We start from the raw sequence: 144,179 nt of genomic DNA on the forward strand, positions 1-144,179 counted from the left end.
AATAAGACTGCTGTGGTGAGTTACATACTAAGTGCTATTTAAGCATTTGCTATAATGATCATGTATACTTGAAGGCAAGGAACTTGCCCCTTGATCGTCTCTGTATTCCTAGTGCTTAAGAATTCCTAGTGCTTTCCTAGTGCATTGTCTTAGGATAGAGATAGCTCAGTATAGTTCTTCTCACTATAAAGTACTGTTACGTTGAAAGTCTTTGCTTGTGTACTAATAATCTGTGACATATCTGCTGAGGACAAGGAAAGGAATAGTTTTAAAACTGCAATAGATAACAAAAGATTGTATGACGTAATGCCTTTATTATGTAATTATAAAACTAACAAATGATCATGGTAGAAAATTTGAAAAACTCCTAGACAAAAGAGAGATCAACAACATTTGGAGTAACTTTCAGAGTGTAGAGCTGTCCATGAATATTAGTGCTTTCATATTTTCCAGGACTTTAAGTAGACTCTGCTTCTTAAGAGTCTATTCATGATATTTTACTTTAATGATGTTTTCATCATGGGGACACACACACACAGAAATCTGTTAAAAAAAAAAGACAGACATGTAAATCACTGATGTTTCAGATGGCCACATGAAATAAAGTGAGAAAGGTCAACAAGCTGAAAGAATGTGGAGTAGCATCTCCTTAATTGCTTACATAATTCTGATAATTACCTCTTTGTGGATAAAGTAATTAATGGGGAATCTAATTCAAGAAAAATGTATGAACTTCAAGCCTTCTCGAAGCCAAGTATTTCTTTCTACAAAAGGTTACTTTCCTCGGCCGTGCTTCCTTATTACCTGACAGGGAAAGAGTATTGTATGGCAAAGGATCTTCCTGAAGGAGGATGCTTCCCACACTGATTGTCATAAGTGACTTCGGGATTACTGTTGCTGTATTACCAAAATCTTAAACTAGGATATTTTTGACAAATTTGGTCCTTAGTTAATTTTTAGAGCTACAAACTGTCAGATGGCTCTGAAATAACAATTGTCTGGCTATTCTTCAGGGTGATCACAATATGGAAATGACCTTGAGGTATCACTAAAAAGCAGGAAGGTGTGAGTCTTCCTTTGGTTCCAGAGTGAAATGCGAGGTGGAGTTGGAGTTGGAAAAGAGGCCCACAACCAAGTGATAGAGAAGGAAATGTGAGGTCATCAGTGAAAAACCAGGTTTAAGTTAAGGTGAAGAGGCATGAGGAAATGGTCAACTGTTACAGTATTACAAAGATCATCAAGAAGCATATCCATGAATGTGGTTTGTATTGCAATCTGCTGAAAAAGAGACAAATATCCTGGCCTGGCCTTCATGGAGATTATATTTTATTGATTCTGATAATAGATTATTGTTGAAAAGGGCCTCCTATAAATTATAACCATGCAAAGGCAGCAAGATAATTTTTTTTCTTTATGTATGTGTTTCTCATTCCTACTCACTTCTCTCTTAGGGGAGGAGAAAAATCACAAAAAGCAAAAATGTCAATTCTCAGCTATTCATTTTCAAAATAATTTTTTTTCCAAATTCCAGTGGACGCAATAGGTTAACTGTTAAGATTTGTAAGCCTCAAAAAGCTAGATTTTTACAAAGTGTCACCAAATTTTATTCTATAAATAATAGCTTTGCAAAGAATATATGGTGATGCAAAGTTGGAAAAAGCTGGTTTTTCTTCCGTGAATGGCTTCACTGTGTTGGGAGAAGAGGCACAGAAGAAATCAAAGAAATTAAACATGGGGTGAGTTTTCCTTATAGAGGACTCTAGTGCTTTAAAATAGACTAGATAATCCTAGGGATAATCTGAGGGTAGAACAGACCGATGCCTCATTTCCAATCTGGTACCCTGGAAGAAAACAGTGTATTTTCTTTAAGGTCTTGAGAGGTTTTTCTTCTGCTTTGTTTTGGTTTTGGTTCATTTTGTAATCAACCTTATTAAGGTATCATTTACATACATAAAATGCAGACATTTTTAGTCAACGGTTCAGTGACTTTTAATTAATGTATACATTTGTATAACTACCACCCCCATAAAGATAGATAACAATTCTAAAACCCTAGAAAGTTTCCTCCCAGGCTTTTGCAAAAGTATCCCCATCTCCCACCCCAAGGCAACCACGGATCTGTTTTTTATCTTTAGAGATGACTTTTGCCCAGTTTACAATTTCATGTAAGTTGAATAATACAGTAGGTGCCCTTCTGATCTGGCTTCACTTGCTCAGCATATGATTTTTGAGATTCATTCATGTTGGGATGTTTTAAACCAGGACTTTAGCCTGGGTGGCTGATGTTGTCTGAAGGCACCTATAGGTACAGCTGAGTCTCTGGCATTGTCACTGTCTGTTCTTGGCTCAGTATTTTCAACTTTATAAGAAGCACAAGGTTGAAGTAAGGAAGATCATTGTCAGTATAATGGATGTGAAGTGGGTTCTGTTATATAATATTCTCAGCATAAATTGATCTGCTTGGAATCATTGTGTTGATAATGGACAAGGATACTCCTCCTCCAAAAACCTTGATACTATAAAACTTCTAAAGGACGCTGTCCTAGGACTCTTTTAATTTTCATGTTTTGGGAAACATTTCTGGAGAATTCAAATGCTCGCAACCTGAAAGAAACAATTATTCACCTGAAAGCTGACTCTGCTAAAGTTGAGTTGTCTGACCTTTACATGCTGATAGAACCCAAATAGCCTTGCAAAACAATGCTCTCGTGTTGGATATAAGCATATAGATTGTTTAAGATGGACGTGTATATGCAGTAAAGTGAAAAAGCAAAGAATCTTTGAGTTTCCCTTGCTGGGGTTTTTTATTTTTTCATTTAAGTTTCTATAGCATATGCTAATAATTCAGGGAAACCTCAGGTTAGTTTTAGGTCCACTCTACATAAATGTTGAAGTACTCCATATCCACCATTTTTCTACCTTCCTTCTTTTCTTCCATCTTTCCTTTCTAACTCCTTATAATCCATTATACTTAATCCTGCATTTGCTGAGGTGGCAATTAGTGTAGGAAAATACTGTGAAATTTTGCTGTTCAGAATGCATGTTGACCAAATTCTATATTGAGAAAAGGTCTGAATTTACCCAGAGTAACCCTTTCTCAGCGTCTTTGAATAAAGGGCATAGAAACTGGGCTATATATAATATCCTGACAGGTATGTAGAACTCATAGCAATTGCCCTAAAGAGCTTACCTAGCGTAGATGCATATGAATGCATTTAATAATTGCTTTATTGGCAGCAGTGCCAACATACACAGTCTGTTTGGTTTTATATCATTCTCATTACCTGCTGTTTACCACTGTATACATTGCTAATGGTGTGGTTTCTATGGCTTGTGAATTTCACGGCCAAATAATATGTAATTTATTGCACACTTTAGTGTAGAAGATGGAGACTCCATAACTTTTCGTGTGCTCTTTGCCCCTTTAGAATGTATTACACTGAGATCAGGCAATGTAATAAATTATTTGAAATGTGCATGATAGCTAAACATCAATTAGGACTGATGGGCAATATTTCTGCTTCCAGCAACATAACAGTTTTTTAAAGACTAAGCCATTGAACGTGGAGTCACTGAACATGGGACTCAGTTCACTGGGATCCTTCTTAGAAAACTAAAGGAAAACTTGAATTGGATTTGTGTGGCTTATTCAAGTAGTAACTAATCACCTACATCTTGGTGAACTTAATTTGTCACAATTGTTTGGTATTTTATTAACTCTCTTCCCCTTCTTCCCCGACTCTCACGAGAACGGATCATGAGTATCTTAAAACATACTAAGTCGTCTTCCATCCCTGTTAATCTAACTACAAAAGCACACTTTCCTTATCCAATGTAACTTACTGTCTTTTAGAGTGGCTGGGGTTTTAATTCTCTACAAAATTAAAACCAGCAAAGAGAAACATTTTCAAGGAGCCACCACATTGTAGCGCTTTAGAAAGAAGACTTTAGAATTAAGGGCAACTATATCATTTTATAGCTAAAGCACCTGAGGCCTAAAGTAGGCAGGTAACCATCGAGGTCAGGGAAAGGGGTTGAAGATCAGGTTTCCAGAAAGAGTCTAGAGGGACTCAATCTGAGCAGGTCAAAAACTGAAAGGAGGCCACAAATGTTCTGGGAAGGCTGGCATCTGGCCTCAAGTGTGGGATTCAGACAGGGAGCGGACCCGGGGGGGAACTGAGCTTCTGCAGTAGGCAGAGAAGTCCACCTCCTCTCCGGAAATTACCACTGACATCAGGGAGTTGAGGGGAAAGAACAGAATTCCAGTCCACCTGAGAAAGCAGGCCAGTCTGATTAACTCAGAATTTAGGCTTATTTCAGATACTTCTTGAGAAAGAAGTTGGACAAGAGCAAGTCCCACGCAGCCTCTTTTAAATCCTTGCCCAGTATTTTCTGGTGGAGCTGCTTAAACCCTCCAAGTGACTCCAGTATTTTAATTTCACTCTGTATTTAATTCCGACAGTTCTATGATTGATTATTTAATGGGCAAATAAGTAGGGTCACAAAAGAGTGTGAATGTATTTTACAGGATGAGGATGGGCGGAGTGGAGCAGTCTGGAATAGGACACCAATAAAAAGGGATCTTGGTAAAGAAGAACGTCTATTAGAAATGGAGAGGAATTCGCAAGGAAATTAGTGCCTGACACCATGCCCTTCTCTCTGCATGTTTAGAAGCTAGTTTCTAATTTTATTTTCGTAGGAGCTGTCCCTGTGATGAATTCTCTTTTACCTCCACACCATTTATCACATGGACATATTGTGAAGTTTGTGTGAGAGAAAGCAAGTATTAGAATGTGTCTTGCAAGGAGCTATAAACACTTCCTGGAACAATCTAGGGTAGAAGGAAAAGGAAAGGAAGGTGGAAACAAAGGAGAACGACAGCTAATGATGCTGGAGTCTCTCGCTGGGATTTGTGGTATCTCTTTTTGAAACTAAGTACAGAAAGTCAGAACTTGACTGATTGTTTCCTGATCACGGTTTGTTTTCAGTTCTGCTGTTTTCTTGCTCTCTCATCAGTTATTCCAGCCATTGCTATGTCATTTTCAGTTTCAGTAAGCATGCCTGTCTTGTTTCCATTTGCATTATTCATGCAAACGTTGATTGAACTGATGACCCCGAGTTATCAAGGAAACATTAGATACACCAGTAGATACATTTCTTAATTTTAGAAAAAAATTACCGAGTGAAGGTTAAAATAACTCCTCTTAAATTTGTCATTTTAAAAAAACTTCTCCTAACATACAATACCTCATTGCCTAACAATGCCAGATAAATGAAGAATTCCTATGTATTCATGAATGCAGGCTAGTCTGTATATTTTTTGGCAGGTATGACCGTTACCGAGGGTAACGGCCTGGTTTGCCGGCCAAGTCCTGTCTCCTAGATAGTTGTAGTTTCTGTTGTCTTTCAGTTGGTCCATTGGATATCAGAGGTGAATTTATAAAACTGTACTTCCCTTTACACTTAGTTTTTTGTTTTGTTTTGTTTTACTTGAAGTATAGTTGATTGACAATGTTGTGTTTCAGGTGTACAGCCAAGTGATTCCGATATATGTATTTCTTCTTCAGATCCTTTTCCATTATAGGTTATTACAAGGTATTGAATATAGTTGCCTGTGCTATACAGTAGGACCTCGTAGTCTATCTACTTTATATATAGTATACACTTACTTTGTGTGATCCACGCTGGTCAGACCACATGATTATTTTCACTTCTGATATAATTTTTTCAGGTCCAACCTCAAATCTTTGATAAGAACATATTTTTTAGCATGTGTGTGCTCTAAATCCAACAGTAGTTAGCAGAGATATGGTTTTGCACTAGGTATTCTTCGCTTTTTTGTTCTCGGCCAACCAACTGAAAATTAGCTTTTATTTTCTGGTTGGTTTGCTAGATGTTTATGACTATAATAAAAGTCTTACATTTTGTCTCATATCTTAAAACACAATCTGAATTAGCAATGGGTATTGTGCTATACATAGGCGCTGTGATATAAATATTGTATAAGTGAGATGTAATGCTTGGTGTACATAAGGGTTCAATAGTCCACCGTGAGAGTGCAGCCTTTTGAACAACCTCAGTGATAAGTGGGAACCACTTGTCCAAGACTTTTATTTAAGATGCAATACTCATTTCTATCCCCTTCAATACATTTTAAGTACCCCAAGCTAGAATAATGGGGCTAGAGGTGCAAGAAGAATATTATACCAAACAGGGGCAATATAAAAAAACATTACAATCAAATTTTTCTTATTAAAAATATAAGTCAAAAACCTAAATACACTATTATTCCACAGAGTTTTAAGGTATATTAAAAACATTGTGATAGGATGTTTCAAAAATTATGGTACAATCCCCTTCGGACACCCTCATTCCTGAGTCACCACTTCAGCAGGACTGGGCTTTGGCATACTCAACCCACATGATGAGACAATAGCAAAAGAGCTTGATGGCTCAGTTGCCGAGGACTAGCCCACTAGGTTCTGAAGACAAGTGGACCAGGTGCTCCCACTGTCCAAGCCAACCACCGAACCTGTGAGTGAGGCTGTCTCAGACCAGCTCTCACTCAGCTGATCCATCAGTTGACTAAAACTGCATGAAGGAGCCCAGATAAAACCAAAAGTAAAACACTACCCAGATGAATCCAGTCCCAAATGGCCAAGTAATTGCTATTTTAAGCCACTAAGTTTTTTGTTGTTTTTTTGTTTTTTATATCTTTATTGGAGTATAATTTCTTTACAATGGTTTGTTAGTTTCTGCTTTATAACAAAGTGAATCAGTTATACATATACATATGTTCCCATATCTCTTCCCTCTTGTGTCTCCCTCCCTCCCAACCTCCCTATCCCACCCCTCTAGGTGGTCACAAAGCACCAAGCTGATCTCCCTAAGCCACTCAGTTTTGAGGTGGTTTGTAATACAGCAAAAGCTAATCTATACTATAATACGATTTGGTCAAGTGGGTTTATCCTTGAGAATGCAAGGTTGGTTCAGTATCAGCCAATCAATTCATGTGATTCACTGTATTAGTTAAATAAAAGGAGAAAAATCATATCATCATTCTTTTTAGATAGAAGAGATAAAAAGCATCCCATGAGGTTCAAAATCTATAGGTAGGGTAAATTTTATAAAACTACATCCAAATCTATAGGTAGGGTAAATTTTATAAAACTACATCCAATCTATAGGTAGGGTAAATTTTATAAAACTACATCCAAATAATAACTATCTTTCCTTGATAAAGGCTATATACCAAAAATACATGGCACATGTATACACTAACAAAAATTATTATAGTACTAATTTTTTTAAAAAATTAGCATTTCCTTTAAGGAGAGAATTGAGATGAAGATTTCTAACATTACTGGTCTATTGGAGCCGACCTTTTTGGAGCTGTGTATTGAGAGAAATAGAAAGAGAGAAGGTTTAGAAGAATACAGATAAAAATGTCATATTTATAGATTGTTTTGATTATGTATTTCATTGGAAACACAGGAAAATCAATAAACTATTAAATCTAAGAAAAGAGCTCAACATAGGGGCTGGAAAAAAATTAATACACCAAAATCAATTGTGTTCCTCCATAGCATCAATATCTAGATACAATACAAGATGAATTTACCACAGTAACAAAACCTATAGAGAGTATGGGGTTTCACCTAATAAATTATGCAGAAAATCTTCATAATGAAAACTTTATTAGAGGACACATGAGTAAAAGAAACTTATATCACAGGTATGGATGAGATGACTTACTATAATAATATAAATGTCCTTATATTAATCTATAAAATTAAATGCAACTGTAATAAAAGGCCAAGCTCTTTTTTTTTTTTTTGAGGGACAGCATAAAAAAGTGATTCTAAAATGTATCTGGGGGACTTCCCTGGTGGCGCAGTGGTTGAGAATCCGCCTGCCAATGGAGGGAACATGGGTTCAATCCCTGGTCCAGGAAGATCCCACATGCCACGGAGCAACTAAGCTGGTGCACCACAACTGCTGAGCCTGCACTCTAGAGCCCACGAGCCACAACTACTGAAGCCCACGAGCCTGGAGCCTGTGCTCTGCAACAAGGGAAGACACTGCAATGACAAGCCTGTGCACCACAACAAAGAGTAGCCTCCTGCCCCACGGCTCGCTGCAACTAGACAAAGCTCACACGCAGCAATGAAGACCCAATGCAGGCAAAAAAAAAAAAGAAAAAAAAAAGAGCAGATTGCTCTATCTCCTATAAAAAAAATAAAATAAAATAAAGTAAAATAAAATGTATCTGGAAGAATAAAGTTCTCCATACAGCTAAGGTAGTTTTGAAAAATAAGCTCAAAATGGAGAATGTGCCCTACACATTAAGATATATTGGGAAGTCATGATAGATAAGAACTGTGTGATGCCCTTGGAAGAAACAGCAAATAAGAAAACAAATCAAACAGGTGGCCTAGAAATAGAGCTATATACAGATAGAAAGTTGGCACATGAAAGAGATGGAATCATAGTCCAATGGAGGAAGTTGAATTACAGCTTTTGGGGAAACAGTCTCATTTTAAAAAGAGAGATGAGACTGGATCTTAACCTAGTGATATCACTTATATTGTACCCAGTCCTATATAGCTCACCTAATCTTCACAAAAAAATCCACAAGGCATAAACTATTATCCTCATTTTACAGGTGGAAAAACTGAAGTATGAGAGATAAAATGACTAGCCTAAGAAGTACATGGTGGAGCTGGAACTTAAACCCCACAGAAATCATTCTATTAACCATTATGTTATATAATTCCACCTAATGTACAAAACTAAAATACAATAGTTTTAATATTTAAATGTGAAAAATAAAATCTAGAGAGAATAAAAGAAATTGCAAGGTAATATATTTGTGATTTCAGGGTAAGAGATGAAATAGATCTTTGAAAAATAAAGCAGCATACATTGTATGAAGCAAAAGTGATGAGTTTAACTATATTAAAATTATAAATTTATTAATATAAAAAATCTGATTTAAAAAAATAGGCAGAAGAGCTGAATAGACATTTTTCCAAAGAAAACATACAGATGGCCAACAGGCACATGAAAAGATGCTCAACATCACTAGCCATCAGGGAAATGCAAATCAAAATAACAATGAGAGATCACCTCACACATGTCAGAATGGCTATCATAAAAAAGAACAAAACTAACAAGCCTTGCCGAGGATGTGGAGAAAAGGAAACCCTGGTACACTGTTGGTGGGAATGTTAACTGATGTAGCCACTAGAGGGGTGGGATAGGGAGGGTGGAAGGGAGAGAGAAGAGGAAGAAAATATGGGGACGTATGTATATGTATAGCTGACTCACTTTGTTATAAAGCAGATACTAACACACCATTATAAAGCAACTATACTCCAATAAAGATGTTAATAAAAACAAAAACAAAACAGAACAACCATATAATCCAGTAATTCCACTCCTGGGTATATATCTGAAGAAAACAGAAACACTGATTTGAAAAGATGCATGCACCCACATCCAGTGTTTATAACAGCATTGTTTACAATAGCCAAGATATGGAAGCAACGTAAGTGTCCATCAACAGATGAATGAACAAAGAATACGTGCCATATGTACACAATGGAACACTGCTCAGCCATAAAAAATGATTAAATTGTGCCATTTACAACAACATAGATGGCCCTGGAGGGTATTATGCTTAGTGAAATAAGTCAGACAAAGACAAATACTGTAATGATATCACTTATAAATAGAATCTAAAAAATAAGACGAATGAATACAACAAAACAGAAAGAGATTCACAGATATAGAAAACAATTTAGTGGTTACCAGTGGGGAGAGGGAAGCGAGAGGGGCAAGATACAGACTGGGAATTAGGAAGTGCAGACAACTATGTATAAAATAAATGAGATACAAGGATATATTGTACGGCATGGGGAATATAGCCAATATTTTATAATAACTTTCAATGGAGCATAATCTATAAAAATATTGAATCACCATGTTGTACACCTGAAATTAACATAATATTGTAAATCAATTATACTTTAATAAAAAATTAGAATTTTATGTACAATAAAGGATACCAAAGTCAGACTGAAAAACAGTTGATGGGTAGAAGACATATACATTATCTAAAACCCAACAAAGGACTCAACATCTGAATACAAAAACTTCTACATCTCTAAAGACACACAATACTCAATAGAAAAATGAGCGAAGGTCATGATAGGCAATTCATAGAATGGAAAACATGAATAGCAAGAAAGTATATGAAGACCTAACTTTTCTAGAATCAGAGCAATGCAGAATTAAAACACCTTACTTCATATGAATCCACACATGCCAAATTTCCAGAAGTTAAAATGCAAATTATGCTGTGGAGCAACTACGCCTGCGCACCACAACTACTGAGCCTGCGCTCTAGAGCCTGGGAGCCACAGCTACTGAGCCCGCGTGCCTAGAGCCTGTGCTCCGCAACAAGAGAAGCCACTGCAATGAGAAGCCTGCGCACCGCAACGAAGAGTAGACCCCGCTCGCTGCAACTAGAGAGAGCCTGAGTGTAGCAACGAAGACCCAATGCAGCCAAAAATAAATTAATTAATTTTTAAAAATGCAGATTAACAGCGTGTGGTGACAAAGAATATGGCAAGAGAGAAATTCCAAGTATTGCTGGTGAGAGGAAAATGGTACAGCTATTCTGGGGAGGAATCTGTGAAATAAGGCATATATATGACTTCTACCTCAGCCATTCCACGGCTGCACTGTTACTCTGCACTGTTACTCAAGGGGACATGTGGAAAGAGTGTATTAATGCCTATGGTGGACATAAAGTGTTGAAAATAGCCTAAGTATGTATCACCAGGGTAATGGATAAGCAAAATATGGTATTAACATATGGTGGAATATTAGACAGTGGCCAGAAGCAATAATTTCTATGGAGCAACACAGACAAATTTTAAAACAAAAATTTTGTGTAGAAAAAAATAAAAGAATAGGATGTGATTTTTAGTCGATACTACTTTTGCAAAAATTAGAAAATACAAAACAATTCGGTATTTCAAATATATACATATGTTTAAAATAACTATGAAAGGTGAGTTGGGAAATTACATATTAAATGGCCCAAATGGTGCTATATAGGGGAAAATAAAGGAAATAAATCTGGCAGAGGAACGTCGGGGCCAAAACCAATCTTAAAAGTATTAGAAAATAGAGTGACCATACACACTGATGATAGAGTGACATGAACTGAGGCATATGGTCCCTTTTGAGTAAATGCCTTAAATACAAACTAAAAAAATAATGTCATAAGATTTACAAGCACTATAAAAATATTTAGCATTATTGCAGTAGATAGTAGAAATATATAACCTTTCAACTTAAATAAAAACAAGACTGATGAAATATCATCTTTGTTCCCATGTCATCCATGCTAAGGAAGAAATAATAAATCAGCTTTTAAGACAGAATTTTTTACATGAGAGATAAAAAAACAAACAAAAAGAAACCCTAACTGTTTATCCCATGAAGGGAGAAAAAAACAATTTGAAAAGTCAGAGTAGAACTCTCTGAGGACAATATTTAACATCAATTTTTGTAAAACAGAATTTTAAGAAGCTGGTTTTGAATTGTTTATAGAGTTTCTAATTAGCATGCTGAGGAAATACAGGGTCCATCTAAATCCAGAAGCAAATAAAAAGTTCTGACTCTTACAATTCTAGGCTCTAGAGTAGGTGCGTGCTGGTGTGCTGGTGTGTATGTGTGTGTGTGTGCACATTTGCTGTGTGTTTTCAATAAACTCAAGAGTACATAAGGGTGTATGTTATTACATTGTAACAATTCTTGAGCAAGTCTATCTGAAGGTCAGTAGCAAACAAGTAGATGCCGCTTGGGTGGCCCCCCAAACTCTCAGGTAATGCGCAGATCTGGCTTGGCAATCACGTTCTGCTTTTAGACATAATGCATTTTTATGTTCTTGTTAGCATTGAAAGACTAACTTGAATATTCTGCAACTGATGAAATGGACAACAGAGCAGTAACCTAGAGTTTACAAGTATTGGGGGCAGTAAAACTTTAGTTCTAGTTTTAACTTGGATTTTAGTCCTAATTTAACTTGGATTTTCTACAACGCATTTTTTTTCTATAAACTGGAGGTATATACCACCATAATCCTAAAAAACCTGTGACTTTGGGCTTCAGGGGTCTAAGCCTTCTCTCTAAGTGACTGAAAGGTACAACTGGATATTAGACCTGTCTAAAAATTGTCCTTTTCTATCCTCATATACAAGGGTTCAGCTTGATTTTTGGATAGCTGTCATTAAAAAAAAAAAAAAAAAGTGCAAAGAGCTAATGCCTTTTGCTACAAGACAAAACCATTTCTCCTGGACATGCAGTAATAGGAGGCAATGCCATGTGTTGGAAGCATGCACATATTTTATGATAGATATTAATCTGGAGGTTAACAGCTAGGTGCTCTGGTTGAAGTAATTTATTTCAAACATACATATAATGTTAACCCACTTTGTAACAAAGCCTTCAACATTTCATATGCAAATTCGTTTTTCTTTCTAGTTTAAGCCCAAGGAAATCCCTATAAGTCTTGTCTCCAAAGAGTAAATATAAAGAATTCATAAGATTAAAGAGTTCTTATCAATTGTATAAAAAACTAGAAATGTACTAACTAGACAAAAATGTAGACGTCTAAGAGAACGTCCAACAAATAGAAAAGTAGAGGACTGCACTGAGATTGCAATCCTGAGAAAAATACATTATTTCTAAATGAAAAAGTAAAAGGAGATAGTATAAATTAAAGCCAGAAGAAAAATTTAAAATCTACAAAAATATGAGTCAATACAAAGTTAAAAACCCATGAATTTTACTATATACCCAAAGGCTTCACAAAAGATCTCATGAATATCACAAATTAAAATACAACAAACAAAAGCCAGAAATATTGTTTTCCCCAAATTGTACTACTACCTGCTTATTGCTTCAGTGGTAAGAAGAAAAATTATCTTCAAATAGTTAAATTATATACCTACTTATATTTTAACTCTTAGGTGGATCTTGTTATATAATATATATGATCTTTAAAGAAAACTTGTTGATTGTTTATTTTGGCATCTCTTAGGAAATTCCTATTTAATTAGATAAATCTCCTTAGATAACTCTTAAATAAAAATAGATGCAAATACAGTATGTTTCATATCATTCATTTTAGACCTCTAAGAGTTGGAAAAGCTCAACCTGGAGAAGAAACTAGTTTTATTGAGGGAAGAAACTACTTTGCAGTTTAGGAGGGATTATCCCATTTCTGTAGAGGAAGCAATCAGGAAGATACAAAAAGAATGATCCTTGCCTAGTGCTAAGGCCAGAACTACTGTGAATATTGTACCAGATCTTGTAAAAACAGCCACTGTGCTGGCACTCACAGGCCCGGGTCATGGTGTGTTCAACAATAAAACTTTGTTCCAAAGGATGGAACTCCTTCGGGCCAAAAAGCTTTCACCTGCATTATTCCATTAACCTCACTGTTTTGTTATGGGTAATGTGTTTATTTTTTGAAATGACATTGAAATATAACCTTAAAAGAACACTTTAGGTCTCAACAAGATTCTCTTCTCTTTCAGCCAACACATTACCTTTTAGAAATCAACAGTCTACTTCTTTCTTTAAATCATCATATTTCAAAGCTGTAGCAGCTAATAAATGTTAATATGATTTTTCCAAAACTGCAATCTCCCTAAATTTCTATGCTGTCTTCTTTATCCTGTCTTTTCAAGGTAAAGGTATCTTTCCAGTTTCCTTAGCATTATCAGGATTATGGATTTTGTTCATTGTTAAAGTTTGTTATTTATGGACATAAGTTAATGTAAATGCAAAAATATCTCGTATTATTCACAAGCTGGCTGACTTAAATCACTCGCTCTTAAAACAACTTTACTGCTCTCCAATCTGTTCAAATGCACGGAAATATAAATTCAGGATGATGTGGCTTTTCTGCAATGCTTTCTTTTCAGGCTGCAGTCTACATGACAGCGTTATATTTTATCCTTGCTGCTGTTGTTGTTCAATCTATAAAATCTCTCTTGAAGACCCCCAAAACAGCTTGTAATTTACTTTTACTTTTGGTGACTCACTGTTTTCAAATTGCCATCTCTGACCATATCCCCCTTCCAGGGGAATTTATGCAGACGTTTTTTTTTTTCTTCTACATACTGATTTACGCTAACCTGAACAATTTACCACTTCTACATCCATGTAGTAGCTCAAATAAAATGAGTTCCTGTGTTAATCCCACAGTAAACCTCGGTAATTCTCACATCACAGGAGTTGTAAACGTTTGTTAACAGAAAAAGAATGTTTTTCCCAAAATAGCTACATAACTCTTAAGACTACTCAAATTCCTAAATAATCCTTTTTACAAGACTCCCGCCAACTTTATTTTGATACATTAAACATGTGGAGCCTATTTTAAAAGGTATTTAACAGTGACTTCATCAAAACAGCTTCCTAGTTGTTCTCATAATGTCTTTTTTCTAAAGTGTTCAAACTGTTTTTAAGCCAACTTGAATAGTGATGAATGTGAGCCGCTATCAAAACGCATAAGCATTCTGCCAAACAGGATGGGCAAAAATGTTCTAGATCTGCTCAATCTGACATTAGAGGTCATGCAACTTGAAAAATGAAATAACTATTTCCAACACTCATTGAGCCCTTCATTTTAAAAATAACTTCAGGGCTATTTCCACACTCTACATTTAATAATACAATTTTTTAAAAAGGATGCTAGGCTCGGTGAAATCAGAAACTGATCTGCCACTTAAAGCTGGTGAGTCTATTCTTAATGGGCCTCTGGTAGATTTGGGATACTGACGGTAGCAGTTTCATTTAAGAACTTCACTAGTAAAAAGAATGACATCCGAAAAGGACTGCTGGGGAAGACAGGGAAGAGAAGACCGGAGTCTCCTGAGAAGAAAAAGAGAAACGATTTAAATAAAGTCGCTAAGGAGGAAGGAGGTGGTGAGACGCGTAGACAGAAGAGCGAGAAAGAAGATTTAACGAGGAAGTGAAATGGAGCGCAGAGGAAGGCAGAAGCTAATGAGGAAACAAATGGGAAAGGTAGTGGTTTCAAACAGGCATGCACCAGGAAGGGACGAGTTACGGCCTGGAGTAGCCCCAGTGCTTTCAGGTGAAAGAGATGCTCGCAGAGAACAGGGACAAGCAGTTTACTTCCAGGCTTTGGAGCAAACTAAAATTTCCTGCCCCGAGCCTCTCCCAGCCTCGGCCGAGCGCGGAGGCGGCGGCTGGGGAAGGGGCCTAGCCAGGAGCCAGGCCCGGCGTCCCGCTCCTCTGGGCTCCGCGGCCGAGGGAAAGAGGCGAGGATTAAGCGGGGAGAGGTCCCGGCCGCAGCTCGGTGGCACCCCGAAAACGGTCCGGGGCTTCGCGAGCCGTTCCCCCTGCGGCGGGGCGCCCAGCGGCCTTGCCCGGGGCGAGGGAGGGAGGCGAGGTCTAGGGCGTCCGCTCGCGCCCGCCGCAGAACCCCTCTGCTGCAGTCAGCCCAGGCTTCCAACGGAGGCGCGACCCTGGCTCAGCCGCCGCTTCCCCCTGGGGGTCTTGGCCACCGCCTCCGCCGCCTCCGGGGCTGTTTACACCGTTGGGCCCAGCACGCCGCCGCCGCCTTCTCTCCACCCTAGCGCCATTGCCGATTCGGCCGCCGCCACCTCCTCCGCCGCAGCCTCGTCTCTCTGGAGTATCTTCCAGCCACCGAACCCTGAGAAACAGAGACTCCAGCCGCGCCGGCAGGAAACTCCCCCGCAACTGCTAGGGGGACGAATTGGTCAGAACACCGGCGGCTTTTCCGCCATTGAGCAGCAGCCGCTCCGCTCCTTCTGCCTATGCAGACTCTTAACCCATAATTGCTTTACTCTTTACCTCTATTTCTGGGTTCTTAAATTAACTCTTACATCAGTGTTCTTCATTACTCAAATTATTTTTTCTTAGGAACTTTTCCTGGAAGTAAGTTCATGCTATTTTTGACAAGAAAACATTTGACTTCTGAAAGAATTCTTACGGAAATGGGTTTATATCCCAAATGCACCACCAAAAATCTTTGTGACCTTGCATAAACGTCCCTTACCATTTCAGGTGCTATCTTTGCTTGACTCCAAAGGGAACTGATTAAAACTATGAGCATCTAGCTGTTATGCACTTTTGTCTCAGTTTGGTCAATGAAACTCTCAAAAATCCATCAGATTTTCATTATTTTTATCATTAGCCTGTTTGTGTAAAATAAGTTACCATTTGTGGAGCCAGTGTTCTCCTTTATTCCGGCATCCAATCATTGTAAATATTTCTCATGGACACATTCTTAGAAGGCCTATGAATAACCTGGCCTCTTACTGATTCTCCCTTTTGGAGTCTTACTAGCCAGACTTCCCCAATAACTTTCAGAGAGAGTTTTCCCCCTTTCCGGGTCTTCTTTTTGACTTCTATACGCCATAGAACTTTCAAAAGTCATCACACCAATATTAATATTACCACATACCCTCCAAAAAGCTCCAAGCTGTTTATGCCTATTCATTAAGTTAATACTTTATCAAAACTTGTCCAATTGAGTAGTTTTAGCACAGATATTTTACACATTTTAGCACAGACATGCTCTGTTTAAGGCTGACAGATCCATTAGGAATTAACTTTCTGGTACATTTTCCCTCTGACATTTTCCTCACAACTGCGTTTCCTCATAACTGAGCCATCAGTTATCTCTTGCCTATAGAAAGGCAGATAAGAGAAAAGAAAGCTAAGTGAGAAAAGATATGTAAATAGACTAGCACAATATTGGACACATAATAAGTATTCAATAAATGATAGCAAGTATTCTTACCCTTATCCTCACATTAGTTTATATGTATTAAAAACTGATCACTGGACTCAACTCTTACTTCCATTTCTCATTAGATCCTCACAGAAACCTTGGAGGAAGCGAGGTTTTATCCCCATTTTACAGGTTGGGAGACTGCAGCCTAGAGGGCTTAAGTACCTTAACTGAAGTCATATAGTCAAGAAATAAGCCTGTATTTGTCACAATCACTTGCCCATGCTTTGACGTGACACCACCACCCATCATTTACCCAGCTTCACCAAGGTACTACTAATTTTTTTACTCTTATTCTCCTCTCTTTGCTTCATACTGCCATTGTCACCAACCCAGTCAAATTCACTTTTAATTTTCCAATGTTAGTGAAGGGAGTAGAAGGTGGAAATTGAGGTTAAAGGAGGAAACTTTAATGTTATTCAAGGATGACTTCATCTTAACTTCCAGCCTTCGTCTACCCATTCTCTGCTCCAGTCACACGCAGAGTATTTGCTATCTCTTCCGTAAGTCTTGACTTTTCTTATCTTTATGCCACTTTTCTCCATTTGCAATGAATCTCCCTTTCCCTTGGTTCTTCACCATTTCTTTCTCCATACTCTCCATTAAGATTCAAATCTACCTTTAAAGCCCAACTCATATACCAGTTCTGTCCTGCAGTCTCCTGGATCTGCCAAGTCAGAACTAACCACTTGCTCCTCCGTGCTCCTGCAATGGCAATGATGTTAGAAGGGCGAGTGATTTTACAGCTCGCTCACCACCTACGGGAAATATGTCCTATTTGCCCTTCCACATCCTTTCTCCACCCAACTCTATATGGATGGCTTGCATGGCCTATCTTAGTAAGTGTCCTTGCTCTGGCTTCTGTTTGGCTCACCAATGAAGAGTACCAATAGAAGATTGTAGGGAACGAAGGAGGGGAGTGAAGTTAGGGTATTAATTCTTGCCAAATTGCTGGGAGTTGGCTGCATCCCCCAACTAACATATAGTGCTTCTCTGTGGGGGCGTCACAGCATCTTTGGGGAGGACTCTCTCTCCAGCAAGGCTTCCTTTCTCTTTCATCTCCTATAAAGTAGCCACACTTTTACTGAACCCAGGGCACTACACTATCTCTTGATTCTCTACATTGGGCTCAATTTATCCTTATTGATGTACCCCTGATTTCCTGCTGAGACCCTGTCTGATGAACTTCGTAATATGCTCTTCTAAGCTGTTAATTTTACAAACCACATTATTACACTTATTAGAAGAATGTCTTCAGGATGTGTCAGTAAGCTCTGATTGATGGTAATGGTAAACAGCTAGAATTTATGGAACATAAAGTATGCTTTGGTTACTCTCTTGAGTACACCGTGTGCATTATTCTAATTAATTAAAATCACTATTAGCTAAGCAAGGCACACAGATGCTAAGAGGTTCCCAGAAGTAACTTGCTCATGGTCACTCCAGTGTCTCAGTAGTGTTTAGGACTCAGATCTGTCCAAAGCCTAAACCTTAAGTTCTAGGTCTAAGCAGTGGCTCTCAAACTTGAGTATGCATCAGCATCACCAAGAGAGCTTGCTGAAACAGGTAGTGGGCCCCACCCCCAGAGTGTCTGAGTCTGTAGGTCTGGAGCAGGGCCCAAGACTTTCATTTCTAAAAATTCCTACGTGCAGCTGATGTGCTGGTCTGGATACCAGACTTTGAGAACCACTAGTCCAGGCATTTTAGGTCCAGAATTTCAGGTGTTAGAATAATTTTCTGGTGATAAATGTCCAAAAAAAAAAACAGCACTGCATTTTTCTGTTTGTAAGGAGGTAATAAATTCAATCTTAAAGAGTCAATAGTGGAACTAAGTATTTAAGAAAGAAGAGTTATTCTCCAGGAAGATGGGAGGAGATGGACATTCTAAGGACAGGAATGCCCTTTCAGGAAACTTGCAAAGGGAACAGAAAAATAACATAGTAAGATTCTGCTATCCAGTGTTCACAGAACATGAGTGGGATACTCTTGACTGTAAAATGGGAAGCCAACTTTTGCTCACCATATACATACCTTATTCAGTACAAATGTTTATTAAGAATCTCCAAAAGCTAGACAGTAGGCATCAGGGCTACACTGATAGAGCAGATAAAGTGCCTGGCCTCAGGGAGCTTGTGCTTCAGATGATGTACATCAGCTAGATAGACTGAATGATGGATACTATATTGGGTTCACACTTCATCTCAAGAAAAAAATATATCCATAGACGTGATCCAGGAGTCAAATGGCAAAAGACCTAGCCTCAAAGTGAGTGTTAATTTCATTAAATGGTAGGCAAAAATTATTTTATATGCTGAGATAGGCTCTGCTTAAAAGACACAATATTCCTCCAAACGTATTATACAAGCCAGCTTATAAACCTGTGACTTTTTCTAGGAGAAATGTTGCCTTCTTTCCCAAGAAGGGAGCAGTAGGGGTCGGGGTGGAAATAGTTTCATCATCAGAGGCACAGTCTCACTACTACTGCTCAGCTCCAATTCGCAACCTTCTGAATGGTTTCCAGACGAAATAATTTAGCAAAGTGATGAAGAAAAAATGGCCCATTAATCTTACGATGCGTGTTATAACTTAACTCTGGGTTTAGCATAGGAAAAACATTATTTGCATTGATTATAAATATGCTTTATGGCTGCATATATTATTCACTCTGAACATTCTAAAATTATTAGCTGGGTTGACATGATGAACTGCACAAGAGTACTTCTAGATGGCATCTCAATGTCATCTGTTACTCACATCATATAAGTCTAGGAATCAATATGTATTTTACTCAATATGAGATCTTATTCCAAACACCAAAATATGCCTGTTTTTATTCGATGGTTATCATCTTGAAACTACCAGCTAAACATCATTTAGAAAATTCAAAGCAAGTAAATTACTGTATCAACTGTCCAACTATGATTATGACTTTCCTCCACTTACAGCTGAACCTAATATAATGATCTGGTCAGTCTGACTAGGAGGATTTATTCATTAATTTACTCAAATGTTCTGAGGTATATTTTGAAGGACTTAAATTATGGTCTGCTTTGTAGGATCCAACAGTAAGGGTGCAGGTTTATCTCCTACAAGTTCTGTGACCTTGCCCAAGTGACTTAGCATCTCTGAGCCTCACTTTCCTAATCTGTAAAATGGAAACAATAATAGAACCCAAGTTGTAAAGCTGAAGGAAAAAAAGTAATATGGTAATGTATTTTGGCACAAAAGAGCAGTTATGCCGATGGTCATTATTTGTGAATACTGTTGCTAAGATTATTGAAAACCTCTTGTGTGTTAGGTGCTGTTCAAGGACTAGAATTTTAAGACTGTTCTTCACCTTTATCCCAGTTTTACCTGCAAAGTTCTGCCATGCACTGGAAAAACATACTGGTATTTCTAGGGAAGGGGACCACTCAGGTGACATTTTTGTTTCACCAGGTATATTAAGTATACAAAAGTTATAGTGTATCTTTTAAGTCCTTTGGACGTCTAGTTACCTTTCACTAGAATGATTCTAGTAGATCCTGATAGATACCTGAGACAAGGTCAGGTCAGTGATGTTGGTACCTTTTCTGGCTTAAGAGCATAGGGCAGAAACACAGGAAGAGAGGTCTTCCTTTTCCACTCCTGTTACTAAGAACCCTCTCGAATAATGACAATCTGAAACAGATCACTACATTGTTGCATGTTGTAGAATCAAAGCAGTGTACAAAGCAAAGAGCACGGGCCTCCATTATACTTGCATTTCACTTGAGATTCACTTTTCTAGACCGTGGAGAAAGCAGATGTTCCAACACTTTCCAGGTACTGGAATATTACAATCTGGCAATCTCCACCACTGCATGTTTGATCACACCATTCCCTGCAAATGGAATGCTGTTCCATCAAGGTCAGATTGACCAGTGCAAATACCTGATTTTATCGTACGGTCAGAACCAAATTAACTTACTGAAATTCTGCCCAGCTCAGGGTCTACCTTCTCTGTGAAACCTCCTGTGAGATCCCAAGTTACAAACAACTCTATCTTCTTCAGAAGACACTGTATACTATATAAATAGTAATTTACATATAAATATATGTATATGTGTGTGTATTTCTTTGTTACATTAAGTTACAGCTCCTGTGGTTTCTCTTCTTAACTAAACTGGACCCCCTTATCATCACAGTGGCCATGTACATCATTGTATCCTCCAAAAAATCCAGATAATAATATCATGGACTCAGTATATAGTTGTTTAATAGAAAACAATTAACTAACCACTGCAGAATACTAGTGTCTCTCAAGGTGTGTTCAGTGGATCATAAATCCTATGAGACAGTCCATGAAGGAAAAGATTTCAAATAAATTTGGGATCTGTTGTCCACTACATCTCCTTATCAGAGACTCATAATTCACAAGACTCGTGAAAAGCTCTGTAGCAAAGAAACTGTTGACTTAGTTTGACCCAGTATTTCTCTTACAAGAGTATCAGTTCTGGAGGTCAAGGACATTTTCCACCTCTAATGCAACATCTCTACTGCCTAGTAGAGTGCCTGGCACTTAGTAGACACCTAATAAATATTTGAATAAGTTTCAACATACATTCCCCTTTTAAGCTATAGAAGAAAAACATAGTATATAGTATATTTTGATTTACTTGGGGAGAATAATAATATGAATAGATAAATTTACACAAATCATTTTAAAGTATATATATTTGATAATACTTTTTTCCACAAATCTACACAATGGCACATTTAGTGGTGACAGTAAACGAACTACATTTGCTTCGGAAAACTTGCTAAGAAGGATGGCTACTAAAAACTACAACTTGAACCCAAAACAATTGATTTAGTTCATTGGTCCCCACTCCTTAGCAGTTTTAATATAGAAGAAAATAGACGCATATATTTCTTTTCTGCCATAATATGACATCATATAAGGAATGCTATTTTATTAGCTAGAAATAAGATTTGCTTTTGTTATTTTAGTACATTTGATCACGTAAGAATAATTCTAGATTTTTTCCCCTCCTGTGACTCTCAGCGCATCCCCATCTAAAATAGACTTTGGAGATTTAGATCAAATGTCATATCAATTGTCCTAGACTGCTTACTATGTGCTTTCACTATAGATTTTAACGTCAATAGAGAAAGGAGAAGGAAAAGTCAGAGGGAAATGAAACAGGTGTATGCAACACCCCTCTCTACTACCGACATTTCTCAGAATTCTGGGGGAAGTTGCATCTATAAGTGGAAAGTTTTTCACCATGGAACTCACGGTGGTTGAACTTCTCATGAAGAATTTTTTTTTTCACTACTGAAGAAAAATATGTTTGATTTTACCATAACTGAAAAGTTATCCCGTTTCTACTTCTGAGGTTTGCCCTCAAGACTACTGTTTACCTAATGGAAGGGACTCCTATGCATGGAGGAAAAAGTGCACCATTTGAAGGAAAAGCTAAAGGAGTGATATATTCAGGTAGCTCCTCATTCCACCAATGAAAACATACACATAGATTTTCCACTTTACACCTCATTTTCCACCTTATTTTCATGATTTTGAAATGAATATGTAGGGTCTGATGAGTTTGTCAATAGTCTATAATTATTAGTGTTATTAAAATAGAATACAAATGATAAGCCATATGTAAAAATGCTGTGTGAATAAACTGCTATACCCCAAATAATACAAATGAGTGAATGGCAGTAAATGCTAAGAGGGATTAACAACATAAAGGATATTAAAAACATGCTGACCGTATTTCATATTTTAGTGTCTTTTTCCCTCTCACTCTTTTTTTTTTTTTCTTTTTTTTGGTACGCGGGCCTCTCACTGTTGTGGCCTCTTCCGTTGCGGAGCACAGGCTCCGGACGCGCAGGCTCAGCGGCCATGGCTCACGGGCCCAGCCGCTCCGTGGCATGTGGGATCTTCCCGGACCGGGGCACGAACCCGCGTCCCCTGCATCGGCAGGCAGAACACTCAACCACTGCGCCACCAGGGAAGCCCTTTTCTCTCACTCTTACTCAACTCCTAAATAACTAAGAGAATATGCTCACAAATGGTAAGCATGTTTTGGATGTTCGATGTGTGTTTGTGGGGAAGAACAAAAAAAAATCTGCCTCAATTAGGTCAAATATCATACAAGAGATGAATGAGATTAGAGATGGGATTGGGATTTATGTTAGTTACTCAATAGCTAACCAATCACAGATAGGACAGTGTAGTGCAATATGCAAATATACTTTTAAACAACTTCTCTTAAGTTATCTACTGTCTGTAAAGACAATCACACTCAACTGCTCTGCACTTAACCCCAGAGCTTCTGAGTTAGAATCTCTTAGAAATAGGTACACGTTTCATTGCTTTGGCAACATTTACATGGCTCTGCATCAGGCAATACAACAGCTAAGATCACACTCTGGGAATTCAGGAAAGGCTAGTGTCCAGTTCTGGTCGTTCTACCACCCAACTGTGATCTAGGGTAAATTCCTGATTATAAAAAAAAAAAAAAAAAAAAAAACCCTGAAGATGCTGAAACAGTATTTCCTACATCATAGGGTCGTCATGGGGATAAAAGGTCATTAGGATAAAGTGCCTCTCACCCAGGAAACACTGATAAATGCTACTGATGCTACCATCATCATCATCATGACCGATCATGAACATATTGCCACATGGAAATTCAACATTCCCTGGGCCATTCACAACTCTCCTTTAAAGGACTCATATTCTATGTGGGGTCCTAACACCTTCAAATAACAGAAAATACAAGTCTTTACGCCTTTTTTTCTGTAGCTAATTTTGGCATCTTTCACCTCTGTCCACTTAACTGTTGGTTTAGCACATTCTTGTCACACAAAGAAGCTACTTCCCAAAGAGAGGAGCAATGTGTCAAGTGACAAAGACATTGAGTGAAGTCTTTCACATCCTAGATTGCCCACGGTACAGCTCAGCTGGTCTCTGGGTTGGAAGGCCTGGGTCTACTTTGCTCGTCTGTTACAGGGGAAGGGACATGGTCCTTAGCATGTGCTCTGTGAAACAGAGGCAGCTGCGGGTAGAATTATAACACAAGCAGAACTGGCTTCAATTCTTCCTTCTTAGGTCTTTTTCTTCTTGTTCAGCTGTTCAAGGAACTTGCCTGCCCTCTGTCCCTGCCAGGACGATGTTACGTCTGCCTGGATAAGTAGGTCACCATTGTATATCAGGAAAGGTCTTATTTGTAATCATCAGGAACCAGATACGGCTAATTTGAGCAGAAAAGGAAACTTTTGGAAGTTTATGGTTAGGCCTCAGTAACTAGAAGCAGACAAAACAACCGAAAGCCAAGGCTATGCTATTGCAATTATAGGATCAGGCCAAAGTGATGTTATAAGTCCTAGCTGGCCTTGCTACCAAGCAGCAACAGGAAACAGGAGGTTGACCCAGCACTGCTGGCCTTGCTTCTTTACATCATTTATTTGTAATTCAAAATCCAAGAGAGGGGTGCAGTTGGCCAACCCGAGGTCGCCCGACTGTTTTCCATCTGTAAGGGAGACTGAGCATGTGAGTAAACAGTGTACCTGACATGTTCAGCTTGTAAAACGAGAGGAAGGCTCTGTTTCTCACCAAGACCCACAAAGTGGAAAATTCCCCAAAGAGAAAGGAATTTCAGATCAGATGCTTGAAAAGTTAAAAATAACAACAACAACAAACAAATGCAGATGTGGAATTAAAGACATGGAGTCATTAAGAACCTATATGTGGAGTGATTCAGACCTGAGTTCACATCTGGAGCAAGCTACTCAATCTTGCTGAGCTTCAATTTTCTCTAAAGGAAACAACGTGGAAGATGATATCCACATGTAACTTATGGTACACATGAAGGAGGGTAGTACAGTATATGATGCCTGGCACATCCTATGCATTTTCTAAAACTACTAGTAGTACTATTATTATTGTTACTTATTATACAATTTACTGTAGAAATTAACAGGGAGAGTATTAATAAATGTTAATACAGTGCTAAGTGTCACATTTATGATCTCAGCTAAATATTTGTTGATTCAACAAACATTCCACATATCAGAAAGTAACCTTTTAGTATATATATATATATATTTTTTTTTACAGAAGAAAAGAAACCCTGAGGCTTAGAAAGTGTAAACAATGTACCAAAAGTCACTCATTTAAGAGGTAATGGAATATTATTCAGCCTTAAAAAAATGAAGGAGAGCCTTTCATTTGTGACAATATAGATGAAACAGGAGTGCATTATGCTGATGAAATAAGCCAGACAGGATAAATACGAATGATATCATTTATATATGGAATCTAAAAAGAAAAAAAGCCACACTCATAGAAACAGAGAGTAGAAAACTGGTTGCCAGGGGCTGGGGTGTGAGTGGGGAAAAGAGGGGAAGACTGGTAAAAGGGTACAAACTTTCAGCTGCAGGATGAATAAGGTCTGAGGATCTACTGTATAACATAGTTACTACAGTCAATAATACTGTATTGTATAACTAACATTTTCTGAGAGAATAGAACTTAAGTGTTCTCACCAAAAAAAGAAAAAAAGGAAAAAGGTGTCATGAGCTGTTAGATGTATTAATTAACGTGATGGGAAGGATCCTTTTGCAACGCATATGTATATCAAATCATCATGATATACTCTTTCACTATCTTACAATTTTGTCAATTATACCTCAATAAAACAGGAAAAAAAGAGGTAATAAAGATGAGATTCCAATCCAGGATTATCTAGCTCAAAAAACTACACTCTTAACCATTACAATATAGTATCCATCCATATGTTGTAACTGTAAAATGCTTAACACAAAGGAAACGTTAACTAAATGGTAGCTATTCTAACTCTAATGCTTACTAGATATTAGTTATGTGGTATGCTTTACTTCTAACTACAAGGGTATAAGGTGCAAAGTCTTGCTACAGAACATAAAAGCCCCTGTGGTACCCTGTAGGATCTCTCGTCTCTCAACCCAGAGTCTCCTCAAATTGGAGGTCTTTACCCCATTTATAATGTGGGAATAATGCCTTTCCCACATTTGCACTGGGCATGAAAATCCATACTTCCAGGTGTATACGGAACCTCCACTTAGCTCCTCGTCACCTTGGAATCACCAGACCAAAGATCATTTATTCCATTAATATAAATGATGTAGGGATAGAAGTACAGAATATACAGAGAGTGTTGGAGGAATCCAAACAACAAGTCCTCCACTCTCAAAACAAATTTTAGAGTTCCAAAAGTAAAGAGCAATGTTTGGAAATAAAACTAAAAATGAAACTAACATCTACAATTAGCCAAGTATTTATTATGGGCCAGGCTACTTACTAGGCACTTGATAAACATTACAGCTCATCTTCCTGCAGTCCTTCAAAGCATATAATATTGTTTCTATTTCATAGAGAAGAAAATTGTATCTAAGCAGGTTAGTGATTAGCCCAAGACCACAGGGCTAGGCTGTAAGAAAAGAAGGCCAAGTTTCAGTGGTCAAAATGGTGATGGATGGTATAACTAGAAGATTATGGCTAATCAAATAAAAATATTCAAAACGGTCCTAATGTATTATTAGGATTTCTTTAGAATAACTTGGGTGCCTTAGTGAATACAGTAGTGGTAGGCACTACAGTCTCTTTAATTTGCTAATCATACAAATCTACTTTAATATTCTTGGTGACAAGGAGCTAACTACTGATAAGACAGCTTCTTCAGTTTGGGGGCTACTCCAGGGTGAAATGCCGGAACGTCTTACTGCCTGCAATGTTACCTAGTTCTACCAGGGGGAATAAAGCAGAACAAGTAGCCACTGTTCTTGACAAATGGATACAGTTTCAGTTTTTCAAACTATGAGTGTCAGATTCATTCATTGTATCAGATAGATCTGTCAAATGGCTTTGCCCATTTACTAATGGATGGCACACTGCAGACACACGTTGGGTCAAAGGACTCAATGTCACCTCATTGATACTGTCATCAATATAATTTGTATGTAAAGCAATTATACTCCAATAAAGATGTTAAAAAAAAAATATAATTTGTATTGGCATTTTGTCTCACCCTGACTTTAAGGACTATGTGAGGAGATCCAAGTCTCCAGACCATGGACTGATCACCTCTGCTTGACACAGTATTCTCTGCTCATTTCCAGAGGGGACCAAGGATGAGCTCTTGTACTTCTGAGTCTATTCACCCTACCTGGCAACACATACTAGCTGGGCTGATTGGATCAAGCAGGAGCCCCAGAGTTTAAATTTCCAGCTGCATTGGAGGAAACAGAGGCTATGCCCCAATCCCATAACCCCTCACTTCTTACTTCTAACCCCTCACTTCTTACTTCTAACCCCTCACTTCTTACTGCTAGCCTATCCTAGGCTGTTCTTGCTGATAGGAGTACTTCATGCTAAAAATTAATTTTGCTTACCTGATGGCAGTCACACAACCTCAAATGCCATTTTTATAAATAAGGCAACCACCAATGGAGTGTGATTTAGGGTTTTTTCTTCTGTAGACCCTGCCTATCCTATAAAATCTCCCATTACTGCATCATGGAGACTATAATCCCTTTCCGAGGGAATAGATTCTTTCCAACCATAAGATGAAATAAGAACTTTCATTTCCATACTGCCCAAAAGGAAATACATTGATTACAAAATGCAGGAGAATGACTGATTTTCCACATTTGTTGTGTTCATTAAAGGGTTTTTGAATAGACTTGACAGTATTAAAGAAGTTCAACACACACAAAATAAAAATTAATAAATGAAGAGAAAAAAATTGCATTTACAACAAACAAAATAAACACATTGATATATAAAAGGTTGTTATAAACGATAAAAAATGGATGTCATAAAGTCACAAACTAAAAAGTATTAACAGCCAATAAAGATATGAAAATATGTTCAACCTTGCTATTATTAATCAAAGAAATACAAATAAAATAATTCAGGTGTCATATTTTACTGACTAGAATGACAAAGTTTTAAAAAACTTGATAATACTGGTATTGATATTGATAATACTGGTACTGATGAGTGTGTGTAAGAAACCACACTGGATGTTAAATTCTTGATAGAAATAAAAAGCACGGTAACCTTTCTGGAAGACAATATGTCAGTATGTACCAGAACTGACAACCAGCCATTCAAGTTCTAGAAGTCCCTTCTAAGGAAATAAACAAATGCTCAAAGACATATGAACAAGGATGCTTGTCTCATTGTTTAGCAAAGCAAAACAGGAATAATCTAAATGTTGAACAGTAGGGACTGGTTAAATAAATAATAGAATGCTGTTCAACCATTAAAAATGATGCTGCAGATTTTTATTAGGTGATGAGTAATCATACTTATATTACTAAATAAAAATGTTATAGAACTGTTTTGTAGTTTGATATAATAATTAAAGGTATTTTATACTTGCATTGTATTTATATGCACCCCGTCACAAAAAAGTTTCAAAAGATACCCTCAAAAATGTTACAGAGATGATTTATCAGAAATGGGATTTTGAGTTATTTTTCCTTTTTTCTTTAAATCCTTTCAATTTTGGAGTTTCTGCAATGAGCCTGTATTATTTTTACAATTAAAAATATTTAAATTTACAACAAAAGGATCTAAATTCCTCCAGTTTTCCATTTATTTTCCACCTTGGCTCAGGGTATTTGTGTAAAAGAGAAAAAAAATCAGCTTATTTTCTCTTTTGTATCAATCTAAATTTACTTTTCATAAGTTAACTATTTTAGTCTGGCAAAAGTTTCACACAGGAAAATTGTTAAGGTCTGAGTATTCTATTACCTTTAAAAGCACTGGAAACTTTGAAATTATTTCTTTCAGAATTTTCATATAATACTGAAAGGCGGGGGGGAGGTAGCAAAATGAAGGCAAATAGATAGTAGTAGTCAACTTCAATTAAGAAAAAGCAACAAGAGGCAGTTTGTACTCTTTTGATACGGCAGAAGCCCCATGTGTCTACTCATGCTAAAAAATGTATATATACACACACACATATATATGTTTGTGTGTATTATATGTATATGTGACACACACACATAATTAATCCACAGCCTTAGGCTAATCACTCATTGTGGCAGAAACAACGAGCTGTTGACTACACTTTAATTAGCTCCTCCAGCCTGTAGAGGCATCACTAGGACCAAGATAGGAACAACATTCTCCATCTCCGCTTGCATCTGGGTATGGTTCTATCCCAAAGAATGTGACCAGAGGTGACCTGAAGAGTTTATGTCTGAAGGATAACGAGTTGATAATTGTAGCTTGCAGCTTCCTCTCTCCTTTCCTTTTTAGGACAAACGTAGAGCCAGTTGATGAAGGTGGTGGGTCCCTGAATAACTGAGCAGAAAACTGACCCTCAGACCACCAAAGTCCATACTACACTCCTGAGTGAGTGAGAAATGAACTGTCCATGTGTTGCTCCACTGAGGTTTAAGGTATATTATTTAGTGTTTAACTAACGCATTTTTTCTTTAAACCTCAGTTGCCTTCTCTGTAAAATAAAGTCTTTGAAAAGGATCCACTGTAAGTTTTTTCCCTTGCTTATGTTTTTATCTTAGTTTTTAATTCTCAGAAACATTGCACGCATTTTACCTTTTAAGTTAGTAAGTCTACTTTTTTCCCCACAAAGACGGGTTCTTCAAGTTATGGAGAAGTCATAGCAGACTGTTGCTTCAGTTTAAGATACGCATTCACATATGAGATGAGAAGGGTGAGGACCCAGAGAAACGCATTTGACAGAGGGGAGTGAGAGCATACTGAAGAATGTTTAGTAATAAAGAATTCAGATGGGAGAAACGGATGGGTTACATCTAACAGATTTGCTCAAAGGAATTCTGGAAAGGCAAATATGTGAAAATGTATAGCAAAGACATGAAATGCCTTTTGGTCCCTAAATGGATTTCATTTCAAAGACGTGCATATTGCAAATACATGTGCCGTAACACTTCTCTGTCCACTTCTAGAATTTTCTAAAGCCTGACAGAACATCTGCAGAGAGAGGATGTCATTCCAAGATAATCGACTGCAAGTTACTAAATTAAGTTAAAAATGTCCTTAACCTTGAACAGTTTTTAAAGAGATTTTAGAAAAAAGGAGCCCTCCAGGGGGTTGTATAACTATATAATTGTACCCTTTCTAAAAGGCTATTTACAGATACATAATGTTTCCCCTCCATTCTTTAAAGTAAAATATAGGATTAAAAAAATAGTTTGGGGATAATATTTGTTTGGGACAGCAGGCACTGCTAATCAGTACCACTCTCTCCTTATTCCTTACTATCAGAGCCCTGGTTTAGGAGACCCCATTATCCTTAAGGCTAAGGTGGCCAGTTTAAAATCCGAGCTGATGAGATCTAAGTGCAAGTCCGCTGACCATCTGTGGTAAAAAATTTGCTCTCTGAGTTAGACATTGCCTTTTTTTTCTTACTTAATTTCTTTTTTTTTTTTCCTTTTCTTTCTTCCTGCCCAAATTGTTGGAACACTATTGGAGATTCTGGGGTCACTTTGAAGCTATGTGGACGTGCTAGAGATGTGGAAGCTGGAAGAGCGAAGCAACCCAGTCCCCTGGTGATGCCCTTCAGCAGCTGGACTAACGCTAGAGGGACTATCTCCAAACTTCCTGCTACCCGTGGAAAGTAAGGTAAATCACTCATTCACTTTCTGTTACCTACTAACTGATCCAGAACTCTAACCTCAGGGTTCTAGAACCCTTCTCAGTATCCCATAGTCATACTCACGTTCCGGACTCCTGATCATCAGACTTGCTTATAGCAGATGTATGGGGAGGGCTGGCTCTTCTGGAAGCCCTCATACTTCCTCCCCTACCCCCACCACACACAAATAATGATCTTTATGTCCACTCATCCTTCTATCTACACTCAGAGGCCAGGGCCCCCAGGAAGGCTTCACTGACAACCCTTTACTCCTCTCTACATGCAGAAAGGGTAGAGGTGTGGGCTCTGGAATCAGACTTCCTAGACTTGAATTCTTAATCTGTTACTTACCAGTTTAGGACGTGGGCAAAGTGGTTACCTTCTCTGGACACCCCTGTAAAAGAGGAACAGTAAGTAGCACCTATGTACCTTACTGAAAGGATTAAATGAGCAAATGCAGGTAAAGTTCTTATAATTTTTTCTTGGGTCAATCAATTCTAGCTGCTATTGTTACCTTTGGCTAATTTAGGGCAGAGTCCCTTTGCCCTCCTTTGGTTCTCTGGGCCCATCTCATTCACAACACACAGAACCGCATACTGCATTCACAACACACACAACCGCATACTGCAGAGTTTTGAAAGGTGGTTCTCAAAATGTGGTCCCTGGGCCAGCAGTATCAGCCACACCTGGGAACTGGTTAGAACTCTGGCACTGGAGCCCAGCAATCTGTGTTTTAACAATATTCTCAGGCAAATCTGATGCACACTAAAGGTTGACGACAACTGAGAACATCTGTCTCAGACTCTCCTGGAGGCATTCACCAAAAATAGAGTTACAGGACCTTACACCTGACCAGCTGGAGAAGGGGTCTAGTAATTGCCCTGGGTATCATGCTTGTCATGATTTTTCAGCACATAAATGTTTGAGAATCACTGCCATTTTGAATGTGTGTTTCACTTGTCTGTTTTTCCAGTGGACTTTACTTCCTTGCAAGGAAGGTTTGTGAAGATTTGTTGCTGTTGTTTACATTATTAGTTTTATTATGCTAATTCTAGAATCTCTGGTGCATAGTGCAATCTCAGGCAGGAAGTAGTGGCTCATTAAAACAGGTATCCCAAAAGTCTTAGTAGAACTTCAAGATTAATTCCTTCAGGAAGAGGTAAAATTGTCATTAGATGCAGATGATATGATACTATATAGAGAAAACCCTAAAGACTCTACATGAAAACTACTACAACTGATAAACGAATTCAGCACGGTAGCAGAATACAAGATTAACATACAGAAATTGGTTGCATTTCTTTATACCAACAATGAAATATCGGAAAGGGAATGTAAAAAAACAATGCCTTTTAAAATCACAACCCCAAAAATAAAATACTTAGGAATAAACCTCACCAAGAAGGCAAAAGACTTATATGCTGAGAACTGTAAGACATTAATAAAGGAAAGTGAAGATGATTCAAAGTAATGGAAAGACATCTCATGTTCTTGGGTTGGAGGAATTAATATTGTTAAAATGCTCATACTACCCAAAGCAATCTACAGATTTAATGCGATCCCTATCAAATTATCCATGACATTTTTCACGCAATTAGAATAAATAATCCTAAAATTCATACAGAACCATAAAAGACCCAGAATCGCCAAAGCAATCCTGAAGAAAAAGAACAACGTTGGAGGCATAGCCAGCCCAGACTCAGACAGTACTCCAAAGTCACAGTAATCAAAAGAGCGTGGTAGTGGCACAAAAACAGACATATGGATCAATGGAACAGAATACAGAGCCCAGAAATAAACCCACACACCTCAGTTAATCTTTGACAATTAATCTTTGACAAAGGAGGCAAGAATATATAATGGGAAAGAGACAGTCTCTTCCGCAAGTGGTGTTGGTAAAGTTGGACAGCCTTATATAAACCAGTGAAGTTAGAACACATCCTTTCACCATACACGAAAATAAACTCAAAATGTCTTAAAGACTTAAACATAAGACATGACACCATAAAACTTCTAGAAGACAACACAGGCAAAATATTCTCTGACATAAATCATACCAATGTTTTCTTAGGTCAGTCTCCCAAGACAATAGAAATAAAAATGAAAATAAACAAAGGGGACCGAATCAAACTTACAAGCTTTTGCACAGCAAAGGAACCCATAAACAAAATGAAAAGACAACCTACAGAATGGGAGAAAATATTTGCAAATGATGTGACCAGCAAGGGCTTAATTTCCAAAATACACAAACAGCTCATACAACTTGATGACAATAAAAGCAAACAACCCAATCAAAAAAATAGGCAGAAGACTTAAAGAGACATTTCTCCAAAGAAGAAATACAGATGGCCAATAGGCACATGAAAAGATGCTCAACACTGCCAATTATTAAAGAAATGCAAATCAAAACTACCATGAGGTACCACCTCACACCAGTCAGAATGGCCATCATTAAAAAGTCTACAAATAACATATGCTGGAGAGGGTGTGGAGAAAAGGGAACCCTCCTACAACACTGTTGGTGGGAATGTAAGTTGGTGCCGCCACTGTGGAAAACAGTATGGAGGTTCCTCAGAAAACTAAAAATAGACCTACCATATGATCCAGCAATCCCACTCCTGGGCGTATATCCAGACCAAACTATAATTCAAAAAGACACATTCACCCTGATCTTCACAGCAGCAATATTCACAATAGCCAAGACATGGAAACAACCTAAATGTCCATCAACAGATGAATGGATAAAGACGATGTGGTACATATATACAATGAAATACTACTCAGCCATAAAAAAAAGAATGAAATAATGCCATTTGCAGCAGCAACATGGATGCAACTAGAGATTATCATACTAAACAAAGTATGTCAGAAAGAGAAAGACAAATACCATGATACCACTTATATGTGGAATCTAAAATATGACACAAATGAACCTATCTATGAAACAGAAACAGAATCAGAGACATAGAGAATAGACTGGTGGCTGCTAAGGGGGAAGCAGGTGGGAGAGGGATGAACTGGGAGTTTGGGATTAGCAGATGCAAACTGGTATATATAGATTGGCTAAACAACAAGGTCCTACTATATAGCACAGGGAACTATATTCAATATCCTGTGATAAACCATAATGGAAAAGAGTATGAAAAAGAATGTATATACATATGTATAAGAGAGTCACTTTGCTGTACAGCAGTAATTAACACAACGCTGTAAACCAAGTATACTTCAATAAAAAATAAGTTAATTAAATTTTTAAAAAGATTAATTCCTTCAGAAGAACAAGTACTACACATTCACAAAAAAAGCACCCTTTGCAAGTTTAAATTTTTGAATTTCTTTGCCACTTCCTTAGTTTTGATCATCTTGGACAATATATTTTCAATACTGACTTTTAAAAAGAATTGTGTTTCAGTGTTTGCTATCCTTGGAGAGACAGAAACAGATAAGTACAACTAAATACTTTTTTTTCAAAAGTCTCAAAAGTATAAGGGAAATGAAAGTAATTATATCTTCAAATGATTTTGGGGTATGTTTCTAATTTCATACTTCTGATGCGATTCAAGATTAAAACTGCATTAAGACATTTGAGACATGCCGCATTGGTATTAAATGAATTTAATTTTGTGTAAAGTGGCAGAAATATTTTCTTCAGCAAACATACCTGCAGATATAAAATCACAACCATAAATATACAAAAAAGCAAGCTATTGAATGAAATCTGATTGGTTATTTCCCTGCAGTATGGATCTGCTAATAATTTAATTTACTACTTGCTAACAGAAGCCAAAATTTAAATATACATATATATATATGTGTGTGTGTATATATCTATCTCTTCAATTTTAAATCACTCATATATATGAACAAGTATACATACACATATATAACAATTGTTCATATATATAAACAATTTAAATTAAAGAAAGTACATCTGGTGGCCTATTTTTTCCCCCCGATTTCTAAAGAACACCATATTCTATTCTCGGCAGTGGAATGTCAATCCACCTTAAGGGTTGTTCAGTGAGCATATCTGAGAAATCACTGGTTTAGCCAATGATGTACTTATTGAGGGAGGCCCTAGTGCCACTGTCAAGAGCTTATCCACAGGAGAGATAAGAAGGTACTTGTTTGGTTTGTGAAAAGAAGGAGTAGTGAGGAATGGCAGGTAGCTGCAGGCTGATGACACGTGATGTCCGTATATATGTAGAACCAACACACCCATAATTGCACCCATTTTCCATACCCAAATCCAAAGCCTTTATATCATTAATCCCAGGCAAAAATGGTAAGATTCATGTGTGTTACTATCCCACGGCTTCAAGATGCCTATAAACTCATTTGAGTATGTCTTAGTTTTATCAGTGGAGGACAAACCAGGCTTCTATCACCAAGCCCCATTCCATAACAGGCAAACCAGTCCAAGACTTCTCTGAGTGCAGCAGGAGAGTCTATGGAAGGGGCGCTCACTCCACTGTGATGCCTAAAATGCCTTTGCACAGAGCAAACATTCAATACATGCTGAGTGAATGAATGAGTGAACTGGCTCATTTCAGGGAAATTCCATTCAACAGGCTGGCATTCCTTCCTACCCATCTTAACTGTTAAGCTTGCCATCAGACAAAAATTTAATTATAAAACGTTAGAGCTGAGGAAATTTTAGAAACTATCTACTCTCCAGAGGTATACAACTTTAATTTCGTGGTAAAAATCACTAGGAGTGATTTAGGAGTCTATCAGACCTCAGTCCAAATTCCACATCTACCATATTTTGGTGAGCAAATAACTACTTCTGAGGCTCTGTTCCATATATGCATTATGGGATATCATAATAATACATACATTAATTGTATGACAGGGGATGAAATGACACAATCCATTTGCCATGGTCGGCTAAGTAATTTGCACCAAGTAAGCACTCAAGACATTAGCCAATATTAATAGCGGAGAGATGAAAACAAAACTCTGGGACTGATGCCTACCCTAGTGGCCTCAGTGGTCATAATGACTTTCTTCCATTCAGCCTGCTCTCTTCTCACTAAGACTAAGGAAGAGAAGATGAACAAATTAGGAATAACAATTTGAAAATGGTTTTATACTCCCTGAATGAATGGAATTATAATAAAATGATTCATGAGTTCTGCAGAAATATGATGAGACTTTAGATCTTTATGTTAGTTCTCTACAAAACCAATTTATGGCCCTAAGATGTACCTTCCCACCCAGCCCCATCCTTATCAGGATCAAATATCATTGTAAATGGAAAAGTCAACAACACATAATCAACAAGCTAAGTTACAAGCCAGTGAAGTCTCGGAGCTTTGATAGAGAAAATTCAGATTTATCATTATATGTAAAAATAAGATGGGGGGACCTTGAAGATGGCGGAAGAGTAAGACGCGGAGATCACCTTCCTCCCCACAGATACACCAGAAATACATCTACACGTGGAACAACTCCTACAGAACACCTACTGAACGCTGGCAGAAGACCTCAGACCTCCCAAAAGGCAAGAAACTCCCCACGTACCTGGGTAGGGCAAAAGAAAAAAAAGAAAAAGCAGAGACAAAGGCACCTGCACCAGTGGGAGGGAGCTGTGAAGGAGGAAAAGTTTCCACACACTAGGAAGCCCCTTCGCGGGCGGAGACTGCAGGGGGCGGAGGGGGGAGCTTCGGAGCCGCGGAGGAGTGCACAGCAACGGGTGCGGAGGGCAAAGCGGGGAGATTCCCGCACAGAGGATCGGTGCCGACCGGCACTCACCAGCCCGAGAGGCTTGTCTGCTCACCCGCCGGGGCGGGCGGGGCTGCGAGCTGAGGCCGGAGCGCAGGGAGAGGACTGGGGTTGGCGGCTTGAACACAGCCTGAAGGGGTTAGTGCACCACGGCTAGCTGGGAGGGAGTCCGGGGAAAAGTCTGTACCTGCCGAAGAGGCAAGAGACTTTTTCTTCCTTCTTTGTTTCCTGGTGCGTGAGGAGAGGGGTTTAAGAACGCTGCTTAAAGGAGCTCCAGAGACGGGCGCGAGCCGCGGCTAAAAGCGCGAACCCCAGAGACGGGCGCGAACCGCGGCTAAAAGCGCGGACCCCAGAGACGGGCGCGAGCCGCGGCTGAAAGCGCGGACCCCAGAGACGGGCGGGAGACGATAAGGCTGCTGCTGCCGCCACCGAGGGGCCTGTGTGCGACCACAGGTCACTCTCCACACCCCTCTTCCGCGGAGCCTGTGCAGCCCGCCACTGCCAGGTTCCCGGGATCCAGGGACAACTTCCCCGGGAGAACGCACAGCGGGCCCCAGGCTGGTGCAAAGTCACGCTGGCCTTTGCCGCCGCACGCCCGCCCCGCACGCCGTGCCCCTCCCGCCCAGCCGGCCTGAGTGCGCCAGAGCCCCCAATCAGCGGCTCTTTTAACCCCGCCCTGTCTGAGCAAAAAACAGACGCCCTCCAGCGACCTACACGCTGTGGCAGGGCCAAATCCAAAGCTGAGCTCCTGGAAGCTGTGAGAACAAAGAAGAGAAAGGGAAATCTCTCCCAGCAGCCTCCGAAGCAGCGGATTAAAGCTCCACAATCAACTTGATATACCCTGCATCTGTGGAATACCTGAATAGACAACCAATCATCCCAAATTAAGGAAGTGGACTTTAGGAGCAAGATCTATTATTTTTTTCCCTTTTCCTCTTTTTCTGAATGTATATGTGTATACTTCTGTGTGAGATCTTGTCTGTTTAGTCTTGCTTCCACCATTTGTCCTAGGGTTCTTTCCGTCCATGGTTTTTTTTTTAACTTTTTTTTCTTAATAATCAATTTTAATTTTAATAACGTTATTATACTTTACCTTCGTTCTTTCTTTCTTTCTTTCTTTCTTTCCTTCCTTCCTTCCCTCCTTTAGACAACGAATCATCCCAAATTGAGGAGGTGGTCTCTGACAGCAAGATTTATGATTTTTCCCCCTTTACCTCTTTTAGTGAGGGTGTATGTATATGCTTCTGTGTAAGATTTTGTCTGTATAGCTTTGATTCCAACATTTGTCCTAAGGTGCTATCCGTCCCTTTTTTTTTTCTAAATAAGAATTTTTTAATTCAATAATTTTATTATACTTTATTTTATTTTTACTGTGTCTTCTTTCTTTCTGTCTTTTTTCCTTCTTGCGCTCCTTCCTTCCTTCCTCCCTCCCTCCCTCCTTTCTTTCCTTCTTTGCTTCTTTCTTTCTTTCTTCCTTCCTTCCTTCCCTCCTTTCCTTCTTTCTTTCCTCATACTTCTACTAATTCCCTCTACTTTTTCTCCCTTTTATTCTGAGCCGTGTGGATGAAAAGCTCTTGGTGCTCCAGCCAGGAGTCAGGGCTCTGCCTCTGAGGTAGGAGAGCCAACTTCAGGACACTGGTCAACAAGAGACCTCCCAGCTCCACATAATATCAAACGGCGAAAATCTCCCAGAGACCTCCATCTTAACACCAGCACCCAGCTTCACTCAACGACCAGCAAGCCACAGTGCTGGACAACCTATGCCAAACAACTAGCAAGACAGGAACAGAACCCCACCCATTAGCAGAGAGGCTGCCTAAAATAATAATAAGGCCACAGACACCCCAAACACACCACCAGACGTGAACCTGCCCACTAGAGAGACAAGATCCAGCCTCATCCACCACAACACAGGCACTAGTCCCCTCCACCAGGAAACCTACACAACCCACTGAACCAACCTTAGCCAATGGGGACAGACATCAAAAACAGCAGGAACTACGAACATGCAGCCTGTAAAAAGGAGACCCCAAACACAGTAAGATAAGCAAAATGAGAAGACAGAAAAACACACAGCAGATAAAGGAGCAAGATAAAAATGCACCAAACCTAACAAATGAAGAGGAAATAGGCAGCTTACCTGAAAAAGAATTCAGAATAATGATAGTAAGGATGATCCGAAATCTTGGAGATAGAATGGACAATAGAATGGACAAAATGCAAGAATCAGTTAACAAGGACCTAGAAGAACTAAAGATGAAACAAGCAACAATGAACAACACAATAAATGAAATTAAAAGTACTCTAGATGGGATCAATAGCAGAATAACTGAGGCAGAAGAATGGATAAGTGACCTGGAAGATAAAATAGTGGAAATAACTACTGCAGAGCAGAGTAAAGAAAAAGGAATGAAAAGAACTGAGGACAGTCTCAGAGACCTCTGGGACAACATTAAACGCACCAACATTCGAATTATAGGGGTTCCAGAAGAAGAAGAGAAAAAGAAAGGGAGTGAGAAGATATTTGAAGAGATTATAGTTGAAAACTTCCCTAATATGGGAAAGGAAATAGTTAATCAAGTCCAGGAAGCACAGAGAGTCCCATACAGGATAAATACAAGGAGAAATACACCAAGACATATATTAATCAAACTGTCAAAAATTAAATACAAAGAAAGCATATTAAAAGCAGCAAGGGAAAAACAACAAATAACACACAAGGGAATCCCCATAAGGTTAACAGCTGATCTCTCAGCAGAAACCCTACAAGCCAGAAGGGAGTGGCAGGACATACTGAAAGTGATGAAGGAGAAAAACCTGCAGCCAAGACTACTCTACCCAGCAAGGATCTCATTCAGATTTGATGGAGAAATTAAAACCTTTACAGACAAGCAAAAGCTGAGAGAGTTCAGCACCACCAAACCAGCTTTACAACAAATGCTAAAGGATCTTCTCTAGGCAAGAAACACAAGAGAAGGAAAAGACCTATAATAACGAACCCAAAACAATTTAGAAAATGGGAATAGGAACATACATATCGATAATTACCTTAAATGTAAATGGACTAAATGCTCCCACCAAAAGACACAGATTAGCTGAATGGATACAAAAACAAGACCCTTATATATGCTGTCTACAAGAGACCCACTTCAGACCTAGAGACACATACAGACTGAAAGTAAGGGGATGGAAAAAGATATTCCATGCAAATGGAAACCAAAAGAAAGCTGGAGTAGCAATTCTCATATCAGACAAAATAGACTTTAAAATAAGGACTATTAAAAGAGACAAAGAAGGACACTACATAATGATCAAGGGATCGATCCAAGAAGAAGATATAACAATTGTAAATATTTATGCACCCAACATAGGAGCACCTCAATACATAAGGCAAATACTAACAGCCATAAAAGGGGAAATCGACAGTAACACATTCAGAGTAGGGGACTTAAACACTCCACTTTCACCTATGGACAGATCATCCAAAATGAAAATAAATAAGGAAACACAAGCTTTAAATGATACATTAAACAAGATGGACTTAATTGATATTTATAGGACACTCCATCCAAAAACAACAGAATACACATTTTTCTCAAGTGCTCATGGAACATTCTCCAGGATAGATCATATCTTGGGTCACAAATCAAGCCTTGGTAAATTTAAGAAAATTGAAATTGTATCAAGTATCTTTTCTGACCACAATGCCATGAGACTAGATATCAATTACAGGAAAAGATCTGTAAAAAATACAAACACATGGAGGCTAAACAATACACTACTTAATAATGAAGTGATCACTGAAGAAATCAAAGAGGAAATCAAAAAATACCTAGAAACAAATGACAATGGAGACACAACGACCCAAAACTTGTGGGATGCAGCAAAAGCAGTTCTAAGGGGGAAGTTTATAGCAATACAAGCCCACCTTAAGAAGCAGGAAACATCTCGAATAAACAACCTAACCTTGCACCTCAAGCAATTAGAGAAAGAAGAACAAAAAAACCCCAAAGCTAGCAGAAGGAAAGAAATCATAAAAATCAGATCAGAAATAAATGAAAAAGAAATGAAGGAAACAATAGCAAAGATCAATAAAACTAAAAGCTGGTTCTTTGAGAAGATAAACAAAATAGATAAACCACTAGCCAGACTCATCAAGAAAAAAAGGGAGAAGACTCAAATCAATAGAATTAGAAATGAAAAAGGAGAGGTAACAACTGACACTGCAGAAATAAAAGAGATCATAAGAGATTACTACGAGCAACTCTATGCCAATAAAATGGACAATCTGGAAGAAATGGACAAATTCATAGAAATGCACAACCTGCCAAGACTGAATCAGGAAGAAATAGAAAATATGAACAGACCAAACACAAGCACTGAAATTGAAACTGTGATTAAAAATCTTCCAACAAAGAAAAGCCCAGGACCAGATGGCTTCACAGGCGAATTCTATCAAACATTTAGAGAAGAGCTAACACCTATCCTTCTCAAACTCTTCCAAAATATAGCAGAGGGAGGAACACTCCCAAACTCCTTCTACGAGGCCACCATCACCTTGATACCAAAACCAGACAAGGATGTCACAAAGAAAGAAAACTACAGGCCAATATCACTAATGAGCATAGATGCAAAAATCCTCAACAAAATACTAGCAAACAGAATCCAACAGCACATTAAAAGGATCATACACCATGATCAAGTGGGGTTTATTCCAGTATGCAAGGATTCTTCAATATACGTAAATCTATCAATGTGATAAACCATATTAACAAATTGAAGAAGAAAAACCACATGATCATCTCAATAGATGCAGAGAAAGCTTTTGACAAAATTCAACACTCATTTATGATAAAAACCCTGCAGAAAGTAGGCATAGAGGGAACTTTCCTCAACATAATAAAGGCCATATATGACAAGCCCATAGCAAACATCATCCTCAATGGTGAAAAACTGAAAGCATTTCCACTAAGATCAGGAACAAGACAAGGTTGCCCACTCTCACCACTCTTATTCAACATAGTTTTGGAAGTTTTAGCCCAACAATCAGAGAAGAAAAGGAAATAAAAGGAATCCAAATCGGAAAAGAAGAAGTAAAGCTGTCACTGTTTGCAGATGACATGATCCTATACATAGAGAATCCTAAAGATGCTACCAGAAAACTACTAGAACTAATCAATGAATTTGGTAAAGTTGCAGGATACAAAATTAATGCACAGAAATCTCTGGCATTCCTATATACTAATGATGAAAAATCTGAAAGTGAAATCAAGAAAACACTCCCATTGACCATTGCAACAAAAAGAATAAAATATCTAGGAATAAACCTACCTAAAGAGACAAAAGATCTGTATGCAAAAAATTATAAGACACTGATGAAAGAAATTAAAGATGATACAAATAGATGGAGAGATATACCATGTTCTTGGATTGGAAGAATCAACATTGTGAAAATGACTCTACTACCCAAAGCAATCTATAGATTCAATGCAATCCCTATCAAACTACCACTGGCATTTTTCACAGAACTAGAACAAAAAATTTCGCAATTTGTATGGAAACACAAAAGACCCCGAAGAGCCAAAGCAATCTTGAGAACAAAAAAAGGAACTGGAGGAATCAGGCTCCCTGACTTCAGACTATACTACAAAGCTACAGTTATCAAGACGGTATGGTACTGGCACAAAAACAGAAAGATAGATCAATGGAACAGGATAGAAAGCCCAGAGATAAACCCATGCACATATGGACACCTTATCTTTGATAAAGGTGGCAGGAATGTACAGTGGAGAAAGGACAGCCTCTTCAATAAGTGGTGCTGGGAAAACTGGACAGGTATATGTAAAAGTATGAGATTAGATCACTCCCTAACACCATACACAAAAATAAGCTCAAAATGGATTAAAGACCTAAATATAAGGCCAGAAACTATCAAACTCTTAGAGGAAAACATAGGCAGAACACTCTATGACATAAATCACAGCAAGATCCTTTCTGACCCACCTCCTAGAGTAATGGAAATAAAAACAAAAATAAACAAATGGGACCTAATGAAACTTCAAAGCTTTTGCACAGCAAAGGAAACCATAAACAAGACCAAAAGACAACCCTCAGAATGGGAGAAAATATTTGCAAATGAAGCAACCGACAAAGGATTAATCTCCAAAATTTACAAGCAGCTCATGCAGCTCAATAACAAAAAAACAAACAACCCAATCCAAAAATGGGCAGAAGACCTAAATAGTCATTTCTCCAAAGAAGATATACAGACTGCCACCAAACACATGAAAGAATGCTCAACATCATTAATCGTTAGAGAAATGCAAATCAAAACTACAATGAGATATCATCTCACACCAGTCAGAATGGCCATCATCCAAAAATCTAGAAACAGTAAATGCTGGAGAGGGTGTGGAGAAAAGGGAACACTCTTGCACTGCTGGTGGGAATGTGAATTGGTTCAGCCACTATGGAGAACAGTATGGAGGTTCCTTAAAAAGCTACAAATAGAACTACCATATGACCCAGCAATCCCACTACTGGGCATATACCCTGAGAAAACCATAATTCAAAAAGAGTCATGTACCAAAATGTTCATTGCAGCTCTATTTACAATAGCCCGGAGATGGAAACAACCTAAGTGCCCATCATCGGATGAATGGATAAAGAAGATGTGGCACATATATACAATGGAATATTACTCAGCCATAAAAAGAAACGAAATTGAGCTATTTGTAATGAGGTGGATAGACCTAGAGTCTGTCATACAGAGTGAAGTAAGTCAAAAAGAAAAAGACAAATACCGTATGCTAACACATATATATGGAATTTAAGAAAAAAAAAATGTCATGAAGAACCTAGGGGTAAGGCAGGAATAAAGACGCAGACCTCCTAGAGAACGGACTTGAGGTTATGGGGAGGGGGAAGGGTGAGCTGTGACAGGGCGAGAGAGAGTCATGGACATATACACACTAACAAACATAGTAAGGTAGATAGCTAGTTGGAAGCAGCCGCATGGCACAGGGATATTGGCTTGGTGCTTTGTGACAGCCTGGAGGGGTGGGATAGGGAGGGTGGGAGGGAGGGAGACGCAAGAGGGAAGAGATATAGGAACATATGTATATGTATAACTGATTCACTTTGTTATAAAGCAGAAACTAACACACCATTGTAAAGCAATTATACCCCAATAAAGATGTTAACAAAAAAAATAATAAGATGATATGAAGAACTCAATCTAAAAAATATTACCTGGAGATCTATAATCTCTACAATAGTGCTATAAAAAGTAAAGAGCTAGAAATCTATTTCGATGGTTTTCCTTATAAGAAAGCACTTTCTGTATAACTTTTAATGTACTATTGATGAGAACAATTCAACAAAATTCAAATAAATATCTGCAGATGTCCTACGAGAAGAAAAGAACAGAGTTAGAAGTGACAGGGGATAACTGGACTTCAGGATGAGTAAGACCCTATACTTGACCTCAATAAATTAACATGAAATACAGTGGATGAGTCATGTACAGAATGTCAGAATTCTAAAAGGCCAAGCTAAGTACCAAAAGGAACACGTGGGGACTCTTAAGAAGGAAATAAAATATTGGTTAGTTGATTACGAAAAGGCAGAAGGGAGTAAGTTCCCTTTGGCTGCTCTTTGAAGAGATTACTTCCTTTCCCCCCTAGTCCTGAGGCTAGGGTGGCATGGGCAATAGAAGAATGTGGGGACTGAGAATCATTTCTACTCTCACCAGAGTGGCTGGAAGCAGATTTTCTTACCAGGATGTAGTAGTATGCTAATATTTAAGGGTTCTTGAGGTCAGAGAGAAGGGTTTGAATACTCCGGCTCCATCTCTTGCTGTGGGTCAAGTTTCTTACCTTTCCAACACCTCGGCGTCTTTATCTGAAAATTGGGGACGATGATAATGTCTCCCACCTGAGTGTGAGAACTATATGATACAGTGCATACGCAGGGCTAAATTTGGTGCCTGGCACACAGAAAGTGCTCAGTACGGCAGGCGAGTGTAGTGACAATAAAGGCAAAGATGACGGGGGTAGTGCCGGTGTTGCTTCTGCCCCCAGAACAGGCTCTGACTGGGAGAGAGTTAAAGCACCTTTGGGTTCATGGGGGTTTATACATAAGCAACGGTTGATCAATGTGAGCTGGTTGTCCAAATGATTATGTGCAATCTAAGAAAAAAATGGGCCTCGGATCTGCTCAGCTACTTAATAATATTAGCAGCGGGAGTAGTCAAAGAAGCTAAATTTTATTACGTGTTTATATGCCAAACAACGTGCTGAACGTTTTAAAAGGATTTACTCACTTATTACAAGGAGGCTATACGCTAGGTCCTGATAATGTTATTCGTCTCTTTCAGATGTTGACTGAGCCTCAGACGGGTTACAAAAGCACCTAAGATCCCATTGTCAGTACATGACGGAAATGAGTTCAAATCCAGCCTGTCTGACTTGTTCTTAATCACTAAGGTATGAAATTAAGCATGTTGCCCTTTGCCTGATTCTCCTTCTGAGGCCTGAATATTTCACTTAGCTCTCTGAGTGCAGAAGAGAGAAAATTCTCTCTCCTTGACCCAACTTGGCATCAATATCCAACTCCCCTTCTCAAAATGGGTTGCCTCAACGAGCAGCAATGAATGTCGGGTCGTGGACCAGTCACCTTGATGACTAAGAGTCAGACACTAGGGAAAGAAAATGCTCTGTGACAAACCTACCCTTGTACAGAAACAAGACAGAAATGGGGGGACAGGGCAAAAGATAATGGAATAAGGCATAGGAAAAATAGCACATGGCATCGTGACAGTAATAATAATAATAATAGTAGTAGTAGTAGTAGTAGTAATAGTAATAATAATAGACTTCACTATGCTCTAGGCATTGTATTAAGTGCTTGGCGTAAGTGACTTCATGTTAACATTGAAAACAAGTCTATGGGGATGAAATATTATTAACATCATTTTATAGGCAGGAGTATTGAGGTTCAGGTAATCAGGTAAATTGCCCAAGCTCATATGGTTAGCAAGTGGAAAGCAGAGATTTGAACCAGTACCTACACTCCTAACCATTATGCTATAACCATTATGCTGAAGACATAAGAATTCCAATGGTCTTTCCCCATAACCCACTCCTGCACTCCAGACTTAAATAGTCCAAGATCAAGAGAGAGCAAGCTTGGAGTTGCCACTCTTCAGTGAGTGTCAATCATTTCAAAACAGTGTATTTGCTAACAAGATGCACTTCCTGTGATAATCTTCTCAACCAGCTATCAAGAAACAGGAAGCAAAGATTCAAGTAACAGTATGTTCCTACTTATGAGGAAGGTGGGACAGCACAGTTGACACTGGGCTTAACTGTTCTGGAAAACGTGGTCCCAGTAGGCATACACGCTGGTACATTTTCCCCACCTACCAAATACAAAAGAAGTATTTCATTTCCATGTTGCTCTTCAAAGTTCCACCTCATTCGTGCCTGTCATTCATCCTCTGGCCTCTTCCTGTCTCCATTTCTGTACAGAAAGGTGCTGAGTCTCTGCTCTCGGATACGAAAAGGGTGTGTTAGGAGAGGGAGCCATGGTACCTCGATGTCTTTTTTTTTCATCTTAATTCTATTATGCCAACTCCACTGAACTTAATTAGAGTGAATACAGAATTACACAATTACCCTCTGTTCTATTCTTCAGATGTTATATTTTGATAAAATTTACGACATGCTGCTCTCCCCTTGAACACCAGATGAACACTAGAAATGGATGTGTGTTGACATAAAATCTGTTATAATTACAATTAAAGTACAGCTTACATAATGATAGTGTTAACATAAAATTATAGATGTGTAGAGACAACGTGGTCATGCATTTTTTAGTATAAGTACATGCTTAGACCAATATCTGTTAGCGGAATGAAGATGGAAGAGAATTTTGGTTAAGCCACAAAGGCTGTTTAAGGAGTTGCAGATAGCTAAGGGGAACTCAAAGACCAGTAAGATAATATTTCCCCTGCCATGTTTGCAATTGCAAAGTGAAGGGAAGATGTGAAAGTAAGTACCCCTATGGAAATTACAAGACAAGTACATTTTTTTCCTTGAGTACCTGGGTAAATGCTTAAATTCTAATGTATATCAGTGATGCAAATTTTCAACAGAGTTTGATAAATCATAAAATAATAATTATACATATATGTATATAAAACTGCATGGAACTAGACAGTTCAGAATTACTTCTAATTAAAGAGGTACCCTATGACAACTAACTTAAACCTTACAAAATATGGTTCCAAGTACCCTATCAGAGTGAAAAGCAGGAGACTGAAAGGTTTAGTGTAAATGTTTGTAGTCATGGTGTCTTAACTAAAACTACTGTGTCACAAATACTATTAAAATAATTGTGACATTTTATTCACTTTTACTGCAAACAACAAAACAAACTATAGGTATTTTTTCATTTCAGGTAATTATTTTAGCTAACAGTTATTAAATGTTTTGAGAAGACAGAGTGCTAATTGCATTACTTCATTTTATCTTTAAAATAGCGCTTCCACGTAATTATTCTTAATATCTCCATTATATTAAAGTGTATCTCTAGTTTAGACCTTTCTTCAGAACTGCAGACTTGTGTATCCAACTGTGTACTCAGCATCTCTACTTGGATGTCACGAAAACATCTCAAATCTTATACCTCCAAAACTGGTCTTTAATCCCCCAAACATGCTCTACCCCAAACTTTTTCCATCTTAGGTGACAGTAACCACACCTTTCCAGTTCCCCAGGCCCTACATCTCGAATTCACCCTTGACCCCCTCTTCCTTTCCATTCTTGCATTCAATCTACCACGAAATGCTGTCACAACCTTCCCAATGTGCCACTTCTGAGAATTACCAGCCGCTAGCAGCCTGGTGCAGGCCACCAACATAGACCTCGAGGATCCTGTAGTCGCCTCCCGAGATTCTCCCTGACTCCACTCTCTCCCCACATCCTCAAGACCACAGATAGAGTTATGCTTTTCAAACAAGAGACAGTTCATGCCACACCTCGGCTAAAATCCTGCCCCTGGCTGCCTACATTTAGAGTAAAAGACACAATGCATGTGATGGCCTCCCAGGACTTACCCAATCCATCCCATCACATATCCGACCTCCAGCCCTCCTGCTGTCTCTTCCTCCCCACTGACTAAGTCAGCCAGGGTGGCCTCCTTGATATTCCTCCAAGCTGCCCGGCATATTTCTGCCTTAGAGTTTTGGGACTGGTTATTCTTGCTCCCAGGGAGTGGTCTCCCCATCATACATTCTGACAACTCCCTCACTTCAAGTCTTTGCTCAAATGTCAACTTATAAAATCCACCCTGACTACCCTATTTAAAATCAGAACCTACCTGTACACTCCTCCAGCACTCCCAACCCAAGCCTCTTCAGTGAGCTTCACATCCTTTTCCTTATCCCGTAGCGCCCATCAACCTTGTGACAAAGCATAGAATTTATTTATAACATCCGTTTCCACACGAGAGTGTAAGGAGGGAGAAAGCATGCAAGAAGGAGCACGCAGGCAAAGGCTCTTGTCTAATTTATTCATTGATACGTCCAAGCATAGAGAACAGGAAGATGCTTGATAAATAGTCCTGAAAAAGATACAGATGAGGAAACTAGTAGTAAAGCTCAGAAAGTTTAAGTAACTTCCTCAAGGTTCTAGAGCTAGAAGAGGGTCACAGTAGAATTCACACTTGGGGATGTCTAACTTCAAATCTCTTAGCCTCTCTGCTATCTTTTTTTTTTTCTTCTTTGCGGTACGCGGGCTTCTCACTGTTGCAGCCTCTCCCATTGCGGAGCACAGGCTCCGGACGCACAGGCTCAGCAGCCATGGCTCACAGGCCCAGCCGCTCCGCAGCATGTGGGATCTTCCCGGATCGGGTCACGAACTCTCAACCACTGCGCCACCAGGGAAGCCCCTCTCTGCTATCTTAAGTCCATGCAATTCAGGATTTGTTTTAATCAGTGCCATGGAAATTCTCACTCCACTGAATAGGATCACTAAAGTGTTCTCTGTCTAGATTTATATATATATTTTCCATTTAAACAAAGGAAACAGAAGAGGGGAATTCATCATGGGTTATTGTGGTAGTTTTACAGCAATTTTAGCAATAATGACATTTAAGTAATAGTGATATTTAATGATAGCATAATAATAATAGAATAATAGCTCTTAAATGTATTGAAGACGAATCGCATGCTAAACTCAGTGCTAAAATATTTCCATGTACATTTTGTGCAAAATCCTTATGAATATTCTATCAGATGAGCTTTATGTGTAACTCCACCAGGCATACTTCTCTTATTCCGCTTTCAAAGATAAGGAAATTGATGAGAAGTGTGGTAACCGTTTGATCAAGATGAGACTGGTAATAAGTTGTGAGTATGAATTTAAATTCAGGTCTAACTCCAGAATTTGATTCTCAATCCATACATGAAAATTCTGATAATTCCTTTGATAAGGGTATGTTCTCTCCTGGAAAACATCCCCCATTATGTCTGCCTGTGCTCATACCTTCAGGACACAGTCAAGTTTGAAACATGATAAAAATGTTTAAATAGTGTGCTTTAATAAATGGAAATATCTTCATCTAAACAATAACACAAAAAGGCAGGCTCAGCCCTTTGAAGTGGCTTCGTTGCTACCTTCCATCCAGAACAAGAGAAGGAATCAACAGCTGCAGAGTAAAGAAAGCATGAAACCCACAGATGGAGGATTCTGTAAATGACCAATTACAAGACTATTAAGCCACACTTTCATAGCAAGAGGCAAAATATTCCATTAAACTGAAAATTCTTCTACCCCTCACTCCAAGGCCCACACAAACATTAATGTTGCATTTATTAGGATGTATTTCCTGTGCTCTATCAACTTGACTTTCAGCAACTGTATTAATACAGTCCTTTCGCTTTGCACATATATCTGAATGATGGATTCCATTACTGGAGTTTTGTAGAAAGAGTGGAGTGAATGAAGTAAAGTTTGGGAAGAGCCATCATAATCCATAATGATGGGCACTGAATCAGGACAAGAAGAAACCTCTCTTCTCATTTATTTGAATGAAAATTCTACTATATATTTATTGCCTCTGTACAGGGCCATCTGTTGAATAATGGAAAACAAGCATCTTTCATTTGGAGGTAGGATTTGTGTGCTCAAGTTTCGATGGGCCTGCAGAATTAATCTTGTTTTAGAAATGAAATAAAATGTAATTTCTTACTGTAAGTAGATGTGGTTAAGCAACTGGCAACTTTGATGTCTTTAAATCACTGCAGTTTCGGGGTAGGCAAATCTATAATTATTTCAAGCACTTCTTTATTGGTGCAACAATTGAGCAGTGTACATAGTGGTCAACAACCTGGGCATTGTCAGACGACTCTAAGTTTGAATCTAGACTTTGCCACTCACCAGCTATGTGACTTTCAGCTATGAGAATCACTTTCTTCAGCTTTCCACTGTGGATTATTATATGCCCTTTGCAGAACTACTGTAAGAACTAAATGTATATGCGCACAGTGGCTCATAGTAAGGGCTCAAATTAGTACTGTGGTCACTACTAGTAGTACTGAAAAGAAATTAGAACTTCTATTCTCATAAAGTGGGATATGTGTCCCTTTATCATTGTAATTTCATATCATTTTACTTTTGACCTTATAATTTAATAGCTTGATCCAAAAAACATTTAGCAGTAAATATAATTGAAAGAAGATTACCTGTCAAACATGAAATACTGTAGTAACAAGTGTGCTGGCACAATACTCTTCTCAGATAATTAACCTGTAAAAATATGTTATTGTCTTCTTTTTAATTGAGCACATTGAACATATATATTTACTGTGCCAATTGGCGAAAGGTCCATTAATTAATCAGTCTAACTATATGTTGCATAAACGTCTTCTAAACATAATCGTATATGTATTTTATTTGTTGGGAAAATGTGTTTGAGATGGTTCTTTTCTGCCTATTTAAAGTAAAAGAGGATGAGAAGTAGAGTTAGGCTTAATGTACTTTGTACTCCATTATGCCATGAAAATGCTTCTGTGTCCTGGAGACAACAACAAAAGATTTGCTTTAATGACAAGAATCAAGTATGTTCTAAAGCTTCCAGGTAGGAGGCGTATAGGTTGCAGTTTATATCAGAAGTCTTTGCTCTCTCTCTCAACTGCGTCTAGATGGGAAAGATGTGGTCACAAATGCTTCAAGGTGATATAGTAAATGTTGGAAAAGAGGGGGGTAGGAGGCAGAGTTTTGAATATCTCAAACCTGAGCTAGAAGGATTTTATTTAAAGAAAATAGCGGATATTATTTTTCACTTAAGGAAGCAAACGTGACATTAACGTAGGAAATTAGCTCTTTTAGCTATGATGCTTTCAAATGCACATGGCTGAAAACAAATTCAAAATAGTCAAAGGAAATTTAAAAACAAAACCCAAACAACAACAACAAGCTCAACAAACAAGTACTAGAAATTCAGGGATGCAGCCATATTCAGATACAGTTGGATCTGGACGTTCCAGAGTATCAGCAGGGTTCCAGCTCTCTCTACATCGCTCAGCCCTGCTTACCTCTGCAAGACTTTATTTTACAGAAAGTCTCTTCTTGTGCTGGATGGTCATGGGAGTCCCAGAGTCATATCTCCCCAGCTTAGAAATTCCAGAGAGAAAAGACAATTCTTCCATTTTGCTCTGAGACAAAAGTCCTGGGGAGGAGTCTGATAGACTTAGCCGAGGTCAGATGCCTACCCATGAGCCAATCACCTGCTTTACTGGAGTTCAGTCCCTGGGCGACTCATCCCCGGGGCCCGTCAGGAGGCAGGATGGCATTATCTGGCAGTTCTCCAAGAAAAGCCTGCTGTTTTTGTAAGATGAAAGGGGAGAGGACATGGATAATGAAACCTGTATCTGCTTCTGTAAAATCCACAGAATCTTACTCCCTGCCCTGTGTCGATGACCACGCAGTAAGCTGACCCAGGAGGTCATTTTTCCCACAACAGTCTTTATATATATGACTAAGGAACACACTGGTAAAAGAATATGGGAGAAAGTCTGAGTATGACAAGTCAGCTAGACTGATATTAACTAAAAAAGCTGTGTGAAAATATCCTTAAAAAGTTGCCCCCAACTCACTCAAAGTCCAAAGTTGGAGCTGGAAATACAATGTCATGGAGTTTGGATAAGAACAGGTTTTCTCCAAGCTGAACTATGACACAGAGATTAGAGACTTCCAGAAACTATACTTTTTCAAAGAAAAAACATCACATGAGAAAAATGAGGCCTAGAAAAATTAAATGACTTAAGCTAATTAATGGCAGGACTGAGACTAGAGTATACTTTGTGTAATTCGCTATGGCCTTGTTTTTGTTTTTGTTTTTGTTTTGTTATCACTTCAGAACGAGACAAACTTAAAGAAAGGAAACACAACCAAAACTCAATGGTTGGAAAAGAGATGGATGTGAACGCCCACTTGTTTCTTACGTATAAAGTTACCCCTCGCAGTGTTTTGGAGGAGAAAACGCTGGCTCTTCCCAACGTTGGTTACATACACAAAGATTCCAAAGACAAGACAAGTGCTTTGCAAACAAAGTAACTAGAACCAGCTCAGGCTTCCCCGCCCCGGGTCCTACGTTCCACGGTCAGAACCACCAATTGTATCCCCCCGGGTAACAAGGTGATTCAGAAAAGCTGGCGCCTTAAGAGAAGGGAGAAAACTTAGCCGGGAAGAGAGTCAGGAGGAAACTTGCTCAGCTTCTTACTGAGGTCTGAAACGATCCCAATAGAGTCCTTAAACCCCTCAGGTTTCCCCCATCAAGCACCCTCGCCTCCAACCTGGGCCACCCCAGATCTATCAGACGACAGAAGTCTGCGGACGCACGGAGAGCTGACCACCCCACGAGAGGGACCTACGCGCGGCCGCGCCCACTCACCCGCCGCTCCCTGGGAGACGGGAGACCAGCCCGGGGTCCAAGTCCTGGGCGTGGCAGACTCGACCCTCTCCGGGCCCGGCTCCAGCTCACCTCGGCGCGGCCCGCCTGGGCGCCGCCATCTTGACCACGAAGGGGGCCTCGCGCCGGAGGCCCCTGAGCGGGCGCCCTGAGCGGAGCCGGAGCGCCGAGGAGGCCCAGGTCGGCGCCCTACGTCCCCCGAGCGCTCGCGCCCCGTCCACGAGCGATGAGAGTCCCGCACGCAGCGCCCGAGCCAGGCTTCCGCGGAACCGGCGCCCCGCGCAGCCCGCATCGCGGCTCAGGCGGCGCCGAGGGCGGCCCGGGCGGAAGAGCGAGCGCGGGGCAAGCGCTCGGTTACCTGGCAACGCGGAGCAACCTGGCGTCCCCGGCGAACCCCAGCCCTCTACCACGAGGAAGCACGGACCCCCTCACCCGCCGCCCAGCCCGCGCCGCCCCTCGGTCGCTCCGCCCGCCGCTGCCCGCTTGCTATGGTCTTTTAAATCCATGATACAACGTCTATATGTAACAAATCTGTTAAACCCTAAATGTTTATGATATTCAAGTAATCCAGTATCTGAATTATTCTTGAAGATAAAACATCCAAAGACTTCTTAATTGTATGGGTTTACACACATAAAATACACGTGGAGGTAACTTCAAGTATAGTATGTGCCTGTCTCTATTCCTTCCCTCTCCGCTCTTTTAAAAAATGCCCCTTTAAAAATTGCCCACTCACCATCTGTTAGGTAAATTTGCTGAAACACAGTAAATGTGGAGACAGAAATTGTTATAGAGACTATTCCAAATGGCACTGACACCTGTATTTATGAAATTTTTAAAAGGGTAAGTTAGAGTTGTTTTTTTTAAAAAAAAAAAATCCCACTATAGTAACACCACATCATCCTAGGTGCCCACTTCTATCCAATTACATAAGATGGAGAAAGAGAGAGAGAGAGAGAGAGGAGACAGAGAAAGAAGAAAGGAAGAAAACCAAGTACTTATGTATAAAATGTTGCTGCCAAAGTTTGAGATTATACTCAAGCATCAATGAACAGAAGGAAAACACAAATTTACAAATGTATTTCATTTATGGTATGTGGGACACAGGTTTAGATTTGCAACACGCTCCCACAAGGGTCAAATTGACCACTTTTTTCTATCTAGTTGCTCTTGAGAGAACAAAACAATTGAAACAGATGCCATTCAATTCCAAGTCTATAGCTTAGACCATGTCACTGCACATGAAATATTGTTCATTCAGAGTCAGCACACAGCAAGAGTAATTTATACTCTCAGAGTGTTTGCTCTCAAGTCAATAGCAGAGAAGCCTTGAATAAAAACGTTCCCATTACTTTCCATTGTAATAGATCTTACTTATAGCCCATGAAACAGTGGTCAGAGGAGATTTATTCTTTGGACACCATATTATATAATCTCTCCACTTTAAGCCATCCCCCACTCGGCGATTATTTTTTAAATATGTTACTCGTAGTCAATATTAATTTACATTTAATCTTTCTTAGCATTAGGAGAGTATTATTTTGTACAGGCTCAGAAACAAATCTCCCGAAATTCCTCCCTGATGCTCCCTTCAGGCTGAAAATGCATTGCAGGGTGGCTGCAGTGACTTAATTCTAGTTGGCAGAGCCCTGGCCACACACTAATTTCATTAGCCTCAAACTCCTGGATTTGAAAGATCCACTGAATATGATTCCTGTCCTCTGACATGTCACTTACTAACCAATTCAGTGTGCATACAGAGGAGAGAAAGGACTTGCTCAGCTCTGGCCCACCGGCAGGCAGATGAGAATGCCCAGTCAGAGACACTGTTTACATCTGAGTGGTCATTCTTGCCCGGGTCCTCATTTTCAGGAAGGAAGTTCAATCCAGGCTTTGCTGGCAGCTGCAGCATTTGTTACATCCATTACTAGCTCCTTGTTCCTTCCTGCCCCCCAGTGCTTAGCATCCCCCATTTCAGTCACTAAGTCTTCCTTCCCCCAGCCTAGAAGCTTACCTCACCATAAATTTTTATCTCAAATGATAGGTTTGGCACATTCCCCACAGCAACCCACAGGGACTGGGGAAAAGAAAACTCAAATCTCTGGAGAGCTAAGAATTCAACCATTTAGAGGAGTTTCTTTTATACAGGACAGTCTTCATTGAGCTGAACCCTGCAATCCCAGAGAAGATTCACCTACCCGTTCTTTTCCTCTTTCCCTAAAGTGACTGTGTCTTTGAACAAGGGGTCTGTGTTCCACTATTCTCTCTATTCATTTTGCAGGTTTACAGAGGCTGGGAAACTGGGGGCTGGACTTACATGCCAGGAGCTTCTAAGATCACACGCAAAAATAAGGTTACTGGAAGAGATTGTTGGAATCTATCTCTGTATATTTGAACATGGGCAGTGGTTAACCAGGATGCTCACACCAAGCTTATATCCAGCTTGCAGCACAAGCTACAAGTTGGTGCATCCCTCCTACTACCAGCCTCTTCTCAATAAATGCAGGTGAAAACTGGGGGCTCTTTTCCCTCAGCTGTTCAATCCAACATGAATAGCTGCAATTTGCAAATTAGAGGAAAATGACAGTGTTTTCTCTGAATGGTTTTGGTCCCAACACACACTGCTAATGCTGGCATTCAGTTCCTTTCCTTCCCAGCCCAGGGAAGGGGGGAAGTAACCATAAGGCAAGCGTTCTCTTTTCTTGCAAGTGCCTCAGATCCACACACCAGAGAAGGAATCAGCTCCCCCTGGAATCTTTTTCAGCAAACACAATCCTTCACCTAGTCTGCAAGCTCTCTCTTGACTTTAAGATTTCACTCTTTTTTCGACAGGCAGGCCCATCTGCAAGCTCCCAAGCTCCAAGTGAAGGCACCAAAATAATTTTTTAAATGTCAAACAGCAAATGTGCCTTCAACCCCCAGAGCTCCAATAAAAATACTGTGAGTTGCCCCTGTGTTTCTCAGGTGACCTCTGGCCTCATCCTCCCTGCAGCGCTGCCTCCTCAGGTTCTCTAGTTTAAGCTCAGAGGTAAAGGAAGTGCTTCTGGGTTTTGCTTACGACAACCCAGGCTCTTCCTGAAAGCATTACCTCAAAGTGAAGGCTGCCCAGAAGCACTTTTGGCCTTGCAAACATCTAGAGGTGGCATACTCAACAGGTGCTAGGGATGCTCAGAGGCTCAGAGGGGCCATACCAGGCTGCAGCTTTAGACAGGCACCCCTCCTTCTGGCACAAACACAAACTTCATACTCCTGGGTGCTGATGTAGTGACAGCTTGAATCTCACAAGGAGTCCCCTCCAGAAACCCAACATGCTTCAGGAAAGGCACTTGAGAGGGAGCCGACTTTTTAGCTACGGGGAGCATAAGGGTCAGCCAGAACATCTGGAGAAGGGACTAACTGAGCTTGGGTCCTACCAGGCAGGGAGAGAGCTGTGCATTAGGAAAGGATCACTTCAAGACAGAGATGAACAAAAAACTTGGAGATAGGGGTAGAGAAGGAAAAGAGACGCAGAAATTGAAAGGGAGAACATAAAAACAGAGAGACAAAAAAAAAAAAAAAAGCAGGGAGAAAGAGACACAAGGAGAGAGACACACAGGAAGAAAGACAGAGAAACAAGAGAACCCATAGTCACGCAGACCCTGAAACTCAATTTCTTCATCCAGAAGCCATCCATCTATACCCAGGGCAGCACAGGAGCCGTGGGGCCGAGGCTGCGGGAGCAGGCCGTGAGAGAGCACTGCAGCACCGCCCACCGCTCAGCGGGCCCGATCCGCCGTCCTCGCATCTTCCGCCGTTGCCCGCCTGTACCCGGAGCTAGAGGACCGCCCGGCCTTGCTCAGCGCACCCTACTGCCTCCCTCCAGGCGCCTTCTTGTCTGGCTCTGAGAATCGTCCTCAAAACCCAGGACTGGGGTTGGGGGCTGCGTTAGGGAGGTCGTGGGAAAGGATGGGCACAGGGTGGGTGCAGAAAAAGCGACTGTGTCTCGCAGTTAGCATGAGCTCACCTCCGGGCTCTGAGCTGACAGGAGTAGAAAGCTGATCGCCCGGCTCCTGCCAGTGGCCGGATCGCAAAGGCAGTTTAGACGGTGCAAACAACTGCCCAGAGCAAATCACCTGGGGGCACGTCTGCGGGTGGCTTCTCCCCGCTTGAGGACAGTCCCCACGCCTTCCGCCCCATGCCCTCGCAGAGATAGGTGACAGGTCGGGAAATCCAACCCGAGCGAAATGGGCAATTCACGTCCAAATGTAGGTGAAGACCTAGCTTTCGGTTTAAGAACTGCCTCCCTAAGCTCTTCTCGAAATTTTCCAAGGCAGCTGCAGCTTGTCGGGCGGCTTGGGGCAGGGAAGCTGGGGAGTTGAGAAATGCCTAGTTTCTAGGCGTCTTCTCATCTTTCATATTCTTTGCGCCTAAGTGGCTCTCACAGGAGCCCGGCACTTTTACAAGCCTGTTTTGGAACCATATTTCACTGGAATGCAAACCCATTTAAATCATCGCCTTGTTTTTCGGAGACTGTTTCTTGTCAATGGGGCCATAAATCCAGAATGTCAAGCCGGATGGAGTGGAGCGCGGACAGGGGAGAGATGGAAGGGAAATGAATCAAGCAGGGCAAGTACCTCCTCGGGTGAGGTGGGAGGGATTCGGCAGGATCTCCAGGGTGGAAATGAGCGAAGGCTGACCAGACCCCGCACCCCTGGAGTCCAAGCCAGCCTTCAGGATAAAGAGCGCGGGGAGCTACGGCGCGCTCTGCCCCGGAGGGAGCGCCCCCCTACCTGGAAAAGCCTCAGGATGTTGGCTACCATGATGGAGACCGAACTCCCCGAAGCCCCAATCACTCCAACTACTTTCTCGGGCTTGACGAAAACCGGAGGCTCGCCGTTGGTGCAGCGCACTTCGGAGGTGTCCTTCTGGATGAGCGCCTGGACGAAAGTGAGCGACTGTTCGAGCGCATAAGTGTCCCTGGAACAAGTGTCCAGGATCCGCGCTCCCAGCGTCACGTTGGGCAGCAGGTTGGGATCGCTGTTGATCTGGTCCAGGGCGTAGAGCATCGCTTCCAGCCTGTGGATCCCGTTCTCCCTCTTGATGTCGCCGCAGGGCACTCCGCTGGGACCCTTCGCGTGCACCGGGAACAGCCCCCCGAGGGTGACGTCCCCCTCGACCCGAATGGAGTGCGGGGCGTACATCTCCTGGCCGCGCGCCGCCGCCGCCAGCGCGCACAGAAGCACCTCCAGCACGCAGCAGGGAAACTTCATCAAAGTCAGGGCGCGGAGCAGCTTCCCCAACTGGACCATACTGCTCCCGCGGCTGCGGTGGTGGCGGCGGCACTCGAGGGGACGGTGGCGGGCTCGCCGGAGTCCTGGCCCCTTGGGGTGAGCTCCTCCGGGGAAGCCCAGGGTCTCCTGCGGGCGAGGAGGGTAGGGGCGCCCGGGGAAGGGCAGCCGGCGAGGGTGGGGGGTCCCGCGGCGCCTGCCAGCTTGGGGCGCCGTGCGCTCTTGGGTTCCCCGGCCAGCGCGCCGCGCTCGAGCTCGCGCTCGGTGGCTTGCAGCTCGAGCTCTCCAACAGCCCAGCACTGGGGAGAGAGCGAGGATGGCTATCGCTTTAAATGCGCGTTCGGCTCCCTCTCCTCCTCCGCCCACTCCCTCCCACCCTCGCTCGCTCTCAGGCTCTCCCCACCCTTCCCAGCGCCCACCCTCCCCACGGTTTTGCATCATCACGCAGGGAGGGGCTGCGTGCTGAGGTAAGGGGGGAGGGAATGGGTGGGCGGCTGTGGGGGGGGGAGTACCTCCGATTCGGAGTTTCGAGGTCCCCAGGGAATCTGGGGATTGCAGGTCGCAGGCGAAGGCTGAGCTCCTGCTTCGGTCTCACTGTAGAAGCCGCTCGCTCGCCCGCCTGCACCCACACGCACATTCTAGGCACAGGGTGGCATCAGCCCCGGACAGGGCGGTTCTAGCTGGGGCTGACTGCTTCCAACCCTGAGGTCCGGAGCCGGGACTGTCAGCGCCGGGAGAATGCGAGGTAGTCGAAGGTGATGCCGCCAAGCATGAAGGGTAGTAGGGAGACCCCAGTCTGTACTGCTAATTCGTCTGTGCCAGTTTTTCCTAAGAAAAACACACATACACACAGGAGGCTGATTGATGACCTAAAGAACCTTTACGCAGAGACTTCTCCGGGGCCAGGCACTGGGCTAGCCTGTAGGGAAAGATGCCAACAAGAAATGCTGGGAATGGAAATGCATCTTTGGTCTTCAGGGGTTACTGTGGCCGGAGCCGGATGAAGTAACCCTGGTCTCCAGTAAATCTGTGGCGGATTCGCTCCTTTTCTTCCTTTCATCGCAAGAGGTGGAACAACTGAGAACTCTGCAGAGCGCACTTTCTTCTCTGGCGCTGACAGGTGTAAGGCTCCCTCCTGCCCATTTCCAGAGATGCTTTTGGGCTGATGTCAGGTTTCCTCGGGCAGGAAATAGCAAGAAAGAGGTGGCAGTAGGAGGAGCAGACAGAAATCTCCCCATCGATCCAGTGATCCAGTGATCCATTCTTCTTTTTTTTTTTTTTTTCTGGCTGAAGATTTGGGGGGTTTGGGGAGTGGAATCAGGATGCCAGAGCAGGTTGTAGTGCAGTTAGGAAGCTGTTTTTCAAAGGTGTCCCCTCCTGCAGGTCCAGCCCAAACTTGGCCCATTAAAGCAACAAGTGGCCCTAGTTCCTACACAAGGAAGGGCAATGTATCTGCCCTTGGTGCCCACGTGTACTGCTTATGGTGGTCTCTACTCTTGCTGAGCCTTTCTGTTGGAGTGCAGTGAAACTGTCTTATACAGAATTGAGGGCGCAGAGAAAACCAAAACAAGACTATACTTTCTGTTGTAATGTTAGTGTACTAAAGAAAAATGTCCTTGCACATAAACAAAACAACACACACACACACACACCCCTAAAAAGTCAGAAGTTGGGAAGTTGGTTGTCTCTTCCACCAACCACCTGTCTGACCTTGGCACTTCTGTTCCTGTGCCTGAGTTTTACTTTGCCCATCTGTAAAATGATGACATTGAATTGAATGTTTTACACGTTAACTTTTAGCTTTCAAATCCTCTGTTGAAATAGGTCATGCGCCTTTGGCCATGGGGTTCTTTTTAGACCAATATCCTTTGTTGCTTTATGTGTAGGGCACCCGTTTTTTGATACCCAAACAATACTTCAAACATTTCCTGGTACAGAGGATTTTATTTTTTTTCTTGTTGACCACCCATTTATCTTCCTTCTAGGGAGAGTCCAGTCCATCATTTTCTTTTCAGACATGCCCCTCCTCCAGGTTTCAATACTTAAGGTTTGAGGAGGAAAAAAACCTTCTGGCTACAGTGTTCAAGGAAGGGAATAGAGGCTAACAAGAGTTATGCAGGGCTAATCCCTGGACTTCTGCTGGAGTAACGAGGTTGATGACATAGGGTTACCACTGTCCAATAGACAATCCGTGCCGGAGTTAAAAGAAAAAGGAGCCTCCTTCCTCGAAATGCTTTATGTATATCTTTTGGACAATGTTACACTATTTGATTTTGTAAAAACATACCATTTTACTGCCATCTTCAAGAAAAGTGATGTAAAAACTATGAGAAGCTACCCCTGTGTACAATGTGATCATCCGTCACTCATAGATGTGATGCCCTGCTATATAAGTGCACACCTTGTGCAACCTTATGCTGTGATGCGCCCGCCCCTTCCAGCCAGCCCTGGAGCTGCGAGCGTATAAGCCCGCAGCTGTGCCAGAAGCTCCCACATAAACAGGGAAATATTTGGATCCCATAATGAGAAATACCAGAGAGGAGAAAAGGCAGAGAGAAGAAGGGGTGGGGAAGAGAGAAAGGGACCTGGTTAGAACATGTGAACTCCTGGATCCACATGTGCCTGAAAGATTGCCTCTTTTTTTTCAATTATATAGTATTTTATTTCTGTTGTTTGAAGTCAAAATAATCCTCTTGTAACTCACCTATTCTGCTATTCAATACATTGGATCAAAAAGGCTGGAACAATCGAAATAGATATCCTGGTAAGGCAGCATTAGCTAATTTGGAAAGGGGGAAAGAAGCAAAGCAATAGAAAGGCATCCTTGGGAACACAAATACTGTGATCCTAGTATTTAGGCATCAGTACCTGAGGCTATATTTGATAGAGACTGTATCCTTATTTAGTTTTTAATTTAAGGCTATTTAGTCGGCACTTGGTGCCAAAAAATATATTTGAAGAGCTGTGTTACAAGTAATAACACTTGATTTTTCACCTGCCCATGTGAAGATCTATGTTCTCCTCTTCCATTTCCAGGTCACAGCTTGCAATTGCTCAACAAATAGTTCTTGGCTGACTGTTGAATGTTGCCTTATTCTGTGTTCTCTCTTTGCTCTCCTCATTCTCCCCAAACATCTGGCAGCAATCATTATCTTCTTTTTGTTGCAGTCATCTGTGTGCATGTTTTATTTCCCTTGCTAAGCTGGAAGATCCTTGAGGGTAAGGGGCTAGGTATTATAAGGGGCTAGGTATTATTTATCTTTTTACCTCGGACAATGTTCAGAATGGTGTTTTGTACCTAAGAAGCACTCATGTGTTGAATGAATCAGAATTGGTTTGCCATTCCCCACTGCCTTTATCTCACAATAACAGAAACATAAAGTGGGCAGAGCAGAAACGACGGCAAATAAATTGTCCTCTTAGTCGCAGAATGCAGTTTCTAGAACTTAAAGAATAATTAGTAGATTTTGAAATAATTTTGTTTTACAAAAATTTCATAAGATTGAAATACTCTAACCTTAAAGCTCTCGATCAACTCTAAGGGAGGGCTTTAATTGGCTCTTCCTGAGTCTAGTGTTTATTCCTGGGCCGATAACTGGGGCCATTGTCATAATAGAAAGTGTGATTTGTTACCAGAGAAAGAGGAAAGTGACGCTGGGCTTGCAAGATATTTATATCTTCAGCCAGAGTGCATAGGATCTGGAACTTAATTGGTGACGCAGTATTTGTTTGAGATTATATGAATGAAAAATCTTTGTGTAAGAGTGATTAATCTAAAACTTGGCCAGTCATTGTCCTAGTGTCATATTAAATTGCAGGAGAATCTAGTTTTAGGCACAAAGATCATAAATATAAAATGTGTTTCCAGGCTTGGTTCTGTGTAGTCAGTAATCTATACTCACCCACTCATTAATAAAAATGAAAGTTAAGGACTCAGTCCTAACTTATATGTTTAGCATTGTATTTTGCTAACAATCTCAGTTTTATTTTCTTTGTTCTCCCCTGTCCATCATCTTCTGCAGAAAATAATGTCTCCACTTTCAATTCCCTGTCTATTTAAATCCAATTTGTAATTTATAAAGTTGTCCTCCTTAAGGGCTGCTGCTTCTGCCACAGTAATGTACTCTGGCCATTATTATACTCTTCCATCTTTCATGGAGGTCTCCATCCATAGGTTTTGTTTTCATAGCTTTTTTTGTTTTGGCGGTACGCGGGCCTCTCACTGTTGTGGCCTCGCCCAATGCGGAACACAGGCTCCGTATGCGCAGGCTCAGCGGCCATGGCTCACGGGCCCAGCCGCTCCGCGGCATGTGGCATCTTCCCGGACTGGGGCACGAACCCGTGTCCCCTGCATCGGCAGGGGGACTTTCAACCACTGCGCCACCAGGGGAGCCCTATACTTATGATTTTATATTTACTTATTTACTTTTGTCTCCCCCCTCAGCTCAAGAGAGACTATATTCATCTGTGTTAATCACTGCTGTGTCTCCTGAACATGCCTATAAATCATACTGAACAATGGTGCCTGAAATTTGGTAAGGGATCAATCAATTTTCTTGGCTGGATGAAGAAATGTGTTCATAAATTAATGAACAGATCTTCGGGGCTTCTGACTTGAGGACTAATGGGAAGAGGATGGCAAATGGTTGGGACAGGGTACTGCAAGAAGTAGTATTTGGAGTACTCTGATAGCTATCCTAACAGATAAGATTGTGTTCATTTAAGTAGTTCTAATGAGAGAGCTGGGAACTAGGGACACACAGCATTAAGGTTTTTATAATGCATTCTGTAGAGTTCTTTTTAAGTCTGTACAAATATCATTGAAGATATATGCATACATATACACCTCTGTTACTTTACTTAGCGCTTTACGAGAGCCCCTCAAGGAAGGGGTAGTAGCAACTCTCAGTATCCTTCCTTTATGATGAGCTTAATTTATTCAAAGTTACATCATAATTTATTTGTAACTGTGAAACTAGACTTAGTTATTGAATAGACCCTCCCTAGAAACGTATGACATTAATAAAACCAAGAAAACTTTGTTCAGTTTCCAATGATAGACGCACTACAGACTCAAGTATGGGCCATCCAGTTTAATGAAGGGAAGAAGTGATTGAACAAATATAGAGCAAACAGAATATGAAGTTTTATCCTCCATTAACATTAGTAACGGATAGTGTGGGCTCCAATGCCTTCAAGATAGCTTGAGACCATCATCTCTGTGTCATGGGCAGGGGGATGTTCAGCCAGGATGTCTTTCACTGTCACTGAGAAAAATTTCCATAACATATAATGATACCTACTGAAACTGATATGGGGCATTCGGGTAATAAGGAATCCATTAGCATATTTTTCCGGAAGCCTTGACTACAAAATGAAGACAGTAGATTTGGACACTTTCAGCCATGAAGAAGTTGTTTGGATATTCATCTTTATGCCTAATGAAATAAGCTTATTTCATCTCTGCAGCTTCCCATATACCATTTTCCCACCTCTGTTTTATGTTTGGAAAGACTTTTAGAAATTGAAAGTCAAGTTAAAAAGTGAGTGACAACTTAAATGATATATGGAATATTTTGCTGACTTACAAGAGCATGCAGAATTAAATATGACCCAGTTCAAATGTTTATTTTAACGTGTATGTTGAGGTGGCGTTTTCAAGGTGCCAGAAAATGAGAATTCACCTTCCAGTGTGTGTTACCAGTTCTGTTCATTGCACAGAATCATCTTCATAAAACATACTGTTTTCTATGTACCTGGTATATATCTCAATTAGTCTGAAGAATTTCTCAGATACCTCTTAATATGTAGTGCTCCAATTCCAATCTTGCCGTGTCCTGTACCAGTGACACAGCACACAGGAGTTTTATTTCTCTTTATTTCTCTGGGTTGTTCAGAACCCAATGAAAGAACAATGGAATGGGATCCAAGAGATCAGGGTTCTTGTCCCAGATTTACCATAAAATAATTGTGTCCTCTTGGGAAAATTATAGTCATTCTAGGTCCCTTTTCTTTACTTTGACAGAGCTGCACTAGATGACCCCAAATAATATAGCACTCTTTCAGTAGTCGCTTAGATGTTATTGGTATTCTGAAACAAATGAAGACAATGACACATGGAGCTGTGCAACATCTCTGTAACTCTGTTGTCTTAGAGTTGCCTCCATTTTACAGATGATAAGATGACTGTGCATAGAAGTAGATGTTTGGAACCAGCGGTTCCAAAGTAAGTGGAGGTAAACCGCAAATTTCCTTCCTTCCTGAAGCTCACTTAGCCAAAACATAGGCTTCTGAATATTAAGCTGTAAAGCATATTATCAGTACATTTTAAAAGAAGCTATTCTTCTAGGATTTCCAATTAATAGCAGGAGGTTTTGAAATTCTTAAAAGATCATCTAATTTTGTGAGATTTACAGTTCTATTTTCCTGTCAAGCAAGTTGTATTAGTGCCAGACAGTCATCTGAGCTTCTGGATGCTTCTCTGAACCTCTTGAAGTTTTCTTCTTGCTATCTGAAATTCATGCCAGATAAGCCTTTTTCTAGAGCGTATGTACAGACTTGTGTATTTTTATATAGGAAAGCGAGGCAGTGAGTCAAGTCGGGGGTTAAGCCCTCATTCTCAGAGTGGTATTGAGCTCCTGGTGAAATATAATCATCATTTCCTCAGAATCGAAAAGCAGTTATCTCAGGTGTATAATCCCATTAACTATTTATACATTTACGTATGATACATGGATTTATTGTACCTACGAGGTGTGTTCTCTTTGGGAAGTACAAAGCTCTTAGAGACATAGGTTGTTCATTTTTTGCTTTCCCACAAATACTGTGACCCTTTGAGCAGGAAGGTCTATATTTTACTAACGTCTAGAACCAGCAGTTAACACAGTGTCTAAGATGTAGTCAATAAATATGAAATAGATAAATGAACACATTTTTATGTAAGGGCCAGGACATGGACAAATAGAAATTTTTCATTTTCAGTCACAAAGCAACAACAGACATAAAAATGATACAGACAACAAGTGCTACGGTCATTCAAAGAAGGCATAGAATAGATAGAAGGATCTCCTCTATGGCACAGGGAACTATACTCAATATTTTGTAATAACATCTGTATGGGGCACCTGCTCCACACCAGGCCCTATGACAGGTGCTTACATACTTTCCCTCTCCCCCATCCTATGGGGAAAGTACCTCTGCTATAGATTGAACATTTGCCTCCCCCAAAATTCATATGTTGAAATCCTAACCCCCAAAGTGATGGTATCAGGAGGTGTGGCATTTGGGAGGTGATAAGGTCATGAGGGTAGAGCCCTCATGAACAAAATTAGTGCCCTCATAAAAGAGACCCCGCAGAGGTCCCTCGACCTTTCTGCCATGGGAGGTTACAGAGAAAACACGCCAACTGTGACCCAGGAAGAGGATACTCACCGGACTGTGAATCTGCTCGCACCCTGATCTTAGACTTCCAACCTCCAGAACTATGAGAAATAAATTTCTGTTGTTCATAAGTTACCCAGGCTCTGGTATTTTCTTATAGCAGCCCAAATGGATTACGGTCACCTCTGTCCTTAGGTTTCAGACCCAGAAACTCAACTTTGTAGAGGTTACGAGAACCCTAAAGCCACTCAACCAGGCAGAGGCAGATTTGAAATTGAAGTCTCCAATTCCACATGTAAGTCTATCAGACCCTGTCTCCAGACATGATGTCATGAACAAGAGCTAATGCAACAAAGAGTTTACATGCAGCAAAACAATTAGCAAACAAAGTAAGAATATAGTAGACCGACTGTTTTGGTCACCCAATAGTCATTCACCACTCTTCCAGTTGAACAGAAGCCATGCCCCGTGGGCACATTCAGCCCTGCTGTTTTCACTTCCCAGATTTGAGGGGTAGGAAATTATTATCCCTCCTGGCCATCAACACCCTGACCTCTACCACCCACCGGGCCAGCTTCAAGAACAGCTGGATCCACCTGTTCAAATGAAACAGGTCTGCTCTCTGTGGTGTTGGCTTCTAGTTCAAGCAGCTCTCCCCACATGATAGCAAAGCTGGCTCCCAGCAGTTGCAAGCATGAATCCTACCAGCCTAGCAGTCCCAACAGATACCTTTTAAGTATATGTTCCCCAAAGCTCCAGTTAAAAGTCCTAGGCTGATTCCAATTTGACCTGCTCTGGACAAACATTTTCTTTACAACCAAGAAGGCTGCCAGACACAATACAGGATGCCCGCCTCGTTAAAGCTGAACTTCAGATAAACAGTAATTTTTTTAGTAGAAGTATGTTGCATGCAATGTTGAAGACACCGTAAAAAGTCGTGGTTTTCATCTGCGGTTCAGCTTTAACTGGGCGCCCCGTGTGGGCTTTGCCGGCTGTGGTGGGCGCCGCGCTGGGTCGGCGGGGACGGTGGGGGACTGTGGCCCGAGCCGGGTTGCACACCCAGCCCACAGCGTGCAGGGAGAGAGGGGCAGCCTCGTCTCCGCTGCAGGAGCTGAGACGGGGAGAAGGGGAGCGCCCCAAAAGGAAACCAGCTGCCCCTCCCAGGAGAGAGGAGATGGCTGTTCAGCAGCCAGAAACAGCAGAGGAGCCAGAGCACAGAAGCGGCGGCCTCTGAGGACGCGGCGCACATATTTCTGGTGGGCGAGGGGCACGCGGGCCGGTCCGTGGGAAAGAGGGAGCCCGCGCCGGCCCCTCCGCCTCCCGAGCCTGTGCGTTTCCCTAAAAGAGCAGCAGCTGTACAAACTGACGGTTCACAGTTGTGATAAATCGCCTTAGGAAAGCACTTCGATTAAAGTCACATCTAACTAGAGCACAAGAAGTCATCCCTGAACAAATCAATTGCGAGAGGGGCAGCTCTGGGCGCGCACCCACCCCGCTGCTGTTTTGCTTTCCCCGCAGGACGAGGGCCGCTCACTGGGTCGCGGGGACAGCGCGCTGTCTCAGCTGGGGAAGAGGCGCTTGCTCAGGACACATGCAAAACCCAAAGTGTGAAAGGAGGCCTTTATTCCATTCCTTTGGGGGATTTCTTAATGACGTAAAGCCCAACTTGGTTTCAGATCTGCCTGTCGTTTCCGTGACAGAACCTTCCGGGGGGGGGGGGGTGTCCACCAGCAGCGGGGTGGCCAGGCGCCACAGGGCTGTGCTCTCCTTCCCAAGCCAGTTCATCTCCATCTGTAGCATTTTCAGAGAAACTCTCGGATAGGTTTTCTCCAACAGGTTCTTTTTCCTTCACTTTATAAAGTCATTCTCCTGCACAAAATGAACGGCCTGAAGACATCACTGAGCCTCTTTTTCTCCCAGGGTCAGGGCCAGCACGGCCCCCAGACCACAGGGGCGCAGGACCTCACAATGGGCTTCAGGCCTTCCCCTCCCCTCCCGCCCCTCCCACCCCGCCCTACCCCTCCCCTCCTCCCCTGCAGAAATCACATCCCTTTCTCCAGACTCCCCACTTCAGCTTGACTTCCAGCAGATCTTTACCCTGCCAGTTAGTAATTCAGGACTAATTAGGTGATTGCTTTCATTTATGGTAGCAGTTGTGGGGGGGTGGATGAAATGGCTTTGCCCCTATTCTTGTTGGAAAAATAAATTACACCCACTGTCACTTGAGATCTTATTTTCCCCCCAATCAAGCAAATTAGCAGCGTGGTTCATTTTCCCAGCATTCACTCCTGAACAGATGGCAGTGCCCTGGAACGTGGCTTAGAGCTGTGTGGTCAGTGCAATTGTTTGGGGCTGTTTGTGCCGACAATGAGAGGAGACGCCTGTCTCCGGAAAGAAAAGTGGCCCTTGTCTTGCTTAGGCCAACGAGCTGCCCAGAGCGCTGCCCGCCTGGCTTCTGAGGAAGATGTACACCGCCATCTAGTGGATATGGGGGCTCACTGCAGTGTGCTCGTTCTCCCGCCTTTCCTTCTGGCCGGTAAGAACAAGCAATAACGCTTCTTGTAAGTTCCTAAAAATAGGGGAGGCCTTATATCACCAGGAGTGAAATGTTTGCCTCAATGTCTGTAATGAAAGTGCAACCCCATGCTTGCACAACGTCTGTCTTGTCAGTAGCCCTCTTTCATCCCGATGTTTAGGTCCAAGACAGGATCCTCATTGTCTGAGCAATGGGTATCTCTCCGAAGCTGGGTCGTTCTCCCCTGTCCCAAGTAGTGTGGGAGGAGACAGTCAGCACCTTCACAGACGCCTTCATCTCTGCAGCCTCGCCATCACTCCTCATCTCGCCCACAGCAAGCCCGATTCCAAAGTGCACAGGGTAGAGGCGTTCGAAAGTTGGCTTGTTCAACCAGGGGCATTGCCACTTCCCAGAGGGAACCAGAAACACACCCACTCCTAAGACTCTTTTCAGTCTTGGCGTTGAGCGGGTTCCCACTCTGTCCCCTGACTACACACAAGTCAGTGTCTTTTTCCTTTCCGCTCATTCTACCTACATGAAGAGCACGTTGATCTCCCCAGTTTTAACACAGGAACCATGATTTTCTTGGGTTTTGTGTATGGTGGGGGGAGAGAATGGGAGAGAGAGCAAGTCCATCCCAATATGGAAGGGCTTGGCGCCGTGGTTCTCCACCAGGGGCAATTTTGCACCCAGGAGACATTTGAAAGTGTCTTGGGACACTTTGGATGGTCACAGCTTACGCGAGGCTAAAAGTCCTTCCATCACAGGACAGGCCCACAGCAAAGAAGCAACCAACCCCACCCAGCAGTCGTGCTGAGGCTGAGAAAGCCTGGTTTAGGCTCGCAGATATCGCCCTCCAGCAAGCCGGTTGGAACGCTGATTGTCCTCAAATGGCCCACACTGCAGAGGCTGTGGATAGATAATGCATCCTCTCCCAAGTCAGTACTGACCGCCGTTTTTCTTCTTTTAGACTCTTCCATTTTAAACATAATTTAGCTGTCTCTTTTTTTTCCCTCTGCTCTGCTGAGAAGAGAAAGGATTGGAAAGGGGGAGGGGAAGGTGACAGAAAAGGAGGATTAGAGGCCTGACCTGTTTCTCCTGGAGAAGCTGGGCACATTCCTCTCTCACACGTGCTTTGTGACCCAGCAGGGTACAACTAAAAGCACAATAATTTGCTTGTTATTCAAGTCAGGCATTAGTCCGGGTAATGGCGTGCTCGGTGTAGACATGGATTTCCTTGTTCGGAGCTAAGCACAGGACTAGCTGAATTCTCCATGGAGAAATCTTGATTTGTTCAGGTCTTTCATGTTTTCTACAGAGAAGGGATTATGTCTTCCTAAAGAGGAGCGTTGCTTAAAAAGCTACAAAGTGTAAGAAAAGGATTTAGGGCAGAGGGGCCTGTGGTTACGTAGCGGAGGGGTACAGGGAATTTCAGAGCCAAGGATTATTTAAAGCCATAGAGTTAAAAAAATAATTGTTTTAGGGACTTCCCTGGTGGTGCAGTGGTTAAGAATCTTCCTATCAGTGCAGGAAACACGGGTTCGAGCCCTGGTCCGGGAAGATCCCACATGCCGTGGAGCAACTAAGCCCCTGAGGATAGGTGCCAACTGGCACTCACCAGCCCGAGAGGTTTGTCTGCTCAGCCGCGGGGGCAGGCGGGGCTGCAAGCTGAGGATCGGGCTTTAGTCGGAGCGCAGGGAGAGGACTAGGGTTGGTGGCGTGAACATAGCCTGAAGGGGTTAGTGCACCACGGCCAGCCGGGGGGTGGGGGGTGGGGGGGTGTCGTCCGGGAAAAGATCTGGAGCTCCCGAAGAGGCAAGAGACTTTTACTTCCCTCTTTGTTTCCTGCTGCGCGAGGAGAGGGGATTAAGAGCGCTGCTTAAAGGAGCTCCAGAGACGGGCGCGAGTCGTGGCTAAAAGCGGGGACCCCAGAGACGGGCATGAGACGCTAAGGCTGCTGCTGCCGCCACCAAGAAGCCTGTGTGCGAGCACAGGTCACTATCCACACCCCGCCTCCGGGGAGCCTGTGCAGCCCGCCAGTGCCAGGTTCCCGGGATCCAGGGACAACTTCCCCGGGAGAACGCATGGTGAGCCTCAGGCTGGTGCAAAGTCACGCCAGCCTCTGGCGCCACAGGCTCGCCCCGCACTCCGTGCCCCTCCCTTCCCCCGGCCTGAGAGAGCCAGAGCCCCCGAATCAGCGGCTTCTTTAACCCCGTCTTGTCTGAATGAAAAACAGACGCCCTCCAGCGACCTACACGCAGAGGCGGGGCCAAATCCAAAGCTGAGCTCCTGGAAGCTGTGAGAACAAAGAAGAGAAAGGGAAATCTCTCCCAGCAGCCTCAGAAGCAGCGGATTAAAGCTCCACAATCAACTTGATGTACCCTGCATCTGTGGAATACATGAATAGAAAACGAATCATCCCAAATTGAGGAGGTGGACTTTGAGAGCAAGATTTATCATTTTTTCCCCTTTACCTCTTTTTCTGAGCGTGTATGTGTATGCTTCTCTGTGAGATTTTGCCTGTATAGCTTTGCTTCCACCATTTGTCCTAGGGTTCTATCCGTCTGTTTTTTTAAAAAATTTTTTCCTTAATAATTATTTTTATTTTAATAACTTTATTTTATATTACTTTACCTTCTTTCTTTCTTTCTTTCTTTCTTTCTTTCTTTCTTTCTTTCTTTCCTTCCTTCCTTCCTTCCTTCTTTCCTTCCCTCATTTAGACAAAGAATCATCCCAAATTGAGCAAGTGGACTTTGAGAGCAACATTTATCATTATTTCCCCTATTCCTCTTTTTGTGAGTTTCTAGGTGTATGCTTCTGTATGAGATTTTGTCTGTATAGCTTTGCTTCCACGATTTATCCAAAGGTTCTATCCTTTGTCAGTTGCTTCATTTGCAAGTATTTTCTCCCATTCTGAGGGTTGTCTTTTGGTCTTGTTTATGGTTTCCTTTGCTGTGCAAAAGCTTTGAAGTTTCATTAGGTCCCATTTGTTTATTTTTGTTTTTATTTCCATTTCTCTAGGAGGTGGATCAAAAAGGATCTTGCTGTGATTTATGTCATAGAGTGTTCTGCCTATGTTTTCCTCTAAGAGTTTCATAGTTTCTGGGCTTACACATAGGTCTTTAATCCATTTTGAGCTTATTTTTGTGTATGGTGTTAGGGAGTGATCTAATCTCATACTTCTACATGCACCTGTCCAGTTTTCCCAGCACCACTTACTGAAAAGGCTGTCCTTTCTCCACTGTACATTCCTGCCTCCTTTATCAAAGATAAGGTGACCATATGTGCGTGTGTTTATCTCTGGGCTTTCTATCCTGTTCCATTCATCTATCTTTCTGTTTTTGTGCCAGTACCATACTGTCTTGATTACTGTAGCTGTGTTGTATAGTCTGAAGTCAGGGAGCCTGATTCCTCCAGCTCCGTGTTTCGTTCTCAAGATTGCTTTGGGTATTCGGGGTCTTTTGTGTTTCCATACAAATTGTGAAATTTTTTGTTCTAGTCCTGTGAAAAATGCCAGTGGTAGTTTGATAGGGATTGCAGTGAATCAGTAGATTGCTTTGGGTAGTAGAATCATTTTCACAATGTTGATTCTTCCAATCCAAGAACATGGTCTATCTCTCCATCTATTTGTATCATCTCTAATTTCTTTCATCAGTGTCTTATAATTTTCTGCATACAGGTCTTTTGTCTCCTTAGGTAGGTTTATTCCTAGATATTTTTTCTTTTTGTTGCAATGGTAAATGGGAGTGTTTTCTTGATTTCACTTTCAGATTTTTCATCATTAGTATATAGGAATGCCAGAGATTTCTGTGCATTAATTTTGTATCCTGCCACTTTACCAGATTCATTGATTAGCTCTAGTAGTTTTCTGGTAGCATCTTTAGGATTCTCTATGTATAGGATCATGTCCTCTGCAAACAGTGACAGCTTTACTTCTTCTTTTCCGATTTGGATTCCTTTTATTTCCTTTTCTTCTCTGATTGCTGTGGTTAAAACTTCCAAAAGTATATCGAGGAAGAGTGGTGACAGTGCGCAACCTTGTCTTGTTCCTGATCTTAGTGGAAACGGTTTCAATTTTTCACCATTGAGGATGATGTTTGCTGTGGGTTTGTCATATATGGCCTTTATTATGTTGAGGAAAGTTCCCTGTATGCCTACTTTCTGCAGGGTTTTTATCATAAATGGGTGTTGAATTTTGTCAAAAGCTTTCTCTGCATGTATTGAAATGATCATATGGTTTTTCTCCTTCAATTTGTTATTATGGTTTATCACATTGATAGATTTGTGTATATTGAAGAATCCTTGCATTCCTGGAATAAACCCCTCTTGATCATGGTGTATGATCCTTTGAATGTGTTGTCGGATTGTGTTTGCTAGTATTTTGTTGAGGATTTTTGCATCTATGATCATCAGTGATATTGGCCTGTAGTTTTCTTTCTTTGTGACATCATTGTCTGGTATTGGAATCAAGGTGATGGTGGCCTCGTAGAATGAATTTGGGAGTGTTCCTCCCTCTGCTATATTTTGGAAGAGTTTGAGAAGGATAGGTGTTAGCTCTTCTCTAAATGTTTGATAGAATTCGCCTGTGAAGCCATCTGGTCCTGGGCTTTGGTTTGTTGGAAGACTGTTAATCACAGTTTCAATTTCAGTGCTTGTGATTGGTCTGTTCATATTTTCTATTTCTTCCTGATTCACTCTTGGCAGGTTGTGCATTTCTAAGAATTTGTCCATGTCTTCCAGGTTGTCCATTTTATTGGCATAGAGTTGCTTGTAGTAATCTCTCATGATCTTTTGTACTGCTGCAGTGTCAGTTGTTACTTCTCCTTTTTCATTTCTAATTCTATTGATTTGAGTCTTCTCCCTTTTTTTCTTGATGAGTCTGGCTAATGGTTTATCAATTTTGTTTATCGTCTCAAAGGACCAGCTTTTAGTTTTATTGATCTTTGCTATCATTTCCTTCATTTCTTTATCATTTATTTCTGATCTGATTTTTATGATTTCTTTCCTTCTGCTAACTTTGGGGTGTTTTTTGTCCTTCTTTCTCTAATTGCATTAGGTGCAAGGTTAGGTTGTTTATTCGAGATGTTTCCTGTTTCTTAAGGTAGGATTCTATTGCTATAAACTTCCCTCTCCCTCTTAAAACTGCTTTTGCTGCATCCCATAGGTTTTAGATCACAGTGTCTCCATTGTCATTTGTTTCCGGTATTTTTTGATTTCCTCTTTGATTTCTTCAGTGATCACTTCGTTATTAATTAGTGTATTGTTTAGCCTCCATGTGCTTGTATTTTTTACAGATCTTTTCCTGTAATTGATATCTATTCTCGTAGCGTTGTGGTCAGAAAAGATACTTGATACAATTTCAATTTCCTTAAATTTACCTAGGCTTGATTTGTGACCCAAGATATGATCTATCCTGGAGAATGTTCCATGAGCACTTGAGAAAAATGTGTATTCTGTTGTTTTGGATGGAATGTCCTATAAATATCAATTCAGTCCATCTCGTTTAATGTATCATTTAAAGCTTGTGTTTCCTTATTTATTTTCATTTTGGATGATCTGTCCATTAGTGAAACTGGGGTGTTGAAGTCCCCTACTATCAATGTGTTACTGTCGATTTCCCCTTTTATGGCTGTTAGTATTTGCCTTATGTATTGAGGTGCTCCTATGTTGGGTGCATAAATATTTACAATTGTTATATCTTCTTCTTGGATCGATCCCTTGATCATTATGTAGTGTCCTTCTTTGTCTCTTCTAATAGTCTTTATTTTAAAGTCTATTTTGTCTGATATGACAATTGCTACTCCAGCTTTTTTTGGATTTCCATTTGCATGGAATATCTTTTTTCATCCGTTCACTTTCAGTCTGTGTGAGTCTCTAGGTCTGAAGCGGGTCTCTTTTAGACAGCGTATATATGGGTCTTATTTTTGTATCCATTCATCCAGTCTGTGTCTTTTGGTTGGAGGATTTAATCCATTTACATTTAAGGTAGTTATCGATATGTATGTTCCTATTCCCATTTACTTAATTGTTTTGCGTTGGGTATTATAGGTCTTTTCCTTCTCTTGTGTTTCTTGCCTAGAGAAGTTCCTTTAGCATTTGTTGTAAAGCTGGTTTGGTAGTGCTGAACTCTCTCAGCTTTTGCTTGTCTGTAAATGTTTTCATTTCTCCATCAAACCTGAATGAGATCCTTGCAGGGTAGAGTAATCTTGGTTGCAGGTTTTTCTCCTTCATCACTTTAAATATGTCCTGCCAGTCCCTTCTGGCTTGCAGAGTTTCTGCTGAAAGATCAGCTGTTAACCTTATTGGGATTCCCTTGTATGTTATTTTTGCTTTTCCCTTGCTGCTTTCAATAATTTTTCTTTATATTTAATTTTTGGCAGTTTGATTAATACGTGTCTTGGCGTATTTCTCCTTGGATTTATCCTGTATGAGACTCTCTGTGCTTCCTAGAGTTGATTAACTATTTCCTTTCCCACATTAGGGAAGTTTTCAACTATAATCTCTTCAAATACTTTCTCAGTCCCTTTCTTTTTCTCTTCTACTTCTGGAACCCCTATAATTCGAATGTTAGTGAATTTAATGTTGTCCCAGAGGTCTCTGAGACTGTCCTAAGTTATTTTCATTGTTTTTTCTTTATTCTGCTCTGTAGTAGTTATTTCCACTACTTTATCTTCCAGGTCACTTATGCATTCTTTTGCCTCAGTTATTCTGCTATTCATCCATTCTAGAGTTTTTTTTTTTTTTTTTGCAGTACGTGGGCCTCTCACTGTTGTGACCTCTCCCATTGTGGAGCACAGGCACCGAATGCGCAGGCTCAGTGGCCATGCCTCACAGGACCAGCCACTCCACGGCATGTGGGATCTACCCAGACCGGGGCACGAACCCGTGTCCCCTGCATCGGCAGGTGGACTCTCAACCACTGCGCCAACAGGGAAGTCCCATTTTTTCCTTTTGTGTTCAACCGCAGTTGTCTTTTTCACTTTTAAAAGTTGCCAAAGGGCTTCCGGGAATATGGTGGAATGGGAAGATGGGGAGATCACCTTCCTCCCCACAGATACACCAGAAATACATCTACACGTGGAACAACTCCTACAGAACACCTACTGAACGCTGGCAGAAGACCTCAGACCTCCCAAAAGGCAAGAAACCCCCCACGTACCTGGGTATGGCACAAGAAAAAAGAATAAACAGAGACAAAAGGATAGGAACGGGACCTGCACCAGTGGGAGGGAGCTGTGAAGGAGGAAAGGTTTCCACACACTAGGAAGCCCCTTCGAGGGCAGAGACTGTGGGTGGCGGAGGGGGAAACCTTCGGAGCCACGGAGGAGAGCACAGCAACAGGGGTGCGGGGGGCAAAGTGGAGAGATTCCTGCACAGAAGATAGGTGCCGCCTGGCACTAACCAGCCCGAGAGGTTTGTCTTCTCCTCCGCCGGGGTGGGTGGGGCTGGGAGCTGAGGCTCGGGCTTTGGTCGGAGCGCAGGGAGAGGACTGGGTTTGGCTGCGTGAACACAGCCTGCAGGGATTTAGTGTGCCACGGCTGGCCTGAGGGAGTCTGGGGAAAAGTCTGGAGCTGCCGAAGAGGCAAGAGACTTTTACTTCCCTCTTTGTTTCCTGGTGCGGGGATTAAGAGCACTGCTTAAAGGAGCTCCAGAGACGGGCGCGAGCCGCGGATGAAAGCGCGGAACCCAGAGACGGGCATGAGACGCTAAGGCTGTTGCTGCCGCCACCAAGAAGCCTGTGTGTGAGCACAGGTCACTATCCACACCCCTCTTCCGGGGAGCCTGTGCAGCCCACCACTGCCAGGTTCCCGGGATCCAGGGACAACTTCCCGGGAGAACGCACGGCGCGCCTCAGGCTAGTGCAACGTCACGTCGGCCTGTGGCATCACAGGCTCGCCCTGCCCTCGGTGCCCCTCCCTCCCCCCAGCCTGAGAGAGCCAGAGCCCCCGAATCAGTTCCTCCTTTAACCCCGTCCTGTCTGAGCGAAGAACAGATGCCCTCCGGCGACCTACATGTAGAGGCGGGGCCAAATCCAAACCTGAGCCCCTGGGAGCTGTGAGAACAAAGAAGAGAAAGGGATATCTCTCCCAGCAGCCTCAGAAGCAGCGGATTAAAGCTCCACAATCAACTTGATGTACCCTGCATCTGTGGAATACATGAATAGAAAACGAATCATTCCAAATTGAGGAGGTGGACTTTGAGAGCAAGATTTATCATTTTTTCCACTTTTCCTCTTTTTGTGAGTGTGTATGTGTATGCTTCTGTGTGAGATTTTGTCTGTATAGCTTTGCTTCCACCATTTGTCCTAGGGTTCTATCCGTCCGTTTTTTTTTCTCTTAATAATTTTTTTTATTTTAATAACTTTATTATATTTTATCTTATTTTATTTCATTTTACCTTATCTTCTTCCTTTCTTTTTTCTTCCTTTCTTCCTTCCTTCCTCCCTCCCTCCCTCCCTCCTTTCTTTGTACTGCTACTAATTCTTTCTTTCTAATTTTTCTCCCTTTTCTTGTGAGCCGTGTGGATGAAAGGCTCTTGGTGCTGCAGCCAGGAGTCAGTGCTGTGCCTCTGAGGTGCGAGAGCCAACTTCAGGACACTGGCCCACAAGAGACCTCCCAGCTCCACATAATATCAAATGGCAAAAATCTCCCAGAGATCTCCATCTGAACATCAGCACCCAGCTTCACTCAATGACTACCAGGCTACAGTGCTGGACATTCTATGCCAAACAACTAGCAAGACAGGAACACAACCCCAACCATTAGCACAGAGGCTGCCTCAAATAATAACGAGTCCACAGACACCCCAAAACACACCACCAGACGTGGACCTGCCCACCAGAAAGACAAGATCCAGCCTCATCCACCAGAACACAGGCACTAGTCCCCATACAACCATACAACCAAGCAATTCCACTCAGGTAGTTACCTGAGAGAAATGAAAACATATATGTTCACACACAGACTTGCACATGAACAGTCATAGCAGCATGATTCATAATAGCCAATGAGTAGAAACAATCATAATTACCACTATCACTACAATAATATATGGACCTGTTGCTTAAGGGAGAGGCCAGGGCTCTAGATATAAAACTGAGCATCACTAACATATAGATGGTATAAAAGCCATGATCTGGTCTGGATCATCTAGGGGGAAAGTACAGATGGCAAACAGTAAAGGACCCATATTAGAGCTCTGAGGCATTCCAACAGTTAGAAATTGAGCAAAGGAAGAAAAAAAGAGGTAGAGGAAGAGAGGATAATAGGGAGTATGGTCTCTTGTGTCTTGGAAGGTATCAGAGGGAACGTTTCAAGGAGGGAAGAGTCAGCCATATCTAATCTGCTGAGAGGCCAAGTAAGATAAGCAGTATTTTCCAAAATTGCCATCCTTGGTAACTTGAACAAATGCAGCTTTAGTGGAGATATGAAAACAGAAGACTGATGGAAGTTTGTTAAAAATTGAATTAGAGGTGAAGAAGTAGAGACAATAAGTATGGACAATTCCTACAAGGTGTTTAGATCTAAATGGGAGTAGAAAAATGAGGTGGTAGCTGAAGGATGATATGGGGTCAAGAATTTTTTTCCTATATAAAGACAGGATATAATAATAGCATAGATCTGTATGACAGATGAACGATCCAGTAGACAGGCAGAGATTGGCAATGCAAGAGCAGAGAGAGAATATAAAGAACAGAATGCTGGAGAGAGTAAGGGAATGGCATCCAGAGCACAAGTAATACTGTTTACAACTGTGTAAGAACACTTTTTTCCCACTGTAAAAGAGATAAAGCAGGAAAGACAGGTCAAGTACAACTAAGTTTATAGATCTGGTAGTGGAACTACGAGGGAGTTCTCTCTCATGGTTTCTACTTTCTCAATGCTCAAAAGAAATACAGAACATAGGGTGTAGGAGGTTTAAGAAGGGAAGATAAGGTACAATATGCATTACCCCTGTCTTGTCTTCCTAAGTTCAGAATCTATTAAGAAAAGCCACACAATAATGAGAGATGATGATCAAAACATCACCTTTATTACTGATAAAGCTAATTGGAATCTGTCCCTTTTTAGATCTGTAGCATATGGGCTTAGTAACACTTTGTCCCTTCAGTTGACAGTTTTACTCACTCAGCTACAGGCCTCACCTGCTTCCATATGGGGAAGCACAAAATGTGTGCATCCTTTAGACAAGCTTACTTCTAAAAGGAGGAGAAAACTGAGAAGGGACTAGATAAGTACGCTTGCTTTTTCTCTAAAACTAACAAATGAGGAGGAGGAGTGCTGAGGGGCAGATAGGACTAGAAATGTTCCTCCCATGCTTTCCTTCTTAGGGATTGAAATGGAATTTCATCTTCACTTTGGAAACATGAAGTATGGGACTTACGCATCTCCTACAGTAGTACAAGATGATCATCTAGTCTGTAATTTGCAAACTTTTGGGTCTCAGAACTCTTCAAAATTATTAAGAGCTTTTGTATATGTTGGTCATATCTATTGATATTTACTACATTAGATTAAAACAGAAAATTTTAACACATCAGAGTATATGAAAACACATTCCATTATCCGTTGGAGCAATGATATCATCATACTTAATTTAGTCTCTGGAAAGATTTTTCCAGAGGATGAGAGTAAAAAGGGAAAACAATACCTTAATATTTATTATTTTGAAAAGTTTTGATTTTGTGAACCACTTAGGAAAGTCTCAGGAACCAATCCCACCTCCAGAGGTCCCTGCACCACAACTTAAGAACAGGTGATATATGAGAATGGAATAGTAGATGTATTTGAGAAACATAACAGAATTGCTAAGTAGAGTTTAGTGCCTAGTTTTAGCCATTAATTTAAAGAGAAACCAATGAATTCCATTTCTGGCCAAGATGAAGAAACAAGGACCAATTCACCCTCCTGCCGTAAGCAACCACTAGCCAGACAAAATGCATGAAACAGTGGTTTTCAAGACACTAGATATCAGGCAACAAAGGACAGTGATCTCTAAGTGATAGGAAACAACTGAGGTCAGCCTTATGACAGCCTGACTACCCAAGCTTACTGCCTTGGGAGAGTTTCCAGCTATACTACAGGGTAGAGAAGTAAGGCAGGGCCCAGAGGAAGCTCAGAGTTGAAGACACAGGGCTGGGAGTTAGGGTAGACGGAGGCAGATAGAGTTTATAGGACAGAGCACCAAAGAGGAGAAGTACACAGACAGAGAACTCCAGAGATCCGCAGAGCGCTCCTCTCAAATATTCAGCAGCACTGATCAATGCAGGATGTAGAAGTAAGTAAGCCAAAAGCCATTGTTCTGCAATGAACAATAGGGAAAAACCAGGAAGTTTGTAGAGAAGTACTGCCTAATGGCATGATCTTCAGAAGAGCTAGAGTCTTTAGGGAACGGAGAAGAAATTATAGTTTGGAAGTGGCACTGGGGACAAAGGAGATATGTATTGGGATGGCCAAAAAGTTTGTACAGGTTTTTGTAAGATCTTATAGAAGAAGCCAAACAAACTTTTTGGCCAAGCCAATACATACACACATATATGTACATATATATACACATACATACACACACACACACACACACACACACACACACACACACACACCCTATTACATGGTTCTGGGAGATAAGAGATAAGATGTTAATCCATTATTATAGCAACTTTTGATTTTTTTAAATACAATGCTGATGAGCACTAGACATATGTTTTGAATGGAAAATATATTTGGTTTTCTTTTTTTAGTTGGAAAGAAGATTCCCAGTCTACAGCTTGTCTTTTCATTTTCTATAGCATCTTCTGAAGTGTAAAATTTTTCAATTTTTTTGAAGTTCAATTATCAAAGAATTTTTTTAATAGGTCTTGTTTCTGATGTCATATATAAGAGCTCTTTGCTTAACCCAAGATCATGAAGATTTTCTTCTATGTTTACATTTAGGTGATGATTCATTCTACTTCGAAATAAATCTTAATTCTATCTGATTTTTTGATCTCCAGGATTGGTCTGGAAATTCTACTCTGGCCCTTCTCCAATCAATTTTATACATAGCAGTGAGTGATATCTCCTAAACTTAAATTTAATCATGTTATTTCCCTGAAAAACTCACTTTAATGGCTTTCCATTGTACTTGGAATAAATTTCTAACCTTTTTATGATGATAGTCAACAGCCTCTCCTTACCACTTCAATCTCATCTCATAAAATAAAAACAACTTTGAATTAGAAAAAAAAAACTTTGAGCTTGTCAGCTAACTTTCGTAGTTGTTCAAGGAATATTTTATTTACAGCGTATTTGTTATTTTTGTAATTCAAAAGGCCCAGATTAAAACTGTACACTAACTTAAGAAAGACGGTCTTTTATCTGGATTTTGTGCCCATCCACTTTCTATTAGAGAGATCATAAGTGCTCGATGAGGTATATCAAATGGCAAACTTTCTTCATTAGTGTCAGGTCGATGTCCTTGTGACACACTATACATAATCTGCAAAGGATTGGTGACTTCTGTCAAAACAAATATATTTCATTCATTAGAAATATATTATGATTTAATATATTAAATACATTCTAAAGCCAACCAAATGAACATGAGGGAATCTTAAAATCTTAGGAATAATTCATTACTTCCCTTTCTGTCAAAGGAATATTTAGATCCCAGCTATTGCCAGACTTGCTGCCTCTCGTGGGAGGAGTTTATATCTTCACCTCTTTAATTCTGGGCTTGGCCATGTGATTTGATTTGGCCAATGGAGTATGAAGAGAGCAGAGTAAAACAGAGCTCAGCAGAGCTGAGCAGAACCTAGCAGAGCCAAGAAGGGCCACAGCAACTAATAACCCAATGTGAATGAAAAATAAATGTTTAGTTTGTAAACTACTGAGATTCTGAGGTTGTTACACAGCAAACTGACCTAAATGAACCTCAAAATAAAGAAAGAGACAATATTATCAGAAAATTTTAAAAGTATTCTTCAGTATTTGCTGGTCTTTAGAAGAAGCACTAGTTAAATTTTCATACAAACGATTTTATAGCTGGAATGAATCTTAGAAATAAGAATTCAAAATTCTTAGTTTGCAGATAAAAAAAATGAGGACTTAAGAGATTTAGTGGCTTATAATAGAGTTAATTACTATCAGAACAAGAAGAATCTACACATTTTTCTGATCCTTAATCCAGTACTTTCCATCATACAGTGGATTCACAATGACAAATTGTTGTTTTTCTAGTGTGTTTTCCACAAAATGACTGTTAGGCAGCTTTAAAATAAGTGATCTTTATTCAGATAGTTCTGAGTATGACTTACCAATATGATGTCACCTAGAATAAGGAAGTCAAAGTACACTTACCTTCAAAAGGCTGTTTTCTAGATAAGACTTCCCATGTGATAACTGCATAGCTGTTTAAGATAAAAATATACATATAGTACTTTATAAACTATTCATAATAAACTAAAATGGTACTGATTTTAAAAGCTGACTGTGAGATACCATTTTTTAAAGTAATAATGTAGTGAAATGCTGCTTAAAGAATCACTATATAGAACCAAGATGATGAATATTCATATACAGTTTTGTTTTGAAAGGGAATTAATTCAATTTGAAAAATTAGGAAATTACTGTCATAAGAACTTGAAGTTATAGGCAAGGATAACTTGTGGATGATTCTTTAACACCTAGATAAGCTATGCCCTTTAATTACATGATTCTATTATTCACACAAAATAAAGAGCAATAAAAAAGGCTGTCTCATGTAGCCCTATTCTATTGACTCTTTTTCTGGTGTAAGTACTGTCTCTTTTGGTAGTGTTAAATGTTAATTGCACTGTTTCCCTCCCCCTATCAAGGTCACATATGATAAAAACCCTTGAATATTATAAATTGATAGGACAACAAGATATGCTTTAATAATTTTTAAGGATGTAAAAGTAGCTTAAGGCGAGGCATCAGGACTTCCCTGGTGGCGCAGTGGTTAAGACTCCATGCTCCCAATGCAGGGGGTCCGAGTTTGATCCCTGGTCAGAGAACCAGATCCCACATACATTCTGCAACTAAGGAGCCTGCATGCTGCAACCCAGGAGCCCATGTGCCGCAACTAAGGAGCCCACCGCTGCAACCAAATAAATAAGTAAATAAATATTAAAAAAAAAAAGTAAGGCATCTTTATTTTCACGTTTTTAATTTTTAATTTTTTTTTTTTGGCTGCACCACACAGCTTGTGGGATCTCAGTTCCCTGACCAGGGACTGAATCTGGGCCACGGCAGTGAAAACCAGGATCCTAACCACTAGGCCACCAGGGAACTCCCAAAGCAAGGCATCTTTAATATGAAAAACATTAACCACTGTCTCTAATTTATTTTCACCACACTTATGAGAGAAGCATAAAAATCATACTTTTAAAATGTAGCTTCAAAATTCGGATTGATTAATCTTGTTTTTTAGACAAGGTTAACTCTGAGCAAAAGTAACATGCTGTACCTGTATATATCATGCTTGATAGTAGCCCTTGATTTTTGTCCAGGTTCATAGTTTTCAGGTGGCATATAGATAATTGTCCCTCCTTCTGGTGCAGATTTACTACTTTGTGATTGTGAGAGGGACATCATGCGCCATTTTGATAAGCCAAGATCTGCAATCTGGAAGGGAAAAGAGTAATTGAATTTTTAAATTTTCTCTTTAAAAAAGTTCAAGAATTGTTTTTGTTTATATTTATTATATTTAGACATGAGACCAGAGTAAATGCTATATATATTAATATTGTATTTCTATAATAGTCTATTAGTTTCTTAACAAATTGGATTCCATAGTGCTGAACCCAACAACTCTAAAAGCAATATAAACTGACTTGAAGTTCAGCATAATATTACAAATTTTAAAAGAGACTAAGTTTTGAAAACTTAAACAGGAGTATTTTTGCCTTTTATTCTGAATGAGTATATACACTTCACTTTTTGTGACAAGTAGCTTTATATCATGTGCTTTCAAAATTTACCTATACCTCACAAAACTGCTAAACTAGTCATATCTAATACGATTGTCACTGGGTATTGTTTACAACTCAGGTTTATATGTTCTTATTTATAATGTGCTAAAAATAGTATCCTTAAAGTTGGAAATAAGTAAAATTCCAATATAGTATAACTCATTATTATATGATTTATGTCTACCACTAAAAGAATATCTGTTAACAATAGTATAGTTAGCATATAAAACATATTTATGTCCATGACAAGGAGTGCCTAAAGCATTATCAGTGACAAACATTCTGTACTTTTGATATGTCCTTTACAGTTTTACTTCACTTGTAAATTTTGTGCAGATACTATCAATACACAATATCTTATAACTAAGTATCTAAAACGTTCCAATGTTTTTTTTTAAAAGGGAGACAAAAATGTAAGAACAGAAACAATATTTAGTGAACAAAAGAGTATAGGAAAACTCTGAAGACATTTAATTTAAATCACTTAGATCTTCACAAGGCACAATTTAGGAGTCAACAGAGTGGAATGAGCTCTATCCAGCACACCATTTGTGGTTCAATCATTTAACTCTTAAAATGTTCACTAGCTTTAAGAGAAGAAATAAGTTATTTAGTGTTTAGATGAATTTGAGATTAAAAAAATTATGGCCCCACTCCAAAAAGGGAGGGGGTAGCCTATATGAATCTTTCATACAGTATCATAATAAAAGGGTAAGTCTAAGAAAAATAATTAGAAAAGACCAAGAGGAAACATGGTGCCACTACATGAAGATAAGCTGGATTGATTTCTAAAGGCAATATAATATGTGTTCTGGAACATGGGTTCTAGAGCCTTGATTACTTAGATTTACATTCCACTTCTACCCCTTAATTAGCTGTGCAACCTTGGACAAGTTTTCTAATTTCTCTGTGCCTCAGATTACCCATCTTTAAACTGGGGATAATAACATAACACAGGGTTGTACTGAGGATATTAAACTAGTTATTCTAAGTGAAGGACTCAGAACAGTATCTGACACGTAGTAAATGACCCCTGTGTATTAGTATTATTAATGTTTTGTACATGGGAATAAGCCTCTAAAGATTGCTCTTATTCATACAATACTAATAAGCACAGTACATAGTTTCTGGGCCTTTAATACACTTTGAGGTGGTATTAAGACTCTGGGGCACCGTATATCCTACTTACTTCTACTTGCCACTACAAACTCTTATTCCTCCCACTCATTCTCTAAAAGCAAAAACAGTACTCCAGCTGCACATCTGCTAGGATAATAAGCATCACTATGAGAAGCAAAGTTTATTTCTGTGCCACAGTGAGAAATGTTAAAAAAAAAAAAACACAAAAACTGGGATGTGGTCCATCTTATACCTGACCCACAAATTGCAAACTACTGGGCTAAATACTGGTTTGAATACAGTGCTGGAGAAAATGTATTCTGAGCTTGCTTCCTTATGTGCTCCTTTCACTTCACCTAAGGTCATCTATGTTCTTAAATCTCACCTAGAAAACTTAATCAGAATTCCCTTTATCAGCTAATTTAGTTTGGCTTTCACATGGAACCATATTTGTCCCCCTTCTCTATTACAAACACCAGGATCTTCCAGAGAAGCAAAAAAAGTGAAGAATATGATGAGAGGAATACAAGTTCCATGATTTCTTGAGGGTCCTGGTATCATTCAGCAATGAAGACAGAGGATAGGAACTTTTCTATTCTATACAAGATCTTAACATGCATTTCAAAGGTAAAGGTTCTTTTTAGCTAAAAAAGATGATAAAAGCAACAAGAATTTACTGTATTAGCACAGGAAACTATATTTAGTATCTCAAAATAACCTATAAAGGAAAATAATCTGAAAAATATATAAAACTGAATCACTTTGCTGTACACCTGAAACTAACATAATATTGTAAATCAACTATACTTCAATTTAAAAAAAGATTAAAAAACTAGAGGAAATTAAAACACACTATTCATAAAAATCATCCATAATCTTATTACCCTACCAGAATAGCTATTTTCATTTATATAATACTATCCATGTCTGTAAATTTATAAAGTTATCAGTAAGAAGCTATGAGGAATAACTTTAAGTATTCTTAGAAGTTCCACACATGATGGACAGAATAGCTGAGAAATCAAACATGGTACATATAAACATTTATTTCAAATAAGCCTACCACAGGTTCATTTGTATTTAAGGTGCACTAATTGATACTGACCAGCAGATAAACAAATTGAATGTATTCTTTTTAAAGTAGAAAAGTCCTGGTTGATCTTAATTGGTAGTATATTTTTCTTTTAGATACTATGCTTCTGGTTAGCATTCCAGTATAAAAATTTACTTCAAAAAACTGTAGCAAGGTGTGTTTCCATTTAATTTCATTAAGTATTTTAAAAGATTTTTTGCACTTCATTTAAAGGCCCTTCCAAGAAGATAGGTAGATCAGGTAACTGTTACTTTTTCATGAGTCACTGATAAACTTTGACTTTTAAGGGACATTTATAAAATAAAAAGTAGAGACACACAGGATGCATATAAAAGAGTATCATAATTTATAAGAATAGTATTAGGTCACAGTTTTATATGTGTTAAAGCTAATAAAAGTTAAAAAAACACACAAAGCCAAACTATTTTAAATTCTATTTATTTCAAAGAAAGACCATGGCTACCCTACTGATCAATGAAAAAGAGAAAGTAGGGATCATCATCACCTATTACTTTGCTTCTGTTTCCTGTATCAAGAATAGTTTCTGGACTGAGATGAAGAAAATAAAGTCCAAGGAGGTTGAAAAGTTTATAAAGGACAAATCTCAGGTCATTTTACATATATTTCAGGTTTAGTTAGAATACTTGCAAATACCTCCATGGTGATGGAGAGGTATTACAGGATACGAGAAAAGCAGATGTCATTCTGATTTTTAAAAAGGGAAAATAATATTGATTTTGCAAATCTATATATTGGCAGAGACTACCCTTAATCCCAGGTTTAAAAATGTAATGAAAGGGTTACTTTATGAGTAATTGATAAAAGAGCCAGAAAGAACTAATGAAAAATTATATTAGCCCAGTGATCAATTTCAGACCTCATGCGACATATCCCAAGTACTTGGGATGTCTAGCACAACACTGTTGCTCCACAAATACTTAATAAAGGAATGACAGACTTCATTTCCTTTTTTGTCAGTAGGACTACTGTCAAAGAGTAAACGTTAAAACAGTTTGTATATTATAAAACATTCTGAGGTACTTTAATAATATCCTTGACTATTAAATTATCAGACCTATCGGGTATATATAGAGGATCTGGAATTCATTCATTTGTTCATTCAACAACTACTTATTGAATGCTTCTATACGGCATATGCTAAGCAGGTGGCAGTGAATAAAACAGACTACATTTTAGTCTTTGTGAAGCTTATTATATTATAACTGGGGAAGACGGTCAATAAACATATTAATAAAAAATGTTTTGTAAGATGGTGAAAAATACTATGGAGAAGCATTAATCAAGGTATGAGGATACAGAGGAACTAGGCGGGTTGTCAGGGAAAGCCACTCTGATAATGAGGAAGAAAAGGAAAGGGAGTAAGTCATGAGTATGTAACAAGGAAGAACAAATCTGACTCCATATTGGATCTGTTTCTTTTACTTTAACCTTCGTATTCTATTGCTTTTGCTACAAGTTAAGAATGTTGCCTATAGCCTGAAATATACAAGACAGCCCATTCTCAAGGCTCTGACCTTTAAGGGTATAACACTTTTCTATTCATACAGAGATAAAAAGTTACAGAACAGACAATTACATTTGTCTTGTTGGACGTTTACAGGAACATCAAGATCTGACCTACATGGACTGCTGCAAGAACAAAGGAGTCCAAGAAATTTGCAACAACCAACCACACCCTCTCCCCTTTTAGTCTGAATTCTAGCTGGGGTAAGGTGGTTCTTTGGGACACTAGTCCACCATCTTCTTGGTCTACCGGCTTTCTGAATAAAGTTGCTATTCCTTGCCCCAACACCTCGTCTGTTGATTTACTGGCCCTGTCCTGCAGTGAGCAGTATGAACTTGGACTTGGTAACAAGGACACCTCGGAAAGCAGTCAAGCAAGGACTTTTGTAATATTCTAATGGAAAAAAATGGAGAAATATGGGCTGTATAACAGCTCTTTTAGGAGTATTCCAAACAAAATGAATGCTTATTCTCCAAAAGCCCTAATTAATAGAAGGATTGATATTGACCTGAAAGGAGGTTTTCAGACCATGTTGTGTAGCTCTGATTTGAGCTCTGTACTGCTTAATAGTTAATCATGACTTGAAGATACAAAAAAGCAGCTAATTAAATTTGAAGATGACACAAAGCTGGAGGACAAAGTTAAAAATCCTTGGACTACAGAAAAAACATTCAAAAAGGTCTTAAGAGCTGAAGTTATCACCCAAATGTAACAAGATAAACTTTGATGATGTCCAGAAAATATCCTGTGAAGTACATGACAAGGAGACATGACTTAAGTAACAATACATTAAAAAAAAAGAAAGAAAGAAAACCTCTCAGTGTTTTTTGTTGACACTGAGCCCAACTTGAATGTTGTTATAGGACTGCCCCCCAAAAGACGAATTAGTGAGGAACTATGAATACGAAGTAAAGTATTTAAGGACGATTCTACATTTATCACACCACATCAAGGGTGTAACTGACCAGGACCCTATGAGGCCTTCCTGGGACAGACCTCCCCCCACATATCTACTGCTTTAGCTCCTCTCTAAAGTACCTAGATAATAGTATCTGATGCCTATTTCCTGAGTTTTTCAGATGCTAAAACCACCAACAAATGGAAGAAATTAACTACTTGATGATCATGGGCATGTAATCCCCAGACCTTCTAGCACCTAAGGAATGACCACCATCAACCAATCAGAGAATTTGTGCAAGAGCTGACCACATACCCAAGGTGTGTCCCTTCCTCACCTTGCCTTTAAAAATGCTTTGCTGAAACCCTTTGGGTAGTTAGGGTTTTTTCAGCATGAGCTACCTCTTCTCCTTGCTTGGCCCTGCAATAAACCTTTCTCTGCTCCAAACTCTGACATTTTGGTTTGTTTGACCTCACTAATGTGTTGGCCACACAAACTTGTGTTAGGTATATATGGGTATTTGGATTAGTTTTGAGGATCAAAATTTAAGAGAGATTTAAACACAGATGCATCTAGATAGCACCCGGGATTAAAACCTATGTAATAAGGAAATTGGCTGAAGAAACTAAAGATGTGTATAAGGGAAAAGTGTATGTGAGAAGTAAGGGGATTATAGCTAACTTCAAATCTCAGAAGCACTGTCAGGTGGAAATAAAATTGGACTTTGAACTCACTTTATCACTAGGACCGATGAGTGGAAGCAACAGAGAAGGAGTTTTGACTGATCGTATAAAAAAAAGTCACAGTCATTCAGTTACGGAGCTTAAACACTCTCTTGTCACAGGGTAACTGCCTTGGGAGATGAGGGATTGTTGTAGTGAGGATTCAGAGGACTAGCTGATTAGGGGACTAGAATAGGTCACTTCTACCTGTATGGTTCTATAACTGATGGAATAGATTTGTCTCTTTTTTTTAAGTAGTATTGAGGCAGCAGCTTGCTTCTCTCTTCCTTTTCCTTCCATTTTATTCTAGGCAGAGGGAGTGCCTTCAATAAAGGTTTATTTTTTCACTTAACTTTTCTCACACTTTTTATATTTATTTTTCTATTGTTCCAACTTCCTTATTACTTATTTGAACATTTTTGGATACTTATAATAATCTTCAATTATGTATATTATTTGAAGTGCAGCAAAATACTATGTAAAAATAAAGTGAGTTACATTTAGTATTAATTTCTCAGCAACTACTTTTTATTTGCTGTCATCAGTTACATATAGGGTAACTGAAATCACTACTGCTCTGGTGCCTTTAGGTATCTAAATCTTATGCTTTATGCAAAAAATTCATTCAAAACAGATCACAGATTTAAATGTAAAACATAAATCTATGGAACTTTTAGAAGATAACATAGAAGTAAATCTGCAATACCTGTGGCTTCGTGAAGAGTGCTTAGACATGACAGCAAAAGCATGATCATAAAAGAAATAGATTACAACTTTTGCTCGGTGAAAGACCCTGTTAAAAGGAGGAAAAGAACAAACTTTGGATTGGCAGAAAATTTTTGCAAACTACATATCTGATTAAGGACTTATATCTAAAAAATATACAGAACTCTTAAAACCCAATAGTATAAAAGCAAAGAATCCAAGTAGAAAATGGTCTTAAGATATGAAGAGATGTTTCACTGAAAAGGATATAGAGATGGCAAATAAATAAATAACAATATTCAACATTATAGGTAAATGAAAATTAAGACCATGGTGCTATATCACTATACATCTATTAGAATGCTAGAATAAAAAACTATGATAATACCAAATGCTGGTGAGGGTGCAGAAAAGCTGGGTCTTTCATACATTGCTGGTGGAATATACGACGGTACAGCCACTGTGGCAAGTAGCTAGGTAGTTTCTTAAAAAGCTAAACATATGCTTACCATATGACCAAGCAGTTACACTCTTGGGCATTCATCTAGGAGGAATGAAAACTTACATTTGTTCAAAAAGTTGCACAGGACTGTTCATAGGAGCTTTATTGTAATTGCCAAAGACTAAAAATAACCAAAATATCTCTCAACAGCTGAATGGTTAAACAACTTTTGTACACCCATACCATGGAATACTATTCACCAGTGAAAAAGGAACCAACTGTTGACACAAGCAACAACTTAAATGGATCTCAAAGGCATTATGCTAAGTGAACAAAGCAGTCTCACAATATCACACACTGTATGATTCCATTCATATAGTATTCTCGAAATGACAAAATTACAGAGATGGAAGACAGGTTAGTGGTTGACAGTAGTTAGGTATGATGGAGGGGAGAAGGTATGACTATAAAGGGGTAGCATAAGTGATATCTTTCTTGTGACAGAGTAGTGTTATATCTTGATTGCTGTGGTGGTTACACAAATTTACACATGATAAAGTGATACAGAACTATATACATGCATTGTACCAATGCCAAATTCCTGGTCCTGAAATAGTACTATAATTATATGTGATGTAACCACTGGCAGAAATTGGGTGAAGGGTACATGGGACTCCTTTGTATTATCTTTGCAACCATCTATGAATCTATAATAATTTCAAAATGAAAAGTTAACAAAGGTATAATTGACAATTTAAATTAAGAACAGAATGACTGTATTTTGAACCATAATTTTACCAATGTCTGTAGTCTAGGAATAACTAACTCACTGCAGCACGAAGAAGTGGCACTGAATTAGGGGCTATGGAAAAGGCAGAGATATTAAATTGGTAAGATAGAAGAAATAACTAAAAAGTCTTTAAAACTATTAAACACAAGGATGCAGATAAGCTTTTTTTAAAAAAAAGTAACTACCTTAACGTGAAATTCATTATCCAATAAGATATTCTGAGTCTTCAGGTCATGATGAAGTAGAGGAGGATTCATATTGTGCAGGTAATTTACACCTAGTGCAATTTCATGCAGAATACGAAATCTTAATGGCCAAGGAACATCAGGATATTCATTTTTCTTCATATATGTGGAAAGAAACAAAACTAAAATTAGTGGCCAAATTTATTTCCACTTAGAAAATGAAATATTCCATGAGGAAATATAGTATTAAACTAAATATCTGGTATAACTAAATTCAGGGCAAAAAATACTCATTTTGTTATATTATCAATTTGACATTATTTAACATCCTTGTATCTTACTTTCCTCAATTATTAGAGAAAATAATGACTTTACAGTACTGATATTTCCTTTTAGTTTATACTGGTAATGCAACTACATGGTATGGGGTCTTTCTTCAGTTGAGACAGTTTTAAATTATTTTTTTATCTGTATAATACCCAGACATATATTTATACTCATACCCATCTTCCCATTCTATGGCTTCTTATCAAATAACTTGTGCCCATGAATGTACACACACACACACACACACACACACACACACACAATTTGTTTCTATTCAAAATTTATATTTTAAATCTCCTATTAATATAAAACCATACTTGATTACGATGATAACCACTGCATCAATTAAAATTATGACCATAATATATTTACTTACTAAGCATTAATACTTCATATTTTTAAATCATATATTTACTTGCATTTCAGCTTGAAAAATTAGCATTTGGGAGTTTTGCTTTTGTGAAGGAGACAAAAATCATCTTCATTTCTAAGTATATATAACATAGAAACATTAAAAATGTAATGTTTTCTATTTCCTGGTACTTACAAGTGACAGTCATCTGAACTTTCTTAAATGTTTTCTGAACATAAAAGTTAATACAGCTTCCCAGGAGAATGAACATACTCAGAAAAATTAGATAATTTGGGAATATCCAACCATGAATCATCAGGGACCATGCCACTGGGTACATTTTACTAAATAATATGAAAAAGTATGCTTCCACTGAGCTCAAAACTGTTCTTAAGAATTTTTTTTCTGCAGATGGGTCAGCTTATAGTTCATTGATTAACTAACTTGGCAGGGGAGTGGCTCAAAATACTTGTCTTTACATAGTATTTTGATTTTTTTCATCAATCTTTTGTGAGGTTGGGGGAACGTGCTTCAAGATAAATCCTGACCTAATAATACAGGACACCAAAAGAAACACAAAACACAAATGTTCAACATTACTTCCTCTTGTTTACACAGATTCCCATCCCCTTGAGTAACTGAATCTTTTAATCTTTAAAAAGGTAACTTTTTCTGAAAATTATATAGTTTAAAGAAGTAACAAGGCCTCTCTGCAGTATAGTGCTATATGGAAGCTTTTGATCATGGAGAGGAAGGTAGATGAGTGCTCACTATGTATTTTATGATTCCTTCCAGGAGTCAGCAATCCCCCTGTAGGAGGCTCTAGAATTTCTAATGGGCTCCAAATTTGGGTACCAGAGCATCTACTGTGGTGCTGGGGTATGGGAAGACAACATTAGAATTTATGCTTATATTCATTTAACAAAAGGAAACTGTGTTTAATTAGTATTTGTATCTTACTTGCTGTGTTGGTTACACAAATCTTATACACTGACACTAGTTACTTTACTCTGCCCTTGTTTCAGATGGTCCTGTCACAAACAGAATGTGTTGTATCCCGAAATAAAGAAGAAGTCACTCCATGAGTGGTGACAGTGGCACCCATTCTCTCTTGTTTGCTTATAGATCACTATGATGTATCAGAATTTAGGAGTGTTCAGTGACTAGATTTTACAGATTATGTTACTACTCAGTTTTAACTAAAGCACCCCTCACAAAAGAGACCGAGTTCTTTAAAAATATTTCTTGACAGAAACTGCAGGCTAGAGATAATCTTAGTAATATGAGAGCAAGCAAACAACAATAGATGGATACACATATTTTGAGAATGAGGACACCCCCCACAACCGGGCCATATTTGTTTACTGATGGGATTCACAATTAAAGCCAGATAACTGATACCTTGGGAAAAAGGTACATGGCTCATGCCATTGTCTATTATTGGAAAAGCTCATGTATTTGATACTCAGATTTATTTGGTCTATTAATTCAGAACTTTATGAACTGGTATTATTAACATTTAATTTGAACCCTACATTGTCTTTAACATAAAATGAAATCTGGCTTAAACTAACAATAAATTGTATGGTGTGCCGAGTTTATCTTTTCTCTCTCCTGTTCCTCTCTTACATATATATACATGTGGATATTCGAATTCAATGTAAACCTCAGGAACAGTAACCTAAGCAAAATAATCTAGGTCACTTAGAATGCAGGCTCTGACTCCACAGTATTTTTTTTTTTTTTTTTTTTTTTTTTTTTTTTGCGGTACCCGGGCCTTTCACCGTTGCGGCCTCTCCCGTTGCGGAGCACAGGCTCCAGACGCGCAGGCTCAGCGGCCATGGCTCACGGGCCCAGCCGCTCCGCGGCATGTGGGATCCTCCCGGACCGGGGCACGAACCCATGTCCCCTGCATCCGCAGGCGGACTCTCAACCACTGTGCCACCAGGGAAGCCCCACAGTATTTTTAACAACACAAAAGAAGCCATAAATGGTGAAGTTTTTCATTATTCTTATTTTGATTCATCTATATATCCCTAAATAATCTGATCATTTGTAAAACGAAAGTACTATATAGGTTGAATAACAGAATTATAACGACTGAAAATGTATAATACTTACCCTATGTAGGAGTTCATTTAATGACCCATTTGGCATGTATTCAGTAACTATTCCCCAAAATTCAGGCTCATTGCAAACTCCCAAAATTGGAAGACTGTAACTAAATCTAGCTTTTTTTTTTGCAGTACGCGGGCCTCTCACTGCTGTGGCCTCTCCCGTTGCGGAGCACAGGCTCCGGACGCGCAGGCTCAGCGGCCATGGCTCACGGGCCCAGCCGCTCCGCGGCATGCGGGATCCTCCCGGACCGGGGCACGAACCCGCGTCCCCCGCATCGGCAGGCGGACTCTCAACCACTGCGCCACCAGGGAAGCCCCTAAATCTAGCTTTGTGTAAAATTTCAGCTTCTCTTAAGACATCATTTCTTTCACTAAAGAAAGAAAATGTATAATTATTTCAAAGTAAGGAAAAATACATAATTATCAAGCCCATAAATATTAATTAATCCTGGATTTTTTCATTCATTAGCTTTTGACCTCATGTAAATTATGCAGCTTCTCTTAGTTTCTTCGTGTTTAAAGTTGGGATAATATCTACCCTATATATTCCATAGGTCTGTTTAGAGACCAAAATACCTGTATAAGCCACTGACAGAAAAAAGTGCTACATACAGATGATTATTGTACTCTTCTCAGGAAAGGGAAAGAATACCATGTTTAAGTTTATAAAGTCTATATTAGAATGATAGGTGCTTGAACTAATTACGTTAAGTTTATGTTGTATTAAAATGATCAAATTTGATTAGACTATTATATTAAATTTTATGGCTGCATACCATGTAAAAATTTTCTAAATATCCTGAATATTAAAACACTTAAATGTTGTAGATTTTAATGACTAGATGATAATAGTTGCATAAGGGTCAATAATGCTTAGAAATTATATACTGGAACACAGGAAAAGGACACTGAGAACAGGTAAATGCTTAGAATGGATCCCTGGGCTAACTCTGGATCCCAGGTTCATTTGATTTTTCATTCATAAAACAAATAAATATTGAACATTTATTATGAATAAAGAACTGTGCTCAGCATTATGGAGACTAGTAAGTTTAAAAAAACCAAAAAACAAAACACATAGTCTATGACCTCAAACTGTCCAGAAATCTTTTTAAGAAATCTTTTTTAAGAAAATAAGAAATCTTTTTAAGAAATCTTTTTAAGAAAAATAAGTACTCACTGTGGTCTTGATTTACACTTCTCCAATGATTAGTGATGTTGAGCACCTTTTCATATACCTATTGGTCACTTGTATGTCTTTGGATGTGTTAATTATATTGATATTGGTAATTATTACATGATGATGTATATGTATAGCAAATAATCATGTTTTGCACTTTAAATATATACGATTATATTTGTCAATTATTCCTCAATAAAGTTAAAAAATAAGAAAAGCAAAAAAAGAAAACCAAATACTTAAAATATAAGGCAGAATATGATAAGCGCCATCAAAAACAAGTAAATAAGCAAGCAAATAAATAAATAAATATAGGGAGCTCAGAGAACTAGTAAATCTGGGCTAAGGGAGTTGCTACAGCCTTTAGAGAGAGATGTCAACAGTACCTTAAGGATGGATAGAATTTCAACCACTGGAAAAAGGGCATCCAAGATATGTGGTCCCTCTCCAAGATGGGAGAGATTTTGCCTTTCTTTTTCATCTGTGTCTCCCCAGGATCTGGAACAGTACCTGGCACACAGAATTTGTCTAATAGATGTGTATCAAATGAACTCAAGAAAGTTAAAGTACAGGCTATATCTGGAAAATGACAAATTGTTTAATATGAATCAGGATGTGTAACAGCGTGTGTAAAGGGAGTGAGGTGAATAGGGTAGGGTAGGGCCTCATCTCAGAGCCTTAAAGCCAGGTGAGAGCATTTACACTTGATTTGGTAGTCACTGAGTTGTGACTACAGGTTATTGAGCACAGGAGTGACAGGAGTGGAACAAACTTTTAGGAGGATTAACTTGGCAGCAAGGTGTAGGATCAGCAGAAGGAGGTAGAGTTTGAAAGCCAGGTATTAGAAGATTATAATACTAGTTAAGATGTGAAGCAATGAGAGTCTGAAACTATAAAGGTTGCAGTGTAAATAGAAAGAAAAACACTAGCTGAATAGAATACCCAGGCTCTGGTGGCTGACTGATTGACCTGATTGACTAAGGGAGGTATATACATATATATATGTGTATATGTGTGTGTATGTATGTGTGTGTGTACGTATGTGTGTGTGTACCTATATATGAAGGGAACTGCATTTGTCACCAATTTTTTTCCATGGATGGTTTGGTATTGGTAGCAGCAGTAATAGAAAGAGAACTGTCTCTAGGAGAAGCTTACTAGGTAAACAATGATGATTAGTTGGTGCTTAAACCACCCAAGCTCTTGATGAATGGCTGCCGAAATAAGAAAAGCAACAGACATTCCAGACCAGACTATGAAGCCTCCTTTAAAAACAAACAATAAGCAAAATAAAGCAGAAACATCTTAGTCATCTATGTTTTGAAGAGGTAATATACTTACATGTTTCAAAATTCAAGAATTACAAGAATGCATAAAAGAGTTTCTCTTCTTCTCCCTGCTCTTCAGCCACTTAATATCCCAACTGTGAGGCAACCCATTTTACCAGTTTGTGAGACCTGCTTTAATTAAATTTATATTTCCTAAGCTGAAACACGTCTGTATTTGCCTCATGAAATGTAGGTCAACAAGACAGTTATTGAGTAGCACCTTTGCCGGGAAGGTTCCTGGATACTCTGAGAAAGAATTATAGAGAGGGCATGCTAGGGGATGTCTTATTGATACTTAATGTACTAATTCCCCCTCCCATGGAGAGTATGATGCATTCTTCCTTCTCTTGTGATCCTATTATTTGTTGGCCACTTTACTACAGTTGGTTTCATTATCCCTACTTTATATATGAGAGCACGAAGGCTCACATAAATTAATAATTTCTATTGGTCATGCCAACAATAAGTGGCAGATTTGGAGTCAGATTTGAATTGCAATTGTGGGACGCTAAAGCCTTTGTTTTTTCCACTCACTGCTTAATCAGAGAAGGAAAATTCTTGAAGTCAGATTTCAGGAAGAATGAGTGGGAAAACAGAAAAAGCCAACACAGTTTAAAACTAGGTTTTTATATTAAAAAAATAAAAATGTAAAACAGCTTTTACAGACATATTACCAAAATTACCCATAACAAATTTCAGTTACAAAACAGTTACACTGTTTACACAAGGTATTTGAACAACCTATCAGACTCACCTATTCATAAGGCGTTGGGAGATTGCTGGGGAAGGTCCTCTCATGGGCAAAAGTCAGGTTACAGAGAATAATTCACCAATCACTAAAATAAGAACATGTTACAGCACATAAACTTAGTTTTCTTTTGTGATCTCAAAGAACAATGCAAACATTAGCCACACCAGAGCCCAAGAAGTACATATATCTGTTATTCCCACTTCATAAGTGAGGACATAAGACACCCTGTGAGTCAACTGCAGAGCCCAGTCCTATGCTCAGACTACATAAATACAGCTAATGTTAACATTCTAGGAAACAAGTGGAAGAAAAAATGTGATGCAGTAATGCCAGAGTGTTGCACTGGTCCTTATGGCGTCTTTGACGGCAGAATTAATTTCCTACCCGATTTAGTGAAGAATTTTAGATGATGAAATTGTTAATGAGCACGAGAGGGAACTCCCTTCATTTCTTGGCCCCAAATGGCACAAAACTTAGATAAATTAAAATCTTGAGAAGCAGCATCCAAAATGGGAGGATCAATCTCCTTTAAAATACCTAAGGAGTCCATCAGTGCTAGATTTCCACATATTTTAATAGTTGATTCTAAAATACATCTACCCTCTCTAATCAACCACCACCCTTCAAAGTTGACTACATACACATAATTTCCCAGTAATTGCTCCACAGAATTCAAGACCCAGGGTAAATATACCCTGTATATCACGAAATCAGGATTATGGTACACAAGAAGCGGGAACAATTTCTAGAGGTGTCTCAAACTTACTGTGAGATCTAGCCCATCCAAGCCTGATAGCAAGAGAGCAAGTAAAAGCCACAGGCAGATGAAAGTCAATACCATTAGCAGGGCTGAAGCTGAGGAATTTATCTGCTGTTGGATACTGACAGCCTCTAGCTAATCAGGCATCTAGCATGATGTATTTTCACTTTAGATATAGGGGGAGGAGAGGAGAATGTTGCAGTCATGGATGTTAACTCACTAAGAATTGAATGCAGGGCCTAGTTAAATTCCTATTGGAAGGAAAATACACAAGACTAGTGACTAGACTCACTGATTAATATATACGGTTGAAAGGTTTTTCTGGAAACAGGAACTAATCTAGCCTTCCCTTGAAATCTGGACATTGCACTAAACTTGTTCCAGGATGGGAGAGACATTCAAAAGTTTTGGTCATTTAACAGCTTTCTGATTTCAGTTTATTGTTAGCAAAAATAATACAAGTTTCCTCTAGAGACAGTCTTCCTTCCCTGTGACGGTAAGAGGAGAAACTAAATTGAGTTTGATATCTAAACTTTCATGCCTACATGTGTAAACCAAAAACAACAAAAAGCCCAAACCAAAACGTCCCAGACTCTACAGCAGTGCTGTTCAATAAAAATATAATGTGAACCACATATACAATTTGAAATTTTCTAAGAGCCACTTTAAAAAAAAGTTAATAGCCACCTATGGCTAAGAGCTACCTATTGGGCAGTGCAGCCCTAGAATTCGACTTCAAAAAAGAAAAAAAAAAAAGGGAAAAACAAAGCAAACAGAACCCAACTTCAATAAAGAGGACGTTTAGAGTTGGGCTGTGATTGCTGATTTTTGGTGTCTGGAGAAAGGAGGCCCAGGAGTAAGAAAAAAAGGAGAGGGCAGCGAAAAGAAGCGTGATTGCTGCATCTCCAGAGAAGCCTGCTCTCCCCACCATGTTAGCCCAAGCGTTGAACGGCTGCCTAGAGGTGACGAGGTGTGCGGCCGATCCCAAGTGGTCACCGTCGCTTGGGCTTCAGAGCCCGCTTGCCGGGGGTTAGAGCCAGTGGGGTGGGGAACGCAGATTTCGGGGCTCCGCGGTGGAGCCGCCAGGGCGCCCTACCTGTCGAGCAGCGGGGTGTGAATGTGCAGGTGTTTCACGGCCACCCGAACGCGGCAGTCTGCGTGGCGGGCAGAAGACACGGTGCCGGACGCGCCGCGGCTCAGGTAGCGCAAGTCGCCGAGCTTGTGGTACGGGATGGTGGGCAGGGCGCTGCAGATGGCCTGCTCGTTCATGGTAGCGGGTGGCGCGGGCACTCAAGCAGCCGATCGATTCCGGAAGTGCCCGCCGCTCCCGCGGCTCCACCCCCTGCGCGAGCCGGCTCGGCAGGCCCTACAGCCTGCCGGACATGAGGTCACGAGGTCGTCCATTCTCCGCGCAGCCCACGCCAAGCCGCTGCTTATCCGGAGCCGGAGCGGACTGGTCAACTCTGCGGCGGCGGGGCGCACAGGGGAGGAGCTTCCTCTCTCCGACCTGGCCCTCCCAGGCGCTGCCAGCCACCCGAGCCCGCCTTTCGGAGCTCCTCCCTCCCCAGACTTCTCACGCGACGTCAGCGGCGGATGCCGAGGCGGGGATGAGGGCCACTGGCCCGCGATCCTCCCAGCAAGGCTCCGGCCTCGGCCTCAGGCCCGAGATCTCCGCCTTGTGGCGACCAGACGACGTGTGCCACACCGGCGGGGCTCGGGCGGGGGCTTGGGAGTGGGGAAGTGAGCCAGGGGCGCTCAATTTGTCTTCTCTCCCCCCAACCCACAAGGTTGGAAAGGTTTTCTTGTGGGGAAATTTCCTCTCCGCAGCTTCACACTCAGTCAGCGGACCCTCCCACCCAGGAGGAATCTCCCCTGGTCCCATCGGGGCGTCTTCCGGGAGTCGCCAAACACCAGACAGAGGTAGCGGGGTGGGTGTGGCAGCTGCCATTTCCTGCGCGGAAAGCTCTTTGAGGACCTGCGGTGGTGACTTACTAGGGCTCCGCGCTTCTCAGCCCGGTGAGTCAGGTAGGGGTGTAGATTCACTTGCTTATCTGGACTCCAGTCTAACCTCACTTGCAACTACTTCAGTCTTGTGGGGGTGGCTGATAAGCCCTGTCAGAGTTTAATCCTGTCTAAACGTTCAGGTGTTTAGTTCCTGTTGAGTGCTTCTCTACTAGGGACCTATTTTTCTGACTTTTTTTTTTTTCTCTCCTGACGTCCATAATTACAGACAGAGATTGAAAAGTAACCTTGAGAGAGTCCCTCCCTTGATTCCAGGTAAGACTGCAAACATTTCTTTCTTATAGATCTGGGAAGAATGCGGTGTTTAATGCCAACCAAAAAAGACTGCAAAGATCTTTTTACCTTAAACAAACACTTTTCTACACCTGAAATGGCTATTTTGCAAAGTGTGGTGCAAGTATTATACACAATACCGAGTCCATGCTAGGCATTTAATGAATTCTAAAGCAAAAGTAATAGGGAATGCCTGACTTCAATCAGGGATTTCTGCCTACAGAAAATCAGTGCTTCCTGTATTTTTGTATTGCCTGAAATGAGAGTAGCAGTGTTACATTTTACAATAAATGGAAGCTGTAATGAAAGAGTGTGTTTTAAAATTTGATAATTTAAAATGAAATACTTAGCTTTAAAGATATGGTCTGATAATCTGTGGTTCATTCCTTAATAAGCTTTTTGCTACAAAGAGTGCTCAGAAAACTTTTCCCATTCATTCATTCATTCATCCAGTCAGTTTACAAACAGAATTCTAGAGAAAGAGAACAAAAATTAAGAAGGGAGAAAATGATCAAAATAATAATTCAAGAATTTCTTCCAGGACCAAAAGACAAAGATGTTCATATTTAAAGGACCCACCAGCTACCCACAGTGACTGAAAAAGGACCTATGTTAAAGCACACCATTAAAAAGATCAGAACACTAAGAATAAAGAGAAGATTCTAAAAGTTTTCAGATGGAAGGAGCAGGAATAAACGGATGAGAATTAGAATGGCATTGGGTTTCTCAACAATAACACTTTTACGCTAAAACACTACAGTGAAATTTCAAGTTTTGTAAGACAATAACTTCCAACCTAGAATCCTATAGTCAAACTATCCATCAAGAGTAAGAGTAGAATAAAAACATTTTCACATATACAAGGATGAAAACATTTATTTTCCATCCATCCATCCACCTTTTTTTTTTTTTTAAGGGAAAGTTACTAGAGGATGTGCTCCAACGAAACATGAGAGCAAGACAAGAAAGAGAAAGATGTGGGATCCAGAAAAAAGGACCAGGAGAATGTGACGGGAAATTCCAGGGTGAAAGATATGTGGCAGAATTAGAGAGCAGTCGTTTTCACCAGAGAAGGAAGATGGCAGACTCCAAGAAGAAAGACTGGTTAGTGTAATCGAATTTATTTAGCTTACTAATTTTGAGTATTTGGGTAGTTATATTGATAGATGTTTGATAGATCTAATGAAATACTTGATAAAATTCGAGAGAGAACTTAAAAATATACGCAAGTAGAAAAAGGAAACAATTATTAATTCCATGAAAGCTAAAAATTAGACAAGAATGGAAACAGCGTTTCTCCGACTGTTCTGTGGTGAAAATTTTAAGACTTTTTAGAGCTTCTGAAATACTAGTATATTATAAATCTCGAAGGAGAGAACATGCAGCATAGAGCACTATAAAATTTATGTATATTTTTAATTACATTACTTTAAAATTTTTAAAAATTAGTATTCACACGGTTCAAAATTTAAAAGTGTAACAGACAGATAATTCAATAGAAAATTAGGCAAAACACCTAGATACTTCACACAAGGGTATATCTAAATAGCAAATAGTAAATGCATGTGAAAAGGTGCTCGACCTCATCAGTCATTAGAGAACTGCAAGTTAAAACCACAGTGCAATATCACTACACAAATACAAGAATAATTAAAATTTAAAAGACAGAATATAGCAAGTGTGGGTGAGGTTTTGTAACAATTGGAGCTCTTGCACATTGCTGGTGGGAGTGTCAATTGGTACAATCAATTTTGCAAACTGTATGGCAGTACTATTAAAATTGCAGATATGCGGATCCTCAGCAATTCCTTGCCTAGGTATATGGACATGCATATGCATATACTAGAAAGTTCATAGTAGTGCTATTTATAATAGCTTCAAACTGGAAATTACCCAAATATCCATAAATAGTGGAATGGGTAAATGATTTGTGGCCCATTTTTTTACACAGTGGGATACTAAACAGCAATGATATTGAGCAGTGTGCAATATTGATGAATTGCACAAATACAATACTGGATGAAAAAGCTAGACACAGAAGAGTATACATTTTATGAGTCAATTCCTATTAAGTACAAAAACAAGCAAAACTAGCCTATGCTTTTAGAAATCAGGATAATGTCTACTCTTGTAGAGTGGTCATAGTGACTAGAAGGGACAGGATGAGGCCTCTGGGGTGATAGAAATGTTCTGTTTCTTGATCTAGGACCTAGACTCTTGGTGCCAGTTGCATGGGTATGTTCAATTATGAAAATTCTTTGAGGTTACACAATGTGCACTTTTCTGTATATATATATGTTACACTTCAATAAAAGGTTAATAGGTTTAAATACAAAATAAATAATACATGTGGGTGTATATTATGTCTCTTACTTTTATTTAATTAGTATTACAGTATATACCTGTTCACCTTGCTTGTCTTTCACTTAGTAATCTATTTCAGATATCTTTCCATACAAATGCATAAAAAGCTTTCTCAACTTTTTTTTTTTTTAAATGATGGATATGCCATAATTTACCCCTCATTGGTGGACACTTAGCTGGTTTCCACATATTTACTGTTACAAATTATGCTGCAATAAGTAATCATTACATATGTCATTTCATACATGTGTAAGTGTATCCATATATATGCCCTAGAAGCTGAACTGCTGGACAAAAGAGTTATGTTCATTTGTAATTTTGGTTTGTATTGTTGAATTGACCTTCACTGAGGTTGTTCCAGTTTTCTTTTTCTGCAGACAAATGAGAGTGCTGTTTTTCCACACACCTTCTTTCATTTCTTTTCGAGATAGATAGTATAATATTGATCTGCTGATTCCTGTATTTCAGTGCTTCTAAACTCATTTAAATGCTAAGATTCTTTTTATTGCAGACCTTCTAAATATCTGGCTTCAATTTTTTTATCACAACCTCAAACTTTAGCTTTCATGATAGTTTCACCATTATACAGCTTAAAAAATATGTATATCTAGTGATATGTACAGTGTTTAATTAATGCCCATAATGAATGGCTGATGACAGGAAACCTAAAGAATACTGATGCTAAACTACATCAACCAAATGAGAAACAAAAAACATGAGAATAATTATGCAAATTAGGCTAAAAAACAAGCCTCACACCTATATGTTGAATTCATCTATTCAAAATTCTATAGAATCATATTAAGTCATATTTTCCATTTACTGAGAATAAAGGTTATTTATATCTGCATGTGCTATTTTAGGGACATGGTAGCTTGAAATGGCATGCTTGAAATCTCTCATAGCCTGTTTTTTTGTTTTGCTTGTTTTTTTAACTTCAATGCCTTTTATTCCTGTAAGTTCTTTTTATTTATTTATTTTTCTAATTTTTTAAAAAATTAATTTTTATTGGAATATAGTTGCTTTACAATGTTGTGTTAATTTCTACTGTACAGCAAAGTGAATCAGCTATATGTATACATATAATGTCCATGGACAGAGGAATGGATAAAAAAGATGTGGTATATATATACAATGGAATATTATTCAGCCATAAAAAGGAATGAAATTGGGTCATTTGTAGAGACGTGGATGGAGCCAGAGACTGTCATAAAGAGTGAAGTAAGTCAGAAAGAGAAAAACAGATATCATATATTAACGTTTATATGTGGAATCTAGAAAAATGGTATAGATGATCTTATTTGCAAAGCAGAAATAGAGACACAGATGTAGAGGACAAACGTATTGACACCAAGGGAGGAAGTGGGGGCGGGTGGGATGAATTGGGAGATTGGGATCGACATATATACACTATTGCTACTATGTATAAAATAGATAACTAATGAGAACCTACTGTATATAGCTCAAGGAACTCTACTCCATGCTCTGTGGTGACCTAAATGGGAAGGAAATCCAAAAAAAGAGGGGATATATCTCATAGTCTTTTAAATTAGAAACGAAGACAGAAAAGTTGAAAAATAAACCACTTAAAAAAGTACAAATGCAAGAATTTAAAACATCTCATATTCTAATTTTTTCTATTCTTTGGTCTGAAAGCATCTGGTAACCATTGGGGGAAAATGGGTGAAGGATATGTGGGACCTCTCTGTATTACTTTTACAACTTCCTGTGAGTCTATTATTATCTCCAAATAAAAAGTTTTAAAAAGTTGTACCTGGGTGTATTAGTTTCCAGGGACTGCCATAACAAAGAACCACAAGAATTATAAAAAGGTATGTAAATGAGAAGTAAGGCTTCCTGATTCTTCAGATCTCCAGTTCACCTTCCCTAAGACAACAAATAAATTTAACAAATATTATGTGCCATAATGCTAGGTGCTGGAAATAGAGGGATAACAAAAGACACATGGTCTCTGTCCTTAAAATGCTTTTAGTGTTCTAAGGGAGAGAGAACCTAAGCATACAATTACAGTACACACTACATGTGTAACACTGGGTAGGCCCCTTAACCTCTTGGTTTTTTGAAGTCCTCAGTTGTAAAAATGTGAGGGTGCTATGAATTTATATTTGGGGCACGACAAGGTCGAGAAGAGTGTGTCTTTTCCTTTATTCTTCCAAAGTGGAATGTCTTCCCTCTCTTCCGCATGGGTCCAAATCTCACTTGTTCTTCAGGCCGACTGCCAAGGAGCCTTCCCTGACTCCCCAGGCCACACAAATCTCTGCCTCTTAGGTTCAGTGCCATACAACCTAGCTGTCTCTTACGTTAATCTTGTCTCTCAAGCCAAACTCAGGATATGGGTCTCTCTTGCCCTCCTGTGGCCCCTGCGGCTGTGCCAGCCCACTGGCACACCCCACGTGGGGTGTCTACTACACTAGGGCATGGGTGGGGAGGCCCAGGGGTGAGGGGCGAGGCAGAGTACCTTTGCCTCTACCCTGTTCTCCTCCACAAAACTGCCCCTCCTCCTCAAGCCTGCCCCTCAAGTCAAAGGTTCCATATATGACCTCACTGGGTAGTGATGCCCTCACAGGCATTCTCAGAGTTTCCATGGCAGCATAACTGTGCAAACGGGCTGCACTCAGAGAAACTTCTCTACCAGTTCTCCACCAGATACCAATCTTTTTGGCTGTCTGTGTGAGAATGTGTGACCGGATAGTGTATGTGTACTCTAACCTGTGCTCTGTTCCCTGGGTGGGCAGTGCAGCAGGTACACCCAGACAGGGCAACTCTACAGGAGGTATGATACACACACAACCTCACCTGGCTGGCACATGTTCCTGTGGGGGTTGCCAACTACGTACAGCTGAGCACCTTCCCAGATGTAAGTAATACCGGTGACCTGGGACTCCTTCGGGGACGCACAGTTCTCACTGCTGAGGACAAGTGAAAGGTCATCCCTGGACAAGTGTGCAGGACGGTTCTGAGCTTTATAAATGTAGCCTTACCCTTTGGGCTACAGGATGCTTCCATTCAGACCCTTTCCTGATTGGCCTCTTAACAAAAGACAAGTGCATTTTTGTTGGCAAATTGTTAATGGAGCGGTTTGAGGAACAGGGCCACTCTTGAACCGCACCTTCAAACCCAGGCACCACTGTACTATCATGGAGACATCTATATCGGTCCCCTCAGACACATCCCTTACTGAGTTGCTGGGTACTAGGGGAGAGGGTGTTGCCATATTGATGGGAAGACCGTAAGAACGAAGGGGGGGTGATGAAGTGCTAATGAGACTGGAGGGCTGAGGAGATGGTGTCCCAGGAGGCTGGGTTGATGTGAGCCTAGACTTGGTATCCAGAGCCCGGTTCTGAGTCTCCTGATCACTCTGCCTCAGTATTTGTCCTTGTTCTAATCGACATAAAAGTATTAGACAGCTAGAGTTCAGTGTGGTTGAAATAGCAGTATAAATGGGGCCAAGAAGGGTTGCCAAGGTGGGCAGGGTTCTTAACAAATTTATATTAGATTATTTTTTTCCAAAACTTGAAAGACATTTCCATGAAAGCCTCAGAAGTGACAGACTGCAAGAAATGTTTTCTCTGTTGTGGAAGGGAGAGATGGAGAGGATCATGATTGCAATTACTTTCGGGTTCTACTGTTTTCCCTGGGAACGGTGAAGAGACTTCCTCATCTGCTGCAGCCCTAGGCTCTAGGGATTGCTTTTGCAGCCAGTGTCCCTTCTCTAGGGACTCATAGAGATGATGGGCCAAGGCTGTGTTTTGGACGTCAAGTAGGTTAAAAGTTCTTCAGCCAGAAACTGGGAGAGACATGAGAGAGGGAAATTCTGGCAGGAGACTGTGCACAGCAGAAGTGACTGATCAGTTCTGATTTTCTTTGCAGCAGCAGTGCCTCCCGTTTCTCGTCCTACACCTGGTCACTACCATGTCCTGTACCGCGGGTGTGGAGAAACGCATTTGGGCTGGCACGGGGAGACATACTGCCTGGTTGGTGGCTACCGGCTCTACGGGGATGTTCCTTTGGCCACGCCAGCTAAGGTAGAAGCAGAGAAGCCAGTCCCCAGACGTGCTCCGAAGAGAAAGCACTCTCTGGAATGGTCGGACGAAGACCTGGGTTGCCCCAGACCCAAAATCCGGCGATTGGAGCTTTCAAGCAGCACAGGAATACAAGGTGCTTTGATTGTCAAGCAGGGTGGCCCAACCTCTGGGCACATCGCCTCTGCAAGAGCCACAGTAAACGCATGTCCCATATTTGCTCTTTCAAGGTCGGCAGCAGGGAGTCCCCTCCTAAAGAAGGTTCTCTCTCATTGCCACACTATCCAAGGTTGCCACAAATGTTCCTTCCTGTGGGCCTCATCAGGCTAAGGGCAGAGTTGTCTCTTTGCTTCTCTGAGTCGCACCATATGGTCTTAGTAACACCTCTTCACCCTGTTGACCATGTTTTTCATGGGGGCTGCTGCTGAGACTTTATCTCATCCTTTCATGGTAGAGAGAGAGAGGATTCTAATGAATTTTACTTCCACGGGAGAGGGGAGTGTTATGATTATGTTGTCATTTTCTATTATGTCCTTTTGTCATGAATTTCTTTTCAATTTCATGTTAAAATGGGCCCACCGTTTCCACTTTGTGAGGTCATTCAGCACCCTTGTTTTGCACCTTTAACATCTCTCTCAGTATCACTTGGAAATGTTTGAAATGGCATGAGCTTGTCCTCACATTCCTATCAGCTGTAAATCCGGAGCCCCAACATGAACCTAACCATTGAACAGAACACCTCTCCACTACCTGTGTAACACTGGGTAGGCCCCTTAACCTCTTGGTCTTTTTAAGTCCATAGTTGTAAAAATGTGACGGTGCTATGAATTTATATTTGGGGCAGGACAAGGTAGAGAAGAGTGTGTCTTTGCTTTTATTCTTCCAAACTGGAATGTCTTCCCTCTCTTCCCCTTGGAAGATGCTCCTTTGGCCACGCCAGCCAAGGTGGAAGCAGAGAAGCCAGTCCCCAGACGTGCTCCGAAGAGAAAGCACTCTCCGGAAATGCCGGACGAAGACCTGGGTTGCTCCAGACCCAAAATCCGGCAATTGTAGCATGGTGCCAGGAGGCGGACCCCACAGAATCTTGCAGGTGAGCCATCCTGAAGAGAAGGCAATGGTTTAAATGCCTAAGGCAGGGAATGCCTCTTCCTGCACTGACACCCCCCCCCGCCCCCCGCCCACTGCCCACTGCCACAGATTAGAACCTGCATCTTTTTGTCTGAGCCTTCCCCAGCCAGGAGCCTCCTTCTATACTAAATGGCCATAAGCCAGGAGCCTCAGAAACTGAGGTTTGTAATGAGAGTCTGCCCTGAACATCCCGGGGCTGAAGCTGGCCTGGAAGAAACCCTGACGTTCCTCTGCTTAATCCTCAGGGGCCCCTTTGTGAGCTAAAGAAAGAAAAGTCTAGAAAAAACGGATACCTGGGAGGGGAAGATGGCAGAAGAGTAAGACACGGAGATCACCTTCCTCCCCACAGATACACCAGAAATACATCTACACGTGGAACAACTCCTACAGAACACCTACTGAATGCTGGCAGAAGACCTCAGACCTCCCAAAAGGCAAGAAACTCCCCCACATACCTGGGTAGGGCAAAAGAAAAAAAGAAAAAACAGAGACAAAAGAATAGGGACGGGACCTGCACCAGTGGGAGGGAGCTGTGAAGGAGGAGAGGTTTCCACACACTAGGAAGCCCCTTCGCGGGAGGAGAGTGCGCGTGGCGGAGGGGGGAAGCTTTGGAGCCGTGGAGGAGAGCACAGCCACAGGGGTGCGGAGGGCAAAGCGGAGAGATTCCCGCACAGAGGATAGGTGCCAACTGGCACTCACCAGCCCGAGAGGTTTGTCTACTCAGCTGCGGGGGTGGGCGGGGCTGCAAGCTGAGGATCGGGCTTTAGTCAGAGCGCAGGGAGAGGACTGGGGTTGGTGGCGTGAACATAGCCTGAAGGGGTTAGTGCACCACGGCTAGCCGGGAGGGAGTCCGGGAAAAGATCTGGAGCTGCCGAAGAGGCAAGAGACTTTTTCTTCCCTCTTTGTTTCCTGCTGCGCGAGGAGAGGGGATTGAGAGCGCTGCTTAAAGGAGCTCCAGAGACGGGCGCGAGTCGTGGCTAAAAGCGCGGACCCCAGAGACGGGCAATGAGACGCTAAGGCTGCTGCTGCCGCCGCCACCAAGAAGCCTGTGTGCGAGCACAGGTCACTATCCACACCCCGCCTCCGGGGAGCCTGTGCAGCCCGCCAGTGCCAGGTTCCCGGGATCCAGGGACAACTTCTCCGGGAGAACGCACGGTGAGCCTCAGGCTGGTGCAAAGTCACGCCAGCCTCTGGCGCCGCAGGCTCGCCCCGCACTCCGTGCCCCTCCCTCCCCCCGGCCTGAGTGAGCCAGAGCCCCCGAATCAGCGGCTCCTTTAACCCCGTCTTGTCTGAGTGAAAAACAGACGCCCTCCAGCGACCTACACGCAGAGGCGGGGCCAAATCCAAAGCTGAGCCCCTGGGAGCTGTGAGAACAAAGAAGAAAAACGGATATCTCTCCCAGCAGCCTCAGAAGCAGCGGATTAAAGCTCCACAATCAACTTGATGTACCCTGCATCTGTGGAATACATGAATAGACAGCGAATCATCCCAAATTGAGGAGGTGGACTTTGAGAGCAAGATTTATCATTTTTTCCCCTTTATCTCTTTTTCTGAGTGTGGATGTGTATGCTTCTCTGTGAGATTTTGCCTGTATAGCTTTGCTTCCACCATTTGTCCTAGGGTTCTGTCTTTTTTTTTAAATTTTTTTCTTAATAATTATTTTTATTTTAATAACTTTATTTTATACTACTTTATCTTCTTTCTTTCTCTTTCTTTCTTTCTTTCTTTCTTTCTTTCTTTCTTTCTTTCTTTCTTTCTTTCTTTCTTTCTTTCTTTCCTTCCTTCCTTCCTTCTTTCCTTCCCTCATTTAGACAAAGAATCATCCCAAATTGAGGAGGTGGACTTTGAGAGCAAGATTTATGATTTTTTCCCCTATTCCTCTTTTTGTGAGTTTGTAAGTGTATGCTTCTGTATGAGATTTTGTCTGTATAGCTCTGCTTCCGCCATTTATCCAAAGGTTCTATCCGTTCGTTTTTTTTCTTAATAAGTAGTTTTTAATTTAATAACTTTATTATATTTTACTTTATTTTATTTTACTTTATCTTCTTTCTTTCTTTCCTTCTTCCTTCCCTCCTCCCTTCCTTCCCTCCTCTCTTCCTTCCTTCCTTCCTCCCACCATCCCTCCCTCCCTCCATTCTTTTTTCTTTTTTTTCTTTCTTTCTTTCCTTCTTTCCTTCTTTTCTTCTTTCTTCCTTCCTTAAATTAAATTCAATATAGATATTTAAATTTAAGGTAAAATTAAATTATAATTTGAAATTATATGTGGAGTTTTATTCCCTAAAGAATATTTTGGAAATTTCTACTCCTATTTTAACTTATATTTTCAGAGAAGGTATTTGGTCCAAATGAAGAATATCTTCAATTATTGTTCTTCTATTGCAAGCAAAAAAGGATTTATACTTCTTTTCATGAAATACCTTCTGTTTGACAACAGAAGGATAAATATTTTATATTTTTAGAAACAACAGTCAGGCTACTGATATTCTTAATGAGTTTTAATAAATCTGAATGCTTCTTATCATCTACTCTTTAGCTGGTACCTGAGGAGTTGTATACCTCCAGGAAGATATGTGCTCCAGACCCGTAAATATGCAGTTCACAGAGCCCACCACCAGAGGACAATAATGAAGTAAAATCTTGAAACCATGTAGTGAAAATAGTGGGAGTTTAAATAAAAGCAACATTTCACAGTATGCTTTTCTGACCAATGTTATATCTAATACCCTAATGGATTATATGTACATGGATTCTGAAAAGTCAGCAGCACACTTCACTGGTCAATTTCTATGATAAGGGGAACGGAATTTGAGTGTAGAAAAACAGTATACTTACATCTTAAAATTCCACCCCTACAGAATCTACTCACTATTGAAAACTGGTAAGAATAATAGCTTTCTGTGTCTCAGTGACCAGTTAACGTTTTCAAGAGTAGAATTTATCTTCCTATGATGCTCAAATACACAGGAAAAATGCATATCTAGGACAATGAATAAACTCTATATGACATGAGAAAATAGTTATTCAAATGGAAAAAGTATAAGATCTACAAGGCACAGTTTTATATGCATTAGTGTGGATATATATACATAAAGAAGCTCTAAGAAACATAAAAATCACTTCCAGGAAGCAATTTTAGGTAGAAGAGAATTAACATGGATGAGGAAGAAAAGAGAGTTGGTTTTAAAATAGTTTCATTGACTTGTTTTTTTTGTTTGTTTATTTATTTGTTTTATTTATTTGGTCTTTGGAATATAAGAAAACAGTGGCTTTCAGATCAGTATCCCAGTGGAACAAAGGGACCGAGGTCTATCCTGGAGCCTAGCCATTGTTTGACACTCTTGTAATAATACTGGTGAAATACAACCAAACCATTTGAACTATAAGCATCCTCTCTGACAATAAACTTAAGACACCAACATTATATATTAAAGAAAGTAAAGAGAGAATACTGTTTTCTTTAGAGAAAATACAGATCCTGGACCAAATCAATAATGTCAGCAAACCTCATGGGTATAAAATATTCTGCTGTCTATCATTTAGAACATGCCTCTAGAGGAGGGAAACTGGGTGATAATTTCCCCAGATTTTATATTTAATTCAAATATTTTAGATAAGAGGCATCTCTAGTAAAACACTGTATTATTGATTCTTTCCAATATGATAGCTCAGAGGAGTTCCTCTTTCCTTCTCAAATACATATGGGGAAATGGAGGTGGGTGTGGGTTATAGGAAGTATCTAAATAGAGCATAATAATCAACAGTTTGTTTTTTAAAAATAGAAATTTCTATTCAAATTGTTTCCAGAGACAGAAACACACAGAGACAATTCCATGTGACAACAGTGAAAGAGACCAGAGTGATGCAGCTGCAAATCAAAAAACTGCCAACACCAGTGACTGATGGCCACCACCAGAATCTGGTTAAGACAAAGAAGGATCCTCCCCTTGAGGCGTCAGAAAGAACATGGCCCTCTCAACACTTTGAGTTTGAACTTCTGGCCTCTAGAGCTGTGATAAAATAAATTTCTGTTCTTTTAAGCTAACAAGTTTGTGGTATCTTGTTATGGTAGCCCTAGAGATGACAGTATTTGATTCCTGAGCTGGCAACTGTATTTTGACTATGTAATGACTATTCCAAGATAATCAACAGACACAAAGATAAAGGCAAAACTGAGACTAAGCCCAGTTCTTTTTATTCCCAGAATAATAAATGATTTTTTAATTAATTTAGATCTCTTTGTCTAACCCCTCTGCTTTTCAGAAGAGTATGTGGGACCAATCAAATATTAATATGTTATACTTTCACTTTAATTCATCTCAAATTATTTCTAATTCCCCTTATGAGTTCTTACTTGACCCATGAATTATTTAGGAATACATTCTTTAATTTCCATTTGTGATTTTCAACAAATTTCTTTCTGTTAACGGTTGCTTATTGCATTCTGTTGTCATCTGAGAGCACTCTCTGTATTGTTTATGTCCTTTAAAATGTACTGAAATTTGTTTTATGGCCTAGCATATAGTATATCCATGTGCATTTGAAAAGAATGTATATTCTGATGCTGTTGGGTGGAATGTTTTATAGATGGCTGTTACGTCTACTTGATTGATAATGCTGTTCAAGGTTTTTATTTTCTTGTTGATTTTCTGTCTGTTCTGCTATTGAAAGAAGGGTATTAAAGTATCCAACTATTATTGTAGAACTGTCTGTTTCACTTTTCTGTTGTGTCGATTTTGCTTCATTGTATGTTGGAGTCCTGTTGTTAGGTGCATATAAGTTTATAATTATTATGCATTCTAGATGGAATAATCACTTTATCATTTTAAAATGTCTTTGTCTCTAGTAAAAATTTTCGTCTTAAAATATAATTTTTTTCTGATATTTTCTTAGCCACTCCAGTTTTGTTGTTGTTGTTTTGTTTTGTTTTTACTGTTATGGTATATCTATTCCAACCCTTTTACCCTTCAGCTATATATTTTCTTTTTTTTCTTTTTGTAACATCTTTATTGGGGTATAATTGCTTTACAAAGGTGTGTTAGTTTCCGCTTTATAACAAAGTGAATCAGTTACACACATACATATGTTCCCATATCTCTTCCCGCTTGCGTCTCCCTCCCTCCCACCCTCCCTATCCCACCACTCCAGGCGGTCACAAAGCACCGAGCTGATATCCCCTGTGCTATGTGGCTGCTTCCCACTAGTTATCTACCTTATGTTTGTTAGTCTATATATGTCTATGCCTCTCTCCTGCTTTGTCACAGATCACCCTTCCCCCTCCCCATATCCTCAAGTCCGTTCTCCAGTAGATCTATATCTTTATTCCTGTCTTACCCCTAGGTTCTTCATGACATTTTTTTTCTTAAATTCCATATATATGTGTTAGCATATGGTATTTGTCTTTCTCTTTCTGACTTACTTCACTCTGTATGACAGGCTCTAGGTCTATCCACCTCATAACAAATAGCTCAATTTCGTTTCTTTTTATGGCTGAGAAATATTCCATTGTATATATGTGCCACATCTTCTTTATCCATTCTTTCGATGATGGGCACTTAGGTTGTTTCCATCTTCGGCCTATTGTAAATAGGCCTGCAATGAATATTTTGGTACATGACTCTTTTTGAATTTTGGTTTTCTCAGGGTATATGCCCAGTAGTGGGATTGCTGGGTCATATGGTAGTTCTATTTGTAGTTTTTTAAGGAACCTCCATACTGTTCTCCGTAGTGGCTGAACCAATTCACATTCCTACCAGCAGTGCAAGAGTGTTCCCTTTTCTCCACACCCTCTCCAGCATTTACTGTTTCTAGATTTTTGATGATGGCCATTCTGACTGGTGTGAGATGATATCTCATTGTAGTTTTGATTTGCATTTCTCTAATGATTAATGATGTTGAGCATTCTTTCATGTGTTTGTTGGCAGTCTGTATATTTTCTTTGGAGAAATGTCTATTTAGATCTTCTGCCCATTTTTGGATTGGCTTGTTTTCTTTTTTTGTTATTCAGCTGCATGTGCTGCTTGTAAATTTTGGAAATTAATCCTTTGTCAGTTGCTTCATTTGCAAATATTTTCTCCCATTCTGAGGGTTGTCTTATGGTCTTGTTTATAGTTTCCTTTGCTGTGCAAAAGCTTTGAAGTTTCATTAGGTCCCATTTGGTTTTTTTTGTTTTTATTTCCATTTCTCTAGGAGGTGGGTCAAAAAGGATCTTGCTGTGATTTATGTCATAGAGTGTTCTGCCTATGTTTTCCTCTAAGAGTTTCATAGTTTCTGGGCTTACATGTAGGTCTTTAATCCCTTTTGAGCTTATTTTTGTGTATGGTGTTAGGGAGTGACCTAATCACATACTTCTACATGTACCTGTCCAGTTTTCCCAGCACCACTTACTAAAGAGGCTGTCCTTTCTCCACTGTACATTCCTGCCTCCTTTATCAAAGATAATGTGACCATATGTGCGTGTGTTTATCTCTGGACTTTCTATCCTGTTCCATTGATCTATCTTTCTGTTTTTTTGCCAGTACCATACTGTCTTGATTACTGTAGCTGTGTTGTATAGTCTGAAGTCAGGGAGCCTGATTCCTCCAGCTCCGTGTTTCGTTCTCAAGATTGCTTTGGGTATTCGGGGTCTTTTGTGTTTCCATACAAATTGTGAAATTTTTTGTTCTCGTTCTGTGAAAAATGCCAGTGGTAGTTTGATAGGGATTGCATTGAATTGTAGATTGCTTTGGGTAGTAGAGTCATTTTCACAATGTTGATTCTTCCAATCCATGAACATGGTATATTTCTCCATCTATTTGTATCATCTTTAATTTCTTTCCTCAGTGTCTTATAATTTTCTCCATACAGGTATTATGTCTCCTTAGGTAGGTTTATTCCTAGATATTTTATTCTTTTTGTTGTAATGGTCAATGGGAGTGTTTTCTTGATTTCACTTTCAGATGTTTCTTCATTAGTGTATAGGAATGCCAGAGATTTCTGTGCATTAATTTTGTATCCTGCAACTTTACCAAATTCATTGATTAGTTCTAGTAGTTTTCCGGTAGCATCTTTAGGATTCTCTATGTACAGTATCATGTCATCTACAAACAGTGACAGCTTTATTTCTTCTTTTCCGATTTGGATTCCTTTTATTTCCTTTTCTTCTCTGATTGCTGTGGCTAAAACTTCCAAAACTATATTGAATAAGAGTGGTGACAGTGTGCAACCTTGTCTTGTTTCTGATCTTAGTGGAAATGGTTTCAGTTTTTCACCATTGAGGATGATGTTAGCTGTGGGTTTGTCATGTATGGCCTTTATTATGTTGAGGAAAGTTCCCTCTATGCCTACTTTCTGCAGAGTTTTTATTATAAATGGGTGTTGAATTTTGTCAAAAGCTTTCTCTGCATGTATTGAAATGATCATATGGTTTATCTCCTTCAATTTGTTATTATGGTTTATCACATTGATAGATTTGTGTATATTGAAGAATCCTTGCATTCCTGGAATAAACCCCACTTGATCATGGTGTATGATCCTTTTAATGTGCTGTTGCATTCTTTTTGCTAGTATTTTGTTGAGGATTTTTGCATCTATGATCATCAGTGATATTGGCCTGTAGTTTTCTTTCGTTGTGACATCCTTGTCTGGTATTGGAATCAAGGTGATGGTGGCCTCGTAGAATGAATTTGGGAGTGTTCCTCCCTCTGCTATATTTTGGAAGAGTTTGAGAAGGATAGGTGTTAGCTCTTCTCTAAATGTTTGATAGAATTCGCCTGTGAAGCCGTGTGGTCCTGGGCTTTTGTTTGTTGGAAGGTTTTTTTTTTTTTTTTTTTTTTTTTTTGTGGTACGCGGGCCTCTCACTGTTGTGGCCTCTCCCGTTGCAGAGAACAGGCTCTGGACATGCAGGCTCAGCGGCCATGGCTCATGGGCACAGCCGCTCCGCACCATGTGGGATCCTCCCGTATCGGGGCACGAACCCGTGTCCCGTGCATCGGCAGGTGGACTCTCAACCACTGCGCCACCTTGGAAGCCCCGTTGGAAGATTTTTAATCACAGTTTCAATATCAGTGCTTGTGATTGGTCTGTTCATATTTTCTATTTCTTCCTGATTCAGTCTTGGCAGGTTGTGCATTCCTAAGAATTTGTCCATTTCTTCCAGATTGTCCATTTTATTGGCATACACTTACTTGTAGTAATCTCTCATGATCTTTTTTATTTCTGCTGTGTCAGTTGTTACTTCTCCTTTTTCATTTCTAATTGTATTGATTTGAGTCTTCTCCCTTTTTTTCTTGATGAGTCTGGTTAATGGTTTATCAATTTTGTTTATCTTCTCAAAGAACCCGCTTTTAGTTTTATTGATCTTTGCTATAGTTTCCTTCATTTATTTTTCATTTATTTCTGATCTGATTTTTATTATTTCTTTCCTTCTGCTAACTTTTTTAGTTTTTTGTTCTTCTTTCTCTAATTGCTTTAGGTGCAAGATTAGGTTGTTTATTCGAGACGTTTCCTGTTTCTTAAGGTGGGCTTGTATTGCTATAAACTTCCCTCTTAGAAGTGCTTTTGCTGCATCCCATAGGTTTTGGGACATCGTGTCTGCATTGGCAGTTTTCTGTAGGTATTTTTTGATTTCCTCTTTGATTTCTTCAGTGACCACTTCGTAATTAAGTCGTGTATTGTTTAGCCTCCATGTTTGTGTCTTTTACAGATATTTTCCTGTAATTGATATCTAGTCTTATGGCGTTGTGGTCGGAAAAGATACTTGATACAATTTCAATTTCCTTAAATTTACCAAGGCTTGATTTGTGACCCAAGATATGATCTATCTTGGAGAATGTTCCATGAGTACTTGAGAAAAATGTGTATTCTGTTGGTTTTGGATTGAATGTCCTATAAATATCAATTAAGTCCATCTTGTTTAATGTATCATTTAAAGCTTGTGTTTCCTTATTTATTTTCATTTTGGATAATCTGTCCATTGGTGAAAGTGGGGTGTTAAAGTCCCCTACTCTGAATGTGTTACTGTCGATTTCCCCTTTTATGGCTGTTAGTATTTGCCTTATGTATTGAGGTGCTCCTATGTTGGATGCATAAATATTTACAATTGTTATATCTTCTTCTTGGATCGATCTTGATCATTATGTAGTGTCCTTCTTTTTCTCTTCTAATAGTCTTTATTTTAAAGTCTATTTTGTCTGATATGAGAATGGCTACTCCAGCTTTCTTTTGGTTTCCATTTGCATGGAATATCTTTTTCCATCCCCTTACTTTCAGTCTGTATGTGTCTCTAGGTCTGAAGTTGGTATATTGTAGACAGCATATATATGGGTCTTGTTTTTGTATCCATTCAGCCAATCTGTGTCGTTTGGTGGGAGCATTTAGTCCATTTTAATTTAAGGCAATTATCGATATGTATGTTCCTATTCCCATTTTCTAAATTGTTTTGGGTTCGTTATTATAGGTCTTTTCCTTCTCCTCTGCTTCTTGCCTAGAGAAGTTCCTTTAGCATTTGTTGTAAAGTTGGTTTGGTGGTGCTGAACTCTCTCAGCTTTTGCTTGTCTGTAAAGGTTTTAATTTCTCCATCAAATCTGAATGAGATCCTTGCTGGGTAGAGTAATCTTGGTTGCAGGTTTTTCTCCTTCATCACTTTCATTATGTCCTGCGACTCCCTTCTGTCTTGTAGAGTTTCTGCTGAGAGATCAGCTTTTAACCTTATGGGGATTCCCTTGTGTGTTATTTGTTGTTTTTCCCTTGCTGCTTTTAATATGTTTTCTTTGAATTTAATTTTTGACAGTTTGATTAATATGTGTCCTGCCGTACTTCTCCTTGGATTTATCCTGTATGGGACCCTCTGATTATGGGACTTGATTAACTATTTCCTTTCCTATATTAGGGAAGTTTTCAACTATAATCTCTTCAAATATTTTCTCAGTCCCATTCTTTTTCTCTTCTTCTTCTGGAACCCCTATAATTTGAGTGTTGGTGCGTTTAATATTGTCCCAGGGGTGTCTGAGACTGTCCTCAGTTCTTTTCATTCTTTTCTCTTTATTCTGCTCTGCAGTAGTTATTTCCACTATTTTATCTTCCAGGTCACTTATCCGTTCTTCTGCCTCAGTTATTCTGCTATTGATCCCGTCTAGAGTACTTTTAATTTCATTTATTGTGTTGTTCATCGTTGCTTGTTTCATCTTTAGTTCTTCTAGGTCCTTGTTAACTGATTCTTGCATTTTGTCCATTCTATTTCCAAGGTTTTGGATCATCTTTACTATCATTATTCTGAATACATTTTCAGGTAGACTGCCTACTTCCTCTTCATTTGTTAGCTCTGGTGGGTTTTTGTCTTGCTCCTTCATCTGCTGTGTGTTTTTCTGTCTTCTCATTCTGCTTATCTTATTGTCTTTCGGGTCTTCTTTTTGCAGGCTGCATGTTCTTAGTTCCCGTTGTTTTTGGTGTCTGTCCCCAGTGGCTAAAGTAGTTTCAGTGGGTTGTGTAGGTTTCCTAGTGGAGGAGACTAGTGCCTGTGTTCTGGTGGATGAGGCTGGATCTTGTCTTTCTGGTGGGCAGGTCCACATCTGGTGGTGTGTTTTGGCGTGTCTGTGGACTCATTATTATTTGATGCAGCCTCTCTGCTAATGGGTGGGGTTGTGTTCCTGTCTTGCTAGTTGTTTGGCATAGAATGTCCAGCACTATAGCTTGGTAGTCATTGAGTGAAGCTGGGTGCTGGTGTTCAGATGGAGATCTCTGGGAGATTTTTGCCATGTGATATTATGTGGAGCTGGGAGGTCTCTTGTGGACCAGTGTCCTGAAGTTGGCTCTCCCACCTCAGAGGCACAGCACTGACTCCTGGCTGCAGCTCCAAGAGCCTTTCATCCACACAGCTCACAAGAAAAGGGAGAAAAATTAGAAAGAAAGAATTAGTAGCAGTACAAAGAAAGGAGGGAGGGAGGGAGGGAGGAAGGAAGGAAGGAAGAAAAAAGAAAGGAAGAAGATAAGGTAAAATGAAATAAAATAACATAAAATATAATAAAGTTATTAAAATAAAAAAAATTATTAAGAGAGAAAAAAAACGGACGGATAGAACCCTAGGAGAAATGGTGGAAGCAAAGCTATACAGACAAAATCTCACACGGAAGCATACACATACAAACTCACAAAAAGAGGAAAAGTGGAAAAAATCATAAATCATGCTCTCAAAGTCCACCTCCTGAATTTGGGATGATTGGTTGTCTAAAGGAGGGAAGGAAGGAAACAAAGAATGAAGATAAAGTAAAGTAAAATAAAGTTATTAAAATAAAAAGTTATTATTAAGAATAAAATTTTTTAAAAAAGCAGACTTATAGAACCCTAGGACAAATGGTGGAAGCAAAGCTATACAGGCAAAATCTCACAGAGAAGCATACACATCCACACTCAGAAAAAGAGGTAAAGGAGAAAAAATGATAAATCTTGCTCTCAAAGTCCACCTCCTCAATTTGGGATGATTCGTTGTCTATTCATATATTCCACAGATGCAGGGTACATCAAGTTGATTGTGGAGCTTTAATCCGCTGCTTCTGAGGCTGCTGGGAGAGATATCCCTTTCTCTTCTTTGTTCTCACAGCTCCCAGGGGCTCAGCTTTGGATTTGGCCCCGCCTCTGCGTGTAGGTCGCTGGAGGGCGTCTGTTTTTCATTCAGACAAGACGGGGTTAAAGAAGCCGCTGATTCGGGGGCTCTGGCTCTCTCAGGCCGGGGGGAGGGAGGGGCACGGAGTGCGGGGCGAGCCTGCGGCGCCAGAGGCTGGCGTGACTTTGCACCAGCCTGAGGCTCACCATGCGTTCTCCCGGGGAAGTTGTCCCTGGATCCCGGGAACCTGGCACTGGCGGGCTGCACAGGCTCCCCGGAGGCGGGGTGTGGATAGTGACCTGTGCTCGCACACAGGCTTCTTGGTGGCGGCAGCAGCAGCCTTAGCGTCTCATGCCCGTCTCTGGGGTCCGCGCTTTTAGCCACGACTCGTGCCCGTCTCTGGAGCTCCTTTAAGCAGCGCTCTCAATCCCCTCTCCTCGCGCAGCAGGAAACAAAGAGGGAAGAAAAAGTCTCTTGCCTCTTCGGGAGCTCCAGATCTTTTCCCGGACTCCCTCCCGGCTAGCCGTGGTGCACTAACCCCTTCAGGCTATGTTCACGCCACCAACCCCAGTCCTCTCCCTGCGCTCCTACTAAAGCCCGATCCTCAGCTTGCAGCCCCGCTCGCCCCCGCGGCTGAGCAGACAAACCTCTCGGGCTGGTGAGTGCCAGTTGGCACCTATCCTCAGGGGCTTAGTTGCTCCACGGCATGTGGGATCTTCCCGGACCAGGGCTCGAACCCGTGTTCCCTGCACTGGCAGGAAGATTCTTAACCACTGCACCCCCAGGGAAGTCCCTAAAGCAATGATTTTTTTAACTCTATGGCTTTAAATAATCTTTGGCTCTGAAATTCCCTGTACCCCTCCGCTACGTAACCACAGGCCCCTCTGCCCTAAATCCTTTTCTTACACTTTGTAGCTTTTTAAGCAACGCCCCTCTTTAGGAAGACATAATCCCTTCTCTGTAGAAAACATGAAAGACCTGAACAAATCAAGATTTCTCCATGGAGAATTCAGCTAGTCCTGTGCTTAGCTCCGAACAAGGAAATCCATGTCTACACCAAGCACGCCATTACACGGACTAATGCCTGACTTGAATAACAAGCAAATTTTTATGCTTTTAATTGTACCCCGCTCGGTCACAAAGCACGTGTGAGAGAGGAATGTGCCCAGCTTCTCCAGGAGAAACAGGTCAGGCCTCTAATCCTCCTTTTCTGTCACCTTCCCCTCCCCCTTTCCAATCCTTTCTCTTCTCAGCAGAGCAGAGGGAAAAAAAAGAGACAGCTAAATTATGTTTAAAATGGAAGGGTCTAAAAGAAGAAAAACGGCGGTCAGTACTGACTTGGGAGAGGATGCATTATCTATCCACAGCCTCTGCAGTGTGGGCCATTTGAGGACAATCAGTGTTCCAACCGGCTTGCTGGAGGGCGATATCTGCGAGCCTAAACCAGGCTTTCTCAGCCTCAGCACGACTGCTGGGTGGGGTTGGATGCTTCTTTGCTGTGGGCCTGTCCTGTGATGGAAGGACTTTTAGCCTCGCGTAAGCTGTGACCATCCAAAGTGTCCCAAGACACTTTCAAATGTCTCCTGGGTGCAAAATTGCCCCTGGTGGAGAACCACGGCGCCAAGCCCTTCCATATTGGGATGGACTTGCTCTCTCTCCCATTCTCTCCCCCCACCATACACAAAACCCAAGAAAATCATGGTTCCTGTGTTAAAACTGGGGAGATCAACGTGCTCTTCATGTAGGTAGAATGCGCGGAAAGGAAAAAGACACTGACTTGTGTGTAGTCAGGGGACAGAGTGGGAACCCGCTCAACGCCAAGACTGAAAAGAGTCTTAGGAGTGGGTGTGTTTCTGGTTCCCTCTGGGAAGTGGCAATGCCCCTGGTTGAACAAGCCAACTTTCGAACGCCTCTACCCTGTGCACTTTGGAATCGGGCTTGCTGTGGGCGAGATGAGGAGTGATGGCGAGGCTGCAGAGATGAAGGCGTCTATGAAGGTGCTGACTGTCTCCTCCCACACTACCTGGGACAGGGGAGAACGACCCAGCTTCGGAGAGATACCCATCGCTCAGACAATGAGGATCCTGTCTTGGACCTAAACATCGGGATGAAAGAGGGCTACTGACAAGACAGACGTTGTGCAAGCATGGGGTTGCACTTTCATTACAGACATTGAGGCAAACATTTCACTCCTGGTGATATAAGACCTCCCCTATTTTTAGGAACTTACAAGAAGCATTATTGCTTGTTCTTACCGGCCAGAAGGAAAGGCGGGAGAACGAGCACACTGCAGTGAGCCCCCATATCCACTAGATGGCGGTGTACATCTTCCTCAGAAGCCAGGCGGGCAGCGCTCTGGGCAGCTCGTTGGCCTAAGCAAGACAAGGGCCACTTTTCTTTCCGGAGACAGGCTTCTCTTCTCATTGTCGGCACAAACAGCCCCAAACAATTGCACTGACCACACAGCTCTAAGCCACGTTCCAGGGCACTGCCGTCTGTTCAGGAGTGAATGCTGGGAAAATGAACCACGCTGCTAATTTGCTTGATTGGGGGGAAAATAAGATCTCAAGTGACAGTGGGTGTAATTTATTTTTCCGACAAGAATAGGGGCAAAGCCATTTCATCCACCCCCCCACAACTGCTACCATAAATGAAAGCAATCACCTAATTAGTCCTGAATTACTAACTGGCAGGGTAAAGATCTGCTGGAAGTCAAGCTGAAGTGGGGAGTCTGGAGAAAGGGATGTGATTTCTGCAGGGGAGGAGGGGAGGGGTAGGGCAGGGTGGGAGGGGCGGGAGGGGAGGGGAAGGCCTGAAGCCCATTGTGAGGTCCTGCGCCCCTGTGGTCTGGGGGCCGTGCTGGCCCTGACCCTGGGAGAAAAAGAGGCTCAGTGATGTCTTCAGGCCGTTCATTTTGTGCAGGAGAATGACTTTATAAAGTGAAGGAAAAAGAACCTGTTGGAGAAAACCTATCCGAGAGTTTCTCTGAAAATGCTACAGATGGAGATGAACTGGCTTGGGAAGGAGAGCACAGCCCTGTGGCGCCTGGCCACCCCGCTGCTGGTGGACCCCCCCCCCCCCCCCAGGAAGGTTCTGTCACGGAAACGACAGGCAGATCTGAAACCAAGTTGGGCTTTACGTCATTAAGAAATCCCCCAAAGGAATGGAATAAAGGCCTCCTTTCACACCTTGGGTTTTGCATGTGTCCTGAGCAAGCGCCTCTTCCCCAGCTGAGACAGCGCGCTGTCCCCGCGACCCAGTGAGCGGCCCTCGTCCTGCGGGGAAAGCAAAACAGCAGCGGGGTGGGTGCGCGCCCAGAGCTGCCCCTCTCGCAATTGATTTGTTCAGGGATGACTTCTTGTGCTCTAGTTAGATGTGACTTTAATCGAAGTGCTTTCCTAAGGCGATTTATCACAACTGTGAACCGTCAGTTTGTACAGCTGCTGCTCTTTTAGGGAAACGCACAGGCTCGGGAGGCGGAGGGGCCGGCGCGGGCTCCCTCTTTCCGACGGACCGGCCCGCGTGCCCCTCGCCCACCAGAAATATGTGCGCCGCGTCCTCAGAGGCCGCCGCTTCTGTGCTCTGGCTCCTCTGCTGTTTCTGGCTGCTGAACAGCCATCTCCTCTCTCCTGGGAGGGGCAGCTGGTTTCCTTTTGGGGCGCTCCCCTTCTCCCCGTCTCAGCTCCTGCAGCGGAGACGAGGCTGCCCCTCTCTCCCTGCACGCTGTGGGCTGGGTGTGCAACCCGGCTCGGGCCACAGTCCCCCACCGTCCCCGCCGACCCAGCGCGGCGCCCACCACAGCCGGCAAAGCCCACACGGGGCGCCCAGTTAAAGCTGAACCGCAGATGAAAACCACGACTTTTTACGGTGTCTTCAACATTGCATGCAACATACTTCTACTAAAAAAATTACTGTTTATCTGAAGTTCAGCTTTAACGAGGCGGGCATCCTGTATTGTGTCTGGCAGCCTTCTTGGTTGTAAAGAAAATGTTTGTCCAGAGCAGGTCAAATTGGAATCAGCCTAGGACTTTTAACTGGAGCTTTGGGGAAAAAATACTTAAAAGGTGTCTGTTGGGACTGCTAGGCTGGTAGGATTCATGCTTGCAACCGCTGGGAGCCAGCTTTGCTATCATGTGGGGAGAGCTGCTTGAACTAGAAGCCAACACCACAGAGAGCAGACCTGTTTCATTTGAACAGGTGGATCCAGCTGTTCTTGAAGCTGGTCCGGTGGGTGGTAGAGGTCAGGGTGCTGATGGCCAGGAGGGATAATAATTTCCTACCCCTCAAATCTGGGAAGTGAAAACAGCAGGGCTGAATGTGCCCACGGGGCATGGCTTCTGTTCAACTGGAAGAGTGGTGAATGGCTATTGGGTGACCAAAACAGTCGGTCTACTATATTCTTACTTTGTTTGCTAATTGTTTTGCTGCATGTAAACTCTTTGTTGCATTAGCTCTTGTTCATGACATCATGTCTGGAGACAGGGTCTGATAGACTTACATGTGGAATTGGAGACTTCAATTTCAAATCTGCCTCTGCCTGGTTGAGTGGCTTTAGGGTTCTCGTAACCTCTACAAAGTTGAGTTTCTGGGTCTGAAACCTAAGGACAGAGGTGATCGTAATCCATTTGGACTGCTATAACAAAATACCAGAGCCTGGGTAGCTTATGAACAACAGAAATTTATTTCTCATAGTTCTGGAGGTTGGAAGTCTAAGATCAGGGTGCGAGCAGATTCACAGTCCGGTGAGTATCCTCTTCCTGGGTCACAGTTGGCGTGTTTTCTCTGTAACCTCCCATGGCAGAAAGGTCGAGGGACCTCTGCGGGGTCTCTTTTATGAGGGCACTAATTTTGTTCATGAGGGCTCTACCCTCATGACCTTATCACCTCCCAAATGCCACACCTCCTGATACCATCACTTTGGGGGTTAGGATTTCAACATATGAATTTTGGGGGAGGCAAATGTTCAATCTATAGCAGAGGTACTTTCCCCATAGGATGGGGGAGAGGGAAAGTATGTAAGCACCTGTCATAGGGCCTGGTGTGGAGCAGGTGCCCCATACAGATGTTATTACAAAATATTGAGTATAGTTCCCTGTGCCATAGAGGAGATCCTTCTATCTATTCTATGCCTTCTTTGAATGACCGTAGCACTTGTTGTCTGTATCATTTTTATGTCTGTTGTTGCCTTGTGACTGAAAATGAAAAATTTCTATTTGTCCATGTCCTGGCCCTTACATAAAAATGTGTTCATTTATCTATTTCATATTTATTGACTACATCTTCGACACCGTGTTAACTGCTGGTTCTAGATGTTAGTAAAATATAGACCTTCCTGCTCAAAGGGTCACAGTATTTGTGGGAAAGCAAAAAATGAACAACCTCTGTCTCTAAGAGCTTTGTACTTCCCAAAGAGAACACACCTCATAGGTACAATAAATCCATGTATCATACGTAAATGTATAAATAGTTAATGGGATTATACACCTGAGATAACTGCTTTTCGATTCTGAGGAAATGATGATTATATTTCACCAGGAGCTCAATACCACTCTGAGAATGAGGGCTTAACCCCCGACTTGACTCACTGCATCGCTTTCCTATATAAAAATACACAAGTCTGTACATACGCTCTAGAAAAAGGCTTATCTGGCATGAATTTCAGATAGCAAGAAGAAAACTTCAAGAGGTTCAGAGAAGCATCCAGAAGCTCAGATGACTGTCTGGCACTAATACAACTTGCTTGACAGGAAAATAGAGCTGTAAATCTCACAAAATTAGATGATCTTTTAAGAATTTCAAAACCTCCTGCTATTAATTGGAAATCCTAGAAGAATAGCTTCTTTTAAAATGTACTGATAATATGCTTTACAGCTTAATATTCAGAAGCCTATGTTTTGGCTAAGTGAGCTTCAGGAAGGAAGGAAATTTGCGGTTTACCTCCACTTACTTTGGAACCGCTGGTTCCAAACATCTACTTCTATGCACAGTCATCTTATCATCTGTAAAATGGAGGCAACTCTAAGACAACAGAGTTACAGAGATGTTGCACAGCTCCATGTGTCATTGTCTTCATTTGTTTCAGAATACCAATAACATCTAAGCGACTACTGAAAGAGTGCTATATTATTTGGGGTCATCTAGTGCAGCTCTGTCAAAGTAAAGAAAAGGGACCTAGAATGACTATAATTTTCCCAAGAGGACACAATTATTTTATGGTAAATCTGGGACAAGAACCCTGATCTCTTGGATCCCATTCCATTGTTCTTTCATTGGGTTCTGAACAACCCAGAGAAATAAAGAGAAATAAAACTCCTGTATGCTGTGTCACTGGTACAGGACATGGCAAGATTGGAATTGGAGCACTACATATTAAGAGGTATCTGAGAAATTCTTCAAACTAATTGAGATATATACCAGGTACATAGAAAACAGTATGTTTTATGAAGATGATTCTGTGCAATGAACAGAACTGGTAACACACACTGGAAGGTGAATTCTCATTTTCTGGCACCTTGAAAACGCCACCTCAACATACACGTTAAAATAAACATTTGAACTGGGTCATATTTAATTCTGCATGCTCTTGTAAGTCAGCAAAATATTCCGTATATCATTTAAGTTGTCACTCACTTTTTAACTTGACTTTCAATTTCTAAAAGTCTTTCCAAACATAAAACAGAGGTGGGAAAATGGTATGGGAAGCTGCAGAGATGAAATAAGCTTATTTCATTAGGCATAAAGATGAATATCCAAACAACTTCATGGCTGAAAGTGTCCAAATCTACTGTCTTCGTTTTGTAGTCAAGGCTTCCGGAAAAATATGCTAATGGATTCCTTATTACCCGAATGCCCCATATCAGTTTCAGTAGGTATCATTATATATTATGGAAATTTTTCTCAGTGACAGTGAAAGACATCCTGGCTGAACATCCCCCTGCCCATGACACAGAGATGATGGTCTCAACCTATATTGAAGGCATTGGAGCCCACACTATCCATTACTAATATTAATGGAGGATAAAACTTCATATTCTGTTTGCTCTATATTTGTTCAATCACTTCTTCCCTTCATTAAACTGGATGGCCCATAATTGAGTCTGTAGTGTGTCTATCATTGGAAACTGAACAAAGTTTTGTTGGTTTTATTAATGTCATACGTTTCTAGGGAGGGTCTATTCAATAACTAAGTCTAGTTTCACAGTTACAAATAAATTATGATGTAACTTTGAATAAATTAAGCTCATCATAAAGGAAGGATACTGAGAGTTGCTACTACCCCTTCCTTGAGGGACTCTCATAAAGCGCTGAGTAAAGTAACAGAGGTGTATATGTATGCATATATTTTCAATGATATTTGTACAGACTTAAAAAGAACTCTACAGAATGCATTATAAAAACCTTAATGCTGTGTGTCCCTAGTTCCCAGCTCTCTCATTAGAACTACTTAAATGAACACAATCTTATCTGTTAGGATAGCTATCAGAGTACTCCAAATACTACTTCTTGCAGTACCCTGTCCCAACCATTTGCCATCCTCTTCCCATTAGTCCTCAAGTCGGAAGCCCCGAAGATCTGTTCATTAATTTATGAACACATTTCTTCATCCAGCCAAGAAAATTGATTGATCCCTTACCAAATTTCAGGCACCATTCTTCAGTATGATTTATAGGCATGTTCAGGAAACACAGCAGTGATTAACACAGATGAATATAGTCTCTCTTGAGCTGAGGGTGGAGACAAAAGTAAATAAGCAAATATAAAATCATAAGTATAGGGCTTCCCTGGTGGCGCAGTGGTTGAAAGTCCCCCTGCCGATGCAGGGGACACGGGTTCGTGCCCCAGTCCGGGAAGATGCCACATGCCACGGAGTGGCTGGGCCCGTGAGCCATGGCCGCTGAGCCTGCGCGTCCGGAGCCTGTGCTCCGCATTGGGAGGGGCCACAACAGTGAGAGGCCCGCGTACCGCCAAAACAAAAAAAGCTATGAAAACAAAACCTATGGATGGAGACCTCCATGAAAGATGGAAGAGTATAATAATGGCCAGAGTACATTACTGTGGCAGAAGCAGCAGCCCTTAAGGAGGACAACTTTATAAATTACAAATTGGATTTAAATAGACAGGGAATTGAAAGTGGAGACATTATTTTCTGCAGAAGATGATGGACAGACGAGAACAAAGAAACTAAAACTGAGATTGTTAGCAAAATACAATGCTAAACATATAAGTTAGGACTGAGTCCTTAACTTTCATTTTTACTAATGAGTGGGTGAGTATAGATTACTGACTACACAGAACCAAGCCTGGAAACACATTTTATATTTATGATCTTTGTGCCTAAAACTAGATTCTCCTGCAATTTAATATGACACTAGGACAATGACTGGCCAAGTTTTAGATTAATCACTCTTACACAAAGATTTTTCATTCATATAATCTCAAACAAATACTGCGTCACCAATTAAGTTCCAGATCCTATGCACTCTGGCTGAAGATATAAATATCTTGCAAGCCCAGCATCACTTTCCTCTTTCTCTGGTAACAAATCACACTTTCTATTATGACAATGGCCCCAGTTATCGGCCCAGGAATAAACACTTGACTCAGGAAGAGCCAATTAAAGCCCTCCCTTAGAGTTGATCGAGAGCTTTAAGGTTAGAGTATTTCAATCTTATGAAATTTTTGTAGAACAAAATTATTTCAAAATCTACTAATTATTCTTTAAGTTCTAGAAACTGCATTCTGCGACTAAGAGGACAATTTATTTGCCGTCGTTTCTGCTCTGCCCACTTTATGTTTCTGTTATTGTGAGATAAAGGCAGTGGGGAATGGCAAACCAATTCTGATTCATTCAACACATGAGTGCTTCTTAGGTACAAAACACCATTCTGAACATTGTCCGAGGTAAAAAGATAAATAATACCTAGCCCCTTATAATACCTAGCCCCTTACCCTCAAGGATCTTCCAGCTTAGCAAGGGAAATAAAACATGCACGCAGATGACTGCAACAAAAAGAAGATAATGATTGCTGCCAGATGTTTGGGGAGAATGAGGAGAGCAAAGAGAGAACACAGAATAAGGCAACATTCAACAGTCAGCCAAGAACTATTTGTTGAGCAATTGCAAGCTGTGACCTGGAAATGGAAGAGGAGAACATAGATCTTCACATGGGCAGGTGAAAAATCAAGTGTTATTACTTGTAACACAGCTCTTCAAATATATTTTTTGGCACCAAGTGCCTACTAAATAGCCTTAAATTAAAAACTAAATAAGGATACAGTCTCTATCAAATATAGCCTCAGGTACTGATGCCTAAATACTAGGATCACAGTATTTGTGTTCCCAAGGATGCCTTTCTATTGCTTTGCTTCTTTCCCCCTTTCCAAATTAGCTAATGCTGCCTTACCAGGATATCTATTTCGATTGTTCCAGCCTTTTTGATCCAATGTATTGAATAGCAGAATAGGTGAGTTACAAGAGGATATTTTGATTTCAAACAACAGAAATAAAATACTATATAATTGAAAAGAAAGAGGCAATCTTTCAGGCACATGTGGATCCAGGAGTTCACATGTTTTAACCAGGTCCCTTTCTCTCTTCCCCACCCCTTCTTCTCTCTGCCTTTTCTCCTCTCTGGTATTTCTCATTATGGGATCCAAATATTTCCCTGTTTATGTGGGAGCTTCTGGCACAGCTGCGGGCTTATACGCTCGCAGCTCCAGGGCTGGCTGGAAGGGGCGGGCGCATCACAGCATAAGGTTGCACAAGGTGTGCACTTATATAGCAGGGCATCACATCTATGAGTGATGGATGATCACATTGTATACAGGGGTAGCTTCGCATAGTTTTTACATCACTTTTCTTGAAGATGGCAGTAAAATGGTATGTTTTTACAAAATCAAATAGTGTAACATTGTCCAAAAGATATACATAAAGCATTTAGAGGAAGGAGGCTCCTTTTTCTTTTAACTCCGGCACGGATTGTCTATTGAACAGTGGTAATCCTATGTCATCAACCTCTTTACTCCAGCAGAAGTCCAGGGATTAGCTCTGCATAACTCTTGTTAGCCTCTATTCCCTTCCTTGAACACTGTAGCCAGAAGTTTTTTTCCTCCTCAAACCTTAAGTATTGAAACCTGGAGGAGGGGCATGTCTGAAAAGAAAATGATGGACTGGACTCTCCCTAGAAGGAAGATAAATGGGTGGTCAACAAGAAAAAAAATAAAATCCTCTGTACCAGGAAATGTTTGAAGTGTTGTTTGGGTATCAAAAAACAGGTGCCCCACACATAAAGCAACAAAGGATATTGGTCTAAAAAGAACACCATGGCGAAAGGTGCATGACCTATTTCAACAGAGGATTTGAAAGTTAAAAGTTAACGTGTAAAACATTCAATTCAGTTTCATCATTTTACAGATGGGCAAAGTAAAACTCAGGCACAGGAACAGAAGTGCCAAGGTCAGACAGGTGGTTGGTGGAAGAGACAACCAACTTCCCAACTTCTGACTTTTCAGGGGTGTGTGTGTGTTGTTTTGTTTATGTGCAAGGACATTTTTCTTTAGTACACTAACATTACAACAGAAAGCATAGTCTTGTTTTGGTTTTCTCTGCGCCCTCAATTCTGTATAAGACAGTTTCGCTGCACCCCAACAGAAAGGCTCAGCAAGAGTAGAGACCACCATAAGCAGTACACGTGGGCACCAAGGGCAGATACATTGCCCTTCCTTGTGTAGGAACTAGGGCCACTTGTTGCTTTAATGGGCCAAATTTGGGCTGGACCTGCAGGAGGGGACACCTTTGAAAAACAGCTTCCTAACTGCACTACAACCTGCTCTGGCATCCTGATTCCACTCCCCAAACCCCCCAAATCTTCAGCCAGAAAAAAAAAAAAAAGAAGAATGGATCACTGGATCACTGGATCGATGGGGAGATTTCTGTCTGCTCCTCCTACTGCCACCTCTTTCTTGCTATTTCCTGCCCGAGGAAACCTGACATCAGCCCAAAAGCATCTCTGGAAATGGGCAGGAGGGAGCCTTACACCTGTCAGCGCCAGAGAAGAAAGTGCGCTCTGCAGAGTTCTCAGTTGTTCCACCTCTTGCGATGAAAGGAAGAAAAGGAGCGAATCCGCCACAGATTTACTGGAGACCAGGGTTACTTCATCCGGCTCCGGCCACAGTAACCCCTGAAGACCAAAGATGCATTTCCATTCCCAGCATTTCTTGTTGGCATCTTTCCCTACAGGCTAGCCCAGTGCCTGGCCCCGGAGAAGTCTCTGCGTAAAGGTTCTTTAGGTCATCAATCAGCCTCCTGTGTGTATGTGTGTTTTTCTTAGGAAAAACTGGCACAGACGAATTAGCAGTACAGACTGGGGTCTCCCTACTACCCTTCATGCTTGGCGGCATCACCTTCGACTACCTCGCATTCTCCCGGCGCTGACAGTCCCGGCTCCGGACCTCAGGGTTGGAAGCAGTCAGCCCCAGCTAGAACCGCCCTGTCCGGGGCTGATGCCACCCTGTGCCTAGAATGTGCGTGTGGGTGCAGGCGGGCGAGCGAGCGGCTTCTACAGTGAGACCGAAGCAGGAGCTCAGCCTTCGCCTGCGACCTGCAATCCCTAGATTCCCTGGGGACCTCGAAACTCCGAATCGGAGGTACTCCCCCCCCACAGCCGCCCACCCATTCCCTCCCCCCTTACCTCAGCACGCAGCCCCTCCCTGCGTGATGATGCAAAACCGTGGGGAGGGTGAGCGCTGGGAAGGGTGGGGAGAGCCTGAGAGCGAGCGAGGGTGGGAGGGAGTGGGCGGAGGAGGAGAGGGAGCCGCCGAACGCGCATTTAAAGCGATAGCCATCCTCGCTCTCTCCCCAGTGCTGGGCTGTTGGAGAGCTCGAGCTGCAAGCCACCGAGCGCGAGCTCGAGCGCGGCGCGCTGGCCGGGGAACCCAAGAGCGCACGGCGCCCCAAGCTGGCAGGCGCCGCGGGACCCCCCACCCTCGCCGGCTGCCCTTCCCCGGGCGCCCCTACCCTCCTCGCCCGCAGGAGACCCTGGGCTTCCCCGGAGGAGCTCACCCCAAGGGGCCAGGACTCCGGCGAGCCCGCCACCGTCCCCTCGAGTGCCGCCGCCACCACCGCAGCCGCGGGAGCAGCATGGTCCAGCTGGGGAAGCTGCTCCGCGCCCTGACTTTGGTGACGTTTCCCTGCTGCGTGCTGGAGGTGCTTCCGCGCGCGCTGGCGGCGGCGGCGCGCGGCCAGGAGATGTACGCCCCGCACTCCATTCGGATCGAGGAGGACGTCACCCTCGGGGGGCTGTTCCCGGTGCACGCGAAGGGTCCCAGCGGAGTGCCCTGCGGCGACATCAAGAGGGAGAACGGGATCCACAGGCTGGAAGCGATGCTCTACGCCCTGGACCAGATCAACAGCGATCCCAACCTGCTGCCCAAAGTGACGCTCGGAGCGCGGATCCTGGACACTTGTTCCAGGGACACTTATGCGCTCGAACAGTCGCTCACTTTCGTCCAGGCGCTCATCCAGAAGGACACCTCCGAAGTGCGCTGCACCAACGGCGAGCCTCCGGTTTTCGTCAAGCCCGAGAAAGTAGTTGGAGTGATTGGGGCTTCGGGGAGTTCGGTCTCCATCATGGTAGCCAACATCCTGAGGCTTTTCCAGGTAGGGGGGCGCTCCCTCCGGGGCAGAGCGCGCCGTAGCTCCCCGCGCTCTTTATCCTGAAGGCTGGCTTGGACTCCAGGGGTGCGGGGTCTGGTCAGCCTTCGCTCATTTCCACCCTGGAGATCCTGCCGAATCCCTCTACTTGCCCTGCATGATTCCTTTCCCTTCCATCTCTCCCCTGTCCGCGCTCCACTCCATCCGGCTTGACATTCTGGATTTATGGCCCCATTGACAAGAAACAGTCTCCGAAAAACAAGGCGATGATTTAAATGGGTTTGCATTCGAGTGGAAATATGGTTCCAAACCAGGCTTGTAAAAGTGCCGGGCTCCTGTGAGAGCCACTTAGGCGCAAGGAATATGAAAGATGAGAAGACGCCTAGAAACTAGGCATTTCTCAACTCCCCAGCTTCCCTGCCCCAAGCCGCCCGACAAGCTGCAGCTGCCTTGGAAAATTTCGAGAAGAGCTTAGGGAGGCAGTTCTTAAACCGAAGGCTAGGTCTTCACCTACATTTGGACGTGAATTGCCCATTTCGCTCGGGTTGGATTTCCCGACCTGTCACCTATCTCTGCGAGGGCATGGGGCGGAAGGCGTGGGGACTGTCCTCAAGCGGGGAGAAGCCACCCACAGACGTGCCCCCAGGTGATTTGCTCTGGGCAGTTGTTTGCACCGTCTAAACTGCCTTTGCGATCCGGCCACTGGCAGGAGCCGGGCGATCAGCTTTCTACTCCTGCCAGCTCAGAGCGCGGAGGTGAGCTCATGCTAACTGCGAGACACAGTCACTTTTTCTGCACCCACCCTGTGCCCATCCTTTCCCACGACCTCCCTAACGCAGCCCCCAACCCCAGTCCTGGGTTTTGAGGACGATTCTCAGAGCCAGACAAGAAGGCGCCTGGAGGGAGGCAGTAGGGTGCGCTGAGCAAGGCCGGGCGGTCCTCTAGCTCCGGGTACAGGCGGGCAACGGCGGAAGATGCGAGGACGGCGGATCGGGCCCGTTGAACGGTGGGCGGTGCTGCAGTGCTCTCTCACGGCCTGCTCCCGCAGCCTCGGCCCCACGGCTCCTGTGCCGCCCTGGGTATAGATGGATGGCTTCTGGATGAAGAAATTGAGTTTCAGGGTCTGCATGACTATGGGTTGTCTTGTTTCTCTGTCTTTCTTCCTGTGTGTCTCTCTCCTTGTGTCTCTTTCTCCCTGCTTTTTTTTTTTGTCTCTCTGTTTTTATGTTCTCCCTTTCAATTTCTGCGTCTCTTTTCCTTCTCTACCCCTATCTCCAGGTTTTTTGTTCATCTCTGTCTTGAAGTGATCCTTTCCTAATGCACAGCTCTCTCCCTGCCTGGTAGGACCCAAGCTCAGTTAGTCCCTTCTCCAGATGTTCTGGCTGACCCTTATGCTCCCCATAGCTAAAAAGTCGGCTCCCTCTCAAGTGCCTTTCCTGAAGCATGTTGGGTTTCTGGAGGGGACTCCTTGTGAGATTCAAACTGTCACTACATCAGCACCCAGGAGTATGAAGTTTGTGTTTGTGCCAGAAGGAGGGGTGCCTGTCTAAAGCTGCAGCCTGGTATGGCCCCTCTGAGCCTCTGAGCATCCCTAGCACCTGTTGAGTATGCCACCTCTAGATGTTTGCAAGGCCAAAAGTGCTTCTGGGCAGCCTTCACTTTGAGGTAATGCTTTCAGGAAGAGCCTGGGTTGTCGTAAGCAAAACCCAGAAGCACTTCCTTTACCTCTGAGCTTAAACTAGAGAACCTGAGGAGGCAGCGCTGCAGGGAGGATGAGGCCAGAGGTCACCTGAGAAACACAGGGGCAACTCACAGTATTTTTACTGGAGCTCTGGGGGTTGAAGGCACATTTGCTGTTTGACATTTTAAAACTTATTTTGGTGCCTTCACTTGGAGCTTGGGAGCTTGCAGATGGGCCTGCCTGTCGAAAAAAGAGTGAAATCTTAAAGTCAAGAGAGAGCTTGCAGACTAGGTGAAGGATTGTGTTTGCTGAAAAAGATTCCAGGGGGAGCTGATTCCTTCTCTGGTGTGTGGATCTGAGGCACTTGCAAGAAAAGAGAACGCTTGCCTTATGGTTAGTTCCCCCCTTCCCTGGGCTGGGAAGGAAAGGAACTGAATGCCAGCATTGGCAGTGTGCGTTGGGACCAAAACCATTCAGAGAAAACACTGTCATTTTCCTCTAATTTGCAAATTGCAGCTATTCATGTTGGATTGAACAGCTGAGGGAAAAGAGCCCCCAGTTTTCACCTGCATTTATTGAGAAGAGGCTGGTAGTAGGAGGGATGCACCAACTTGTAGCTTGTGCTGCAAGCTGGATATAAGCTTGGTGTGAGCATCCTGGTTTACCACTGCCCATGTTCAAATATACAGAGATAGATTCCAACAATCTCTTCCAGTAGCCTTATTTTTGCGTGTGATCTTAGAAGCTCCTGGCATGTAAGTCCAGCCCCCAGTTTCCCAGCCTCTGTAAACCTGCAAAATGAATAGAGAGAATAGTGGAACACAGACCCCTTGTTCAAAGACACAGTCACTTTAGGGAAAGAGGAAAAGAACGGGTAGGTGAATCTTCTCTGGGATTGCAGGGTTCAGCTCAATGAAGACTGTCCTGTATAAAAGAAACTCCTCTAAATGGTTGAATTCTTAGCTCTCCAGAGATTTGAGTTTTCTTTTCCCCAGTCCCTGTGGGTTGCTGTGGGGAATGTGCCAAACCTATCATTTGAGATAAAAATTTATGGTGAGGTAAGCTTCTAGGCTGGGGGAAGGAAGACTTAGTGACTGAAATGGGGGATGCTAAGCACTGGGGGGCAGGAAGGAACAAGGAGCTAGTAATGGATGTAACAAATGCTGCAGCTGCCAGCAAAGCCTGGATTGAACTTCCTTCCTGAAAATGAGGACCCGGGCAAGAATGACCACTCAGATGTAAACAGTGTCTCTGACTGGGAATTCTCATCTGCCTGCCGGTGGGCCAGAGCTGAGCAAGTCCTTTCTCTCCTCTGTATGCACACTGAATTGGTTAGTAAGTGACATGTCAGAGGACAGGAATCATATTCAGTGGATCTTTCAAATCCAGGAGTTTGAGGCTAATGAAATTAGTGTGTGGCCAGGGCTCTGCCAACTAGAATTAAGTCACTGCAGCCACCCTGCAATGCATTTTCAGCCTGAAGGGAGCATCAGGGAGGAATTTCGGGAGATTTGTTTCTGAGCCTGTACCAAATAATACTCTCCTAATGCTAAGAAAGATTAAATGTAAATTAATATTGACTACGAGTAACATATTTAAAAAATAATCGCCGAGTGGGGGATGGCTTAAAGTGGAGAGATTATATAATATGGTGTCCAAAGAATAAATCTCCCCTGACCACTGTTTCATGGGCTATAAGTAAGATCTATTACAATGGAAAGTAATGGGAACGTTTTTATTCAAGGCTTCTCTGCTATTGACTTGAGAGCAAACACTCTGAGAGTATAAATTACTCTTGCTGTGTGCTGACTCTGAATGAACAATATTTCATGTGCAGTGACATGGTCTAAGCTATAGACTTGGAATTGAATGGCATCTGTTTCAATTGTTTTGTTCTCTCAAGAGCAACTAGATAGAAAAAAGTGGTCAATTTGACCCTTGTGGGAGCGTGTTGCAAATCTAAACCTGTGTCCCACATACCATAAATGAAATACATTTGTAAATTTGTAAGTGTTTTCCTTCTGTTCATTGATGCTTGAGTCTAATCTCAAACTTCGGCAGCAACATTTTATACATAAGTACTTGGTTTTCTTCCTTTCTTCTTTCTCTTTCTCCTCTCTCTCTCTCTTTCTCCATCTTATGTAATTGGATAGAAGTGGGCACCTAGGATGATGTGGTGTTACTATAGTGGGATTTTTTTAAAAAAACAACATCAACTCTAAGTTACCCTTTTAAAAATTTCATAAATACAGGTGTCAATGCCATTTGGAATAGTCTCTATAACAATTTCTGTCTCCACATTTACTGTGTTTCAGCAAATTTACCTAACAGATGGTGAGTGGGCAATTTTTAAAGGGGCATTTTTTAAAAGAGCGGAGAGGGAAGGAATAGAGACAGGCACATACTATATTTGAAGTTACCTCCACGTGTATTTTATGTATGTATACCCATACAATTAAGAAGTCTTTGGATGTTTTATCTTCAAGAATAATTCAGATAATGGATTACTTGAATATCATAAACATTTAGGGTTTAACAGATTTGTTACATATAGACGTTGTATCATGGATTTAAAAGACCATAGCAAGCGGGCAGCGGCGGGCGGAGCGACCGAGGGGCGGCGCGGGCTGGGCGGCGGGTGAGGGGGTCCGTGCTTCCTCGTGGTAGAGGGCTGGGGTTCGCCGGGGACGCCAGGTTGCTCCGCGTTGCCAGGTAACCGAGCGCTTGCCCCGCGCTCGCTCTTCCGCCCGGGCCGCCCTCGGCGCCGCCTGAGCCGCGGTGCGGGCTGCGCGGGGCGCTGGTTCCGCGGAAGCCTGGGTCGGGCGCTGCGTGCGGGACTCTCGTCGCTCGTGGACGGGGCGCGAGCGCGCGGGGGACGTAGGGCGCCGACCTGGGCCTCCCCGGCGCTCCGGCTCCGCTCCGGGCGCCCGCTCAGGGGCCTCCGGCGCGAGGCCCCCTTCGTGGTCAAGATGGCGGCGCCCAGGCGGGCCGCGCCGAGGTGAGCTGGAGCCGGGCCCGGAGAGGGGCGAGTCGGCCACGCCCTGACTTGGACCCCGGGCTGGTCTCCCGTCTCCCGGGGAGCGGCGGGTGAGTGGGCGCGGCCACGCGTAGGTCCCTCTCGTGGGGTGGTCAGCTCTCCGTGCGTCCGCAGACTTCTGTCGTCTGATAGTCAGATCTGGGGTGGCCCAGGTTGGAGGCGAGGGTGCTTGATGGGGGAAACCTGAGGGGTTTAAAGACTCTGTTGGGATCGTTTCAGACCCCAGCAAGAAGCTGAGCAAGTTTCCTCCTGACTCTCTTCCCGGCTAAGTTTTCTCCCTTCTCTGAATGCGCCAGCTTTTCTGAATCACCTTGTTCCCCGGGGGGATACAGTTGGTGGTTCTGACCGTGGAACGTAGGACCCGGGGCGGGGAAGCCTGAGCTGGTTCTAGTTACTTTGTTTGCAAAGCACTTGTCTTGTCTTTGGAATCTTTGTGTATGTAACCAACGTTGGGAAGAGCCAGCGTTTTCTCCTCCAAAACACTGCGAGGGGCAACTTTATACGTAAGAAACAAGTGGGCGTTCACATCCATCTCTTTTCCAACCATTGAGTTTTGGTTGTGTTTCCTTTCTTTAAGTTTGTCTCGTTTTGAAGTGATAACAAAACAAACAAAAAAACCATAGCCAATTACACAAAGTATATACTCTAGTCTCAGTCCTGCCATTAATTAGCTATGTTACCTTAAGTCATTTATTTTTTCTAGGCCTCATTTTTCTCATGTGATGTTTTTTCTTTGAAAAAGTATAGTTTCTAGAAGTCGCTAATCTCTGTGTCATAGTTCAGGTTGGAGAAAACCTGTTCTTATCCAAACTCCATGACATTGTATTTCCAGCTCCAACTTTGGACTTTGAGTGAGTTGGGGGCAACTTTTTAAGGATATTTTCACACAGCTTTTTTAGTTAATATCAGTCTAGCTGACTTGTCATACTCAGACTTTCTCCCATATTCTTTTACCAGTGTGTTCTTTAGTCATATATATAAAGACTGTTGTGGGAAAAATGACCTCCTGGGTCAGCTTACTGCATGGTCATCGACACAGGACAGGGAGTAAGATTCTGTGGATTTTACAGAAGCAGATACAGGTTTCATTAACCATGTCCTCTCCCCTTTCATCTTACAAAAACAGCAGGCTTTTCTTGGAGAACTGCCAGATAATGCCATCCTGCCTCCTCATGAGCCCCGGGGATGAGTCGCCCAGGGACTGAACTCCAGTAAAGCAGGTGATTGGCTCATGGGTAGGCATCTGACCTCGGCTAAGTCTATCAGACTCCTCCCCAGGACTTTTCTCTCAGAGCAAAATGGAAGAATTGTCTTTTCTCTCTGGAATTTCTAAGCTAGGGAGATATGACTCTGGGACTCCCAGTGACCATCCAGCACAAGGAGAGACTTTCTGTAAAATAAAGTCTTGTAGAGGTAAGCAGGGCTGAGCGATGGAGAGAGAGCTGGAACCCTGCTGATACTCTGGAACTTCCAGATCCAACTGTATCTGGCTGCATCCCTGAATTTCTAGTACTTGTTTGTTGAGGTTGTTGTTGTTGTTTGGTTTTTGTTTTTAAATTTCCTTTGACTATTTTGAATTTGTTTTCAGCCATGTGCATTTGAAAGCATCATAGCTAAAAGAGCTAATTTCCTACATTAATGTGAGGTTTGCTGACTGGCATTCCTTAAGTGAAAAATAATATCCGCTATTTTCTTTAAATAAAATCCTTCTAGCTCAGGTTTGAGATATTCAAAACTCTGCCTCCTACCCCCCTCTTTTCCAACATTTACTATATCACCTTGAAGCATTTGTGACCACATCTTTCCCATCTAGACGCAGTTGAGAGAGAGAGCAAAGACTTCTGATATAAACTGCAACCTATACGCCTCCTACCTGGAAGCTTTAGAACATACTTGATTCTTGTCATTAAAGCAAATCTTTTGTTGTTGTCTCCAGGGCACAGAAGCATTTTCATGGCATAATGGAGTACAAAGTACATTAAGCCTAACTCTACTTCTCATCCTGTTTTACTTTAAATAGGCAGAAAAGAACAATCTCAAACACATTTTCCCAACAAATAAAATACATATACGATTATGTTTAGAAGACGTTTATGCAACATATAGTTAGACTGATTAATTAATGGACCTTTCGCCAATTGGCACAGTAAATATATATGTTCAATGTGCTCAGTTAAAAAGAAGACAATAACATAGTTTGACAGGTTAATTATCTGAGAAGAGTATTGTGCCAGCACACTTGATACTACAGTATTTCATGTTTGACAGGTAATCTTCTTTCAATTATATTTACTGCTAAATGTTTCTTGGATCAAGCTATTAAATTATACGGTCAAAAGTAAACTGATATGAAATTACAATGATAAAGAAACACATATCCCACTTTATGAGAATAGAAGTTCTAATTTCTTTTCAATACTACTAGTAGTGACCACAGTACTAATTTGAGCCCTTACTATGAGCCACTGTGCCCATGTACATTTAGTTCTTACAGTAGTTCTGCAAAGGGCATATAATAATCCACAGTGTAAAGCTGAAGAAAGTTATTCTCATAGCTGAAAGTCACATAGCTGGTGAGTGGCAAAGTCTAGATTCAAACTTAGAGTCGTCTGACAATGCCCAGGTTGTTGACCACTATGTACACTGCTCAATTGTTGCACCAATAAAGAAGTGCTTGAAATAATTATAGATTTGCCTACCCTGAAACTGCAGTGATTTAAAGACATCAAAGTTGCCAGTTGCTTAACCACATCTACTTACAGTAAGAAATTACATTTTATTTCATTTCTAAAACAAGATTAATTCTGCAGGCCCATAGAAACTTGAGCACACAAATCCTACCTCCAAATGAAAGATGCTTGTTTTCCATTATTCAACAGATGGCCCTGTACAGAGGCAATAAATATATAGTAGAATTTTCATTCAAATAAGTGAGAAGAGAGGTTTCTTCTTGTCCTGATTCAGTGCCCATCATTATGGATTATGATGGCTCTTCCCAAACTTTACTTCATTCACTCCACTCTTTCTACAAAACTCCAGTAATGGAATCCATCATTCAGATATATGTGCAAAGCGAAATGACTGTATTAATACAGTTGCTGAAAGTCAAGTTGATAGAGCACAGGAAATACATCCTAATAAATGCAACATTAATGTTTGTGTGGGCCTTGGAGTGAGGGGTAGAAGAATTTTCAGTTTAATGGAATATTTTGCCTCTTGCTATGAAAGTGTGGCTTAATAGTCTTGTAATTGGTCATTTACAGAATCCTCCATCTCTGGGTTTCATGCTTTCTTTACTCTGCAGCTGTTGATTCCTTCTCTTGTTCTGGATGGAAGATAGCAACGAAGCCACTTCAAAGGGCTCAGCCTGCCTTTTTGTGTTATTGTTTAGATGAAAATATTTCCATTTATTAAAGCACACTATTTAAACATTTTTATCATGTTTCAAACTTGACTGTGTCCTGAAGGTATGAGCACAGGCAGACATAATGGGGGATGTTTTCCAGGAGAGAACATACCCTTATCAAAGGAATTATCAGAATTTTCATGTATGGATTGAGAATCAAATTCTGGAGTTAGACCTGAATTTAAATTCATACTCGCAACTTATTACCAGTCTCATCTTGATCAAAGGGTTACCACACTTCTCATCAATTTCCTTATCTTTGAAAGCAGAATAAGAGAAGTATGCCTGGTGGAGTTACACATAAAGCTCATCTGATAGAATATTCATAAGGATTTTGCATAAAATATACATGGAAATATTTTAGCACTGAGTTTAGCATGCGATTCGTCTTCAATACATTTAAGAGCTATTATTTTATTATTATTATGCTATCATTAAATATCACTATTACTTAAATGTCATTATTGCTAACATTGCTGTAAAACTACCGCAATAACCCATGATGAATTCCCCTCTTCTGTTTCCTTTGTTTAAATGGAAAATATATATATAAATCTAGACAGAGAACACTTTAGTGATCCTATTCAGTGGAGTGAGAATTTCCATGGCACTGATTAAAACAAATCCTGAATTGCATGGACTTAAGATAGCAGAGAGGGGCTTCCCTGGTGGCGCAGTGGTTGAGAGTTCGTGACCCGATCCGGGAAGATCCCACATGCTGCGGAGCGGCTGGGCCTGTGAGCCATGGCCGCTGAGCCTGTGCGTCCGGAGCCTGTGCTCCGCACCGGGAGAGGCTGCAACAGTGAGAAGCCCACATACCGCAAAGAAGGAGGAAAAAAAAAAAAAAAGATAGCAGAGAGGCTAAGAGATTTGAAGTTAGACATCCCCAAGTGTGAATTCTACTGTGACTCTCTTCTAGCTCTAGAACCTTGAGGAAGTTACTTAAACTTTCTGAGCTTTACTACTAGTTTCCTCATCTGTATCTTTTTCAGGACTATTTATCAAGCATCTTCCTGTTCTCTATGCTTGGACGTATCAATAAATAAATTAGACAAGAGCCTTTGCCTGCGTGCTCCTTCTTGCATGCTTTCTCCCTCCTTACACTCTCGTGTGGAAACGGATGTTATAAATAAATTCTATGCTTTGTCACAGGTTGATGGGCGCTACGGGATAAGGAAAAGGATGTGAAGCTCACTGAAGAGGCTTGGGTTGGGAGTGCTGGAGGAGTGTACAGGTAGGTTCTGACTTTAAATAGGGTAGTCAGGGTGGATTTTATAAGTTGACATTTGAGCAAAGACTTGAAGTGAGGGAGTTGTCAGAATGTATGAGGGGGAGACCACTCCCTGGGAGCAAGAATAACCAGTCCCAAAACTCTAAGGCAGAAATATGCCGGGCAGCTTGGAGGAATATCAAGGAGGCCACCCTGGCTGACTTAGTCAGTGGGGAGGAAGAGACAGCAGGAGGGCTGGAGGTCAGATATGTGATGGGATGGATTGGGTAAGTCCTGGGAGGCCATCACATGCATTGTGTCTTTTACTCTAAATGTAGGCAGCCAGGGGCACGATTTTAGCCAAGGTGTGACATGAACTGTCTCTTGTTTGAAAAGCATAACTCTATCTGTGGTCTTGAGGATGTGGGGAGAGAGTGGAGTCAGGGAGAATCTCGGGAGGCGACTACAGGATCCTCGAGGTCTATGTTGGTGGCCTGCACCAGGCTGCTAGCGGCTGGTAATTCTCAGAAGTGGCACATTGGGAAGGTTGTGACAGCATTTCGTGGTAGATTGAATGCAAGAATGGAAAGGAAGAGGGGGTCAAGGGTGAATTCGAGATGTAGGGCCTGGGGAACTGGAAAGGTGTGGTTACTGTCACCTAAGATGGAAAAAGTTTGGGGTAGAGCATGTTTGGGGGATTAAAGACCAGTTTTGGAGGTATAAGATTTGAGATGTTTTCGTGACGTCCAAGTAGAGATGCTGAGTACACAGTTGGATACACAAGTCTGCAGTTCTGAAGAAAGGTCTAAACTAGAGATACACTGTAATACAATGGAGATATTAAGAATAATTACATGGAAGCGCTATTTTAAAGATAAAATGAAGTAATGCAATTAGCACTGTGTCTTCTCAAAACATTTAATAACTGTTAGCTAAAATAATTACCTGAAATGAAAAAATACCTATAGTTTGTTTTGTTGTTTGCAGTAAAAGTGAATAAAATGTCACAATTATTTTAATAGTATTTGTGACACAGTAGTTTTAGTTAAGACACCATGACTACAAACATTTACACTAAACCTTTCAGTCTCCTGCTTTTCACTCTGATAGGGTACTTGGAACCATATTTTGTAAGGTTTAAGTTAGTTGTCATAGGGTACCTCTTTAATTAGAAGTAATTCTGAACTGCCTAGTTCCATGCAGTTTTATATACATATATGTATAATTATTATTTTATGATTTATCAAACTCTGTTGAAAATTTGCATCACTGATATACATTAGAATTTAAGCATTTACCCAGGTACTCAAGGAAAAAAATGTACTTGTCTTGTAATTTCCATAGGGGTACTTACTTTCACATCTTCCCTTCACTTTGCAATTGCAAACATGGCAGGGGAAATATTATCTTACTGGTCTTTGAGTTCCCCTTAGCTATCTGCAACTCCTTAAACAGCCTTTCGGGCTTAACCAAAATTCTCTTTCACCTTCATTCCGCTAACAGATATTGGTCTAAGCATGTACTTATACTAAAAAATGCATGACCACGTTGTCTCTACACATCTATAATTTTATGTTAACACTATCATTATGTAAGCTATACTTGAATTGTAATTATAACAGATTTTATGTCAACACACATCCATTTCTAGTGTTCATCTGGTGTTCAAGGGGAGAGCAGCATGTCGTAAATTTTATCAAAATATAACATCTGAAGAATAGAACAGAGGGTAATTGTGTAATTCTGTATTCACTCTAATTAAGTTCAGTGGAGTTGGCATAATAGAATTAAGATGAAAAAAAAAAGACATTGAGGTACCATGGCTCCCTCTCCTAACACACCCTTTTCGTATCCGAGAGCAGAGACTCAGCACCTTTCTGTACAGAAATGGAGACAGGAAGAGGCCAGAGGATGAATGACAGGCACGAATGAGGTGGAACTTTGAAGAGCAACATGGAAATGAAATACTTCTTTTGTATTTGGTAGGTGGGGAAAATGTACCAGCGTGTATGCCTACTGGGACCACGTTTTCCAGAACAGTTAAGCCCAGTGTCAACTGTGCTGTCCCACCTTCCTCGTAAGTAGGAACATACTGTTACTTGAATCTTTGCTTCCTGTTTCTTGATAGCTGGTTGAGAAGATTATCACAGGAAGTGCATCTTGTTAGCAAATACACTGTTTTGAAATGATTGACACTCACTGAAGAGTGGCAACTCCAAGCTTGCTCTCTCTTGATCTTGGACTATTTAAGTCTGGAGTGCAGGAGTGGGTTATGGGGAAAGACCATTGGAATTCTTATGTCTTCAGCATAATGGTTATAGCATAATGGTTAGGAGTGTAGGTGCTGGTTCAAATCTCTGCTTTCCACTTGCTAACCATATGAGCTTGGGCAATTTACCTGATTACCTGAACCTCAATACTCCTGCCTATAAAATGATGTTAATAATATTTCATCCCCATAGACTTGTTTTCAATATTAAAATGAAGTCACTTACACCAAGCACTTAATACAATGCCTAGAGCATAGTAAAGTCTATTATTATTACTATTACTACTACTACTACTATTATTATTATTACTGTCAAGATGCCAGGTGCTATTTTTCGTATGCCTTATTCCATTATCTTCTGCCCTGTCCCCCCATTTCTGTCTTGTTTCTGTACAAGGGTAGGTTTGTCACAGAGCATTTTCTTTCCCTAGTGTCTGACTCTTAGTCATCAAGGTGACTGGTCCACGACCCGGCATTCATTGCTGCTCGTTGAAGCAACGCATTTTGAGAAGGGGAGTTGGGTATTGATGCCAAGTTGGGTCAAGGAGAGAGAATTTTCTCTCTTCTGCACTCAGAGAGCTAAGTGAAATATTCAGGCCTCAGAAGGAGAATCAGGCAAAGGGCAACATGCTTAATTTCATACCTTAGTGATTAAGAACAAGTCAGACAGGCTGGATTTGAACTCATTTCCGTCATGTACTGACAACGGGATCTTAGGTGCTTTTGTAACCCATCTGAGGCTCAGTCAACATCTGAAAGAGACGAATAACATTATCAGGACCTAGCGTATAGCCTCCTTGTAATAAGTGAGTAAATCCTTTTAAAACGTTCAGCACGTTGTTTGGCATATAAACACGTAATAAAATTTAGCTTCTTTGACTACTCCCGCTGCTAATATTATTAAGTAGCTGAGCAGATCCGAGGCCCATTTTTTTCTTAGATTGCACATAATCATTTGGACAACCAGCTCACATTGATCAACCGTTGCTTATATATAAACCCCCATGAACCCAAAGGTGCTTTAACTCTCTCCCAGTCAGAGCCTGTTCTGGGGGCAGAAGCAACACCGGCACTACCCCCGTCATCTTTGCCTTTATTGTCACTACACTCGCCTGCCGTACTGAGCACTTTCTGTTTGCCAGGCACCAAATTTAGCCCTGCGTATGCACTGTATCATATAGTTCTCACACTCAGGTGGGAGACATTATCATCGTCCCCAATTTTCAGATAAAGACGCCAACGAGGTGTTGGAAAGGTAAGAAACTTGACCCACAGCAAGAGATGGAGCCGGAGTATTCAAACCCTTCTCTCTGACCTCAAGAACCCTTAAATATTAGCATACTACTACATCCTGGTAAGAAAATCTGCTTCCAGCCACTCTGGTGAGAGTAGAAATGATTCTCAGTCCCCACATTCCTCTATTGCCCATGCCACCCTAGCCTCAGGACTAGGGGGGAAAGGAAGTGATCTCTTCAAAGAGCAGCCAAAGGGAACCTACTCCCTTCTGCCTTTTCGTAATCAACTAACCAATATTTTATTTCCTTCTTAAGAGTCCCCACGTGTTCCTTTTGGTACTTAGCTTGGCCTTTTAGAATTCTGACATTCTGTACATGACTCATCCACTGTATTTCATGTTAATTTATTGAGGTCAAGTATAGGGTCTTACTCATCCTGAAGTCCAGTTATCCCCTGTCACATCTAACTCTGTTCTTTTCTTCTCGTAGGACATCTGCAGATATTTATTTGAATTTTGTTGAATTGTTCTCATCAATAGTACATTAAAAGTTATACAGAAAGTGCTTTCTTATAAGGAAAACCATCTAAATAGATTTCTAGCTCTTTACTTTTTATAGCACTATTGTAGAGATTATAGATCTCCAGGT

General features: G+C 41.1%; 2 protein-coding genes, 1 long non-coding RNA gene and 1 pseudogene across 4 annotated transcripts in view; 2 read left to right on the top strand and 2 right to left on the bottom strand.

Moving 5' to 3' along the window:
* Positions 1–46,949: 46,949 nt before the first annotated feature.
* On the bottom strand, positions 46,950–57,497 carry LOC309973984 (metabotropic glutamate receptor 7-like; the record flags this gene model as incomplete). The annotated part of the gene is made up of 2 exons (XM_082858442.1): positions 46,950–47,698; positions 56,979–57,497. The coding sequence occupies 2 exons, from the start codon at positions 57,495–57,497 to the stop codon at positions 47,663–47,665; spliced, it is 555 nt and encodes a 184-aa protein (XP_082714568.1). The 3' UTR covers positions 46,950–47,662.
* A 21,918-nt stretch (positions 57,498–79,415) lies between these two features.
* Positions 79,416–97,905, bottom strand: LOC309974423 (receptor-interacting serine/threonine-protein kinase 2-like; annotated as a pseudogene). Its single transcript has 9 exons — positions 97,733–97,905; positions 92,941–92,988; positions 92,622–92,727; positions 89,822–89,977; positions 89,651–89,708; positions 89,424–89,453; positions 81,838–81,995; positions 80,709–80,758; positions 79,416–79,868 (listed from the first exon to the last, which is right to left on the bottom strand). The product of its transcript is annotated as a receptor-interacting serine/threonine-protein kinase 2-like (transcript).
* Positions 97,906–98,865: 960 nt separating this feature from the next.
* LOC309974435 lies at positions 98,866–107,079 on the top strand. The gene is made up of 5 exons (XR_014326882.1): positions 98,866–98,913; positions 99,848–100,035; positions 105,187–105,474; positions 106,258–106,428; positions 106,712–107,079. It is a non-coding gene; the product is annotated as an uncharacterized lncRNA (long non-coding RNA).
* Positions 107,080–130,288: 23,209 nt separating this feature from the next.
* The window catches only part of LOC309973985 (metabotropic glutamate receptor 7-like), a gene marked incomplete at its 5' end in the record, with an annotated part of 168,219 nt that continues 154,328 nt past the window's right edge, over positions 130,289–144,179 (top strand). The window contains 2 exons of the mRNA XM_082858443.1: positions 130,289–130,699; positions 142,014–142,104. Coding sequence (XP_082714569.1) covers positions 130,289–130,699; positions 142,014–142,104 — 502 coding nt within the window. The remainder of the gene's footprint in view (positions 130,700–142,013; positions 142,105–144,179) is intronic.

Source organism: Leucopleurus acutus, assembly GCF_964270905.1.
Source record: "Leucopleurus acutus genome assembly, chromosome: 17".
In the NCBI taxonomy this organism is placed as follows: Eukaryota; Metazoa; Chordata; class Mammalia; order Artiodactyla; family Delphinidae; genus Leucopleurus; species Leucopleurus acutus.